The 144,179-nt window shown below is 43.1% G+C and overlaps 2 protein-coding genes across 2 annotated transcripts; one reads left to right on the plus strand and one right to left on the minus strand.

Annotated features, from left to right (window-relative positions):
* Positions 1-537: 537 nt before the first annotated feature.
* On the plus strand, positions 538-61,605 carry MAP3K15 (mitogen-activated protein kinase kinase kinase 15). Its single transcript, XM_056131130.1, has 30 exons — positions 538-901; positions 3,985-4,124; positions 6,672-6,695; positions 13,031-13,224; positions 17,542-17,710; positions 19,863-19,969; positions 23,964-24,134; positions 24,578-24,690; positions 25,124-25,283; positions 28,272-28,422; positions 29,840-29,947; positions 30,610-30,659; positions 32,106-32,201; positions 34,395-34,476; positions 36,588-36,721; positions 40,061-40,188; positions 41,867-41,997; positions 42,233-42,338; positions 49,680-49,843; positions 53,105-53,288; positions 53,748-53,898; positions 54,252-54,426; positions 55,790-55,975; positions 56,744-56,849; positions 57,592-57,781; positions 59,121-59,219; positions 60,181-60,293; positions 60,638-60,735; positions 60,814-60,890; positions 61,368-61,605. The coding sequence occupies exons 1-30, from the start codon at positions 538-540 to the stop codon at positions 61,456-61,458; spliced, it is 4,062 nt and encodes a 1,353-aa protein (XP_055987105.1). The 3' UTR covers positions 61,459-61,605.
* Positions 60,535-78,877, minus strand: PDHA1 (pyruvate dehydrogenase E1 subunit alpha 1). The gene is made up of 11 exons (XM_056131254.1): positions 78,711-78,877; positions 72,349-72,408; positions 71,633-71,806; positions 69,688-69,814; positions 68,579-68,670; positions 67,355-67,447; positions 65,979-66,134; positions 65,735-65,806; positions 63,326-63,393; positions 62,386-62,494; positions 60,535-62,030 (listed from the first exon to the last, which is right to left on the minus strand). The coding sequence occupies exons 1-11, from the start codon at positions 78,765-78,767 to the stop codon at positions 61,866-61,868; spliced, it is 1,173 nt and encodes a 390-aa protein (XP_055987229.1). The 5' UTR covers positions 78,768-78,877; the 3' UTR covers positions 60,535-61,865.
* Positions 78,878-144,179: the final 65,302 nt, after the last annotated feature.

The raw sequence follows: 144,179 nt of genomic DNA on the forward strand, positions 1-144,179 counted from the left end.
CAGCTTTGAGTAAACCGGTTCCTACTGGAGATGGGAGAACGACATCCAATCAGGCTTCGCGTTCCCCTGAGGCCGTGCGCAGTACTGACGGTTTCAGGATAGTAGAGAGGAGACACTCTATCCAGCCCTTTCCGGCGAAAGCACGTGAGAGCAATGTCCAATCAGCCTTCGAGTTCCTCGAGCCTCGAGACCTGGGCCGAGTGCAGAGCCGACAGTGCTGGGAGTAGCCAATCAGCACTTTTAAAACATTTCTGCCTTTTGGATTAGAAAGCCGTCACTCATCTTTGAGTAAACCGGTTCCTATTGGAGGCGGGAAGAGCAACGACCAATCAGCTTTTGAGTTCCTCTATCCGGCTTCCTGGGCGGTGTGCAGAGCGGGCCGTGCCCGCCAAGTAGAGAGGAGACGCTCTAGCCCACCCTGCGCCGGCGGAAGTGCGCAGTCTCACTTCCTGCGCCTGGACTTTTCTAGAACACCCGTCGGTTAAACTGGCAGTCGAAGGAGCGGCAGCCGGAAGGTGCGGGTGCTAGACCGAGAGCATGGAGAAGGGCGGCCAGCACGTCCGCGCCACCGATTTGGGGGCTTCGGGCAGGGTTCTGGCCCGGTACCCCACCAAACGCTCGTCGTGCTTGATGCCCACCACAGCCGGCAAAGATGGCAAAGACTCCCTGGTGCCAAGTTCGAGGCACGGCGGCCAGTATCGTACCCTGCGGGCGCTATATATGCACAGCGGGAGAGTCCAGGACCGCGAGCTGGAAGACCCTGAAGCGAACAACCCCGAGGCAGGGGCGCGGGCTTGCCTGAGGAAGGCCTGCCTGACCCACGGGGTCCGACTTGGCTCGGTGCCCTTAGAGGAGCTGGAGCTTGGGGATCCAGGCTTGCTCGACGCTTTCTACACGGCAGGTAAGCCGGGGGCCGCGGCCCCTGATGGGTTCCCACTTCCCTTACAGGCGTCCCAGAATCCCCTCCCCCATTTGCGGCTCCCCGACACCGAGGAGGGAGAGGCCAGCAGAACCATTTTTTGGGTTTTTTTTTTTTTTTTGGTCACGGGTGGGAAAGTTAGAGACCAGGGCCCGCAGGCGTCGTCCTTCTACTGGCGCTCCCGTCTCTTAGGACCTTCCAGAGAAAAATTAATCCAGCCGCCGCTGCCGGAGCCCCCTTTTCAGGAGGGACCCCGATTTTCCGTCCCCAGTTTGGATTTGGCCGCTCCCGCACCCCAGCCCTGGCCACTTTTTCCAGTCACCTGAGGAACTTTGGAAATTTGACTATCGCCAAGTACCTCAGGAAGACTTCGCTGAGGCATTTTAATGACGATCTGGGCGGTCCGCCGCGGCCTCAAGGGGGTATGCGACGGTCGTCTGTGGGTCTCGCGGGAGCTTGTGTGGCCATTTTGAGTTGGCGTTTTATGCCTCTGGGTCGCGGGCGGGGGACGTGGGGGCCTCTGAGGGTCGCCTGGGAGCCTGTGTGGCCACTGTGAATTGGCCTGTATGCTTCTGGGTCGCGTTGGTCTTTACGGGTAGCGTGTGGGTCCGAGAGGGCCATTACAGGTCGCGTATGGGTCCGTGGGAACCTCTATGGGTCGCGCGGGAGCTTGTGCGCCCACTGTGAGTTGGCATTTTATGCTTTTGGATCGTGGGGGGGAGCCATGGGGGCCTTTGTGGGTCGCCTGGGAGCCTTTGTGGCCATTGTGAGTTGGCGTTTTATGCCTCTGGGTCGTTTGGGGGGGCCGTGGGGGCCTCTACGGGTCGCATTTGGGTCCATGGGGGCCCCTACGCGTCACGTGGCGGTCCGTGGGGGCCTCTACGGGTCGCGTATGGGTCCGTGGGGGCCTCTGTGGGTCGTGCGGGAGCTTGTGTGGCGATTGTGAGTTGGCGTTTTATGCCTCTGGGTCGTGGGGGGAGGGTCATGGGGGCCTCTGTGGGTCGCCTGAGAGCCTTTGTGGCGACTGTGAGTTGGCGTTTTATGCCTCTGGGTCGTTTGGGGGGGCCGTGGGGGCCTCTACGGGTCGCATTTGGGTCCATGGGGGCCCCTACGCGTCACGTGGCGGTCCGTGGGGGCCTCTACGGGTCGCGTATGGGTCCGTGGGGGCCTCTGTGGGTCGTGCGGGAGCTTGTGTGGCGATTGTGAGTTGGCGTTTTATGCCTCTGGGTCGTGGGGGGAGGGTCATGGGGGCCTCTGTGGGTCGCCTGAGAGCCTTTGTGGCGACTGTGAGTTGGCGTTTTATGCCTCTGGGTCGTTTGGGGGGGCGTGGGGGCCCCTACGCGTCACGTGGCGGTCCGTGGGGGCCTCTACGGGTCACGTGTGGGTCCGTGGGGGCCTCTGTGGGTCGTGCGGGAGCTTGTGTGGTGACTAAGTTGGCGTTTTATGCCTCTGAGTCATGTGGGGGGGAGCCATGGGGGCCTCTGTGGGTCGCCTGAGAGCCTTTGTGGCGACTGTGAGTTGGCGTTTTATGCCTCTGGGTCGTTTGGGGGGGCGTGGGGGCCTCTACGGGTCGCGTGTGGGTCCGTGGGGGCCCCTACGCATCGCATGGGGGTCCGTGGGGGCCTCTGTGGGTCGTGCAGGAGCTTGTGTGGCGACTCTGAGTTGGCGTTTTATGCCTCTGAGTCATGTGGGGGGGGCTATGGGGGCCTCTGTGGGTCGCCTGGGAGCCTTTGTGGCGACTGTGAGTTGGCGTTTTATGCCTCTGGGTCGTTGGGGGGGGCGTGGGGGCCTCTACGGGTCGCGTTTGGGTCCGAGGGGGCCCCTACACATCGCATGGGGGTCCGTGGGGGCCTCTGTGGGTCATGCGGGAGCTTGAGTGGCGACTGTGAGTTGGCGTTTTATGCCTCTGAGTCATGTGGGGGGGGGCATGGAGGCCTCTGTGGGTCGCCTGGGAGCCTTTGTGGTGACTGTGAGTTGGTGTTTTATGCCTCTGGGTCGTTTGGGGGGGCGTGGGGGCCTCTACAGGTCACGTGCAGGGCCATGGGGGCCTCTGTGGGTCGTGCGGGAGCTTGTGTGGCAACTGTGAGTTAGCGTTTTATGCCTCTGAGTCGTGTGGAGGGACCATGAGGGGCCTCTGTGGGTCTCCTGGGAGCCTTTGTGGCCGCTGTGAGTTGGCGTTTTATGCCTCTGGGTCATTGGGGGGGCGGGGGGGCCTCTACGGGTCGCGTGGGGGTCCATGGGGGCCTCTGTGGGTCCTGCAGGAGCTTGTGTGGCGACTGTGAGTTGGCGTTTTATGCCTCTGGGTCGTGGGGGGGGGGCATGGGGGCAGAAGTGGTGGTCATTCCTGTATCCCTTGGGCCTTAGAATCTCCAGTTTCTATTCATATTTTGATTATCCATTTCTAAATATTAGTCTGAATTTAACAGACCAGTCAGACATGACCACCTAAGTGTCAGTCACCTTGTTATTTCTTCCATTTAGAGAATAATTTTTTCTCTTTATTTAAAAAAAATATTGACAGGTTAGTGGCCATACCAATGGAACTCAATAGGCCATGCCTTGGCAATGCCTGGATGTGCCATTCAATGCTACTTTGCCCAGCTGGGTAGCCATGCAGTCTTAGGGATGGAACTCAGGGTGCCTCAAATTCTAGGCATGTGCTCCACCGCTTGTGGTATCTCCCTGTTCCCATTTTTTTTTCTGTCTTTAAAAGAACCCTCTTCTTCTAGATATGCATTAACCCACTTTAAGTGTCCATTTCTCTGCTCAAGCAGAAGTGATAGTTGTGTGACTTAAGCTAACTAACTTCCTGTGTGCCCAGTGTGTGTAGTAGCTGCCTCTTAGTTTTATTTTTTGTAACCATTTTTTACACTCAGGACATTACACATGCAAAATGAAAGACGTGAACTCTGCTCATAAACCAGCTCTTCAACCCTCAGTGGGAAATTTTAATCAAATATTTTTTTAACTTGCCCTAAAAAGTGCATTGTAGAAATACATATTTCTGTAGCTTCTTATTGGAGATTAAAGTGTATGCTAAGATCATGTCTTTTTGTCCACAATAGATATTGCTATTGCAGACATGAGTGATGTCTCCAGACATCCGTTGCTCTTCTACTATCTTGGAATCCGTGAAAGTTTCAACATGACTAATAACGTGATCCTTTACTACAACACAAACGTTGACATAGCTGTTTTACTGGAGGTAAGTTTACATTCTCCTTATGGTTGCTTTGTTTAGGAAAGTAGCACTGTAGCACTGTCCTCCGTTGTTCATCGATTTGCTCAAATGGGCACAATAACGTCTCCATGTGAGACTTGTTGTTACTGTTTTTGTCACATCGAATACGCCACAGGGAGCTTGCCAGGCTCTGCCATGCGGGCAGGATACTCTTGGTAGCTTGCCGGGCTCTCCGAGAGGGACGGAAGAATCGAACCCGGGTTGGCCACATACAAGGCAAACACCTTACCTGCTGTGCTTCATTTGAAATGTACATGCAGCATGTGAGATTAGAGTCAAATCATAATGATATACTTTTGTCAAAACATAAGGATTTGGAGTCAAACCATAAAGATTAACTTTTTACCACTCTAGATTCTAGCACATTTAGATGACTTCCTGACAACTGTGATCCTCATATGTGCTCAAAATATGTAGGCAACATGATCATTTCTAGGGAAGAACAGGCAAAAATGCTCGTGTTAATTTCTTTTGAAGCAAACACACCACTCATAATCTCTTAATTGCCAATTTTATCTATGTATTGAAGAATAAATTCTTGGTGATCAGAGAGATGATACAGGGATTAACATGTTTTCCTTGCATGTTGCCTACCTTGGTTCTATCCCTGGCACTGCAGTTGGTCCTCCAAGCATAGCCAAGAGTAGTGCCATTCATCACTTCTGGGTGTGGCCCTCACCCCAAAACCAACAAACAGTAACTTAGAAATCAGTTATCAAACCTGGATATTAATATGAAGACATTTAATAGTAAGGTACCTATTCTTAGAAATATTTAAAACGAAGAAATGTGAAAAGATAGTTATTAAGACATTTTCTGTAGGGGGTGCCACACTTGTGGTGCTCAGGGCTTACTCCTGGTTCTGTGCCCAGGGATACTTCTGTCAGTGTTCAGGAACCACAGGTGGTACTGAGTTCAAAAACAGGCCAGTCATCTGCAAAGCAAGTTCTTTACCTGCTATACTATGTCTCCAGCTGAGAAACATGAAGTTTGAATGTATATTATTTTCAATTCAATACTTGTGTTTTTCACTGTGCTTCATTGAACTGCCAAATGCCCCATGATCTAGGTAAGTTTTAATTATGAATATTGTGGAAAACCTTGTGATAAAAAGGAGATAGGTAGTTGTATCTGCTCCCAAATAAGCAGTCTGCACTTGTAATCAGAAAAAAAATAAAGCACAGAACATGTAAAGAATATTTTGCAATGTAGCTGTTTAATTGCCTTTTCTCTTTTTCCTGCACAGATTGGCTTTTAAGGCATGAATGGTATATATAATCAGGGACTGCAGAACCATCAAAATAAATTAACTAACTATAACTGTTGTCATTGAAATAGAAAATGCCTAGACTGCTATAGTGAGGTGTCATGAATTCTGCCAGCAATACCCCTTCTGTAGAAAGGCTGACTAGGGGTATCCTACAGATTTTGGTGGATTAAAGAAATAATTTAAAAACAGATATTGGATACAAGTGTTTATTTATTCTTCTTTGCCATCACTGATATTCACTCAGTTTGAAAATATGAGGTGCAGGGCATTCAGAGCCCTAAACCTGAATGGCAGAATATCTTTAGAAAGAAAGGATTGACATTTGTCAAAGTCTTTATAACCATATATTCCCCCAATATTATAAAGCTATCCAATAGTCACTTTTACTTAAAATGTTAATTTTACAATGTTTAGAAGTTCTTCCAGTATGAAATTCTTCGAAGGAGCAAGTTTCTAGTGATTAATTCTTGCTCTGAAGTGGGTGTTGAGCAATGGGGATAGGGACGGGTACACAGCACTTGTTAATGCATATGGAAATGCAGTGGCATAAATGCAGTGTTCCCAGCAATTCAGCTTCTTGGCATCACCCCCACCAAACAAAAACATCAATTCAAAAATACAAAATGGGGAGGAGTTGTATTGTAGATGTGTGTGTAATGGAATACCGTATAACCACAAGAAGATGAAATCATGCAGTTTGCTGCTACTTGGACAGAACTATAAGACATTTGAAGCAAAATAATTTACGGGGAGAAGGAAAAATACCAGATGTCACTTGTCTGTAGTATATATATAGAGATAAAAGAAAAGTAATGGAAGATATCAAGTGCTTGCAACCCCTTGTAAATTCAGGAATTTACAGAACTGAGAATGTCAGGTAAGGTGAAGAGTAAATGGGGGCTATGATGAAATGGTCAGGGGTCTTGAACACTTTGGTGGTGGAGAGATGAGATACATAAAAACCATAAGCATTAACACTTGAACATGTGACCTAAACTATAATAATTAATTTTTTTAAAAAAAGGTTGTTAGGGTTGATGGTAGTAAGAGAACTTTGAGACATTGATGAAGGAAATTGACACTGGTAGTGGGCATGAAGTTCGAACAAATATTCCTGAGATTTATTTTAACATCATTGTAAACCATGGTACCAGAAAAATTAATAAAGTCAAAAATTATTTACTAAAATTAAAATGTGAGTTTTAAAAATAGGTGCATTTATTTTTTCTTTTTCTTTTCAGGAATTTGTAACTCGGAAAAACAAAGTAAGTACTACACTTTCAGATTTTTTAACATAGATTAAAATGTGTAAAATGCTTGCCTGAAAATCCCAGAGAGCAAAGTTTATGAGTTGTGTTTCTGAAGGACAGCTGTAGTTAACCTTTTCCTAAGTTTTCCTAACTGAAGTTGAGTCTTCAAATTCATTTCTGTTAAGGTCTAGAATGTATCACCTATGTTTTCTTCTATGTATTTTATGATTTGGGCTCTAAAATATAAATCACTCATTTTAGTTCATTATGATGCTAAACTGTAGTCTAGTTTAAAATTTTTTTCACTGATTATGCAGTTCTCTCAGTACCATTTCCTTTCTCTGTTATGTACACTTGGTTACTCTGTCATAGCTTAATATGTGGGTTATGTTCCTTAATATGTCCATTAATATGTAGGTTTATTTCTGGTCTTTTTATTGATCTGTGTACTTGCTTTCCCCAGTATTGTGCTTTTTAAATTATTGTTTCCATATAACATTGTTTGAAGACATGAAGCCTCCAATTTTCTTTTCTCAGCATTTCTTTGGCTATTTGGGGTCTTACGTAGTCCTGTAGAAATTTTAGAATTGTTTAATTTCATTGGGGAAAATGCTTTTAGTATTTTGTGTGGATTGATTAAATTTTAACCTTGTTTTAGATAAGATTATCATTTAATAATATTTAATCTTCCAATCTTTAAACACAGGATATCTTTCTATTTCTTTGCTGTCTTCTATTTCCTACACTAATAACTTAAAAATTTCAGTCTTCCACCTCCTTTGTTAGAGTCACTTCCAGATGTTTTACTTTTTTGGTTGGGGACATGCCTGGCACTGCTCTGGGGTTGTTTCTGGTTCTTCTCTGAGGCATCACTCCTAGAGGACTCTGGGGACCATGTGGCATGCCAGGGATCAAACCTACTGTACTCTCTCCATCACCAGTGTTTTTACCTTCTTAACTGGGTTTTGTTTTTCTTTTCAATTGATGTGCTCAGGAAATACAAAACACAAAATTTTCTCTGTATTTAAGTAACACAGCAGTAATGCCACACTTAGTGGGACCAATTTCAAAACCAAAATATAAATATTACGCTTACCAACTTAGTAAGACTTTGGTGGCCATGATACTCATTTTCTTTAAATTGAAATACAGTTCATATACCATAAAATTTGCCACTCATCTATATGATGGCTTGAGCATTTTGTGTATCATAGCCTAATATAAGGAGATTTTAGAATTAAGCTGGATGACAGTAACAAATATCCTGGGAATAAAGGGGAAGGCTATGAGATCTGTCTGACTCTGGGGTCATCTCAGGGCCACTTGGTTAGCCTTGCTGGAACTTGCTTTCCTCATATATAAAATAAAGGTATTAATTAGCTGATTTCAGGTTCTGTGCCAGCTCTGAAATAATATGATGACTCTATGAGAGCCATTCAGTTTGAAGAAAACAGATGGACACTTACAGTAGTACAGTTGGCACTGCATAGCATGTTTTCATCAAGGATATCTTCATTTACCTTTAAAAATACTATTACCTGATTTTACAATTGAAATTGTTGTCCAGATTTTGCATATTTGATTATCTTTTGACCAGGTAAATAGAAAAGAAATAGTGAGTAGAATGTTATTCACATTGATTTTAAAAATATATAATTATGTTTTCCTTGATGTAAATGTGCACTTATTATTTTTTATTCTTCTTTAAGTGACATAGAGAAATATATTAGACTTATATCTTTATTGTCATTAGTTTTTTTGAAGTGTACTTTTTGAACTTAAATTGACTTTGTCAAACGTAAACATAGTAAATACACTTTAAGAAATTACTGTTCCTTTTTGCTCATTTACTGCTTAAATTCCCTTGAGAACAAACTTCTGTGCTACTTTCACTTCAGTTTTCACCAGGGATTTTGCAAGCCTTATGTGTTCAAGCTTCAAGTTCCAAAGTACCACATTCTGCCAACAATCAAGACATGCTTTCATTCATAGTACTCAGAAATCATTCTGTTTGGGGTAGTATTAAATAATCTTCCATTTTGTCTTACATGTTCTCTCATTTTGACTACATGATTTTCTGAAATATTAAATTTTTGTATCATTATTTTATATATATTTTCTAGGGCCAGAGTGATAATACAGGTAGGGCACTTGCCTTGCACGTGATCAGCCTGGGTTTGATCTCCAACACCACTTATGGTCACCAGAGCCTGTTAACTGTGCGAGCCCTAAGCAAAGAGTCAGGCTTAAGCCCTGGGCACAGAAAATTAAAAAAATATTTTCTGTACTGTCAAATTGTTGAAAGTCTTCATTATGAAATCTGTTTGGATAAATTCTTGTGCAGTTTATCTTCTCTGAAGCTTGCAGTTTATAAAGTTTTTGCTACTATTGACTAACTTTGCTGTATGCTGTCAGCATAAGTAAAAGGTACTCAGCTAAGGAAGCCCATAATCGTTTCCACCCTGGCCTTCTTAAGCCCTGAAAATTCTTGTCCCAGGTAACCACAGAGGATCCAGCTGAGGGATGGTTTTATTAGTCCTTGTTTTTGATAAAACCCAGTGAAAAATTAGGTTGAGATCTTGATGCACTCTGTTTACCTGGATTGCCTGTAAATACTGATACCTGTTGGTTGACCGCAATTGTATTGCTATTCATGGGGCTCTTCATATGTGATGCTCACTGAAGGGCCTCTAATATTTTAGGGCTTCAGTATAAGCCAGGAGTTCAGAGAAAGGCCTCTTAGACTTGTAGGGTATGGTGCCATTTTGTTAGTGTGATGGAGCTTATGGAACCTTTGACAGAATATCTTTTAAAATGTGTCAGTGATGGAGGGATCGCTCAGGATAGGAGGTGGGCTGAAAGACAAAAGAACAAACAGGGTGGCCTCTCAGTATCTGTATTGCAAACCATAATGCCCAAAAGTAGAAAGAGAGTTAAAAGGAAAGTGCATTTCATAGAGGCAGGGGTGGCGTGGGGAGGGGGTGGCAGGAGGGATACTGGGGACATTGGTGGCATTAGTGGTGGAAAATGTACACTGGCGGAGGGATGGGTATTTGATCTTGTATGACTGAAACTCAATCATGAAAGCTTTGTAACTATTTCACACTGATTCAGTTTTTAAAAATGCTTAAATTCAAGACAGATGACACTGAAATATAGTTACCAAATATTTTTTAATATTCTGTGTTACATTTTATATGCTTCATTAATTTTGCAAGATTAATAGTAAGTCTAAACACTATCAATTTTTGGAATAGTGACATTATAAAAGTGTTTTGGGGATCTCTGTAGGAACTGTAATAGGATATGAAAAATTCCATGAGTTCTGTTGGTGAAAAAGTTCCAGGTCTGATTCAAAGTGCTGTCACATTTCAATTAAAGATAAATTATGACAGATGTAATTTTTTATTAATCAAGTTAAGACTCCTAAGAATTAATGGATACATGGCTCAGAACTCATGGTCTGGTACAGGACTATTGAACATAACTCACACTTACTGACAGCACATTATGTACCATGTTCATATGTTAGCCTCTGTCACCTAATATGGTTGATAGTATTATTGTCCTCACTTTAAAGATAAGAAAATTTATGTTCAGGTAAGTACTTTTTCGTTCACCTCAGTATAGGGTAGAGTTGGGATTTAGTCCTCGGCCATATGAGTTCTGTTTTCTTACAGTGCTGGAGATGATATGTTCTATTTCATGTGGTATTTTTTTCATTTTGGTCTTTGGGCCACACCTCAGGTCTTGCTCCTAGTTTTGTACTCAGGGCCATGCCAGGGATTGAACCAGGGTCAGCCATGTGCAAGACACTTATTTATCCCTTGTACTATTTCTCTAGCTCCCCAATTTCATTCGCAATATGACATTTTTCACCTAACATAATAAATGTGAAAATAATATTGCCCATCCCTGCTGAGGGGGATAATAAAATGGAAATGCCTTTGTACATTATAGATCGATGTATAACCTGTTCTGTTTTGAGAGCAACTGAGCTGCACATATCAGGAACCTTTACAGACTTTAATGATTTCACTCCTGGAAAGCTACTCTTAGGAAAAGATGGAACAATAAAGATGCCATATGCAAAGTTGTTCATCTCAATTAAAATTTCAAGGGGCCAGTAGGTAACTGAAAGGGCTATGGTTACTAATAGGTAACTCAAAGGGCTTGCATGTGGAAGTCCTAGGATTCAGTTGCTAGTACAGCACAGCATGGTTATCAGAGTACCATCAGAAGTGCCATGAAGCATCACTAAGTGACCTTTCCAGAGAAAAATTCAAACTTGAAACCTAAAGGCTAGAGAGATAGTACAGGAGTTAAGGTACTTCCCTTGCATGCAGCAAGGCCCACTTTGATCCCCACCACCATAAGGAGTTACCGCACTGATTGTGGAGGTAGGAGTATATAGATATGGTTTAAAACCCACCCTGAAACAGAAATTAGATAATGGGAGAATAATATGTGCTATATATATTCACTAGACAGTATATTAGGCATTAAAAATTATGGCATTTGACACTATATAATCTAGATTTTGTAATAGAACTTTTCTCTTTTGTGTGTTGGAGATGGAACCCAGGGTCTTACCCATGTGAGGCATTTGTCCTACCTTTGCACCACATCACCAACCTATGTAATGTGAGTTTTTTAAAAAGCACGTGTTGTTTAAACTAATGATGACATTGAACAAGCTGTTCATGATTGTGATTGTTAAAGGTGGTAGCACTGTAGCACTGTCCCCCTTTTGTTCATCAGTTTGCTCGAGCGGGCACCAGTACTGTCTCCATTGTGAGGGTTGTTACTGTTTTTGGCATATCAAATACGCCATGGGGAGCTTGTCAGGTCTTGCCATGTAGGCAGGATACTCTCGGTAGCTTGCCGGGCTCTCCGAGAGGGACAGAGGAATCGAACCCGGGTCGGGTGTGCAAGGCAAACACCCTACCCGCTGTGCTATCGCTCCAGCCCTTTTAGAGGTGGTAGTTCGGGAAATTTCTATTACTAAGGTAAGAACTAAAAGCTTGAAAGGAAAAAATCCTCCACTGCTGTCCCCACGGTGTCAGAGACCATTGGCTTTTACTGTGCTTTCTGATAACACTTACTATACCAGAATTATCCTTTTGGAAAATTTTTCTTCTATCATTTGAAGATGGTTGGACCTATTTTTTTAAGAACAAAAATTCAGCATACAATTACTGGTGCTTTCATTTGAAAGTGTATGCATCACTCTGAAATATAAACATTGGTCTCATTTTTTTCTATAAAATTTCTTAAACTTTATTAAAGTGCATACTTTATGAACGATTATTATAAAGGACTTATTTTTGCTTTCCCATGACTTTGGATTCATTAGCCTTGCTCAGTTGCTTTCAGACTTCATGAATTCCCTTTCTCCTCATTTTTAAGGTAAAGGTAAGGTAAAGGCCCTCCCGTTGATCGTCGATTTGCTCGAGCGGGCCCAGTAACGTCTCCATTGGAGACTTTGTTGTTACTGTGTCTGGCATATCAAATACTCTCGGTAGCTTGCCAGGCTGTCATTTTTATCTGTGGCTATTTGCTCAAGGGTTCAGATTCCCCATGGAATCCTAAACAGCCTTTGCTACTACTTCTGAATGTAGCATATGTTCCTTAATCAGGATTTGAGTATGACTAGAACAAAGTGTGCTTCTGTGGTATATGGGAAGAATTTGTTTCTTTTAGGAAGAAGCTAAATAAGACTTTAGTAGAAATGATTTGTTGGGAAACAGTTTTAAGACAATGATTTTATACAAATGGGTTGGAGTATTACACCTTTTATGGAAACTCAAGATTATTTATAAATATTTTAATTTATTTCTTTTTATCATGTTTTAAATATTTCTAGAATTACTGGCATATCTTTATTATGTGAATTAGAATTGCCATCTGGTATTACTCAGTAAAGATAATAGTTCGCCTGTACTTATTAAGTAACATTCCTCTACCAGCCACACAGAAAGAAGATATACTTTTGCATGGCAATCCTTGGTGATTGATCTCTGGGTATAAGGATCCATAGTTGGGGACACAAAATAAAATGTGATTTATTTCCAATATTTAAAGGCTAAAATCTTTACTAATGAAATTTAGAAACATCTATTGATCAGTTTAACATTCAACACCAAAGATTTTATTGTCATATCTCCTGTATGTTAAAGCTTATCAAATGGAACAGTTTACTGCTTTATGTCCTCCAGGTTTACAGTAACATGGTATAATTCATCAGCAGACATTTTCTCCTTTCCTGTCCTACTAGACTTCTGTGCCAATCTTCTGCTCCCCTTCTTCACCAATGACTGTGCATAACATGTGTGTTTCTTGTTCTCTAGGTAATTAGCGGAAACTATTATTTCATCCCGTACGTTGTGACACCACGTGCTGAATATTTTTGCTGTGATAACAAAGTCCAGAATCAGGCTTCTGAGTACCTACAACCCAACTGGTACACCATTCTCAGCCCACTCTGTGTACCCCTGGTGGACAAGTTTTATAGCCTCCTCATGGACATCCACTCGAAGTCATGGTAATTCTAATTAGACATCCACAATCCTATGAGCTTTGTCAGGTTTTGTCCTTCACATTCATGTTAGCAGTATACCCTCAAAATATTGTTCTCCAGGCAGTACATTTAAGTCCTCTTGGAATCCATTGTCCCTTTCTACCTTACTACTTGACTGAGGCTCAAGTTTGAGGGCAAGTTTGAGCTTGTATCTAGTTCTGATTCCATATGTGACCTTCATAAGGAATCTCCTCTGGAACCTACTTTTGTCTAGAAAATAAGGAAGTTAAGTCACTAATTTCTGTACAGTTCCTATTCACTGCTAAGAGTTTATGTTTCAAGACATTTTTTAATATAATCTCCCTATCCCTTGACTCCATCCATTGTTAAGATTGTTTAAGTGCCTCAGCAAGATTATTTTGACTTTTAAGTTATTGTGGTAGATAAGTATAGATGCTCTAATTTTATACAAAGATCCTGACCTCAGGATGTGTTGCATTTCTTTTATTTACGTTATGTCAGACAGTGTGTGGTATAGTGACTCAGAGGTAGACGGATTGCAGTTGGGATTCTAGTATAGGTGATTCCCTCATGGTATGGCTTTGTGAAGTCAGTTCATCTCTTGGAACATCAGGGCTCAAGAAAATCATACCTGAAAATCTCCTAAAAGTTGAAGGTAGATAACCTGTTTTACCTAACCAAAGGATCCAATTATTTCACTTGCAACCAAAGAAACCCATTTCCTTCACCAGTGTCCCAAGTACCCCTACCGCCCCCTTCCCCCTATTCTAAAGACAAAATCTTAAGTTCTGCTGATTGTGATCATTTTTCCCCTTACTATGCTTATTTTTTATATCATATTTGGGATGGATCTTTCTTTTTAATTGTGGAGGTGGTGACACCTACACACATATAGTGAATAAAGCTACACTCCTGGAATTCCACAAAATAATAAAAAATAGATTGATAATTTTTTTCAAAAACTAACTCTTTAAGGTATCTCAACTTAAAGAATTAATTTATGAATATGCGCTAATACATTTTAAGATTTACGTGAAACAGATAAATCTTACACATGCAAAATTAGTAAGAATAAAGAGAGTTAAGAAAAATTCAAGAGGAGAATATGAATAAGCCTATAGAAGTATAAAAGTGTTTTATCCTAAGAAAGAGAATATTTGCTGAAATGTTAATTAGTTATTGTGAACGTAAAAAGTCCTAGCAGGATAGGCATAAACAAATTTTCTTACTCTTGTAGAGGTGAACCAAAAGCACTGAGTGAATGCCATAGGTAAAGGTAAAGGTAAAGGCCCTCCCGTTGATCGCCGATTTGCTCGAGCGGGCCCAGTAACGTCTCCATTGGAGACTTTGTTGTTACTGTGTCTGGCATATCGAATACTCTCGGTAGCTTGCTGGGCTCTCCGAGAGGGGCGGAGGAATCGAACTCGGGTCGGCCATGTTGGCTGCGTGTAAGGCGAACGCCCTACCCGCTGTGCTATCGCTCCATATTCATTGCCAAATGCTGAGGAGTTTGTCTTTCCTTTTGTTTTTTTGTGGTTGTGGGGTTTGGGTTTTTCCGCAGTGCTCAGAACTGACTCCTAGTTCTTACACTCAGGGATCATTCCTGGCAGGGCTTGAAGATTGGGGGCCATATGGGATACTGGGGATTGAACCCTGGCTGGCCATGTGCAAGGCAAGCACCCTGCTCACTGTAAAATAGTCCTTTGTCTTTCCTTTCAAAGAATTTCATTAAATGTTTTTGGTAAGACTGGTTTTTGGGAGGAATGTTAAATAGCACTAGATTTATCTTTTTCTCCCCCTTTTTATTGAATCACATTGAGATATAATTACAAAATTGTTCATGATTGGCTTTCAGTCACATAACGTCCCAACATCCATCCCTTCAGCAGTGTACATTTCCCACCACCAATGTTCCCAGTTTCCCTTTAGTCAACCCCAACCTGTACCTCAGCCTACCTATATTGCAGACACTTTTCTTCTGTTCTCTCTATCTCACTCTCTCTTCTCTCTCTGTCTCTGTCTCTCTTTCCTCTTTTTAGGCATTGTGGTTTTCATGCAAATATTTAAATGTTTTTAAAATAATGGAAACAAAAATTGCAGAAGAAGTTGTAAAAATATTGAAAATAATACTAAGGTTTCACGTAGGTGGGCTGGTAAGACTGATTTTGAGGTTATGAATTTTCTAAGCTCTTGCCTGTTCCTAAAGCTCTCTATCATTTCTTCAAATCTGAATGATAATCTAGCTGGATAAAACATTATTGGTGATATGTTCAGCTTCTTGAATTTTTGTATTATATCCCTTCATTCTATTCCGCTTCATAAAATTTCATTTGATCATTATGAATCTTGTGGGCTTTTCTTTGTATGTAAGGTCCTTTTTTTGAACTTGCTGCTTTCGATACTTTTATTTCTCTTTGGCTTTTGTCATTTTGCGTACTGTTGTGGTGTGAGAGTTGCCCAAGAAATTTAAAACATACTTGATTGCCGAATTGAAGAGCCTTCATTAACCTGCAAAGGCTGCCCTGCTTGGAAACAAGAGTCCCAGTCTGCTATACAGCTCCAAGCGTGAGCCCATACAAGGTTTATAAGCATTTTTTATTACATCCTGTTTTGACCACATCAGTGGACTTTCTATCAGCTAAAACAAGCAAGCAGTCAAGCATATCTTTAGTACAGAAGCCAGATGTTTTTGCAGTTAGCCTTGAATGTTTTTAAAAATTAGAAATTGGGGGGGGGGGTATCTGAAGAGAGCACTACATATTTATAATTGTCTAAATGGAATGTATTTCCATATGTTTCCAGGGCATCCTGTCCCTACATCCTTAGAATGTCCTGATTTGCTTTTACTTCTGTCTCCCTGGGTTAATTCATAGCATATGTCTTGTAGTTTTCCTATACAAATCTATTTTTGCTGGGACCATTTGGCCCTTTTGGATCTGCATCCCTGTATTCCTCTATTTGGAGAAATTCTTATCTGTGATTTATTTAACTATTGTTTCTTCATTGAATTTGCCTTCCTGTTCTTCAGGACTCTGATGATTCTTATATTATTCCTCTTGAACTCATCTCATGGTTCTGTGGTATGTTACTCATTTCTTTTCAGACTATTTTCCAACTTCTTTTTTTTCTGGAAAATTCCCTCAATCTCATCTTGGAGTTCCTTTATCATTTTCTTAGCTGCTGTTAATCTGATACCGAGAACTTCTATTGAGTTCTTTATTTCACTTACCATATGCATCATTTCTCCTTGTAGTTTTCTTATTACTGAGGTCATACTTTCTTTTGCTTTGCTAACTCCTATGCCATCGTTTCTTTGAACTCTTTAAACACCTTCAAAATGCTGTCACTAAAGTCATTTTCGGAGGATTTATTGATCTGGTTGGTGTTGATCTGGAGGCTCAACACCTTACCCATCACCACCCAGATCAAGAAATCCTCCGAAAATGACTTTATAGCCTCCTGTGTTACTACTGTGCTCATTGAGCTTGTTTATTTTCTAAGAGTCTTCCCCATTGAGTTTGCTGTGCTCCTCCTATGCTGAGGGTAAATTTTTGTAGTTAGTCCCCCTTGGAGACTCTGAGTAATCAAGACAGAAATAATTCCCCACCTTCTCCCAGTTATGGGATGTGTGACTGAGCAGTCTAAAATTTGATGAGGAGCTCTTGTGCAGCCACATATGCTGGGGCTCACCCTGTTGAAATGATGGAAGTCAGGCATGGAGGCTGCTGGGCCTAGCCAGAAGGAAGGGATATCCACCTGCTCCCATTCTAGAAAAGGCCTCAGAGTTGTCAATTGGGAGATCAGTTTACCTGATAGGGTGTGGCAAGGAGTGGGGGTTCAGGAGCTGTGGAGCTAGGCCCATTGGAAAATAATGTTGGATGATTTCAAAGATGGTGACCCTTTACTCTTTCTCAAGGCTTTGGTACTTTTGCTTGACTCTGAGAATCTCTTATTAGCCAGGGTAGTAACTGTTATATTAAAGTGCCTTGTAACTAAACTCAGATTGAACCATCTCAGAGGATGGAATTAATAGGTAGTCAGTCCTATTTGTCATCTGAGTACAAGTAATGTCTCTTTGAAAGTATTTTCAAGGTTTTCACGAAGTGATTATTTTTCTTTGTTACTTAGCAGTTAGTGGCTTTAAAATGTGACCAATAAGTAGAACATGTCTCCCTTTGGTCTAGTACATGGAAGCACAGATCTGGGCTTAGATACCCCAAGTGTTAGTCTAAATTGTATCAGTGACAACCATATTTGTTAGAGCTACTCAAGGGTCCTGAGTACAGGGAGATGTTACCAGAGGTTTTTTTTCCCCCTCAGTATTTACTTCAAACAAGCCTTATTAAATGACATCCAGAGATCCAGAGGAAGATATCAAGGTGATGATCTGGTGAGGGAACTGACTCGGATCAAACTCCGCATGGATAACATGGAGGTTCTGACCTCAGAGATCATTGATAGTTTGCTGATATCCTACCGTGATGTTCAGGTATGGCATACTCTTGAGATTTTTTTCCTTGATTTTAGGAATTCTTTACAAGCAATACTCTTATCCAAGATGTATGGTTAGACTGCTGTATAATGGGGGAAATGGTAAGGTGGCTAGGTTATTAGGTTACCCACTGTATTTGTTGGGGTGGAAATATTGGAAATTTTGTTCTGTCACAAAATCACTCCAACAAAATCTCCCAGACAGTACTATTCAATGAAGGAGGCTTAGAATGGAAGAGTTTCTGTGCCCTTCATACTAGTCATTTTCCCAAGCTCTTTAAAAATCTAATTATTTCATCTTTCCTTTAAGCATATATTGTATATGCTCTGATCACCCCTATTTTACAGAGAAGATAAGCCACTTTGTAGAGTTTAGATAGCAGTTGATGAATTGTAACGGAGACAACCAGCTCTATCATGCTTGGTCTTCGCTAATCTGTTGTGCTACTTCCCTTAGCACAGATCTTAGACCTCTGTCATTTCCTTCTTTGTTTTCCCTACCACCCATCAGTGATTGGGAGAGAAGGAGGGGTAGAATCACATCTAGGATCCAGAGAACGCTGTAATTGAAGATAAATATCAGAGACCCCTGAAGAGTTCGTGACACTGAACTTAGTGGGATATGAAAATCTGAAAGAAATTAATCATTTTTTTCTCCTTTTTAAATACCACTAAACTAGTTCTTTTTGTTTGTTTTGGAACCATACCTGGTGGTGCTCAGGGCTGACTCCTGTCTCTGTGCGGGAACACTCCTTGCTGGCTTGGGGTATCATAAGGGTTCATAGATTGAACCGAGTTTGGCCACATGAAAGACAGATGCCATATGCTACTCCTTCTGCCAGTTCCAGACTATAACTTGCCAACATGCTTTCTGTAAGCTAGTTAGGAGTACTGTACTAATGCTCCAACCCCACCACTTAACTACTTCTAAGAATGTCCTACCTTCCTCCCATTTGGAGGATGTACCTTACCTGCCAAATTCTGCAAAACTTATCATACGCTACTGGCTAAAGACCTCTAAATTAGAGAGGTCACTTAAAACCTCAACTGAGAATAGTCAATTACTGAATAGTAAATCAGGCCCCCAGTGCTAATCAGAGTGTCTGCTTAATCAAATAACAGATGTTATTAGGAATTATGGTTATGATTTAATCCTACCCTATGGGGCAAGAAATGCAGAATGGCGTTCTGGTGAAGTCTTCCCCCTTAAGCTGCTGGCTTCCTTCTGTTCTTGCTTGCATGCATCTCTTCTTTTTATAACTTTACATGAATGAAATTGTTCGGCGCAGTAGTAAGCCACAGACTTCTGGGAATGCATTGCTTTCCCGTGGTAGCAGCTTCAAGCACAAAGCAGGCATGGAATTTTGTGGGAAGTCCTGCCCTAAGTGGCTGACAGCATGATGGCCAGTAGCAGTCTGGCAGAAAGGGTAGCAAATAGCACTGCACACTGGACCCCTCTAAACATTGCAATAGTGTTTCTGAGGTGATAAGCATTTCAGAGTATTGGTTTTCAGTCAGGACTTTTGATGATACCTGATTCTCACAGGTCTGGGAAAGGGAGAGGTGCCACTGGCATCTAATGTGTGGAGGCTAGGAATGCTACTCAGAATTCCACAATCCAGAGGCTAGTCCCCAGGACAAAGGAGCAAAACAGTGCCAAGGTTGAGAAACACTTTTGTACGTTAATTTAATCATTCCTTGCAAAATAAAGACAGGATGTATCCTTCCTATACGTGAGAAGGAACTGTAAAATTTTGTTCTGTTTATTACCAGCTCCTTTGAACCTGTAATTCTACTAGTGGTGGGAAATCCTGTACACAAGATGTTACTTATGTATATCCTGGCTGTTTGGCCCATTAGCTTTCTTGTGTGGCCTTTGCCTTTAAACTCCTGTTTTTGATCCTTTTGTGGATTCTAATGCAGGAACTCTGTTTTTATTGTCTCTTGCAGTTATCTTATTTTAAAAATACTATTTCTGTTCGATTAAAGGCTGTAAGTAATTTGGCAAAAGGCTGGCTATGGAGAAAGATTTACATTTAAATGCCAAGGCTAGCCTGTGTTTATGTGTTCAGAAGAATTGTTTTTTTTGTCAAGGGGTGGGGGGATTAGTGCTATTACCTTTTTCTCACCTTGAATATTTTACCCAACAGGACTATGATTCTATGATAAAGCTCGTAGAAAATGTGGCAATGAGTCCTGTCTGTGACTTGAGTGACCAGAATATTATTAGATTCCACTACGCGTTTGCACTGAATAGGTAAGAATGGTGATATGTATCAAGAGGGATTTTTGAGACATGCCATCTGCTTAGTTCTGCTTCCTCCTTTCATTCACATCTATTGATGATGGGCCCTATCATACACTCATTGCTAAGATTATGGAAATTGGTAAGACAGCATCTTGGTCTTCAGGTACTTTGAAAAGTAGATTCTAGCTATGGGGTATATTCTAGTGGGTCAAAATGATAAATTTTATCTCTCAGTGAAAGTTTGTCCAAACTGCTATGGCATAACAGTCTATTCTGCTTGGGTGTCAAAGATAATTTTCTGAACTCTTTGGGGCTTGATTTTAAAGAATAATTATCTTGTGGACAAGAGAATGTGGGATGGTGTTGGTTGAATGGCCATTCCATTTGGCCAGTACAGAAGCATGTACATCAGTATTTTTTGTACCGCATGTACTTAGAGAATATTCATTGTTACTAGAACAGAAGAAGTGAATCATACCATTGTATGATTGGGAGGAAAGGTATTATATTTCTAAACTTCAACATGTAGATAGACTGGGCTCGATTAGAACATTGAGACTTGGAAATTCCTCCCTTTTTGGACACCAGGAGCCTCCAAATCTTATACACATGCCAAGGGTACTTGCTAAAATGTTACAACACCAGAACCCCAAATTCAGTAATTAAATCTAGCTTGAACTTTTCCCACATAGTCTAGAGATGAGTGGACCCAACTGGAGGAATAGTTCTAACTATTGAGGAACCTAAATTCTGATCATTTTATAGCTGACGATTTTCTGTCTCATAGTTGAAGCTTCATCACCAGTACTCTGAGTTCCAGCCTATGAATAAGGGAGAAAGAGGCCAAGGCAAGCAGTTTCCTTTAAAGCAAATATAATTTGCACATATCACGTATACGCACATTCTTTTGGTGAGAATTTAGTCACATGATCTCCATCTAGCTCTAAGGGAATCTGGGAAATGCACTTTCTCGCTGGATAGGCAAGTACCCATCCAAACTGCTTCTGAAATTTTGGAGCATAAGTGTGCATTTCATGTATCAAATCTCATAAAATTACAGATTCATAAATTTTTTTGTCCTACAATCTCTCTTCCCTCACTGATAATGTATTGGGAAGAACAGTAGCATTAGGACTATGCCAGGGTACACTTCCTGCTGGGCCTCTTCTCTTCCAGAGCCCAGCACTGCACTGCACTGCACTGTCCTCCTGTTGTTCACCAATTTGCTCGAGCGGGCCCAGTAACGTCTCCATCATGAGACTTGTTGTTACTGTGTTTCGCATATCGAATGTGTCACGGGTAGCTTGCCAGACTTTTCCGTGTGAGCGAGATACTCTCGGTAGCTTGTCGGGCTCTCTGAGAGGGGAGGAGGAATCGAACTCAGGTTGGCCAGTTTGGCCACGTGCAAGGCAAATGTCCTACCTGCTGTGCTATCGCTCCAACCCTCAGAGCCCAGAATGAATCATAATGAACCATAGAAAAAAACTTAGAAGGTACTCAAACCTGGCTTGAATGTTAGAGAGTTCCGGTGCCCCCTCACCAACCTTCCATGACCAATATCTTCTCAGAGAATGAATAAAGTGAGAGAGATGACCTAAATTAGCGAACCTTTAAAAGTTCTGGTTGCGTAAAGTAACAAAATAGGAGACTAACACCCAAGAATAGCCGAGATAAGTACCAAGAGGATTACTTCATGGCTTGGATGGAGGCCAGCCGCACATGCTAGGGGAAACGGCAGCTCAGACAGAGAAGGGAGCACCAAATAAAAGGTGTTGGGAGGTTCCTCTCAGGATGGGAAATGCGTGATGAGAGTAGACTATAGACCGAACAAGATTGCCACTCAGTGTCTCTTTTGCAAACCACAGCACTCAAGAGGAGAGAGATAACAAAAGGGAATGCCCTGCCACAGAGGTAGGGTGGGATGGTGGGATGGGGGGTGGGAGGGATACTGGGACTGGTGGTGGTGGAGAATGGGCACTGGTGGAGGGATAAGTATTCAATCATTGTATAACTGAAACCTAAGCACAAAAATTTGTAAGTCTACAAGTGTACCTCATGGTGTTTCACTAATAAAAATTTAAGGAAAAAAAAGATCTGGTTACTCAGGGACTTTGTCAGCATCTACACTAGCTTGTCACTAGCTGCATTTGTAGGAAAGATAGTGACAAATTAGTCTGTGGTTCCAGGAGTTTGCTCATAATATGAAATCACATTTACTTCATTTTAGTTTGAACCAAAATTTATAGGCAGTGGAATGTGTAAATAGTAAGTATTTACCTTTATTATTTACCATGGGAATATCCTTGAGTTTCAGATCCTTGGATTCAACCAACCATGGAGATAGGCCTATGATAGCTATGTTAGTACTGAACATGTACAGACTTTTTTGGTCATTATTCTGTAAATAATATAGTATAAAATTATTTATGTAACATTTGCAACATCTGAAGTATAAGAACTCTAGAGGTAATTCACAGGAGGGTGTTCATAGATTATATGAAAATATTGCAACATTTTATAAAAGTACCTAGAGCATCTTCTAAATTCGGTATCTGCAAGTATTTAAGTATTTACCTTTATTATTTACCATGGGAATATATGTATGTTTTATTTACCATGGGAATATCCATGAGTTTCAAATATGGTACCTGTAGGGATCTAATAGCATGTCCAAATTGGAAAGCTTTTTGGTGGTTTGTTTTTTGTTTGTTTGGGTTTGTTGGAGAGTCACACGCAGTGGTGACCAGGGATTGCTCCTGGCTTTGCACTCAGAGATCACTCCTGGTGGGGGTCAGGGAGCCATATGGAGTGTCAGGGACTGAACCTGAGTTAGCCATATGTAAGGCAAGCTCCCTACGTGCTTTCCCGCCCCATAGAAAGCTTTGACTTAACAAAGTAAGTGGATCTTTTGGAGTTGGAGGCCCATCCTTTGCTATATGCTGCTTTGTTATTTGTGATGAAAGTATTGTCTAGTAGCTGAATATTAAAGACACTTTCATAATGCATGCCTATGTTTTAAAGTGCCAGGGATAGAACCCAGGGCCTACACATGCACAGAGCTATACTGCTGAACCACATACCTATTCAATAAAAAAATATGCTTGTTGATACTGAAACACCACTTGCCTTCTTTTTTCCTGAGAATTGAACCAGCTCCGTATCTTTGGAATAGTAAGTTTGACAAATAATATATATTTCCTTTGTGAAAAATTTCTACAAAGGACTTATATTTTAAGGCCAGAGAGATATTAGAGAGGGTAAGGCCCTGTGCATGCCTGGCCCTAGTTTGATCCCTGGTGCCACATCTCATCCCCCAAGCACTGCCAGGGGTGATCCTTGATCACATCTGGTGTGGCAAAAAATGAAAAGAATGAAGGAATAAGCAGTAAAGTTTTCTTAAAATGAATACATGTATACTTGTATCTTGATTTCAACTCTCATGATCTAATAACACAAACTCTCTTTCTTGAAAGCAATAAGAAAATGTTTATTTGGTAATGACAAAATTAAAAGAATATTTATAAATAACTACATATCTATTAAAATCAATACAAACTGTATATCATTATTAAGGATGAATAAGATCTTGAACAAGTGTAAAGTCATACAGAAATCCAGGTATGAAAGAAAAAGGCAGTCTAGACACTTGGTTGCTGACCTGACCATCTTATTCCTGTCAAAGACACAAAATTTCATAAAACAAACCAGATGAGGGGCTAGAGTGATAGGTAGGGCATTTGCCTTGCATGCGGCCGACCCAGGTTCTATTCCCAGCATCCCATATGCTCCCCTGAGCACCGCCAGGGGTGATTCCTGAGTGCAGAGCCAGGAGTAACCCCTGTGCATCGCTGGATGTGACCCAAAAAGCGAAAAAAAAAACTGATGAGGCTCCTCTGTTGCCATAAGAAATAAACTTTAGAATGAGAATACTACCAAATCATATCTGAATATAAACAAAACGTGGTTATACAGTTACTAACATTAACACAAACTCTCTTTTCAGGAGAAACCATGGAGGTGACCGTCTGCAGGCTCTCCGAGTCATGCTCCAGATTCTGGAGTACTGTGAACATCCTTCCCCAGACTTGTTCTGCCTGTGTGGGAGGATCTACAGAGACATCTTCTTGGAATCAGAATATAAAGATTGTGAAAGCCGAGATAGCGCTATTGTATGGTAAATCCTTACTTAGCCTTAGTCAGTAGCAGTACATCTCTGCAAAGACAGAATTACAGAATGTGACCAGAAGAAAACCTCCTTTCTGAGGATTTCCAGTTGTAAAAAGGAATCAAAGGAAATCTATATATTGAGAAACCACATTTATGACATTTTTTTATTGCTGGAAATGGGCAGATACATGAGGGAAATACACTCTTCCCATAAGTTCACTCACTTACAGGATTCAGCAGGCTTCTTCCCAAATCTGGAACCTTTTTAAAATCCACATTGAGGCATTTTTTTTCTCAGTAAGCTATTTTTTCAATAGATGCTTAAAGATTTACTTGGAAAATAACTTCTCCAGTCAGTTTTTATGAGAAGTTGGTTTCATTATTTTTACCTTTTCTTTCTCTTCTCTTATAATCTGATATAATAAGAGTTTGTTGATTCTGTAATTACAGGTATCGTCAAGGTTTCGAGTTAGAGCCAAGTCTTTACTCAGGAACCAATCTTGCGGTTTTACTGATAATTTCTGGGCAGCACTTTGAAAGTTCCGTGGAACTAAGGAAAATAGGTAAAGCTATTTATTATTGCTAGTGTTGGTATTTTAGAAACATAAGCTTAACAATGAAAATTATAAGAAAAATTTAAAAATTAAAATAAATAAATTATAAGAACCCAGTGCCACATTGTTCTCCAAGCATCACTGGATGCCACCCCCAAGCAATACTGCATATGCCCCAGAAAAGAAATATTCCAAGAGCTGGAGTATAGTGCATGTTTCACATGGGTGTTGCCCTTCATTCCATGCCTGGAACCAAAATAAATTTTAAAAATTATCTTCGAATCACATTGAATTTCAGAAGAAACAGTTCCTTTCTGATAACAGGACTGATAACATTTGTTAAAACAAAATGCCCACTTTTCTCTCTCTTGAAAAGTCTACCAAGTCTGTTAGAAATGGCAAAGATTTTTTTATAACTTTATCTAAAATTCACATTCTTAAGGTGTCCACTTGAACAGTTTGTTGGGAAAACAAGGGAACTTGGATAAGATGAACAATTACTGGGATGTAGGTCAATTCTTCAAAGTCACCATATTGATCAGTGATGTCGGGAAGGCCGTAAAGGCAGCAGAAAGGTTGTTCACATTACAGCCTCCAGTCCGGTAAGTCATCTGTCCATTATCAGTACCCATCTCTTATCTGATACTGTTCCAAAATGTTGTCCCTGAGGAGAGAAGATATGAATCCATACAACTGTACCTATTGTCAGGCTTCTCCTGGCATTTGTTAAAACAAGGTTAGGGCAGAAAGAATAGTTTGCAAGCTGATTTGGTTTTATGTGAAGGCAAGGGTAGACACACACTCCTTGAGAATTTATCCCACCATTCAATATCACCAAGACTAGATTCTCACTTCTTTTTATTATGTATGTATTGTACTTTTGTGGAAAACAGTAGTAAAGCAGTAGTAAAGTAATAAAGCACACCTGGAAAATGATAATCTTAATAAATGGAAAATGTAACTACTAGAACTAAAAGATCAGTTGTAGATGGGGTAAAAAAAATGGTAACATAGCAGTGACCATCAGGTTGCCTATTAGATATCCTTTGAAAATATGTGAGAAAAAATGCTTAAAACATTGAAATGTATGTTGGGATTATCATAAATATGAAAAGCTGGTTGTAGCATATGTCTTTCTCTGTAGCTGTGGTTATGAAACTTTAGCCTATATCACAGTCAATTAAACATAGATTACTGTCAGCCTACCTCAGATTTCTGAACCAGATGGAGCATAAGAATTCACATTTACAAATGGCAGGATGATGCTCTCAGTTTGAGGACTGCACTTTAATAATGGATGTTTTCTATTGACTCTTTTAAATTCAAAGTGAGTTTACTACATGACTCAGATAAAGGCCTTGGAAAGGTGGGGTAATGTCTGACCTCCCTGAGAGATGTTAAGCTTCATTAGACTTGTGATTATCTTATTGATTGCTATGATAGCACAGTGGTAGGGCGTTCACCTTACAAGCGGCCAACGTGGCCGACCCGAGTTCGATTCCTCCGCCCCTCTCGGAGAGCCCGGCAAGCTACCGAGAGTATTCGATATGCCAGACACAGTAACAACAAAGTCTCCAATGGAGACGTTACTGGGCCCGCTCGAGCAAATCGACGATCAACGGGAGGGCCTTTACCTTACCTTTAATGTCTTAATATATACTCAAAAACATTTGTGTAATGGAAATAGAATTGATGAATTTTTTGAAAAATAATGACTAATTATCTCAAGGATGAATTATTGTTAGAAGTTTCAGTCTAACTTTTTTCTAATCCCTGTTTTCTAATATTTTGAATATATATTTGGATTGGGCTGGAGCGATAGCACAGCGGGTAGGGCGTCTGCCTTACAAGCGGCCAACATGGCCGACCCGAGTTTGATTCCTCCGCCCCCCTCGGAGAGCCCGGCAAGCTACTGAGAGTATTCGATATGCCAGACACAGTAACAACAAAGTCTCCAATGGAGACGTTACTGGGCCCGCTCGAGCAAATCGATGATCAACGGGAGGGCCTTTACTTTACTTTTATATTTGGATTCCCCGCTCGGAGAGCCCGGCAAGCTACCGAGAGTATCTCGCCCGCACGGCAGAGCCCGGCAAGCTCCCCGTGACGTATTCAATATGCCAAACACAGTAACAACAAAGTCTTCAATGGAGACGTTACTGGACCTGCTCGAGCAAATCGATGAACAATGGGAGGACAGTGACAGTGATATTTGGATTGCTTATGTAATTAAAATTTCCAACTTTTGAAGCTGGAGAGATAGTGCAGTGGGTAAGGTGCATGCAAGCACCAGGATTCTTTTTCCCGTAATTTTTTTTTTAATTTTTATTAGTGAGACACCATGACAAGCACCAGGATTTGATCCCCAGCAGCACATGTGGTTTCCTGAGCAATCCCCAGCATCATATGTGGTTTCCTGATCATGGAAACCACAGTCCATGGCAGTCTCTGAGCGCAGAGACAGGAATGAGCGCTGAGAACAGCCCTTCCCACACACCAAAATTATTTTTCATTTTTAACAATTCTGTTTCCCCTTCCTCATTCAGAGAACCAGATTGAACTTCAAGGATAGAAATCTCTTTTGTCATATCTTGAACCCATTTCTTCCCAGTCTAAAGGCCTTAATTGGGTACCCAGGCCAAACCTCTTTAAGGTAGAAAGAACAGAGCCATGTTGATACTACAGCCTTTTAAATGGCCTTCCCTTGAGTCCTGATTTTAAGATGCATTGCTGCCTCTGGATCAGCCAGAGATGAGTCCATGGAGAAGGGAGTGAAAGGTCAGTTACATTCTCATTACATCCTCACATGGACTAATTTATAGGTCTTGTCCCTATTCTTGAGGAACCAGTACCAACTTCAGGTCCATGACTTGCTAGAGAGCCTGTAATAACACATTGTTGGAGTTTAGAGTTTATTTTCATAAAAGCATATAGATTAAACTCAACAAAGGCAAAAGTCAGGTAGGGCAAAGTCCAGGGGAAGTCATGTTGAAAACTCACTCCTCTTGTCCTCTCCAAGTGCATTCATATTGACAGTACTTAATGATCCCAGCAACAGTGTGTTCTAACTTACACAGAATATTGCCAACAAAGGGAGCTCATGAAGCTTTGGAGTTCAGGGAACTTTAAGGAGTCAGTTCTAGACAGGATATACTTAGAGGTAAGCTTCCAGAAACCAGTCAAGGACCAGATCTTTCTTTGTAATGTGCAGTTTGAACAACATAGGCCACTGAGTTAATCCTTTACCATGTTGTACCCAAGTCAGTCAGATGATATATAGCTTACGTGTTTTATCTTCAAAAAGTAGTTCCAGACTTTATCCTGAAAAGGCAAAGTAGTACTTTGATGCTCTCCGCTGAAGAATCCTTTTCATTATGAAAGAGTTGAATCCCCACTGCTTGGCAAATATGATTCAAAAGTTTTATTTTATTGACAGATGATAATGATACTAAAGATGATTCTGGCACTGAAAAAAATTCAGTATACAATATGAATTTAAGGCTTTGGGAAAATTTACATTTGAGAGGGAATAGATTGAATTTTGTTTCTCTAAATACCTAATTCATTGGTGCTTGTGATTTTTTTTTCAGCTACATGAAAACATTATTTCAGAGCTTGTTACTAATTCGCCACTTTAGAAAAACTGTGAATGAATATTCACCAAAGCAAGAGCAGCTTAATTTCTGGTTAGATATCCTTTTTGAATCAGTAAACACAGTCCCCAATGGACTCAGATTTCCGGTAAGATATGGTCAGCCTATTTCTTTGAGATAAGAAAGAGGTATTCAAACTATCAAGTTATTGAATATTCTGAAATGAAGAAAACTGTTAAGATAACTGGATATGTTGTTACCTTAAAGTTTTCCATTAGTGCTGTACAGAATTAACCAGTGACAGATCAGCTCCCTAGAAAAAATTAAGTGTTCTTTAAAAAAAGTACTCAATGGAAATGTCCCAGAGGACATTTGGCACTGTCTAGAGACATTTTGGTTTCACAGTTGTGAAGCAGGTGTTGTTACTTGTTGCTAGTAGGGTTCAAGATGGCTTCAGACTTTTCACCGTGTGCAGGACAAGACTACATAAACAGAATTATCCAGCCCCAGATGTCAGTAGTGTGGAGAAATCATGCTTGCAGACGATGCAGTGTTACTAGTAAAAACTTAGATTTCAAAATTATTTCCTATTGAGCTTTGATTTGCTTCCAGTGCCACTATTTAAAATTATTTAAAAGCAAAACTGCATTTAGCTTTCCACTGAAATTTTGTTTCAATTTTATAACCATCTTAGAAGATATTCTAAGATTGCCAAGCATCCAGGAAGGCTGAACTTTAGGAAATTGTGTTTCATACTTAATGCTATGAGTTGCGGCAGTTTCATTAAATACCTAATAACAAGATTAAACCGTTTGAATGAAATTTTTATAATCATCATTTTGTTTCTGGGGGTAAGTTTTAAAATTGCATTTTAATTACGAAAAAATTCAAACCTCCCAAAAGCTACAAAAGAATAATGGAACAGACATTCATGTATTCTCTTCAGTTTCACCATATATGTTGCTTGATTTGCTTTGGAAATTTATTCTGTCTCCCCCTGCCAACTTCTTCCCTTCCCTTCTACTTTCCCCCAACAAAATGAAACATTACTGACAGATTGTCATCATGCTTTCTATTCCTCTATGTTTTATTTATTTATTTTTTATTTTATTGAATCACCGTGAGAGAGTTACAGGCTTTCATTTTGGGGTTACAATCACACAATGATCAAACACCCATCCCTCCACCAGTGTGCATTCCCCATCACCAACCTCCCCCAGTATACCCCCCTTCCCCTCCCTCCCCCTGCATCCATGGCAGACAATATTCCCCATACTCTCTCTATGTTTTATTTTTAAAGACTTGGTACTTACTTGGAGATTATCCATTTTCTTCCTCATTTCTCTCAAAACCTGTAACTTCCCTTCTCTATGTCACCTGTCTCCTAAGGCATTGCTTTCTCTGTTATCTTATTCAAAGAACTTTCCGCCCCCATTTCATTGATGGGATTGTGTTGGCACATAGTGGGTATGTAAGCATTTGTGGAACATCAAATTTGCTGCTTCCTCTCTGAGAAGGGCACCCCATGTCTTCCAGTGTACTATAGAAAATTGTTCTTCTTCTAGGTTCTAGTGATAGAACATACCAAAGTGTACCAGCCTTCTTATGTCTCTATCAACCATGAAGCTGAGGAGAAGACTATTACTCTGTGGCACGTATTGCCCAAGGAAATGGTAAGAAGGAAATCACAAACATCTTTCTTTTCTTTGTTCTGTATTATTTAATCAATAGTTCAATTTTCAAATAGGAGAGTCATACATTTGAAAGAATAGACACCTCGTGGTTAACTTCTGAAATGTAGGAAAGTCTGAGAGTATAACAGATGAAAGAAAGAAAAAGGTTTACTCCCTTGTGTGTACTGTGCATGTGTGTTTGTGTGTGTGTGTGTGTGTGTATATATATATATATATATATATATATATATATAGTGTGCTTTTGCATGCAGCCGACCCGGGTTTGATTCCCAGCATCCCATATGGTCCCCTGAGCACCACCAGGAGTAACTCTTGAGTGCAGAGCCAGGAGTGACGCCTGTGCATCGCCGGGTGTGACCCAAGAAAAAGCAAAAAAATAAAATTTAACTCATTTCAAATTGAGATTATTTACTGTAAACTGGATTAGATACAAATGAAGTTTTATTATATTTTTGAAAATGTTTCTGGTGTTATGCAGCATATAATGTTTCTGCCTATGCTATTTTAATTTTTTATCTATAAAATTTTAATACTTCACTCCAATGAGATTAAAATAGCAGTTATTACTGACAATAAAATAAGCAAAATATTGTTTTCTGTCATGTAAAAAAATCAAATTACTACTTCTTTTATATCTCCAGAAACAAATCTATGAATGGAATTTCACAGCTTCTTCAATTAGAGGAGTAAGGTAAGAGCAGAAGAGAAAATATCATTGCTGTTTTAATGCAAATGATAATGTTTTATGCACTTTAGTGTTTCCACTTTTTATTTTCATTCTGAAGTCTTTTTATTTTTTATTGCTCGTTTGTTTTGGGGATTTTCTTGGCCATTAGGATTACACTAGGTGGTGCTTGTGAGCCAATGCAGTGCTAGATATTGAACCGTGCTTATCGTTTGAAAGAGATATTTTTGTTGTTTCCACTTTGGGGCCATTATAAATAATGCTGCCATGAAATTTTGCTATAATCTCTTAATATGGATTGATGTTTATTTCTCTGAGGCCTATTATGGGGTATTATATCATTTCAACCAATTACATGAATGTGCAAAGGATTTGAAGTCATTTAGGCCCTAGGGTCAGTGTGACACATAGAACATATGTGTTAAGCAACAAACTGTTGTCATTTCTTTACAGATAGATTTTCAAAATATCCTCACTAGCTCCTAGTTTGAATTCTTTTTGGATCACCCTGAAACAGCAGAAGCTATTACTGTTTTGATTGTGTTTCTCATGTAACACCTAACACGTGAATATTGGTTAAAGAAATTGCAACTCCCACGAAAAATGTGACTTACAAAAGGCAAGATAGAGTGGTTTCATTTGTGTAAAGAATTAATTATATGAAAGACTCTCCTTTTCCGTGGTGCCATCTAACAAAATGAGAACCATCAGCCCATTGTAGGTAAAGAACTTTCTAGCAGTAGGCTACCAGCAGGTGGAGTATGGTGATTTTCTGTCACTGTTTATGTCCATGCTGGAAAAATATATCCTGTTTGAGGAGAGCAGTAGACTCAGATCTTGACTTTGAGTGGGGATGAACCAGATAACATTTAAATGCCACATCTATTTCTGTTTCCCTTATGTGAGCACGGCAAAGCCTGGCAAGCTACCGTGACGTATTCAATAGGCCAAACACAGTAACGGTAAGTCTCACGATAGAGACGTTACTGGACCCGCTCGAGCAAATCGATAAATAACGGGAGGACCAGGACCATGACTAATATGTGAACACAAATACTGTGTCCTGATACTTTTCAAGTCTTGAAATTCCTTTGATATCATAAAAAATTACTTCACAAATAACTTCCCAGGTTTTTTTTTTTGTTGTTAAACCGTAAACTCCAGGGCCACAGATCACACTTTGTTGACTTTTCTCCTTCCCATATTTATCACTGAGCACTGAGTATAAATTCCTGACAACAGTTAAAAATCTGTTGATGAGGACAAATTCAAACCTAAGTCAGATAAGTGTCCCTGCTATTTCAATTTCTTAGGGAAAATGGAAGTAACATTTGGGAGGTATTTGTTAAAACATTAGTCTTTTAAGCTTGTAAGATATTAACATTTTTCTCAAAAGTTTGAAGTGTATAGTAAGACATATAAATATACATTTTATGTTTTGAAATTTTATAGCATATTCAAGTCTGATGAGCGGTGTTGTTTTCTTTACATCAATGATAATGTTGATGACTTTCAAATCTGCTTTTCCACCAAGGAGCAGTGTAAGAGGTGAGTTACAACTGATCCAGGATTTTAAATCTAATTATGGTGAGGCATATTTAAAGGGTTTTTCTTGTGAAAAATACTTATTTGCTCTCCTAAGTTTCCCGAAAATTTAACTCATGGAAAATTATTTTATAGCTTTGAAATAAAAATTAATGTACTGTGCACTTTGCCCATTTAAAGTGCATAAATAAAAATTTTATGTTTACAGTTTTGTAACTATCACTAAAATTTAATTTTAGAATATTTTCATTAGCCCCCCCCCAGTTATCCTCCTTTGGGGAAGGGGCAAACCTGGCAGTGCTCAGGAGTTACTCCTGGCTCTGTATTCAGGAATTACTCCTGGCAATGTTCAGGAAGCCATGTGGGATGCCAGGGATTGAACCCAGGTCAGCCGTGTGCAAGGCAAGCACCTTACCCTTTGTACTATCTCTCCAGACCCCCTGTTGTTTTATTGTACCTTTTAGCTTTAACAGTGTCTCCTGTGTCTGGAGCCAGGAGGAAAAGTAGTACTCAGTAAACGGTCAGTGTACTGTCTTATTTAGGGCTGTCAAGGCTAGCTTGCAACCTGGACAAGCAACAATTTCTGTCTGTCTTATTCTTTGTGACTGACCCTGCTGGACAGGGGTCAGAGGGGCCAGTTTGATTCACTTTTTGTGATAAAACCATACAATAATTTATTTTGAATTCATCTTTGCATTTTATATGAGGTAGATGAACAACGGGAGGACAGTGACAGAGATCTGGATTTATGAGGACTGGTTTATATTAAGCTGAACTGTAGCACTGTAGCACTATCCTCCTGTTGTTCATCGATTTGCTCGAGCGGGCACCAGTAATGTCTCACAACAAATCGTGAGACTTGTTGTTACTGTGTTTGGCATATTGAATATGTCACAAGTAGCTTGCCAGGCTTTGCCGTGTGGGCGAGATATTCTCGGTAGCTTGCCGGGCTCTCCAAGAGTGGCGGAGGAGCTGAACTGTATCAGCATAATTATGTGATAGTTATTTTATTTTTATATTTTGGGGGGTCACACCCAGAAATGCTCAGGGGTTCCTCCTGACTCTGCACTCAGGAATTACTTCTGGCAGTGCTGGGGGACCATATTGGATGCTGGGGGTCAAATCCAGGTTGGCTGCATGCAAAGCAAATGCCCTACCTGCTGTGCTTTTGCTCCGGCCCTAATGCAGTTATTTTAATCTAAATACATCATTCTCTTCTCATCCTTTCCCTTATACAAGACTTATTTCTCACTAATAACTAGAATGTTTACCACTTGAAAGGTGATATTCCCACAATCCTGAACACCAGTTAGATTACCCTAGGAATTGTTGAGTCTCTGGACCAGATTTTAGAATCATAACATAGGGACAAATTTGAAGAATTTCCTGCTAGTGGAATGACTCACAAACAGTTCCCAGGGAAACAGTGCTGGAACAAGCCTTATAAGGACATAATAGATATATGTACATTTCTAATAGGCTGCCATACACAAAACTTTTTTATTCTATTTTTAGTTTGTTCTTTGGGGCTATACTCAGCAATGCTCAGGGTTTACTTCTGGCTCTGTACTCAGGAACTATTCCTGGCAGGCTCAGCAAACCATATGGGTCTGGAGATTGAACCCAGGTCAGCCACATGCGAAGCAAGCCCTCTATCACTGTACTATCTCTCTGCCCCCCCCCCAAAAGTGATTAATTCTAAACAATACATGAATGTAGCCCACATAAAAGAACTATTTAGTTTATTATCAGTGAAGCATTTCCCATAGAGTTCTCCAAAGAATAAACTGCCTTGTGAGTTCTCTGTCATTGGACATGTTCAAAGCCTCAATTGCTTAATCACTGGGTGGAAATACTATATAGTAGGATTAATATGTTGTGTAAGTACTTAGATACTTTAAATAACTTTCAGAGCAGTGTTCTTCAGCCTTTTCCACCTGTGGATTGGCAGCTGTCCTGCAAACAATTTCACAGACTGGCAATTATAAATCAGATGTTATACTAGTGGTTATTAACCTTTCAGCACCAGTCTTGTGGCTGCTGGGTGGAGAATTCTGCTTTAGAGTACCATGTCAAATCAAGGAGTGAAGTTCCATGAACTTATAAGAGCTTGCTTTATATTTAATCACAGTCTGATGCATTAAGGTAAAGAAAAGAGGTGATCATAATTGGTGTCTGTGACATTTGCTGTTCTAGGTTTTGCTCTTTGGTCAGAGATATGACAGCAGCAGACAATATAGTAGAGCTGGAGGGAGACATTGATGAATCCATTGTAGAGGTAAGTCACAGAAAACCTGGAAAATGAAGAACGTTATTCATAATGTGTCTTAGATACATTAGAAGATATTTCTGGGGCTAGAGAATTAGTGTGACTGACCCAGATTCAATCCCTGGAACTGCATCTAGTGCCGCAAGCACTGCCAGGATTGACTCTGGAACACAGAGCCAGGAGTAGACCCTGAATACCAATGGTGTGGCCCAAATGCCCTCCCCAAAGATACCTTTTTATGTGACGGTTATTTATAGGCATATTTTAAAAACTCATTTATGAACTAGCACTATGATCCATAACTTTCAGAAATCAAGCTTAATGAATTTATGTAGGAAAATATCATTACTCTAGAATGTTTTAAAAAATGATGGCACAGACTACACTGAATTTCCTTTTGTGTGGAACTTATGAGAAGGGTTTTTTCTAAACTAATTTTCTAAACTAATTAATGTTTATGAAACTAAGAGAAATAACTTACTGGAGCAAACTTTTTTTCTTTTCATGCTATAGGGGATAGACTTCAGGTCTTCAGGCATATGTGCTCTACCACTGATCCATATTCCCCCAGCTCGTTTAGACAACACTTGGAGTACACAGTAACTGCATATGCTTGACTAGGGAGTAATACACTGCAGATTTGTTTAAATCTTGTATAGATCTTCAGGTTTGAGTCCTCCCAAAAATTACAGTTTAATGAGATTTGACTTAAATCCCTTAAGGTTTCTTTAAGAAAATAGCAAAGGGAGGCCTTTTTTTTTGGTTGTTTGGTTTTTGGAAGCAACATCTAACAGTGATAAGGGGTTACTCCTGACTCTGTACTCAGAAATCACTCCTGGCAGTGCTCAGGGGACCATATGGGATACCAGGGATCAAACCTGGATTCAAATAAGGCAGCATGTAAGGCAAACACCCTACCACTGGACCATTGCTCTGGCCCTGCAAAGGGGTTCATTTTAGTAATGGATTTGGGACTCAGACTCTTAGCTCAGATCTAAAATTTCCTATGAAAATGAACTGAGGGACACATTTTAGAGCTAAGAAATGGGAGCACAGCGAAAGGTGTGATGTAAAAAAAAACCTTTTGTGCCTTGCAAGCTTGAGGCCACAAGTTTGATCTTTATACATGTCAAATACACTCCCAGTGGCTCTGATGTTTGGGATTCCTGGTGGCACAACAAAGTATGTGACATCCAGCAAGTTAGGCTACCAAGTATGGAATCCATTCCCAGTACCCATTCCCCTGCTATTACAGAAAATAACAAAGATAAGGGAGGGAGGAATAAGCAAGGTACATCAGATCTTCATTTAACACTGTCATCAAGAAATTGCAACTTTAAAGAACTGAACACCTCAAGACAAACTTTATTCTTAATTGGTATCAACATGAATTAACTTCTTTCAGCATATTTCCTGTTCATGAAAACATCACTTGTATATACAGGGGCCAGAAAAATATACAGTGGGTAGGGTGCTTGCTTTGTACGGAACCAATCCAGGCTCAATCCCCAGTACCCCATACCTGAGCCCTGCCAGGAGTAATCCCTGAGTGGAGAGCCAGGAGTAAGCCCTGAACACAAATAAAACTTGTGGCCCCCAAACAAAACTTGTATATACAGATCCAAATACCTCTATTTTTCAATGATCATGTGTCTTATTTGTTTCCCAACCCTCTTATTCCAGTTCAGAGTCAAGGGTGACCAGTGTTTCTTGGCACTGCTTGGGATCCCAACTCTAGACAGAAAACCCTTCCATCTCAGGATACACAAACACTTAGAACACCAAGATATGCCCTCTGAACCTCCTGTGCACATCATCAGGCTGTGGGAGGACATCATAGCACCCCAAGAAAGACATGCAATCCTGAAAATATGTGCACCACATAGACAGTGGCCTCAGTTTGAAGCCAGTAGTTTTTTCATCAATATGAAAATACTTCCTTTTCTAAGGACCTGCTGTCATTATTTCATGAAATACACATAGCTTAAATAGCATGACCCACATAGTCCTCAAACTATATTTTGATAATTTTTAAAAATATTTGAACAGTTTGGGGCCATTTAAGGGGCTCTTCCAGCATGAGATGTATGCTTCTTAAATTGTTACTCTTCTCTCTTCAGTATGAATATGAACTTGATGCCAGTGGCCAACGGATTGTGCTGGGAAAAGGAACCTATGGGATTGTGTACGCTGGAAGAGATCTGTCTAAGCAAGTGCTAATCGCCATCAAAGAAATCCCAGAAAAAAATAGCAGGTAAGTAGGACACACCTCCCAGAGGTTTCAGTCACCACTCTCAGCTCCCCTAATCTGTGCCCACCACTGACAGTTACAGGGGGTATAAAACATGAAATTCAGAATATCCAGATTTTGTCTGCTACTGAGGATGATTGACTTTTATTCTCTGCATGTTAGAAATAGATTGAGAAAACATAAAATCTTCACTTAGAGGTATGTGGCTTGTGGAAAGTTACCTTTGTCTCTTTCTTTGAAGCGGGGCTCAAGCATTGCTCAGGGGTGATACTCAACCAGACCAGGTGGTTCAATGCTAAGATCTTGTGATGTGACACTGCTTGACCCAGAGGGCTTGCAGGCTGTCCAGGCTATGCCCAGTGGCAGTTGAGGGACTATGTGATGTCAGTTTTGAACTTGGGTCCTTGCACATACAAGGCATATACCCCTGATGCTAGAGAAATCAGATTTTGGAGAGAAAATTCGGTTTGTGTCTGTTTATTTTGGGCCTACACCTGGAAGTTCTCAGGGTTTCTTCCTGGCTCTGCACTTAGTAATAATTTCTGTTGGGGCTCTTGGGACCATGTGGGGTACCGGGGGTTTAAATCATGTTGGCCATGTGTAAAACAAGCACCCTACTAGTTGCACTGTCACTCTGGCCCCTGAGAAAACTTCATTTTTATTTCTACTCATCAGCTAGGTATAAAGTTGTATGTGTTTGTCAGTTAGATGTTTGTGTGTATATTGGCTTTTTGGGCCACACTCAGGGCTTATTTTTGGGTTTTGTTGTTGCTGCTGTTTTGAGGCCACACCCAGCAGTGCTCAGGGGTTACTCCTGGCTCTGCACTCCTGGTGGTTCTCAGGGGACCATAATGGGGTGCCACGGATTGAACTTGGGTTGGCTGCTTGCAAGGCAAACGTCTTATTCACTGTATTATCGCTCCAGCGCCAGGGCTTATGTCTAAGTCTGCACTTGGGGGTCACTCCTGTCAGTGCTCAGGAGACCATGTGTAGTGCCAGGGATTGAACCCGGGTTGGCTGCTTGCAAGGCAAGTGCCCTACCTGCTGTACTATCTACTCTGGCCTGAAAATTTATCTTTTTGTAATACAGACTTTTATGCAATGTCCTTCGACCTTACTTGAGAGTTTGGAGGCTGTTTTTCTTTTATTCTTCACCCCTTCTTATTTCCCTCCCTTCCTCTCTTCCTTTTAGGACCACCACTACTAATTTATTTCTTCAATAATTTTAGGGTCTAATTAAATATTTATTCCTTTTTCAACGTACACCCCACCTAATTCCAAATGAGAGAATGGAAGATACAAGCATTCTCTGCATCTTGTAGAGAAGTTACAGATCTTAACTCTGCCCTGCAGACATGTTCAGACCACGTGTACTGCCTTCAGTGTAACCCCATAACCCCATGGCTGTGCGCCTTGCTCTTCTGCCTGGTGGACAGTAACTTATTCATCATGGGTTTCCAGTGATTTCAACCAGATTTTATCACTTAATTTATTCATTTTGACTTTATTGAAGAGATGGCCTCCCCAGAAATTTTGGGAGTCCAGGATTCATTTCTGGCCAGGGTTTAGCTGTATGAATGAGCGTGATCCTTTGGTGCTGCTAAGACCATCAGGGACATACCTGATGGTACTTGGAGTGGTCAGTGGTCTCTGGGAGCCACAGGGGGACAGAGATTAAATTTGGGTCTTCTTTGTGCAAGGTTCCATCCTTTGAGTCCTCTCCTTTTCCGCTGTTTAATCGGGAGGGTTGGTAGGCCCTCATTGGTACTCAGTGGTCTCTCCTCGTGGTGCTCCAGGGTGAGTGCAGTGTCAGATACCAGACTCAAGCCTCTTGCAAGCAAAGCTTGTGCTCCAGACTATTGAGCTATCCCAGTCCCCGTCCTGATAATTCATTTTTAATGTGATGAAGTATTGACATATAAGAATGATAAGATCCAAAATGAACTGGGTTTGTTCAACCAATAATAAAACCAAAACTGAGGAAAATGGGGGCTGGAGCAATAGCACAGCAGATAGGGCATTTGCCTTGCATGTGGATGACCCGGGTTCGATTCCCAGCTTCCCATATGGTCTCCTGAGCACTACCAGGGGTAATTCCTGAGTACAGAGCCAGGAGTGACCCATGTGCATCACCAGATGTGACCCAAAAAAGCAAAAAAAATAGAGACTAAGGAAAATGAATTGAGTTCTCTTGAAGAAGCCAGCCTAGGATCACTGTCTCATGATTACTTATTTAGCATTTTCTTTTATTCTTAGGGTGGAGAAAGGGGTGTGCATATTGAGAGTGTATATTGAGGGGAAAAACTGGCAAGTACCACATCCTTAAGTTGGTTGCAATTTTTGTTTTAGCTCTTCATTACTGATAGATGTTCCTAGGTTCTTCTCTAAACTTACAGAATGATTGTAGAATATTATGCTTTTTCTCTGTGCCACATATGGACTGGCACTGGGGAACAAAGGATAGCTATGGCACTCTCCTTAACCCAGATATAGAATGCAGAAACCTTTCCAGGGAATCAAAGTGACAGGTGCAGAGTGTCTTTTAAGCATAAGGGAGGAACGAATTCTTTTCCCTGGTGGAGTGTGGCAAATTTGAGGATTAAATAATCTTTGAGCTGTTGTTTGAGGGTTGCATAGGAGTTTGACAGAAAAGGAGACCATAGCCTTTGGTGCTGAGGGAAGACCTGAGTTACTGAACCATAGAATATGTTCAGAGAATAACAGATTGTCTGTTGTGCTCTGAATGTAGGAGTTAGGACCGTAAGGGACTCTTGAGATGAGGTAAGAAGTTTGAAAGGTGTATTCTGACCTGAGCTGGAAAGAACCTGTGTACCACATTAAGCCATGTGGTCTTTCTGTGGATTTCATGAAGGTGTTATGAAGTGTGTGTTTAAGAAGGGGGAATAGGATTAAAGAGGCCCCAAGCCCTGGTTTGAAGTTCATTCAGTAGCAGTTATTAGAGTTTTCAGTGCGTGACTGGAAAGCGACTGAGGACTGAACCTTCTAGAACAGTACCCATCATGGGAAGCATAAGAAAAGTGGCTTTTGAGAGACACAGAGGCTAATCAGAGAGTTCAGGCCCTATTTCTAGCATTGAAACAGTAGTACTCCTTCATATACACAGTGCTTGAGAAACCTGGCATACTTGGATTTTTAGCAGCCCTGCATGACAGGGAATATTAGCTCCCATATACAGATGGCAAGCTGCAGAGTTTGCCATCAGAGTTTGCCAAGGGAGAGAAGTTTCCAGAAAGAAGAGACACCAGCCACAGGGAAGGTGAGTGATGTCTTGGCTCTCAGGCTCTGGGGACCTGGTGACCCTAGCTGTGCTTTTCCCACCAGGCTCTTTCCGTCACTACATGTTGAGTTAGCACTGCACAAGCACCTAAGACACTGCAATATTGTTCAATACCTGGGCTCTGTGTCTGAGGATGGCTGCATTAAGATCTTCATGGAGCAGGTGCCTGGAGGTGAGTAGTCACTGGTCTGATGCCACACTCTGAAAATCACTAAGGTGGATAATGTAAGAACTTGATTCCATATCTCAGCCATTTAAAAGCTGCTGGACCCTCTAAATGCGTGTATGCATTGGGGAGTATTAAAGGGTTTGGCTATAGACTTTCAATATCTCAGAAATGGCCCATTTATTATTTGTTCCTACATCTGTCAGATAGTCATTGTGGGTCTTTTGGGTGCCTGCCATTGAACTGAGCTGGGGACAAAGAGAAGCAGTAAGCAGTGTCTCCCTCCTTGAAGTACAATCTAGAAGTCTAAAGATGATTTTGGGAAGAGGGGACAGAACCTTTTAAAATGACATTGCAAAGTAACATTGACAATGAAACCAAACACCAGTGTTTTGTCAACAAACCCTTAAGTACAGGTGACACAGTATAGACTAAGAGTTCCTCTGATCGGTACCAAACTTTCTACTTCCAATCCTACGCAGGTGAAGAGCCTGTATGACCTTGGGCAAATTACTTGCCTCTCTGTGACTTTGGTTTTCTAACTGAATAAATTAATTTTAAATTGAAGTTGCAATTGGGTGATAATGTCCCATCTCGATGACTGGTTGGATAGATTAAATAAAATATGTCGAGCTCTCAAAATGGCAGTGAACCTTTAGTGTTTATTAATATAGTGAAATAAAGTATTATTACCTGAGAACAAATATAAAAACATCAGGTAGAAATATTTTATACAAACAGTCAACCAATAGTTACTAAGAATCTACTGTGATATTAAGAGCCTAACTACACATATTAAGAGTTAGGCTGTGGGCTAGATTAAGGGTATTGAAGAATAAATAAAGTATAGTTGCTTCTTCCCTGAACTTACACAGAATCTAGCAGAAAATATGTCAATTTCTATAGACAGCCTATTTCTGCCTGTCATACTACAAACCTCTGAAACAGATAGTTCAAATGCAGTGGTGGAGGTTTTGTGGTTCAGTGTTTAATAGTATGAATGGGAAAGTGGGGGCCATTAACAAAGACAGTCCTATTCCTGTAACCTGTCTGTGGGGTCTTCTTTCAACGAGAACAGAGAGATGCAGTCCCCTCCAGTCCTCTTATGTGGCTCCATTAACCTCTGGTTTTAGGGTAGGAGTGGGGAACGTCTGACCTGTGGACTGTTTTAAGGCCCATGAAATTCTGTGGTCTGGGCTTGGTTCATAATGGGATAGACTCATGTACTTTTAATCAGCTCCCCATGACCTGTCTTCCTTAATTGTATGGCCCATGATTGATGTTATAGATATTTAAGTGGCTCTTGGTAGAAACAGAGACTACCCACCTCCGTTTTAGGATAAGGTTGAGGCTGTGACTTTGACCAAACCAAATGGTTGAAACTTATATAAGTTCAGAGGGCCTGATGGTGCTCTCACTATTTGGTGAAGCTGGGCAAAGAATGTTGACCCAGTGAATGTCATGGTAGAGGAATGTATAGTCAGGCTGGCATGCTGATTGCTACCTGTCCCTGCACTGGCTATGCTTGCACATTTGGGATAAAGGGAAGAAAGACAGCTCATTTCATCCAGATGCTATGTAACCACCATGAGTGCTTTTGATAGTTTAGAAACATCTCCTCACTTATCTCTCTGAACTTTCTTGATTGAGCCTTCATCACTGTTTTTTTTTTCTCTCTTTCCAGGAAGCCTGTCTGCCCTTTTGCAAACAGTATGGGGTCCCATAAAGGAGCCCACCATCAAGTTTTATACCCGGCAGATCCTGGAAGGACTTAAGTATCTCCACGAAAACCAGATTGTGCACAGGGACATAAAGGTGCTTGTTTTCCTGAGCTGACAAAACTCTGTGTGAACAACTCATATTCTGAACTGCTGGTGATGTCTAGTCAACCCAGATTGACTGCCCAAGAGGGCAGTGATTGAGGGTGTCAGTACTTATAATGCAATCTAGTATTCTTAGGGACCTGTGACCATTTCTTCAGGCCAAAATGCATATAATGTCAACTTATTTATATGTCTTTAAGCCCTTGATTTTCTTCTTTTTCCTAAAGGGTGATAATATTCTGGTAAATATCTACAGTGGAGTAGTGAAAATATCTGATTTTGGAACCTCTAAGCGTCTTGCAGGAGTGACTGCATATTCAGGGACATTTGCTGGTAAGTGAAACACCTTGGCATGAGAGTGCGTTGTGGAGTTCCATTTTGTGTGCAGTCCTTGGAAGGTTATTTCTGGGCACTTTTGCAGCATAGACTGGGTGATTGATCAGTCAAGTGGGCTGTATGCTGTTCCCAGTTTGAAATTGTTTTAACTTTGTCAAAACGATACATTGTGCTAGCTATTTATGACAAGATTGCCTAATTTGTCTTTTAAAAGTTGGGGTTGTGGGTTGAAGAGATATAGAACAGTGGGACGGGCATTTGCCTTGCATGCAGATGTCCTGGGTTTGATCTCTGGCACCACATAATAGTCCCCTCAGCCCAATCAGGAGTGATCTGAGCACAAAGCCAGGAGTCAACCCCAAGCTCAGCTGGGAATGCCCCCTACCCGCAAAGACTCAAATAAATAAATTTGGGTTTGTATAGTGCTCTGCTTGAGGTTTTTGAGGTTCTAATCAACCATCAAAATGACGTTATTCCTTTCAAGTTAACAGCACATTGTTTAAAATTAATGGCAGTTGAGGGAACGGGGTCATTCTAAGTAATAGTATTGCTAAGACAACATATTAAGATATTTTTATTGATCTGTTATGAGAAATAACTAATTGCTTTAGTGAGTTCTGATGCCTTGTGCTTCAATAAGGTTAGGTTTCAAAGGGATGATAATTCATCCAGGGAATATGACATCCTGAGTGAGTTTGAGGGCCAGAGATATGGCTCAGGGTTAGAAAAATTTGTTCTTTGCATACAGGAGCCTTATGTCTATCCCATTACTTAGCGCCCCTCCAAAACTAGGTTTGAGGAATTAAATTTTTCCCCATCTGTCAGTACTGAAATGGTTTTAAAATTTTAGAGGGGATATGGAGAGAGAACACAGGGGGTAAGGTGCTTTTCTTATATGTCACTGACCTTGATTTGATCCCTGGCACCACATATGATTCCCTGAGCACTTCCAGGAGTGACCCCTGAGCACAGAGAAGGAGAAAGCCCTGAGCATTGCTGGGTATGCCCCTCGCCAAACCCAAAATTAGAGGGACTGGATTCAAAGAATTGAGAAGATTGTCAGGCACCTTTCCACATAAAATCATTTCAGTGAATAGAATGAAACTCAAAAGCTCTCCGTGGTTTTATGAATTTTCCTGCTTAAAAGAAAATATGGCAAAAATTGTGAATCTAAGAAAAAAAGTGTTTATTGAATAAATAAGTTTAGCATTCCCTGAAGTGTAGAAAATGATGAAAAGTACTTGCTTGATGCAGTTATGAAACCCTCAAATATAGCTCTGAAATATGTGATGGACAGATGACTGCTCTCCATCCCCAGGACACCAAATTGTGGACTGACAAGATTTGGCCTTTTTTTCAGTGAATAATGTCTTAGTGTTTCAACATTTAAGGATTTTTTTCTTCAACAAGAGAGCTTTGAATGCCAACTACTAGATGCCCACAGTAGAGACATAATTCTTTATGTGAAGGAAATATGTTTGCATCAAAATGGTATCTTTGTTGTAAATCAGAGGAAGAGAGATATCCACTTAAAATGGGAAAGTATCACACTAAAAACTGATCAGAATCTTCAAAAGGAGAATATATTGCATTTTCATGTATCCTGTATGATAAATACACATATCTAGCACATATATCAAGGTAGGAATATATGTGTATGCCTGAATGATTTACTTTTGGGAGGTTATGAGGTAGGGGCAGACCTGGAAATGGACTTATATCCTCCTCTTTGGAATTCCCCAGTTAGCTTAGTGATGTGTAGCAAGAAGGACTCTGATGTGACAAGGAATTATTTCCAGACATAAACCTCCTGACAATTTATTTCATAATTAGCATCCCCAGGAGGAAAAAATAACAAAGAGAAACATACATAATTCATTAATCATATATCACTATTTTCTAACTCATTGGATTTATGAATCATAAATTTTGCATTGTAAAATAATGCAGGGTGTTTGGGATATAATAAAGAAAGGGTCTCATTTGAGATAGGAAGTTCTGTAAAGAAATCTGAGCTGATGGTACTGGATTGTGGTTGGGTCTGGGTGGATGAAGTAGTTTCTTTTCTACCTAAGTGCTCCAGAGACTTTAAAAGCCTGGAAGGCAATTTTTCTCTCTGAAACCCTGGCCTGTTAGGTTTTTCATTACTGTAGCTGAAGTCACATAGAAGGAAAGTCCTTAAAGTAAGGGTCCCTTTGCCTCTGTGTTGAGGTATCATTCATATCATAGAATACACCAATTTTAATGTTTTCACCACTCTGAAACTGTTTCTGGGCTGCTTTTGATTAGTTCCCATACCCACTGCACCCCAGGCAGCTGCTATTAGTAGAAAGTTGCCTGCTCTGGAGATTTCACACAAACAAAATTATAGAGTGGGTTCTCTTTTGCAAGGTGCTGCCTTCACGAATTGTGAGGTAGTAAGTACCATACTTCATTCCTTGTCTGTCTCAGTGGTATTCTGGTGTTACGAGAGAATTCTGTTTGCCTATCTACCAGATAATGGTCCTTGCATTTGAAGTTGCCTCCACCTTTTTTCTTTTGTGAATAGCATGTGTTTTCTTCACTATCTAAAAGTAGACCCTTCCCACTTGGTGTGCCCGAACATTTTCCCAGGTGAGCATGCCGGACCTTACCAAATAGGTATGTCCTGCTTTCAGATAGCAGAGGTAACCTGTATCATTATGAGTATTCATGTACATGCTTTTCTCTAGATACATGTTTTTATTCCTCTTGAAAGGATATGCCAGTGTACAGGTTGTAGTTTGTGGTTGCCACCATCTTTCATTCAAATTTATGCTCAGTCAAAATATTAGCTGTGTGACCTTGGTTATATTACTTAACCTCTCTGTGCTTCAGTTCCTTCATAAGTCAAATGATGCTTATAATACCTACTTCATACAGATTTTTTTCTTTGTTTGTTTTGGGATCACACCCAAAGGTGCTCAGAGTTTACTCTGGGCTCTACTGTCAGGGATCACTCCTGGCAGGTTCGATGCACCATATGCTGGAGATCAAGCGTGGGTTGGCAGCACGCAAGGCAAGCACACTACCACTGTACCATTGCTCTAGCCTCTATATAGGGTTTTACAAAGATTAATGAGTTTATACTCTCAACCAGTACCTGGCTGGTAGCAGGCAAAACTGAAGTATTTGTTAAGTACAAAAAATATGGATTGGCTATTAGAAGTCATAAGTTCTCAGAGCCAGCAGGATCTTCTGAGCGCATCCAATTTATAGGTGTAACTGACATATTGAACCTAATGGCGACCAAAGATCTGATTTAAAACTCTGTGTTATTTTCCCCTCACACTTCCCTTCATAGTAATCCTTTATGGGATTACTATAATCCTTCCTGGGATTACCATTAGAATACGCAGTAGCAAACGCTGTGTGTATCCAGTCACCAAAAGGGTTCAGATTGATATCCAGCATCTTTCTAGGCACTGACTGATTGGCAGCTGCAGGCCCACACATACATTTGGGAGTCTCTCTGCTTGCCTCTCCCTCCCCATCAGCTGATAAGCTGCCAGAGAAGAGGAAGGAAAAGGACATTTGCTTGATTGACAATACATTGACAGCTGGCAGCACAGTAGCTCTCTCCTGCCAGGTCCCTCCAAATGAAAGTCACAAATCTTTTATCATTGATCTTTTATTCTTCACATTATATCCTCTTCCATCCATACCCAGAAAGATGCTAATGGACAGAGCTGCCTTTAAGATTACTCTAAGGCAACATTTCTATAATCTGGCCTCCATCTGCTACCTGTGATTTATGTGTTTCTTTGCCCACTGTAAAGAGGGAGTGGTAACATCCCCAGCCCCTCTGGTAGGCATTCCCCAATACCACCCCCTTAGACTCTGCTGCTGTAAACTGCTTTTTCTCCCCTGGAACCAATGTTTTGGTCAGCTTCTCAGCTGAACCTGAGGAGGGCCATGAGGAACGCTATGAAAGTTTGCGTTAGAAGACACATCACCTCCCATCAAGCCCATTCTGTGGGTTGGGGGACTGGTTAGTCCCCCTAGCACCATGGAAAACTCTGTATTACTTCGCTTTCCTGTAGTTTATCAATATTGCCTTTTGGAACTTTGAACTTTTGACAATGACTTAGCCTTCATCCACAGCCCAGAGTTGTGTAACATTGTCTAAGAAATGTGCATGGAAAGTCTCTTTCAAAGTGTGCATATGGGAAGACCCTCTTTCATGTTTTGCCTGAGTGCCTGGACCTTCTCTTGGCACCTTAATGGAAACTCCAGAATGATTATTCTCTGCCTTCCATGCGTTTTCCATACTGATAATTTGAAAGCCGTGCTGGGGTAATTGTGTTGGAACACTCAATGACTTTTCTGTGCAGAGGGGCCTGCTCTGTGCCAGCAGATCACCTGGTCACCTTGTTCTAGAAGCTACACCACTGTCCAGTGCAGAGAACTGAGCTCAGTGACTAGCCCTAGTTATTGCCTGAGTTAGCAGCACAGCAGACTCATCACGGGTCAGTGTGGTTCAAGAGAGCAAAGAAAGACTAAGAGAGCCTGATTGAAGACAAGCAAAATTTGCAGGATTTCTGCTTTCAGTCACCCTGCACCCCACATTATCACATCATTTTCTCAGCAGCAGTCTACTTTTTGTACAGCTGATAAGCACCCATGACATGTAGGCCTCTCATCCTTCAGGAGATAGTTTCTTGACTGTTTGAAATAGCATGAGTCCATCTCTCTGTTGACTGTTGATTGAGTGGGTAGTTATACTGCCATAGTAAGTGGGACAGATGCCCCATCTTCCTTTACTGCTCTCCCCCTCCCCGTTATATTGAGACAAGTTGTGTCATGGCTTTGGAAATCCTTTTACCGGCTGCTTCACCTTTCCTTCTGTCATGCTTTTCCTGAATTCATCACAGGGATCAGCATTGTCCATTTGTTGAGAGCCCTAAATTTGGTGACAGAAGACTTGGGTTTTCATTTCATCAGATCCTCTAGCTTCTCAGAGTCTCATTTTCCTCATGCATTAAATGGAAGTAACAGTAGTTAGTGCCTACTTTGCCCACTTTGAAGTTGTGCACGTCAGCTGACATGAATATGCTTTGTAAGCCATTGAGTGCCAACTGGAAGTTATATGTCATTGCTGCAGTACCCATGATGGCTACTGGCAATCTACAGGTCCTAATAGTCACTACCTTGTGTAATCTCCTCCCTTCAATGTGGACTAGATTTAGTGACTCACTTCTAATGGGTAGATTAGGTAGTGTGGCATCTCTTTTGTGGCATCCCTTTGAATCTTGGACCTCTCACGCTGGGAGGACATGTTTCAACAATCCTATGGAGGATTCTACTTGTGAGAAACTAAAGTCTCATCCCAATACCCACCTTGGTCCCCCATCCCCGCCATGACTAAGCTTGAAATAGATCCTTCTGTCCCACTCTAGTCCCAGGATGGTACAGCCCCAGTCATATTTTGTTTGCCTGAGTGAGAAGAGACACCAAGCCAGATCCACCAGCTCTAATGTTTCTGGATTCAGACCTTTAGAAAATGAATCCTGTTGTTGGTGGTTTTTATTGGGGGTGAGGGTAGGATTGGGGACCACACCCATAAATGCTCAGGGCTTACTCCTGACTGTGCTCAGGTATCACTCCCGGCGGGCTCGAGGTGCCATGGATCAAACCTGGGTCAGCCACATGCGAGACATACTCTACCCACTGTAGTATTACTCCAACCCCAATCCTATTGCTGTTTTAAGCAACTAGAAGGTGGGCTAATTTATTACATACAGTGAATACCATTGATAAGTCTCTGCCCTTAGAAAGGGCGGTGTATATTTGGTTCCATATAAAGAAAATGAACAATATTTTTTTGCTTTTTGGGTCACACCTGACAATGCACAGGGGTTACTCTTGGCTCTGCACTCAGGAGTCACTCCTGGCAGTGCTCAGGGGACCATATGGGATGCTGGGATTCGAACCTAGGTCAGCCGCGTGCAAGGCAAATGCCCTATCCACTGTGCTGTCTCTCCAGCCCCACAAATTAAAGCATTAATCTGACCGAATCCTCTAATTAGAAGCAAGTGTACTGAGGTGGAAAGTCACTTCAGTTGAATTTTATAGTATTTTCTACCGTTGTGTGACTATTGCAGTTTATTTTTCTTTTAAGAACTTTTAGCAATTATCCCAGTTGGAATCCAGGGTGGAAAATTGAAATCACCCCAGTTATCTTCACAAGTAATTTAAAAGAGATGTCTGTTACTGGGACTGAGTCATCAGGAAGCAGCCTGCACCTCTAGGTGGTGGGGGCAGCTCATGCAAGGGTGGGGTTTGAACCTTTCAGGCAGGGATGCCACTGCACTACAGCAGGTAGGTAACTGACAAGGGAAAAGGAAAACTAATCCTGAATGTTTGGGAGGGACCAAAAACAAGGCAGAAGTGAACCACTGATATTGGAAGCAACTGAAGGCCCGAGAGAAGTTTTCTCTGACATACACCTGGAATACAGGAAAAAAGCAATTAACCTCTCCTTTCTAGCAGTAGTAGCAGGCAAAGTCACAATATGGCATTTACTTCTCTGAGACCCAGACTATACTATAGCTATAGCTTTAACTGACCTGGTAGAATCAAGTGCATAGCTTTCTCTGATCTGGCAGAAACGAGTGCTTTCCCACTGATGTCCTCAGAGACTTCTGTGTATATATCTGTCACAATATTTGCCACTTTGTATGATCACCACCTCCATCATGTGTGTCTCCACTAACCAGCTCCTTTTGGGTTGGACATCTGGATTTCCTCATACCTTGCAGACACAAATAATATGTGCATACTGATTAGAATTGAGTCCATCCTTCAAGGGGCTGTGTGATCTCAGTGTGAATAGAATTGAAGGAAGACCTGTTGAGAGTTTCTGATCAAAGACAAGAGGCAGCCACATTTATGAACACAAGCTCCATCTCTCATTGATGAGTGTTAAAATTACACACTTGTTTTCTAGTGGGCCACTTGAATTTGAGAATATATGTTGCAAGAACTTTAATTGTGAGCATCTTTAAAGCTTTTTGAATATCTATAGAATTGATGGGCTGGAGCGATAGCACAGTGAGTAGGACATTTATTTGCCTTGCATGCGACTGACTCAGGTTTGATTCCTCCATCCCTCTTGGAGAGCCCGGCAAGCTACTGAGAGTATCCCGCCTGCATGGCAGAGCCTGGCAAGCTCCCCATGGCGTATTCGATATGCCAAAAATAATAACAAATCTCACAATGGAGACATTACTGTGCCCGCTCAGGAAAATCAATGAACCATGGGAGGACAGTGCTACAATGCTATGGTGCCCACTAGCTTTGTTTCATTTTTCTTTATAGGCACGCTTCAGTACATGGCACCTGAGATTATCTATCAGAGTCAGGGACGTTTAAGCTCTGGCTCCCCAGCTGATATCTGGTCCCTGGGTTGCACCATGATTGAGATGGCCACTGGAAGGCCCCCCTTTTCTGACTTAGGTATGCCACAGGCAGCAGTGTACAAGGTAAGATATGGGGATTTGGGTTGCTGGTGTTGGGGAAATAGAACGAAAATCAAAATTTCTCTTCGCAATCCAGAAACCTCTCCACAAAGGTAGAAGAGAAGTGGTTTTGTTCGTGAATAAGGTGTAAATCACAATGGGACAGGCATTATAGACCATCTGCTCAAAGATTGCAAAGTCAGGAAGAACTCTCATTCTCATTTTGGGGGCATTTGCCCTCATACTGGGTATGACAAATCAAGGTCAAAGGCCTTTGTCAAAGGCCAGGGATGGGATGTGGGAGGTGGGGTCGGGCTCATTGTCTTTGGAGAAGGTTCTACTTGGTGTGGGAGAGGAGAGGCCTGAGGTATGAAATAAGGTATCCTTTCCCATTCTAAAGTACTTCTCTGGATAGTTTTCAGACAAGTTGATGCTAGTGGAGGGTTCTTGCCTAACTGTGGACGCTGAGCCCTTAGGACATGCTTGCTCAGGACCTCACAGGAAGTTGCTCCCAGGACAGTTCAGTGTGTCAGATCTGGTTGGCAGCTGCTGGCTGTGTGCTTGGACATGTGTACAAGGGGCTGTAGTCTTACAGACATGCATATGCATGCTTGGTGTTTTGGGTACCCCATTTCTTTCCTTGGTTATATCCAGAAGGTCCTTGGAATTTTCCATTCTCCAAGGAGCTGCAGCTGCCAAGCCAGGGCCACAGAGGGACAAGCAACTTTGGCACCTGTACTCCCAAGGTCCTGCCCACCAGGGCTGGAGGAAAACAGCAACCTTCCCCTGCCCTTCAATGTCTTTCTTTGGAGTCACCTGGGGCCACTGATACCCCCATCTCACACTTTAATCCCAGGTCTGGGCAGAAGAAGGAACTGGGGCCAAGGAGACAGTGGTCCCATCCAAGTGCCATGTCTGTTCCCTTCTGCAGTCAATTTTCCACAAAGTCTAGGGAACCACATGAAGGCTCTGGGCTTTCTTGATTCAGCCATAGGCATAAGCAAAGTTCCCACTCCTCTCTGCCTCTTCTTTCTGCTTAGCTTGTTAGCACTTTAGGTTCCAGGAGGGTAGCATAAGCTTTACGGATGTGTAGGGAGGCAGCTTGTGTGGCAAACGTCGAAACTACTATTGGATGCTGCATGTTGTCTTTGCAGACACTAGAAGTGATTCTAGGTTCTCTAGAGTCCTTCAGGGGGAAAACGTGGGAAATTCTGGACAGTGTTGAAATAAAGGTAACTCTTTTATCTTCCCATGGTTATTGGGTTAAGTTGTGCCCCCTGAAAAAGACATACTAAAGTCTTAGCCCCTAGAAGCTCAGAATATGACTCTGTTTAAAAACAGGGTCTTTGCCGATAACAGTCCAAATGGGATTAGTTGGACCTTTTAAAAAGGGGGAATTTGGACTTACAGACAGACACTCCTTGCAGGAAGGAGGTGATGTGTGGAGACATAGAAAGACACAAACGGAGTCCTCATCTGAAGGCAGAAATTGCAATACTATACCTACGCCAGGTGGCCCCAAATATTGCCAGCAGCCCCCAGAAACCAGGGGGCAAAGAAAGAGTCCCCTGTAGGTTTCACAGGAAGCTCTGATGGTTGGCACCTTGATTTGAGAATTTTGGGGGAGATACCCACCTGCAGGCGAGATACGGCAGAACCTGGCAAGCTACCCATGATGTATTCGATATGCCAAACACAGTAACAACAAGTCTCACGATGGAGATGTTACTGGGCCCGCTCGAGCAAATCGATGAACAACGGGAGGACGTGATGGACCGTGATGACCCACCTGCAGATGCTCAGGGGCTACTCCTGTGCTGCTCCTTGGGGTCATTCCCAGCAGTGTTTCGGGACCATATGATGCTGGTGATGGAACTGGGAATTGTGTAAAACCTGTTTTCAGTCTGCTGAATCATCTTCCCAGCCCAGCGCTTTGATTTCTGGACCTGCGGCTTCCAAAAGTGAAAAAATTTCCATTGTTCCAGGTCACCCAGTTTGGGGTTCTTTTTTGGGACCACATGAACAGAATAATATAGGAGGCCCTTGAATATCCCCAAAAGTCATGTACCAGCAGGATATCAGGAACACTCACATTTGCTCTATCCTTTCTAAGAGCCAAGGGTGAAGCTTCCTTTTTCCCTTTGGGTTCTTGTCCTGAGGGTTTTTCTCTGGCCACAAGATAGCCATCAGAAATTATCTTGGAGGTTGGACCCCATGCAGCCTTTAGGTGCTTTCAGAATCTAGTTTGGTGTAAAAAGTTTCTTGTGATAAGAAGTATTCAGGTGAAGAATGGTAAGCAGATTCTCTGAAACCTGCAGCGAGGCAGTCCTGGCCCCATGTTGTACAAGGGGTCTTAGAGTTCAGTCACCTGCCTTCACTGACACCTTGAGTCTGAAGCCCAGTAACTCCCCACTTACCCCGCCCCCAGAAACCCGAGTCCTGTCTGGGTTGTGAAGTTGGAAACCTGAGCGGGCATTCTCCAGAACAACCAGATCTGACTGGTTGAGGGGCGCAGGGGTGACCGAACCACCCCCAGAGTTCCTGAGGCACTGGGAGTGGGTGAATCTGAAAGACAGATTCCTACCCCTGGCTTACTTACTGAGTGATCTTGGGAAAGAAAAAGAGAGATTCCAACCCTGCCCCCAGGGAACAGTGGGACAACTCAGCCCCCAGCTTCTGAAGCTCTGGGAATAGGAGGCTCTGGCAGGATCGCGATGAGCTGGCAGAATAGGAGTGAAGAAGAAGAGTCCCAGGACAGGGACAGGGGAGCAGTAGTGACCTCGAGGCCCGCATCTTAAGGGTGGAGGCTTGGTCTGGGATTGCCTAGAACGGGACTCCTTTGGGAATCAGAAACAAATCACAGATGCTTGCAGTCATCTTGAATATGGGAGCCGTCTGTTCGCCAGTGGGCCAGGCCTTGTCTCCGCTGCCTTCAGTTGTGGAGCAAACACCACACAGAGCCCCAGACAATGAATGTTTGTTGGCTAGCTTTGGTTCCTGCACCGCCCCCGCGTCCTGGCGGTCCTCTAGCCAGGGCAGGGCATTCACCAGCCTCTTCCACCCCTCCCTTCCTCCCAAATGGTCGCACCCAAGCCTCTTCTGAAACCCCCTAATGTCATGATCTCTCAGCATATTCTGCAAAGGCCAGTCCCTGGGGCTGTGCTTATCCATTGGTCCCCAGCCCCTCCCAGGACAGCAGGTGGGCCAATGATGGCCTTGAAAACCTGCATCCTGGATTCAGCTGACACCTCGCTGTTGCTTTGCTTGCCTCTCCATTAAACACAGGTGGGAATGTTGAAGTGCCATCCAGAGCTTCCAAAATCTCTTTCCTCTGAAGCCCAAGCCTTCATTTTGTCCTGCTTTGAGACTACCCCCAATAAACGCCCCACTGCTGCCCAACTACTCAAAGACAAGTTCTTAATGCAGGTGAAGAACACCAAGAAGTACCAGATTACTTTCAAGCAACCAGGTGAGGCTACCTGGGGAAGGGTGGCAGGCTGTGCCTGATCACACGGCAACCAGCTTGTGAAAAGTGCCCGTGCGAGGGGCCTGGTGGGACTAGGTGTCAGTCTATGTCAGAGCTGGGGCGTGACTTGGGTCTTGGCCTATTGCCCTGTGCTGTTCCCAGCCTTGGTTCCAGGGAGTCAGGGGAACTGGGCCTGCTGGCCACTGAGGCCAAGGCACTCCTCTGCGCCTCGGTTGGCCTTAAAGGAGGTGGTCCTATCTCCTGAGGTCAGTCAAGTAAGTAGCCAGAACCTAGTAGTTCTACATTTCGCTCAGCATCACCCTCAGCCTGCCCTGCAAGCTGGTTAGACATGCATCTCACCAGCATCCCTGCAGAGAGGGGTGCTCCATTAGAACAATGCAGACTGAAGACCACCTGGTTTGTGGGACTCCTCTTCCCCTTTCCTGTCTGAACCCCTTCCAGGCTGCACCCCCCCACAGGATACCCTGGCTGAGCCTGACGTGGAGCGTCTCAATGTTGAGGATCAGCAGATCCCTTCGAACTTGGATACCAATGCAGAGACATTCTTCGACGTGGCCTCCACATCCAGGCGCCAGGAGGATGACTTGGCCAGGTACTGACTGCTGGGGCATGGTCCCTGCAGGGCCAACCAGGTAGCAAGAGGGGCAGCATGCCTCCTATTGGATCCTTCCCTGCCTCTTCCTGCTTCCTCCCTCCTCCACCACACCTCTCTGGGCTTGCCCCCTGCTCTTCCCTTTTTCTCTCCTTCTTACCCCTCCTCCCTTCTGATAATTGCATCTTTCAAGTCAAACAAATAATGGGGGCTTTTCTACCTTGCCCTGTTCCTCCCTACTTCCATGCTGATGTTGCAGGGGCGGGAACCACAGAGGGTTCAGCTCTTGGCCTTTATCTTGGCATCCTGGGGAAGCTTTTCTCCAAATGACTGTTACATGTGATTGTCCACAGTATGACAGATGACAGCTTGGAAAAGCAGAATATGACCGTGCACCTGAACCCCCAAAAGAGTGAACCAGACCTTTCCCTGATGGGCAATGACAGTGACTATCGCATCATCCTATTCAGAATCCTCAGGGATGAGCAGGACCAGCTGATATCCATCCTGCAAGAATACTTGGTCGAGGTACAGGCTGCGGGCGAGTCCCACTCTGCTGGGCCCTAAGGGACATGGAAGTTCATACCACCCTGGGACACTAGTAAAGTTGTTTTAATCTTTGCCCTTATTTCCTATTGCCCCTCCCTTCAGCAAAAATTACTGGGCATGGTGCTGCCCCCTGGCGCCAAGTCAGTGCCATGGTCTCAGCCTTTGTTAGTCCCAATGCTGAGCCCTGCCTGGAGCCCAGTTAATCCCCAGATGTAGGACATAGGATCTGGCCCAAATACTAGGAGAATGACCACTTAAGAGAGAAGGGTGATAGATGAAACTATTTGAGTTTTAATATCTTTTGGATGAGGAGAGTTTCTTACAGAACGCCCCATATGAACATGGTGTCCTTTTTTAAAAAATGAATCACAGTTACAAACTTACAAACTTTCATGCTTACGTTTAGGTCATACAATGATTGAGTACCCATCCCTCCACCAGTGCCCATTCTCCACTGTAAAAACTTTCTGAGGGCGGCCAGGGGGTGGCCCCTACAGCTCTTTCCCTGGCCACCCAGGTTCTGAGTAGCCCGGACTGCTCACCCAGCCGGGGCGGCCCGGGCCGTGGGGCAGACGGTGGACGAAACGAGGGCCAAGATGGTTGATTGATCAGATGCCGTTTATTCCATTCTCCCCACCCGCCTGCCCCAGTCTCTCTGAGCCCCCCATTCTAGTCTCACACTGCCCCTCATTCCCATCTCCTCCTGTCTCTCTGCGCTCCATCTCGCAGCCTGGGCGCTCTCTCCACGTGCCTGCTCCTATATTCTTCTTCTACATCCTTCTCGCTCTGTCCCTCGTGCTGATCTCTCCACGCTGCATCTTGCTGTCCTGTTTTCTCCCATTCTCCAACTCTCTCCACTCTCTGGCTCTCCAACTTCCCAGCACTTTGGGCTGACCCTGCACCCAGTCTGGTAGCCAGTCAACATAAGAAAACCCCTCCTGAGTGCCTACCAGGTTCAAAAGAACACCAATGTTCATAGTTTACCTCAGTCCTCCCCCGCATTTCCACCCCCTCCTCTGTGGCAGGCACATTCCCTTTTACTCTCTCTCCCTTTGGGTGTTGTGGTTTGCAATACAGGCATTAAGTGACCAATCATTGAACATGATGTCTTACAAGGTCACTTGGGATAGGGCTTACAAGGGGTTAATCAGGAAAAAGGAATTGTTTCTACAGGGACTATAACATATGTCTGGGGGTGTAGGGCATGGGTGAAATAACCCTAGCCAATGGTGAAGAGCAGTGTTATCCATAGATTTTCCGTACTACTTCTTGAATTTTTCTGCACTCTCTCTAACTTAATGCAAATAATTATCTTCTTTTGGGGGGGTCACGGGAAAAGCAGAATGCAGAAGAGCCATATCTGTCAGTTGGCTGCATCGAGAAAATCATTCGGATCATGAGGGACTTCGTCCGTTCACAGGACATCAAAATGTTGATGTCCACAGTACCACAGCTGAGGTTAGATGTGGACTTTGACAGCGAATACATTGACCAGGTCCACTTGGTTTTCTTTGGATTCCAGGATGCTGTAAGTGTTCCTTTGAACTCTTGAGAGTGTGCCAAAAGGCATGAAACCCATGGGTGGGGCTCATAGTCAAGGTCAGGGTGTCCAATTACCATCTTTGCCCATAGTCCCCATCATTTCTCACTGGTTTACACCCCAAGTCCCGATCTCAGGAGTCCTTCTGAGCATTGACTGCAAGTTCAGGTGAACCACCTGCCCCCAATCTAAGAATCAGAATATAGAATTTGATAACAGATGGCATCTGTTAAGAGGTTTAAGCTTCTGGGTCTTCCCAAACAGGTGAGCAGTTCCAGACCCAAAACCATGGCTCTCTGTCCCAGAGGCTTCACAGAACCGACTTAAGCAGGGAGGCAGCTCTGACTAAGGCACACAATCTCGAGAGCCTAGTTGCTTCAACTGTAACTGAATGTGAGGGTTACGGGAAATTCAACAATACTAAAAGATTTCTTGATACGCAGTGACCAAAAATTCAAAATCAAATGCATAATAAATCCAAGGTGTTTCCGGCAGGGCTCACCTGTGCTGCATTTCTTGGGTGAAAGGGGGTTGCACGTGCAAAAAAAGTTTAAGAAGCCCTAGTCTACATCCCCAGCATAGCTTTGGGGCCACTTCGAGAGGATGACTCAGTGCAGAAGAAATTTGAGTGTGGCAGAAATCCAGAGCAACCAAGTTAATACTTTATCTCTGAGTAGAAGTGAATTAGATTAAGTAGAAACTTCTATTTCTTAAAAGCATAATGGACCGAAAATCTGGATTCTTGTGAATTTTCAGGTAAATAGAATTCTGAAGACCCGCTTAATTAGGCCCCAGTGGATGTATGCAATGAACAACGTAATTTATCAAGCTGTGCATGCTTCGATCTCCGTTCTTATTCCAGGTTAGTGCCTGCTTTTTGGTCAAGATCAGCTTAAGGCTTTGGAGTCTATGATTCTGGTAACAACTCTGAAGAACTGTACAGGCCCGCCCACCTGCTGCCCGGGGGACTGAACCAAGGCAGCTGCAGAGCAGTCACCACTTAGGAGCTAGCAGAAAGTACGGAACCATAAGGCCAGGCGTCTTCCAACATGACCTCAGTGTATGCTTAGGAATCCCTGAGTATTTCTAGTTGATTTCATTCAGTGCCTGGTCCCCTCTCTGATGATCACGCAGTAGCGCTCCTTGGCTTTTATAACCTTCTGAAATGTTCAAACCACTTACTTCCCACATACATGCTCCTGTGGTGACTGAATAGCCCTGCCCTGAACATTGCCACTCCCTCCCTGCCCTGGAGGGAGGTTTAACCTCCAGGAGAGGCTTGTTAAACCCCAATACTGAATTCCCATCAGGTATTACCTCCATGCAGGCCGTTTTCACTAGGAAAGCAACCAAATGGTTGCTTGGAAAGCCTACTGGTACCTTTGTGAAACTGTCTGGCTAACTGCCATCTTCAGGCCTCAGAACCCCCACATATGAACTGGGCGTGCTTACCTTCATAGACTGGTGTGCACTACTAGTCTCCACTCCAGTGCTAGCTAGCAGTCCTGAGGGGATACACCGCTAGCCAAGCTCTGCAGGACAGAAAGCACACCAAGCCCTGGCCTTGCTGACCAACATTCATATCTCCTTCCATGACCGTATAGAGCTGAGCCCCCGCACGGAGCCTGTCTCTGCCGCTGAGGATAAGGTGGCTGAGGAGTGTCTCCCAGCAGGCCTGCTGGAGAGTGAAGACCAAGGAGCCTGTGGAGGGACCACAAACGCTTCAGGGTTTTCCCTGGAGCACCCGCAGGAAACGACCTTCCAGCTGAATGAGATCCGGCAGGAGACCGCCAGGTGAGCAGAGCCGGGGAAATGACCTGGCCAGCAAGACAGCTGGCTTAGTTGCCAAGTACTTCACCAGGGTCTCAGGAAAACTGACTGGAGGATTGGGGGCAGGGAGGGGGTGCTAGAAGAATGCTGTCTTTACTTTTCGGAATGAGAGCTGTGAGAGCCTTTCCACAAGCCACACAGAAAGCAGCATTTCCCGTTTCTGTGTCTTCCTTCAAGAGAGGGCCTGTGGAAAGTAACGGGGTAACACATGCAGTTGAGTTGGAGGGTGGATGAGAGGGAATCGATGTTGAAGGGTGTGGTGTTGAAATTATGTCCACAAAAGATACAACCCAAAGTTACAGCAAAGTAGTTGGTGTTTGTTCCAAATGATACCTTGCTGTTCATGAGCAATGGTTATGCTAATACTGCTTTAAATTTTATTGATAAATACTTAATATCTTGGAAGAAAGTTGGGTGCAGCCCTAAGAATCTCTTAATTTATATTAACCTCCTTGTTTATATGGGGCCATCCTCAGAGCTTACTACTGGATCTGCACTCAGGGATCATTCCTGGTGGGCTTGAGGGACCATATGGGGTGCCAGGGATCACACCCTGTTTGGTCGCGTGCAATGCAGACCTACCCGCTGTACTCTCTCTGGCCCGGATCTCTTAAATTTAATCTTAGGCAGATCTCATCCTTTGGGGGGAAAAAAAACCCTTACGTTGTAATTAATTGGTAATAGTGGCAAATTTTTAAAATGTGGGACTAGTGAGATAGCTCAAGTGGTGGCACCCAGGGTCAGAGTGATGGCTTAGAGGACTGGAACACACTTTGTGTTCAACCCCCAGCACTATGTGGGCCTACAAGCACAACCAGGTGTGGCCCAAAATGCACCCCGCACACCAAAAAAATTGGGCGAGTGCATACAGAGTATGTGAAAGGTCCTGAGTTCCAACTCAGATGGCCAGGTGTTGCCAGGAGTAGCCCAGAGTCTACTTTGGAGCCCACCTCACGGAATAACTCCAGTGAAACTCGGTAGTGTACTTAGTATTCCTTTTTCTTTTGGGGGGCTTATGGGACATAGCCAGAGGTGCTGAAGCTTATCCTTGGCTCAGGGGTCAGAACCTGGCAGGGCTTGGGGGATTGAACAGATGTATAAGGCAAGTGCCTTACCTGCTTGTACTAGCTGTCCAGCCTGCTTTTTCATTCCTGCTAAGGTTTATAATCACTAAAATCCCATTACTTATGGGTTCAAAGATTATTTCTCTTCACTGTTGCTACTCATTGTTACTTTCAGTCACACTAGAATCGTGTCAGCCAGCATATGCTTCCTACATAGTGTGCCCGTCCTTGGGGTCTAGGTCCTTAGCTGTTGCTGAGGAGAACCAGAGGATGGCAGTTCCTGCCCAGGGTGACGGTGAAACTTGTCAGCCAGTCCCTTCCTCCCCCCTCATCTGCAGGCAAGATGTCAGAAGCGGCATATACTTGAAGGCCAACTAAGCCTTGTCTTGTCCTAGGAAGGACCGTGCACAAGAGTTGGAGTCAGAAACTGCCCTAGTAGGAGTCCAGCCTGTATGAGTGAATTTACTTTTACCTTAGTATAATCTCAGCTCCAAAAGTGGTGTAAGAGGGGTCGGAGCGATAGCACAGCGGGTAGGGCGTTTGCCTTGCACGCGGCTGACCCGGGTTCGATCCCTGGCATCCGATATGGTCCCCCAAGCACCGCCAGGAGTAATTCCTGAGTGCAAAGCCAAGAGTAACCCCTGAGCACTGCTGGGTGTGACCCCAAAAAGCAAAAAAAAAGTGGTGTAAGAAAAAGTTACTTCCTAAAATTCGGTAAGGCATAGTGAATGCAGAAAGTATCTTTTTCTTCACCCCTCTTCTCCCTTCACTGTTTCACCAGGAGAGGGGCTCCCCTAGCTCCTGGGCTTAGTCCCCTCTGAGGAATGAGCCTGATTATTAGTTGAATGACTTGATCTGAGGAAGACATCCTGAAATGTCCAGATCATTCTACTGGCCGGGTTCTACTGATCATCATCAGGTTATCTTTATTTGGGGGGTCACATCCAGTGATTGCTCAGGGATCACTCTTGGCAGTGCTTGGGGGACTATATGTGGTGCCGATTTAACAGGGATCGGCCATGTGCAATCTGTACGACCTGATCTCCTGATCTCTCCAGCCCAGCTTACCTTTTGAGATAGTTTGAGACAAACTCCACTTATGCCCTGAGCACTGGACTTCCTTTCCAACAAAACACAAAAGGTGTGATGTGCATGCTGGAATCTGCTCGCATTTACTTCCCCACTGCACTGACCTTGGACTATGCCACCTTTTTTTTTTTCTAATCTTGAATGTTCAACAGATGTTTGAATGAATGGTATAAGGCTCTTCTCTGGATAACGACTTTTACTTTTAACCAGACTTTTGAAAGCCCTAAAGGAAAAAGAGAATGAGTACCAGAGTCTTAAACAGCAAAGGGTAGGATTGAAAACTCAAGAAATGCATCAGCTTCACTTCCGATTCAGCACTTGCGGTGAGTTATTTTTCACTTGCTCTGAATTACCTCAACTCTAAAACCCATTTCCTCATGAATCCTAAGGCCTTTTAAGAACAAGGAAATTAAGCACACGGAGTGGTAGACATCGGATTCCAAATGAAAGCTATTCTATAGCTAAAAATTATTTCAGTCCCTGAGAAATGAATCCAACAGCTATGGATTGTTGCATAATGTTGCATAATGTGTATTATTAGGACAGCTGAACGGACAGAGTTCATTCATGTCACACAGGAATATTTTATTTCATCCAATTTGGTTTTGTTTTTGAAAAGCTACACATTAAAACAAAAACATTATTATTATCATTATTGTTATTACAGAGAATCCAGTATTCTCTCATGGGTCCAATGAGCAGAGAGTAGAAGAACTTGTAGAGTGGTTACATATGCAAGAACTGGATGCAGATACAATTGAAACGGTAAATTCACAACCCCCAAAATTCATTTGCATACTACTCTTCCAACACAACTGCTAAAGTACTTGATTTTTGTTTCAGATTGTGGAAGAGGGTCTTACACTTTTTGATCTCCTAAATAATATCACTAAAGAAGATTTAAGATACATCAAACTACGGTAAGGATAAAACACTTGTGTAACAGAAAAATGACTTAAGTGACAAAGTACTGCTACAATTTCTCCCATTACTGAAATTCATTCCCTTTCCTATGACTTTGAAAGCAAAACTCTATTCCAGACTCAAGTTTTCATGTTAAAGGTAGAAAAAAACACAGGACGGGAAGAAGCTAAGGTATAGTCAGAGAAAAACGGATGGTGAGACAAGAACCATCCCTATCTGGTTGAAAGGAGTGGAGAAAAGGCATGCTATGCCATGCTACCTCATAACCTTCCTTCTAATGAAACTTATCACATCATCCTTAGCTAATTGCCTGTACAGATCACCCAGCACAGCCCTCACGGTACAAATGTCACCTCTCTACAGGGAGACAATTTTTTTTCTTTTTAGTGTGCTAGGGAATATAAACCTAGAATTATATATACTGTAATTTTAGCCAGATGAGCTCCTCAAAGGATTTTGTCTTTATTTTGCAGTGGCACCGCCGTCTACAAACTGTGGACTGCAATTTCCCAGTACAGACGAGATGTTCAAGGATCTTTGAAAGAAGTAAACTATTCAGCTTAGTTATCAGCTTCGATAGTTTTTCAAGCACTATTCTCATAGATGGTTTTATTGCATTAACATGTTTTAGGACTATGCCTTATGTAATTTGAATGTATAAGCCATTTGCCTATTTGAAATGAGTTTGAAGGAGTGTTATTTAAAATGTAATTGTCCTTTACCCTTCATTATAATAAATCGTTCTGTTAAAGAAATACACTTCAGTACTCATGCCATTACAAGGGGTGGGCTTACAAGGAATTGTTTTAAGAATATACATACATACATTGGATTACAATCATTATAAGTAAATCATTATAAGTAGAACCTCTAAAAAGACCACTTGAGGAACGTTCATTGAAACTATTACCTATTTTTAGATCTAAGTGGAAAAATAGGAACGCAAATAACCCACTGAAAGTGTAAACATCTTAACTAATAGACTTATACTTGATCCATTGATTTGCACCACGAACTTCAAAAGGTGGCTCACTGCTATAGATGTGATAGCCCAGCTCTTCCAGAGGCGGTTCTGGATCAGCAGTGGCAAACTGGGCAGCATCCTCAATTTCTTTCCTCACTTCAACATCAATTTCCTAAAAATAAGATTACAGTTCAAGAGATCTTTGAAACAGCAGGAGTTTAGGTACATAACTGAGTACTAACTGGTTAAATTCAAAGATTTTTTTTCCTTAAATGATGCAATGACCTACATAGGAATATGTGGGAATACCAGGCTTCAACATTAAAATTAAAACCTTTGCAAGGAAGCATCTATGAATTAAAAGTCCAATGTTTATTTTTAAGATAAAAGAATTATGCTAGCATACTTGGTAGTTTCCCATTTACTAAGGAAGCTTACCTAGGATGAGCAAAATTGTTTGTACAGAAAACTGCTCGAAAGGTGAGCCCACCTTTAAAGCCAGACTTTGAAAGCATTTAGGACTGTACCTTTAACTCTTCAACACTGGCAAGATTGTTGTTCACCATTCTATCCTTGAGAAGCATGATAGGATCACTCTTGCTTCTTACTTCCTGGATTTCTTCTCGTGTCCGATAACTAAAAGGAGAGTGGGGTTAGTTACGAGTAGGTGAGGCCAGTTTGTTCAGTATAATACAAGGCCAGGTGTTAAAACAGTATTCTGACAACAGGGACTAGATAGATACAAAGGCATGAAAATGGTGGAGCCTATTTACATGGTGAGGTAGTGGAGAGTTTCTGTGTGGTGAACAAAAACTTGGTTAACAGGTTCTCTAATTCTGTAATACTTCTTTCCTGACATCACCTGAAAGCCACTAAAAGGAAAGGTGCTACCATTTAAAATAAATTGGGAGACACACCCAACAGTGCTCAGGGAACCATATGAGATGCTGGGGATCGAACCTGGGTTGGCTTTGTGCAAGGGAAGCATCCTATCTCTAATAACAATGATACAAAATAGATTTATTTTTACTAATATTTTCCCTTATAATTCCAATCTACACATAAAGGCTGTCACCTTACATACCAGAACTACTTAAAAGTACAAGTAAAACTCCTAAGACCCTGTGTGTCCTTGTTCCAGACAACCAGCAGGACAATTTCCTATTCTAGCTCTTTACCTATGAGGGCATAGCGAATAATGTCCACAAATATTTTACATATTTTATGTAGCAACTTCTCTGCATTTTTAAATGTAGCTGCTGATATTAATATGGCATGCTCTATGATGTAGAGATTTTCAGAAGGCTTGCTATAGTAGGAGGCACTGCTCTCAGACTAAGACTACTTGACGCCAACTTCACTAATTCAAAAAACAAGTCAAAACATTGAAATGCCTCTTTTTCATGTGGGATGCACCACTCGAAGCCCACTCACTCTGGATACTTCGCTGGTTTCTCACAACCATACCTGACTCCAGGATCACTCATGCTGTGTCCGTGGTAACGGTACGTCTGTAGCTCCATAAGTATGGGCCCCTAAAACAATTCAAAGGAGAGGTTAGGTTAGGTTGCTTAAAACTTTTTCTCACTGCAGAAACTTTTACATGGCCCCAGGTTCATAGATATATAAGTCAAACATTGATAATAAGTCATAGATATTTACTTTGAAACGAAAAAAATGTTTTGGTTATGGGTCGCAAACTACAGTTTAAGAAGATAGGAGTTAGAAAACATGTAGAGCTCAATGATAATTCATAGGCTAAACTGGAGATAATGTAATATTCACATATATCTATAGGTCAGCTGAGTTGTTAAGAATTCATTGGTTGATATTTCTGAATTTTAATACCCACTTATTGCTTGTTTCATCCCATCACTTGAGGGCTACCTACTCCCAACGGTCCTCGGGGATCATGCAGTGCTTGAGTATTGAACCCAGAGCTCTAGCATACACTTCAGCCCTTTAAGCTATCTCCTTGTCTGCCTTTCATTTCATTTTCTTTTTTTCTTCCATTTCGAAGATTTTTATTTGGCCATAATAATTCTCACCATACTTTTTTTTAAAAAATTGATCACCGTGAGATTCAGTTACAAGGCTGTTGATTGGGTTTCAGTCATACAATGTTCCAATTCCCGTAAGAAATGGACGTTACGTATGTACACCAGTGTACATTTCCCACCACTCTACCCACCTGTCCCTCCCCCACCAGCTTGCCTCTATGGCAGGCACTTGTCTTCTTTTTCTCTTTTTCCTTCTAGGCATTATGGTTTGCAATATAGGTTCTGAGAGGTTATCATGTATATCCCTTTACCTACTTTCAGCACGCAGTTCTTGATCCCTTTACCTACTTTTAGCACGCAGTTCTTGTCCAGAGTGATCATTTCCAATTATCATGGTCTTACTGGTCCCTTCTCTATCCTAACTGCCCTCCCATCGTCTTTCTATTTGTGACAAGCTTCCATCCATGGACCAGTCCTGAACCAGTTCCTTCATTTTTAAGAAGGAACTGCCTATTTCATCAGCATTGCCTTTGGTTATGTACTGATACGTAATCCCTTAAAAACAGCTTAGATCTCATTTTTTTAAAAACCCTACTAGCAGGAAATGGCAGCCAGAAAAGGTTTAGCTTTTATCCTTAGGGTCAAGGATTAGTCTTTCCCACAGTCAGTACAACACTAGTAATAACTAAAAGGCAAACCTTGGGGTGTTGAAAGTGCACAGTCTCGAGAACTAAAGCTATAGGCTGGGAGGTTAAATGTTTGCCTCACATTCATTTCGTGCAGTGTTTTCCTAGGAGCTGGCACCCTCTCCGACTGCACACAAATGTGGCAGGTTGACAGGGCCCACGGCACTCAACCCCATGGTTCTGCCTAGAGGCAGGTACTCCTGCCATACTAGCTCTCTCGAGAGGATGACCTGGAATGCTGAGTCCAAGTGCCTGCGTTCTAAACCTGGCTCTGACCTGTTCTTAAATGCTCTGTGCTCATTTCCTCATTCTTATTATATTACCACAAAAAATAGCAATACTGACAAATACGCAGACTGAAAAAGACAATGCATAGAAAGGACTTAGCACTTCACTAATTTAAAAAATTAATTTTAAAAATGGCCTGATACAACAATCCCCTCACAAGTCACCTCACTTCCACGTTCTGCTGTAATTCAACAGCCATTTGCTTGGAAGCTGAGGGATTCTACACCCTCCCCTAATAATGCCAAGATCAGGCTTTGACCAGGTGGGAACAGTCAGCACACGCTACAAACCTGTTTGCACATAGTGTTGGCTCTCCCCACATTTTTTTGAGGAACTAGGTAGGAGAGAGAGAATGCCCATTGGCACCAAAACGCTATCGCAGACATGCTCATATTGCTGCTTCTAAGATTCGGTTTACTCTAGTTCCCTTCTCCACTGCCAGAACTGAAGGGCCAAGATTATTAGGAGAAAATACTAACATTATATGTTTAACTTATAGACCAAAGGGGGGAAAACCCATACTGATACTGAATGCCTACTTTAAAAGCAGAAGTGGCAGTGCCCAATCTGTTCATCCAAGGGGCCTATGATTGATGGGGATGGGATCTGAAAGCACACAAGTAAAGCTGAAGGCAAAAAAGTCATACCTGTCACAGTAAGGACAGGCAAAAATCCTAATGAAGCGGCAAAACATTTGTCCTAAATGGGGGCAACAAGGCAACTTTCTCAATAGGTGAACTACTGAAACCCCACACTGTTTGTAAAGGGACCCAAATCCATTTGGAGGGATACACAACTTCTACCGTTATCAACCTCAATCACAGCTACCTACTGAATGAATAAGAAAGGGTATTCCTTTTAACTTACAAGAGATAAATGCCATCAGATGTTGAGAGTCTTACCTTTCCAGATCTACAATGAGCAGCTGCAAACTTCGTCGCCTCCCGGACACATAAGACATCCATTCCGTCTACCTATTTATATACAGGAAAAGAACGGCTTAACTCATACGCCAAAACCATCTTAATTTTATATGACCTGCACTCAAGCGCTAAGGAAATAGAGCTCTTTGATGTGAGAGCCCAGCACAAATAAGTAAGATACCAAGCCACGAGGGTCTAGTGTGGCTCTGACAGGTGTCCTCACCCTCAGTCCTGGGATGAAGTCGCCTCTCTTGTAGTAATCTGTGCTGGCCGCTGCTCTCTCGACAGATGTTCCCATTCCATAGCGGTTATTTTCACAGATGAAAATACAAGGCAATTTCCACAAAGCTGCCATATTGTAAGCTTCAAAAATCTGACCCTGGAAATAAGTACAAGACATTCGAGTGACTTTATTTTACTCTTTATCTCTGGATTCCGACGTGGTCCATAATATTTGCTATTCTATGTGGCAGACAAAGATTTCATAAGGAATCAAAAGCTTTGTCCTCTGCAACCAACCTTTTTGGTGGTAAGGTAAAGTAGTATGCACTAAGGGTGCTGGGAAGCACTGCACTCTTCTTAATTTTTCATTTATTTTTTAATGAATCACCGTGAGATACAGTTACAGACTTACAAACTTTCATGATTACATTTCCATCATACAAGGATAGAGTAAGCACTGCACTCTTGCAACTATGGGAAAATGACAAACCAGGAGTACTGCCGGGATGGGAGGGGTGCAGTCAAGGCATTAGTATAGCTATAAAACACTGACAAAAAGGTCAACATGGAAAAATGTGACTACTTACTTTTATGCTTTATTATAAATTATATTGGACTAACTACAATGCATCCAGTCTGGTAAACACTTGGACCATAATGGGAAAAGCACAAGAAGTAACAGGGCTCAGGAAGTAACAGAAAAACTGGGTAACACCATAGTATCTAGAAAATAAGTCTGCATATTACACTACTGGTTTAGGAATTGTCCTGCCATGGGTAAAAAGGTAACAAGGTCCTACACAACAGAGTTAGAAAAAACTGAGGTACAGAGCCCCCACAAAACACTTGCAAAACATGACAAGAGGCAGATTTCCAAATCTGGCTATAAAATGAAATTTTAGGGGCCAGACGGTATGGCAGGTAAGGTCCTTGGCTCTGCATGCAACTGACCCAAATTCGATCCCCAGCACTACACATGGTCCCCCAAGCACAGCCAGAAGTGATCCCTGAGCACAAAGCCAGGACTAAGCCCTAAGCGCAGCTAAGTGTGGCCCCCAAAAAACCCAAGAAAGAAATTTTAGCTGACATATGAATGCCTGCCAACTCTACCTTTGTGTGTGTTTATATATTTCTAAATTTTTTAAAAGAACCGTGATTTACAAAGTTGAAAGTTGAGTTTAGACATATAATGCTCTAGCACCAATCCCAATTTCTCTCCACCAGTGTTCCCAAGTTCCCTCACACCCCACCAGCCTGCCACCTTGGTGGACACGTGAACATGTTACTTCTTTACAAACTAAATTATAACTTTAGAAATAACTTTTTCTATACTTTAGAAATACTACTACAATCAATAGTGGGAAGAATTCTACTCACCTGATTAGCAGCACCATCGCCATATAAAGTCAAACAGATCTCATCTTTTCCATTATACTTACAGGCCAGTGCAATCCCAGCTCCCAGGGGCACCTAGTATTAAGGACAATTGAAAAATGAATCACTGAAATCCATGAAGGAAGAAACAAATGCTCTGAATTTTGACTACCGACCAGACTCTGAGAGAGCAGTTGCTGCTCTCTATATCCCAACCCTATCCCCAATATTTTAAACAAACCAGTCAACAATTATGACATTCTATTTTAACCCATTAGGCAATAAATAACATTTGTGTAATAAGAGACTCAAGTATTAATCCTAAAGAGGCAGAAGTGGAAGTTAAATTAAAAAGTTTAGATTCTTAATATATTCGAAAACTAAACAACTCAGACAATCAGATGAAACGTTATACTACTGGTTTTGTATTATCCATGGATTGATGGGAACAAGAAGTATGGGAGCTAGTTTCAAGAGTGCCCGAGAACATGACTGGATAAAGAAAATGTGGTATATATACACAATGGAATACTACGCAGCTGTAAGATGAAATCATGAAACGTGCCGCTACAGGAGTGGAACTGAGAATCATGGTGAAGTGAAGTTAGTCAGTAGGAGAGGGACGAATACAGAATGGTCTCTCTCATGTGTGGGCTATGAGGAAACAGTAAGGGAGTAACAGTGGTCAAAGGCAACAGAACCTGAGGTCTGTAGAACTGAGCTTGCTACAGGCAGGGATGGGGCGTGAATGGGAGGAGACTCAGACAATGGGACGCTGTCTAAACCATGGGGCTTAACACTTTTAAAAAATTAGAACTGCAAAAAAAAAAAGACAAAGCAAAGAAAAAAATTAAAACTGCTTTATAAAGGAAGCTGGCTTCAGGCTTCTGGGTCCCCGAGAGCCTGATCTTCTTCTTCACTAGCAGCAGGGCACATGGATGTGTGCGTCCATGCACCTAGTCAGTATACTAAAGTATCAACTTAGAAGGTGTAGTATAGTACCACTGCTAGACACTCTTGTTGAGTTACTAAAAAGAAATATTTAAAAAGAAAATAAGTTACATCATCTGAATCCACTAAGCCAAATGCTAGGGTATGAAAAAGATCATTTACAAGCAACCAAGTCCTCAACTAAATCCGTTAGCGGGAACTTCACTGGGGTGTCAGCTACTTGAAAGACGCAGGCTGGAGCCAAATCTAGGAACGCGCTCAATCCTCCTCCCCTACCTGGGCTCCAACGATGCCATTGCCCCCGTAGAAGTTCTTAGCGTACATGTGCATGGAGCCCCCTTTTCCTTTAGCACAGCCTCCTCTTCGACCTACAAGTGGCAGGAAAAAACAACGGCTCAAAAAAATAAGCGTAGAAACAAAACGACACCCCAACTATTGACCACAGGCAATTTAAGACCGAGAAAGATGCCAACTACACAAGCACCTCCCCTCCATGCACACATGTCCTCCTCGTCTCCCCATCAGTTTCTAACAAGTCAGAAGAGTGCCCTGGCCCTGACTTTTCCAATCCTACATGCCCTAGCGGCATTCCCTCAGATGTTAACATGCTACACAGTGCTTCCGCAGGCCAACTCTATAAACACTGTCCAATTTCATTTCTGCTAGCCACTAAATAAACAGGTCAGGTGTCAATGGGCGACAAAGGCAAAAAGAATTATGATTCCTAGAATTAAACTGTTTCTGTGAAATGACTCAATTCACCTTCCCAGACTGCTAGATTTCTGCTGGCATGCTTAAGTGATACATAGTATTTTGGTTTTAAAGCTAACTTTTATTTTCTTTTTTGGCTTTTGGGCCGATGCTCAGGGGGTTTTCCTGGCTCTGCACTTAGGGATCACTCCTGGTGACCTTGGACGACCAGGTGTCGAACTCTGGTCGACCATGTGCAAGGCAAGTGCTCCATCTGTTGTACTATTGATCTGGCCCTAGAATTAATCTTTTTTTTTTTTTTTTGCTTTTTGGGTGACACCCAGCAATGCTCAGGGGTTACTGACTCTGCACTCTGGAACCACTCCTGGTGGTACTTGGGGGACCATCTTGGATGATGGGGATTGAACCCGGGTCAGCCACATGCAAAGCAAACACCCGAACAGCTGTACTATTGCTCCGGCCCCGAACTAACCTTTAAAAACTTTTACCTGAGGGGCAAGGTAACACCCAAATCAGTCATTTACTCAAAAGCATAAGAGCACCAAATAGAAAAAGGGATTTGGAGGTGGGGGGTTGTTTTACTGAAAAAGCTTCTACCTAACTCATAACATCATCTTCACAAGAGATTTGAAAACTTGGTTCACTAATTCCCTGTTTATAAAGAAACAGCAAACCTGTAAGCTCGGCAAGAATTTCTCTGACAGTAAGACCACGAGTTAAGGTAAAGCCGTGAGCCCGATAGGCCGTGATGAGATGGTCTGTGGGGTTTATGCCAGCCTCCAAGCCCACGCAACAAGCTTCCTACAAGAGAGGAAGAAGCAGCAACAAGTCAGTCCAATACACATTTTTGGATAAAAGGTTTTGCAGAATGTTATAAAATATTTAGCCTGCTGGAAGTCTGTAGGGTAACATTGGTTTGTCCTTTCTCCCTGGCCGCAGGGAGACTGCAACCATTCACAGTGCTCCCGAGGCATTTCTCTGTGTTTATCTTTAACCTCTTCTCTGCGCTCTCTTCCCCAGTCAATCACCACTTTCCCCTAAGCAGTACCTGTGACTTGTAAAGTCAAATTCCTCAGAAATCTCTGGACTTGTATTGTAAGGGAAATATTGCTTTTCCCCTTCCCTTATGTCCTTTTGCATAGTTTACTTCAGAGCAATGTCCTTTTTGTCTAGACACAGGAAGATAGTTAATGCTGTGCTTTTGTAACTTGGGACTCAATTGACTCCGAATAATATTCACTCCTGGGCATCTGTTTTCTCAGCTTAAACCTCAATTGCCCTTAGCTCCTAGCACCCCAAAAGCAGGATCCCAACGAGGGGCTGGATGAATCCAGGACAAGCTATGAGCTACCATGGTATCAAACTGAGCCAGGCCAAGTGCCATAATACTTAACTATAATTTAAGGGCATAATAATGGACAAATTTTGTCATGATCCAAAGAGTAACAACTGGATTAGGAACTGCTAGGGTTAGGAAAGACTAATCTGGCCTGAGCACTGTAGTTTGGGATCTATAGTGAGATGTCCCCAGAAAAACCACCCTACAAGCTTAATGTATCTCTTACTGTGTCCATACAAAATGACTAATATTAAGAAGTAGAAGTGAGCTGAATGTTTAAATGGTTGTTGGAATAAGGAAAGGAGAAACACACCCCTAGACTGTATTTTGCCGAAAGGCTTTCATATGTTGCTACCGGACATATGTGGTGGCTACCCCCAAGACTTGGAGGTTGAGGCTAGATGGGGGCTGTGAGATGGAGCGTGGAGAGACTGCATCGGGGAGAGGAGGAGACGGGACTGAGGGGTGGTGTGAGGCTGGCATGGGGAGCCGAGTGAGACTGGAACAGGCGTGAAGGGAGAATGGAATAAATGGCAGCTGATCACCCACCAGCCTGGCGGCCCTGTTTCCTCCTTCCTGTGTCTGTTGGCCGCGGCTACAGGCCGGGGTGGGGGAAGCAGCTCAAGGCCACTGAATGCAGGTGGCGGGCAAGAGAGACCGCTACCACCCAACCCGCACACTTATTTATATTGGGATTACACAGAGGTTTTCATTAATAACCAGAGAGTCGCTTTATTTTTCACCAGAAACAGGCCCAAGCCTGATGCTATAAACTGGCAATCCACAGATAGGCTGTTCCCTTCTGCCTAAAAAATGATTCGGAGGAAAAAAAAAAGTCTTGAATAGTTGTCAGCAATAAAATACCGTGGGAATTTTATAGGAAACTTGAAAACTCTGCCTTCTCTTGAGGAAACAAAGCCCAGGAAATTGGCCCTGCATGTCCACAGGGCATTGACACAGTGACCCCAGCCATGCTGTCCCTCTGTCTGCACCCTCCAAACGACAAACCGAAAACCTTTATCCCCAAAGTGTACCCTGAATAGGTGATCACAAATCCATCAAGGTGGAGATTAGTCAACAAAGAGAAAAATGTAGAAAAGGAGCAGTGGGCTACAGGAATCAATTCTTTCACCTCAGCTTTCCAGCAAGTTTCAACATTCGCGTTTTCCTTCCAACACCAGCCTGGTTGAAACCTTCTGCCACAGCAGGGTCAAAGCACAACACACCGAAACCATGCTTAAGTTTCTACCTCGACAGCTTATTACGGGTTCACCACTCACCTGCCCATCGTACAAGTGACAGAAGCCACGGATAATCTTCTGCTTGTACAGCTGATCTGCCTTTAACTCCATCCTGCGCACAGTCTGCATCATCCTGTAGTACTTGAGCCCTTCCTCCCTGGTGAGCACTGTTGTTTCAGGAGGACCTTCCTCCAGTCGGTGAAGGTCACATTTCTGCAAAGGAACCAACCAGTCAGGCATCTTCCAGCCACTACACTGTCAGCAGAGCCAACTCACGCTGAGGCCTGCGTCTGCTGCAAATAACATTTCATTTAAAAACTACTGGAGATGTGAACCAGAAACGCTGCCTGTTGCTACTGGCTCTTTAAATCATAAACCTCTTTAAATCATAAACCTCACTGAGTAATGGGATGGGATTTGGAGGAAGAAAAGTCGAATACGATTGTCAGTGAAAACCCCTGCAGCCAACTGAGTTATAGGTTAAAAGACAAACATGCGAAGAATCTTCTTACTCAGTTTCACTAAATCATATCCTAAACTTTGGAAATAATCTCGATGTCTTTCTGTTCCCAGCACCGTCTACCCCCCAAAAAACCAGCAAGTGGTTAAATAAAGTAAATTCTAATTTTTTATAAACTTCTCTGAACCTCTGATCTTAGAACACTTGGAAGAAAATGGTGAAAAAACCATGAATATCAAGATGTTTATCAAAGAGTATCTGGAAAACCCATGGTGGAAAACGAAACATGTCTTACCTTAATTTCAAACGTAGCATCATTAGCAAAATTTCGGGATGCCACCAGCACTCTGCTTGCCTTGAAAGATCAAAACACACAAAGAGATCAATGCTTTTTGACAGATCTTCTTGAAAACTACTATTCAAACTGAACAAAGGTTTATTACCTCAGCACTGGACTGTATCTTTGTGAGAAAGGTGAGATTAACCTGCTTGCTAAATGTACCCCCATGTATACATTTATATATTCCATTTATAGATGGTCTGTGGGGTTTATGCCAGGAATGTATATTCCCTATGTTCATAGTACAGGTTTTTATCTACCTATCACTTTACTTAAAAATATACATATTGATACAGCCAAATGGTAAATAAAAAAAAGTAAATACAGTGACATTGCTGGAAGCAAAATTTTTTAAAAAAAGAAAATTTACGGGCCAAAAAGTAGAAGGGTTAGATGCTTGCCTTGTATGTGTTTGATCCTGGTTCAGTGTCTGGGACAACATATAGTCTCTGGGTGTTAGATCCTGATTCAATCTCTGGGACCATATACAGTCTCCTGAGCACTGTCAGGAGTAAGCCCTGAGTACCACCGGGTTATGTCCCCCAAATAAAAGCAAGAACAATGTTTAAATACTAGAAATCAATACTTGAACAAGATGAAGAGATATCTCATTTAAAAAATCTAAGAGTAAATGAAGAAAACTGAGGATTGTGGTAAGAAGTAAAACTGAGGTAGATGAGAGGTAGCCAAAAGAAAGATTGTTTGGCAATCATGAAATAGACATGCCATTTCTGGCAACTTTACTTTATGGGGCCAAAAGTATTTCTTGCTTTGTGAAAACAATTTCCAGATACAGCTACAAAGACTGGTTTTTTGGAAACATTTAAAACTAGACACCAAACCAGCCAGGCAACAATAACTGAGAATCGGTGAATTTTTCTTTCCCAATCCTAAAGAGAAAACAAATAGTACAAAACAAACGTAATAAGGAGCAGGAAGCTAGGTCAAAGATTATGATAAAGAAAACTACTTAGACCTGTATTGCAAACCATAATGCCCGGAAGGAAAGAGAGGGTAAGAGGAAAAGTGCCTGCCATGGGCAGAGGGTGAAGGGAAGGTTGCAGGGAGGGGATATGGCAGAAGGGAAACAGGGAAACTGGGGACATTGGTGGTGGGAAACGGACTCTGGTAAGGGAATATTGTATGACTGAAAGTCAACTATGAACACTTTATAACTGTGACTGAAACCCAATCACCAACAACTTTGTGTATCTCAGGGTGTTTTGAGTAAAAGAAAACCACTTAGTTATCTTCTCTGTTTTGTTATTTTGAAGCACAAAAGAAGCTTCACCGATAACAGGTGGAAGCAGCTGAGCTGTTGTTAAAGAAGCTAAAAGTTGTATCCAAAGTGTGACTACATTTCTATTTGTAACTGGTGAGAAAAGATTACTGTTTCTTTTCTCTGGACAGTCCCTCAAAGCTGCTGTCAAGTGGACTTGGACTTGCTTTCTGTAAGAGGACTTTAAAATTCATTCCAATTCTGAAAAATTAAAACTTCAAAGTCCTACAGTCTTGGCAACCATTCAAGAGAAGGAGGGAAAACATTTCAAGCACTCCAGATTCTACTAGCATACATTAAAAATCTTACTACTTAAAATGTCAAAATAGTGGCAGTCAAGAGCTCACCAAAGGCATCATAATGAAAATACAAACAGTTAAATGTTTTAAATGAAATGCAACTTAAACCTCCGTGAAGGAAGAGCACGACAACTGAACTTCATTCAAAGATGCAGTCACAGGCATTTAGCTTGCACTCTGGGCAACATAAGCCACACTAGGCAAACCAGCTTTCAGTATAGAGACTCAATGTCTCTGGGCACCAACATCTAGTTTCTAAAGATGACAGCGAGTGGCCTGGAGTGTTAGGCAGAGGGAGTCACAATAGGACAATGTCACAAGGCTTCTACTCAGGCCAGCTTGCAGTGACCCCATGATTAGTCATAGCAACATTTTCACCTAGATTCTCCAGGTATAAGCTATCTGGCCTGCTGAAAGTGATGTGGCTCAGTGGAGAAGCACGACCTTGCCTGGGTGAGACCCTGGGTTCAATCCCCAGCAAGCACACACGAAAGAAAAACACCAAAAAATTGTAAAACACGCATCTAATTTAACTCACACAATGAGCTTCTTAAAAGAGGGGGAAATGAATGCTTTAAAGTATTTAAATTGGGGTTGAAGTGATAGCATTTGCTTTGCACTCGGGCGACCTGGGTTCGATTCTCAGCATCCCATATAGTCCCCTGAGCAATGCAAGGGCTAATTCCTGAGTGCAGAGCCAGGAGTGACCCCTGTGCATTGACGGGTGTGGCCCAAAAAGAAAAAAAAGTATATCAGTATAAAAATATATTTTGCTTAGACAAATAATGGAATGTTGTCTAAGGATCAAAAAGTACAGCAAATAAGGCACTTGCCTGGCATGTGGTCTACCCTTCGTGCCCCGTAGGGTCCCCCCAAGCACCGCCAGGAGTGATCCCTGAGCACAGGGCCAGGAAAATGCCCTGCACACGCCCAGATGTAGTCCAAAAAGCAAACATGAAGCCTGGGGCGAGTGAGGCGCTTATTGTCCATGCAACTGGCCTGGGGTGCATCTCAGACACTGCCAAGAGTAATTCCTGAGGACAGATGGAGGAGTAAGTCCTAAGCATCAGCGGGGGTGGCACAAAAAGGGAAGGAAGGAAAGAATGAAGGGAGGGAAAGAGGAAGGGAGGAGGGGAAAAAGAAAGGGGAAGGAAGGAAGGAGGGAAGGAAGGGAGGGAGGGGAAAGGGAAGGGAAGGAAAGAAGGGAGGAAGGAAGGAAGGAAGGAAGGAAGGAAGGAAGGAAGGAAGGAAGGAAGGAAGAAAGGAAGGAAGGAAGGAAGGAAGGAAGGAATCTAGGGAGCAAGAGAGACAGTACTGTGCGCAAGGTACTTGCCTTGTATGCTGCTGACCCTGATTCAATCCCTGGCCCTACATATGATCCCTAAGTACTGCCGGGAGGGGTCCTTTATAGAGCCAATAGGTGTGCCCCCCCACAAAAAAGGAATGAAATCTTACCTTTGGCAACATGGATGGAGCTAGAGGTACTGCACTGAGTGAAATACATCAGAGAAAGACAACAAATGGTTTCACTCATATGTGAAATAGAAACTGTCAACAAAACTCAAAATACATTCTGAGACTTGAACAAAACGGTGGCTACCAGAGAGGGAAGGGAAGGGATGGGGGTGGGGGAAGGAAAGAAGGGAGCAATTTTACAGCACTGAATGGTTTTAGAACTTTCTTTGGTGGTGGCTGTGGTGTAGTTTAGACACTGATGGAGCTCTGAAGCTATATAATCCTGAAACCTATGCCATTTTTTTTAACTAATGGTCAAACAATAAAAAGCCTAAACGTCTGTGATCCAAATTCACTGGAAACCAGGAAAGCAGTGGAACAGGAAATCTGTCCAGTGTCTGATGGTTTCAGTGTTTTCTTTCAAATAACATCTTTTTAGCACTAAGACCAACATGATTTTTATTTTATTTTTTTTTTTTTGCTTTTTTTGGGTCACACCCAGTGATGCTCAGGGGTTATTCCTGGCTCTGCACTCAGGAATTATTCCTGGCGGTACTTGGGGGACCATATGAGATGCCAGGGATCGAACCCAGGTCAACCGCATGCAAGGCAAATAAATGCCCTACCCTTTGTGCTATAGCTCCAGCCCCCCAACATGATTTTTAACAAGAGAACATAAAGGTCTGAAACAATCTTGAATGTTCTAAGCAGCCCTTATTAACACAGCCCGAACCTGATAACTGAACCCCCAGAGTGGGTACACCTGGGGCCCCTGATAGCAATGCTGGTGAACCCATCTGCTGGTGGGAGGGAAGCAAACTAGTACACAAGCTTTCAGCCCAGACACCCACCTAGAGTTCATAATGATTCACTGTCACGAGCGGGCCCAGTAACGTCTCCTTCGTGAGACTTCTTGTTACTGTGTTTGGCATATCGAATATGTCACGGGGAGCTTGCCAGGCTTTGCTGTGAGGGCGAGATACTCTCGGTAGCTTGCCGGGCTCTCCGAGAAGGGCAGAGGAATCGAACTCAGGTCGGCCATGTTGGCTGCGTGCAATGCAAATGCCCTACCGCTGTGCTACCACTCCAGCCCATGATTCACTGTGCCTTCATAAAATTAATGCTACAGACTAGGGATGTGGGAGTGGGGGGAGAGCAAGAGAGCCCCAGAGTGATTGATTTAAAAGAAGGAACCCTAAGAGGCAGGGAGAAAGCTCAGGGGTCAGGCGCACAAGCCCCATGTGTACAGGGACCAGGGTTCAATCCAGGCCTGAGCATTGCTTTCAATGCCTCCCACAGTCAACTGAAGAACGGCTGCACTAGCTCACTGTTTCTCATCCTCATCAAATAATTTTTGTTTGCGGGGGCCACACCCGGGGGTGCTCAGGGATCACCCCTGGCGGGACTCAGGGGATTATGTGGGATGCCCAGAATGGAAATCAGGTCAGCCGCATGCAAGGTAACCCAGGTAAAAACCACATGTACTATCTCTCTGGCCCCATCCTCAAAGAATTTTTTTTTGGGGTCACAGCTGGCCATGCACAGGGGTTACTCCTGGCTCATGCACTCAGGAATTACTCCTGGCGGTGCTCAGGGGACCATATGGGATGCTGGGAATCGAACCCGTGTCTGCCGCGTGCAAGGCAAACGCCCTTCCCGCTGTGCTATCGCTCCAACCCAATCATCAAAGAATTTTTAAGAGAAACATGTTAGGAATCTGTTTCCACTGTCATAATCTTTTCTAACTTTTTACTATAAGAAGTTCCAAGTCCACTCTATTTTTGTTTAATCCAGCTAGCAAAATCATTCCAATCCTGAACTCAGTTCATCTCTATTTCATTTGGGCTGCATTAAGATTGGGGGGGGGATGCTGGGGTCATGCCTAGCTGTGCTCTGGGCTTACTCCTGGCTCTGTGCTCAGAGGACCATTCTAACTGGCGCTGGCCTTAACCATATTATGATTTCTGATGAAAACCAAATTTTACTGAGATGAAGAAGATTGAATTTGTATTTCACGGCAACACGCTGCAAGACCGTAAAGCACAACCAAGAGTTCTATAAACTGTTGAGGGAATGACAGACTAGTTTTAAATATGACCTCTCTCCATTCAAGGGGACACAGAAGCGACAGGAAACTGAAACACACGTATACAACGTCCGTTTCCTGCAGGACCACCACTGATTCTAGCCATCTTCTCTTAATGCCGTCCTTAAGCACAGAACTAAGGTCCCGCTTAATGCTGGAAACCTACTTCCGTTACTTCCATTCAACTAAAAACCGAAAACGTGGAAATGAAATGAGAAAAGCACGTCAAAAACACCCAGCACATCTCAAGAGCTCAGTAAATACTGGCTACAGCATGTGTATGGGAAGAAATCCCTAATGGAGAAACGTGCTTCTCCTTCGGGTCGTCAAATGCCGAGGGCTGAGTCATCAGCGTGTGTCTGGTGGTGTTTTCCATCATGAGCTTCCAGGATGGGGCCCCATCCTACCCTCCCCGATCTCTGCCCCAGACCAAGCAGAGGTACCACCAAGTCCCGAGGGAGTGAGAGCCAGAACTGCCAGTCAGAACCTGGCCGCAGTCCCACCAAGTAATACGACCTCGCGGTGCCTAGCGGTCAAGGCCTGAAGCTTAGGGCGCGTCTTAAAGCGGGTGCCACCCATGGGATTAGCCGAACCCCAACCCTTGCAGGCACCACTACTTTCTTGAGCCCAATGTGTGTGTGTGTGTGTGTGTGTGCGCGCGCGCGCGCGCGCAATTTAAGGATACAACTGGACAGAGCTGAGCACATGCAAATAAAGAGCATTCATACCCGGGAACCCCAGTCCACACCCGCGCTCGCGGAATCCCAACGGCAGAACCCCGCGAGGCCCTCGGAAGGCTGGCCACTGCGGAAACAGAACACCAGGGTCTGTCCACCTAAAAACCACATCGTGCCAGGCGTCGCAGTACCCGGCGGGGCGGGTGGGCTGAGTGCGGACGGGATGCTCGCGGGGGTCGGCCCGGCACCCACGGCCTCCGGGCCAAGAAGGCACCAAAGTCGGCGCTCGGGGCCAGGGCGTTCCGCGGAACCCAGCTTCCCGGCAGACTCGGCGGCACCCGCTCTCCTCCGCCCAAGCCGGCGCCCACGGGCCGGGGCAGCTGCTCCTCCCCGAAACGGGCACCCTAAGGCCCTGGAAACGCGGCTCCCAGGTCCGATCCCACCTTTCGGGAGCCGGCAGCCCCCCACCCCCACCCCGGGATCTCGCTCGCACCCCACCCCGAGCGCCCCGCACGCCTTACGGGCTTCGGGGAGGCGCCGGCCAACACGCGGAAGACAGCGGCGAGCATCTTCCTCATAAAGCGTTGGAGCGTGGCGGCGGGAGAGACGTGTCCCGACGACCCGGGCGGCGCGGCCGGGCTGTCCCCAAGTCTCCTTCAGGTGCCCGCGTTCAAGCCCCGCCCCAGGCCTAACGTCACATCACGCGCCGTGCGCGGCGCCGGGCCAACCAACATGGTTCCCGGGGATGCTCCGGCCCACGGCGGGCGCGCGGAGACCGTCGGGCGCGGCCGCCCATTGGGCGCACCCGCCGGGGGGGGAGGGGCGCGCGGGCCGGTCCGCGCCACGCGGCTGGCTCCGACGCGGCCGGGACTCACGTGGCCCGTTTGGGCCCCGCCCGCAGGGCGCCGCGGGAAAAGGAGCCGCTTTGGTTTTTTTGTTTTTTGCTTTTTGGGTCACACCCGGCGTTTCACAGGGGTTTCTCCTGACTCAGGAATCTCGGGGGACCATGTGGGATGCTGGGAATCGAACCCAGGTCTGCCGCGTGCACGGCAAACGCCCTACCCGCTGTGCTAAAGCTCCAGCCCTTTTTTATTGTATTTTTATTAATTAATTAATTAATTTATTTGCTTTTTGGGGAAAAGGGGCCGCTTTGGACTGAGCGTGCCGGAGCCGGACGGGATGGGAAACCTCACGGGCCGGTCTGGCCGCCGGGTCCTGCCGGGGCTGCAGCTTTGCAGCTGGAGCGCCAACGCCCTTAGGAGGAAGATGAACGGCGTGGCCGGGGCCAGCGCGCCGAACATCTGTCGGCTATAAAGGTTCTGCTGGGAACTGGTCTTTGAGAGATCATGTAACCGTTGTAAAATGCTGCCCTGTTTACTCGAGTCCCAATCCAAAAGTTGATCTCCCAAGTTAATATTGAGAGATCCACGAGCAAAAGTCTTGTGGCTCTTCTAGTTCATGTTTCCCAAGCTCAGAGTTAGCAGAGTAACACGGCAGAGGGTGAGACGCACAGGCAGCAGCCGCAGAGGCAGCTCCAAACTGGACTCGGATAGAGAGGGATAGACACAGAGGGACTAAACTCATTTGTGGAGTATGAAATAACATGAGGCTGACACCTAAGGACGGTAGATACATGGGACAGATAGATTGCTCCATAGCTGGAAGCCTGCCTCATGAGCAAAGGGGAGAAGGCAGCTGGGATAGAGAAGGGATCACTAAGAAAACGATGGCTGGAGGAACCGGACAGGATGGGAGACGTGTGCAGAAAGTGGATAAAGGACCAAACATGATGAACTCTCAGGGTCTGTATTGCAAACCATAATTCCCAAAAATAGAGAGTATGGGGAATATTGTCTGCCATGGAGGCAGCAAGAGGGTGGGAAAGGGGCGGGGTATACCGGGGATATTGGTGGTGGGGAATGTGCACTGGTGGAGGGATGGGTATTTGATCATTGTGTGACTGTAACCCAAACATGAAAGCTTGTAACTATCTCACAGTGATTCAATAAAATAAAAATAAATAAATAAAAATAAACTGGACTCGGAGCAGTTCCTAGCTCCAAGGTGTGGGTGTGCGCTGCTAGTGGGATTGTACCTGACATAGTGGGCTCAGATTTGGACTCATATCTTGTGGGGTTGGGAGCCTCGCAAGGAATGCCCAAGGCATTAACCGGTGGTGCTTGGGGGACAGTGAGATGCTGGGGATGGAATTCAGATTTGGGAACATACAAGGCATGGGTATTATCTGCTTACCCCTGGGGTCCATATCTTAAAAAGATAGCCATATCTTGCTGACAAACATGAAATAAATTCAGGAAACTGTTATCAGAGTGGTTTTGTTGAGAAAGATGGTGGGGGGGTGCACGGGGACTGAAATTGTGACTTTGGAAGGACAGTAAAGGAGTTAGTGGGGAAAGACAGAACGATTTGTGGGGCTAGCTTAGGTTTTATTATAAACCTTCACAGTTTAGTCATTGCAAGAACCTTAAGTGACTCAAGTCACGTTGCTCATACTCTACAACTCTTATGATTTGGCTGGGGCTCCGCAGCTTGCCATCTTTGTTGTATAAACAGATGGAGCAGGCTTTTTATGGTTTGTTTCATTGAGAATTAACTAATTATCAAAGTTTTTACCCAGGGGTTGGAGAGATAGTACAGCAGATGAGGCGCTTGCCTTAATTTGATCCCTGGGATCTCATATGGTTCCCTGAGCTCTGCCAGGAGTGACCCCTGAGCACAGGTGTGGCCCAACTCCCCTCCACCATCACACATACACACACACACACACGCACACACACACACACAAGATCTGAACCTTCTACCCAGAAGTGATGGCTTACTTCCTCTCAGGGTCCTTAGCTCCAACATCTGAATTCATCAGGGTGAAGAATAATTCTTACCCCAGGAGAGATGACAGAAAATTGGTTGAACCATAAAATCACAGAGAATTCAATACAGGTTTCAAACATTTTCAGACCTATTGTTTTCCCACAGGAGGAGACAGTGAATGAATGAGTGTGTGCTTGAGTAAGATAACTTTACTCAGAAGAACTTTCCCTTCCCCCTTTTAAAATGGATAAAATTTTATCCATTTTATTTTTTGTTGAACCATCATGAGATACCTAGTTACAAAGTTGTTCATGATTAGGTTCAGTTATACAATGTTGCAACATCCCTCTTTTCGCCTGCATACATTTCCCACCACCAGTGTCTGCAATTTCATTCTGGCTCCTTAAAGGCCTGTCGGGCTGGAGCGATAGCACAGCGATATAGGGCGTTTGCCTTACAAGCGACCAACATGGCCGGCCCGAGTTTGATTCCTCCGCCCCTCTTGGAGAGCCCGGTGAGCTACCAAGAGAATCTCGCCCGCACGGCAGAGCCTGGCAAGCTCCCCGTGACGTATTCGATATGCCAAACACAGTAACAACAAGTCTCATGATGGAGATGTTACTGGGCCCGCTCGAGCAAATTGATGAACAACGGGAGGACCGTGACTGTGACAGGCCTGCCTATACTACAAAACTTTCTTTCTTTCTTTCTTTCTTTCTTTCTTTCTTTCTTTCTTTCTTTCTTTCTTTCTTTCTTTTTTCCTTTCTTCCTTTCTTTTTTCTTTTTCTTTTTTGTTTCTTTCTCTTCTTTCTTTTCTTTCTCTTTTCTCTTCCTCCTTGCTTACTTGATCACTATCATTCTCATAAAAGATATTCTAATGCTGAATAATGGTGCATCTTTTGTAGAAACAATGAATCTAATCAAAGTAGATAGAGTGTTAAATAGAATTTATCTGCCTCACAGGCATTGGCAGGGTTGGGAGGGGGGGTTATTGGGGTTCTTCGTGGTGAAAAATAAGTATTGGTAAAGGGAAATGTGTTTGATAATTGCATGACCGAGACTTAAACCTGAAAGCTTTGTAACTTTTCCCACAGTGATTCAATAAATAAATAAATAATTTTTTAAAAAATATATTCTAATGCTGAGTTTTTTTCAGTGAGGTAGCTCCCTGCTATATGACCCACACTATCTAAATCGAACTTTGCTTTTTTTTTTTTTTTTTTTTTTTTTGTCTTCCATTGGAGCTGCTCAGAGTTGTGTTTTACTTTCGGAGTTGCTCCGAGTTTATTCCTGGTTCTGCACTCAGAGTTTATTTCTGGTTCTACATTCCTAGTAGGGCTCAGGCGGATCATATGCGGTGCTGGGGAATGAACTGGGGTCCACCACATGCAAGTCAAGCATCCTATTCACTGTAAAATACCTCCACCCCCAAAGCAGAAACTTTGGCTGTCAGAATGGCTAGAGAAAGGACTGGCACGGCCGCGACTGAAAGACCTTGTTGATTCCTGCCAGTTCTATGGCCAGGCTGCAACGAGAGGAGGGCTCTTAAAGAAGGACAAGGAAAAAGCAGGGCTGGAGGTGAGATCTATTGCACACAGAGGCAACTGCACAGAATGCAGAGAGGGAAGAAAATGAACTAAAAGCTCCTGACATCACAGTGATAAGAAGCTGTGTGTTTGAGACATACTAACCTGAAGATGCCTACGGAACTGCTATTTGAAATGGTTCCTCCTGAAGTTAGAGTTGAACTTCTAGAACATATGGTAAGAAATAAAAATGCATGCATTTGGGGGGCTGGAGCAATAGCACAGCGGGTAGGGCATCTGCCTTGCACGCGGCCAACCCGGGTTCGATTCCCAGCATCCCATATGGTCCCCTGAGCACCGCCAGGGATAATTCCTGAGTGCAGAGCCAGGAGTAACCCCTGTGCATCACCAGGTGTGACCCAAAAAGCAAAAAAAAAAAAAAAGCATGCATTTGGGAGCTCTTTGTGAAGGGTGGTTTGGTTGCTTAAGTCCAAGAACATTGTGGGAACAGACCTAAGTTCAGTCATTCACTTATTTGTTCAACACCACCTATTTATGGAAAACCAATTAGGTGACAGTGATGTGAGTGGGCCCATGGGTGACTTAGTGAAGAGGAGAAAGATAGTCACTTTCTCTCAATCCGCCTCTGCCACCCAGGACCTAGGGTTACTGGGTTCTTGTCTTGCTCTGAGAAAGGAATTTTAGGAGTAGACAAGCAGGGAAGAAAAATAGATTTTATTTGGAGGGTTTTTTATTTGGAGGGGGAGAGAGAGAGAGAGAGAGAGAGAGAGAGAGAGAGAGAGAGAGAGAGAGAGAGAGAGACTCAAGAGAGAACGTGGGCTTCTCCAAGGGCAGAGAGAACCCCTAGACACATCCCAACATCAGACACAAAAGCATGAAAGTACACATCTCAAGAGGGGAGATGTGAGAGATACATGTGCTCGGGTGATACATGTGCTCAGCCACGCGGGCGCAAGCAGCACATGGTCTCCGGCAGCATATGTGCACTCCCTTCCTTTGTTCAAGGTGGCTTTTATAGGCTCCTCTAAGGGGTTGTCTTGATCCGGAAGTTCTGGAGTCTTCTCAGGGCTGGATCACATTTTAATCAGATTAAGGGAGAGGGTTTGAGGAACTTCATGGGGAGGGTCCAACCTCCTCAGGGTCTGCTGAAGATCTTATCAGGTCTGTTTTCTGTATCCACAGAGAGGATCATTCTTAGAATTTTCCTCCCAGAAGCTGTTGACCTAAGTTTTATTGCCGAGGGCCTTTCCCTATCTACCTGTCTACATCAACAGGAGTTGTGTCAGGCATTGGGAATATAGGTAGAGACAGGTGAGGGTAGAGTGGAAACTTTCCTCCATCTTTCTGGGTTCTTCTTGAGCTGGATAATATCAGACAGATTCTAGTAGGAGAAAAAGAATAATTTTATTTTATTTTTGTTTATTTATTTATTTATTTGCTTTTTAGGTCACACCCGGCGATGCACAGGGGTTATTCCTGGCACTGCACTCAGAAATCACCCCTGGCAGTGCTCAGGGGACCATATAGGATGCTGGGAATCGAACCTGGGTTGGCCTCTTGCAAGGCAAACGCCCTACCCGCTGTGCTATTGCTCCAGCCCCAAAAGAACAATTTTAATTACATGCCCATGGAAATGTGCCAGGATATAAATTATAAAGTAAGTTATACAACATAATGGTATTTAGCCTGAGCTGAGGAATGGGGTAGGTGCCTGATGTTAAAGGAGGAGGAAATTCTCGTAAACTAACTCAGTGTTGGCGCTGCCATAGCAAAAGATTTCTCTGATCGGAAGGTCATTACTGGAGATGATCCTAAATCTGAAAAATATCCCTAATTCATTCTTCTAGGTAGTTAAGGGAATGGTAAAAAATGATGGAATGATGGAAATAGGTGGAATTGGGATCACCATTTTGCAAAGATTACAGTAACAAGTGTCAAGGTCCAGCATGGAAGCTGAGCTTAGTGGGTGAAAGTCTCATGAGAAACCGGATGTTATGCATGATTTCAAAATCCCTATTAATGCCAGCTGATCTCCGGGGGTTAAAACTGCAAAACTGTAACTGCAGTGGAAAAACAAGTTTGTAGGAGCTCACATTGTTCCATTTGCACTCTGCTGATTGTCAGAAAGTTCAAAGGCTGAGTTGAAAGTAAACTTGAAGATGAAGGATGCCTCAGGCGATTCAGACCAAGCCACAGTCTTCCCTCTGACCTATGGGGATGACATTGATGAACATAAGAAAGGACTTGAGTCTGGAGGAAGGGAGGCCAGGGAGGTGGAGAAGGAAGTGTAAGCAGACTGCTGAGCTGGGGGAGAACCAGAGAGAGGAAATGAGGCCTCTCTCCTGTACTCTTGCCACATACACACCATCTATTCTTGTCCAGCTTCTCTGGGTGAAGTCAGGGTGTTTGATTAGAGTTCCTAAAAAATGCCTTTTGATCTTCCCTTGGCAAATGCCCTTGAAATACTCCTTTGGGCTGAGCTTGGGGGCAAAGCAAGGTCCTTAATGCAGTACTTGGAGCTGTCTTGGTGTTCCAACAGGACAATTATCTACAGATGCTAGTGAATATTTGAGAGCCTTTGATGTGCTAACCCCATGCTGGCAAAAGAATTATAGCTAGGGGCTATTTTGACTTTGGAACCAAGTAAATGTTTCAACCATAAGGATGAAATGGAGGGATTCAGTACAACAAATAAATTTAACTATGTACAGAGTTGACAGGCTGGAGCGACAGCACAGTGGATAGGGCGTTTGCCTTGGATGTGGCTGACATGACCCACCCGAGTTTGATTCCTCCGTCCCTCCCGGAGAGCCCAGCAAGCTACTGAGAATATCTTGCCTGCATGGAAAAGCCTGGCAAGCTACCCGTGATGTATGCCAAACACAGTAACAAGTCTCACAATATTACTGGGCCCGTTCAAGCAAATCGATGAACAATGAGAGGACAGTGACAGTGACAGAGTTGAAATAACCTCAGAGAATAATCTCAAGTAATTTAACCACATAGAAACAACGCCAGGACTAGAAGAACTTCCAAGATCTCTTTTGGGGGTGTGGGCGGTAATAATTCCCTGTGGTACTCAGGAGCTAGCTTGGTACTCAGGGATCACTCAAGATGTGCTCCAGGGGTTATGTCCTGCCAGAGATTGAAAGCAGAACCTCTTCAGACAGAGCATGTGCTCCAACCATTGAGCTGTTTCTCTCTCCTGGGCCCAAACAATCATACACTGTCTTTAGTGTCACTGCTTGTGGAGATTGCACACACACAGACACCTGCATTGCACACATGAATAAACCAAATACATAATTATGCCAATGTCATTAAGAAACAAGATTTTTCAGCACAAAAGAGACCCAACTATAAAGCCAAAGAACTAAAGATCCTGGAATTTGAACAAAAAATATCATAAAAAACTCATGACTATTTTTCCCCTTAAAAATATGCCTCTTTGGGGCTGGAGCAATAGCACAGCAGGTAGGGCACTTGCCTTGCATGCAGTGGACCCGGGTTTGATTCCCAGCATCCCATATAGTCCACTGAGCACCGCCAGGGGTAATTCCTGAGTGCAGAGCCAGGAGTAACCCTTGTGCATCTCCAGGTGTGGCCCAAAAAGAAAAAAATAAAATAAAAGTATACCTCCTTGCGGTAGGGCATTTGCCTTACACGCAGCCAACATGGCCAACTCGAGTTCGATTCCTTCGCCCCTCTCGGAGAGCCCGGCAAGCTACCGAGAGTATCTCGCCCGCTCAACAGAGCCTGGCAAGCTACCCTGTTAGGTCCCTAGGGACCCTGAGGGAGATTCCAAAGTTAAAACTCTATAAATTAGTAACTCTCCTTTTCCTGCCCCCTCCCTAGCAGAGCTTTAGAATGAAACTCTTCCCTGTTGGAACGTAAAGTCGGGAACCATTTGTTGGGCCCTCCTTATCTGTTACCTCCCTTAGAAACTCTTCCCTTATCCACCTCCGGAGTGCAGGGCTGAGAATCAAAGGAAGCCAGGTGATAACCAAATGTCCCAGTTACCTGATGCCCACTAGTCACAATGCCTATGTACGTAAATGCTGATCTTTGAATCTATAGGCTAAGGAGTGATGTACTGTTAAATGGATTGGTTAAGAAAGCATATGTTGTTACAAATCAATTGGCTATGAAATGCGCAGGCTTTGCTGTGAAGGCCTATATAAGATCCCCTTTGAAGAAGTTCGGGATCTTGCCTCACCTAACTGACCTGCGTGTCTGTGTAGGCGGCTTGACCCTGGCTAGCCAGTCTTACAATAAACCTTGCTTGCTGTTTGCAGTCTCTGGAGTTTCTTTGTCGTTAAAGGGAGATCACGATCCGCGCCCTAACATTTGGAGGCCCCAGTGAGATCTCCCGAAGGCAAACGGGCCCAGAGAGCGGGTTTTGAAAAGGCCTTAAAAAATTTTTTTTTCTGGGGAATATTCCATCTGTTTTGTGGGGGGACGGTGTCCCCTTCTGGACCGTGGCAGGGAAGTGGCCAACCCTGACTGGGAGGACTTGGGGGGGACATAGGGTTTCCTCGGGTCCTCGTCTGTCTGTTCTGGAGGCCTCATCTGTTCTGGAAAATCCGGCGGCCGGGAGAAGACCTGGAAGAACTAAACCCTCCGGAGGTGAAAATCACGTGCACGCCCTTTGGGCATATTCGGGAGTCCCAGGGTGACTGGTGAGTGTGGTGCGCACCCGTGTGAGAGAGTGGACCGGTCCGAGCGAGTGCAGAAGTGTGATCTGTGTGTGTGTCCTTAGTGTGTGTATTTGTCTTATTATCCTTCTCTTAGTTCTGTTTATTAAGATTGTTTAATATGGGTCAGAATCAATCGACCCCCAAAGCTTTAATTCTTGATCACTTCTCTGAGATCCACAGGAAAGCTCAGAATCTGGGCTTGATGATCAAGAAAGGTAAGTTTGACAATTATTGTTCATCAGAATGACCTTCCTTTGGTGTGGATTGGCCCCCAGGAGGTTCCTTCTCTCCAAACCTTGTGGCTCGGATAAAGGAGGCAATCTGTGGAAGATCTGCTGTGAAGGTATGCTCCCTTGGAAATCTCTAGGGGGACTGGGGGAGGAATGTGATAACCTTTGTGTGAATGTGTGTGTGTATGAGCACCCTGATAGGTCCTCCTATCGGGCGTGATTTTGTAGCTCCACGACCTGGCACTCTTAAAGTCCCTCTAAAGTCACGGAGCTCGAGTGGGCTGCCTGAGACTCCACGGAGAACATATGGTCAATGGTGGCACTGGTATAGCTGCTGGTCGCAAGTCACAACGCTGAACCACTAAGGCTACGTTCTCCACCGGTCAGGCAAACTTCTGAATGGTCTCTGCAAAGAGGCACCCCTCCTTTGTCTGTCTCGCGTCACCATCCACTATGGGAGGAATGGGAGGAGAGCCCACTAGTGAGAAGATCCTGGGAAACTAAGGCAGATCAATTTCTAGGTAGAAATTCCTTTCCCCAAGCATTCTAACCCACAGAATCAGCTAGAGGTCAATTCAAATGCTAATGGAGGCAGTCAGCAGGTTTAGCCCTAGGGAAAGTGAAGCAGAGAAAAAAAAGAGGTAAAAAGACAGACAAGTTGGTGGAAGAAAGCATCAGCAGGGAGCATTGGAATATGTGGCAAGCTAAGAAAGGCAGAACTTTTCTCTTCTCCCCTTAATAGGCTTCTCGGAAACCCATGGCACTCTAGGTATGGCTCCACATGTGCAAGCCATGGTTGTGTGGACGCTCGGGAGGCAGGACCCAGGGACTCCTGGGGTGACTCAGAAATCTCTAAAGGAGACATCCTTTAAAGAGAGATTTTTCTGATGGGCTGTCATGCAGTTGTGGTCGTGTCCGTGCTCTCTCTAGAACCACAACACTAGAAACTATTAGGAGGAGAGCTTGCTAAGGACTTATCCTACCCTAGATTTTTCTTTTCCCTTCCTTTCATAGGTTATTGCTGACACTTAGGAGATATGGGAAATTCTACATCAGTACCTAAATATTCTCCTTTGGGTTGCTCGTTAAAACACCGGAAGAGCTTCCAAGTAGATGGTTTAGATAAGGAGTATCTTGTTGACCTCTGTAACACCACGTGGCCTGAGTATAAGTTAGAATATTGGGAAGGATATACAGTGAATGGTAGTTTGCATTACCAGATCATTCTGCAGTCAGATCTTTGCAGGTAACAAAAGAAATAGGATTATCAAAGCAGAGGAGGCAGGAAAATGCAAGATCATGATACTAGCTCCCTGCCTCAGAACTAGCCTTGACCAAAATATGGTAACATCTTTGTTGTAGTTTATTTTGCTGGCTGAAATCAACAAAAGCGCTTTCTTGACCCATTTTTAACAAGCGGGAGATTGGCTGGTCAGGCTGGGAAATGGGGAGCAAAGTTCCCAATCAGCGATAAGGTTTCTTCGCCCTGGGGACTGCCCCTTCCTTTTTCAGTCCATCAGTTTCTCCCTGCCATTTTTTGAAGGGTCAGATTGATCGATCAACTACAGATGTGTGCACATGTATGTGTGGTGTTTTAGTCAGTTCATTGTCTTGTTTGTCTGTGTGTCTGTCTGTGTCTGTCTATCTGTCTCTCTATGTGGAACACTAGAGTGTTGGGACCAGGCTGAAATCAGGAGTAGAAATCCTAGAGAAGTTAGTGATATGCAACCCAGTGATTTAAGAAATGCAGTTGCTTTTGGAACCTGCTAGACAAGGTTTAAACGAAGATCTCTTATCAGAAGGTTGAGCCTACAGAGAAAGCAGAATTCTCAATCTAGATTTCTTGGTAGGAGAACATCAATGATTATGTGATTAACAGGTGAAATCCTTTTGAACTAAGAATCTTGTACTATCTAGAAGAGCTATGGAACTAGAACCTGAAACTAAAGTGAAATAAAGTTCAGAGAATGAAAGGCTTTATCTTAAAAGCCTCAGCCAATTGTAATGAGGAATTTAGGTGTTTTACAAACAACAGAGGTACATAAGCCACTAAAATAAAGTTTCCTCATATTCATAAATAGTTTTCTTATGTTTCCATAAACATTGACAGTCCAAGTGCTTTTTTTCTATGTTAATATCAAAGTTTGGTAAAAACTCAAGGGCTTTTTCTGTGTCTGAAAGTATGTTTGTATTCTTGTGGAATTGGTAAAAGTATCTGGTGTAGAAAGCTTATGATTGAAATAATTAAGGGATAAGAACTATTGAAATTAAGACAAAGAAGGTTTTATCATGTTTTATAAAAATTTATTGTTTATAGGTCTTATGCTGTTATGTTAATGTACATATTTGTATCTGGATTGGATTAGAATATTTGACATAGAAGGAGTTAAAATAACTATGACACATGAAAACAGGTTCAAAAAGTAATGGTTTAGTTTAAACATGAGTTTCTAGAGTTATAAAATTGGTTGCAAAGTTTGTCCTACCAGTGCTCTATATGATCTCTGAGACTCTTGGTAACTAAAATTTCTAGAACTACTAAGAGTTATAAAATGGGTTCACCTCAGATGTCAGCCTTCTGTAATAGTTTCTGAGAATGGAGAATTGCATGGAAAATGTGGGAAATTTTACTAACTATGTTGTTAATCAGCCTGTCTATTGCTTAAAAGTGCATGCTATTATTTTGATAATTTTATTTCATGCCAAGCTTTGTCTCCAGATATCAACCTAGTCCTGACCTGAGAACTTTGTACCTAAGTGTGAAATGCTTTCTGTTTCATGATAATCTATGAGTGTTTTAATCTTTTTGTATTTGTGTTTTCCTGTAAATCAGAATTTTAAGATGTCTCCTGGTTAATTTCTAATGTAATGTGATCTTTTGCCCAGTGGATATACCTTGTAAGAGCTTTAATTGTGAGCATTTTAAAGGCTTTTTGAATATCTATAGAACTGATCTAATGCTTCTGAAATAGCAATGCAGAGTACAGCTTTGTCATGTTAAGTGAGATGGTTGGTAACTTGTGTCTAAATTTGGGAGGTCACATTGTACATTGTACTACTATAGATGTATGTCATAAGTCAGAAAGATAATGGATGGAGATATCATCAGTGGGAAAAAGGAAAGGGATCCTGTTAAAGTGAAGATGGTTTTGAAATGAGATGAAGGAAAGTTACAGGACAGAATGAATGTTAAGGAATGTGCAGAGGGTTTGAGGTTATGTTTTAAGAAAAGGAACTGATCAAACTGTATTGTTATAAGAAACTTTAAATTACACCTGAAGAATTGTTCTGGTGCCTTTTTGGTAAGCTCTTATTGAAAAGACAGATTATCCAGACTCCTGGTACAGTGCTCTTAGAAAATGGGAAGTCAAGGTTTAAACATGATGTTAAATGGTTAGTCAAGGTTTAAAATTGCTGCTAAATTGTACTCTTTATCGCTACAGATTTAAGCTTATTTTGACTAGGACCCACAGCAAATGGGTGTATTACACCACACTGTGAGTAAGGTGAAAAGCTTGCTTTTCTCTTCTTTTGTACCTTCAGATGTTTTTGATGCTTTATGGCATTACGTTGGTTTGCATAAATACAGATAAGTCTTTCCTCTCTGTAATAGGGTCTACCCCTCATGCAGACAGGAAAAACCAGCCATGGGACCCCAAAGCCCTCTTCCAGGGAAACAGTCAGGGGATCTGTCTAAATGACAGGAGCAGGGACTTAACGGGTACTGTTTCAAGTACCCTATAAACCTCAGGGCGACCCTAGAGGCAGGTCGGCTCAAGAAAAGACCGGAAATTATCACTGCTATAGAGAATGAGGAATCTAGGACTCTGCAATGACTAACTCAGTTTGGGCCTACTCTCAGTGTCAAGGAAAAACCTGGAAACCTGGATTTCTCCCACCCCTGAAGAAGGGATGGGATGGACTCCTTTCTGCCAGGGCATCTCTGTAGAAAGTGAGGCCCAGAGCCGTATCCAGCTCAACTTGAAGGCTCAAGGACATCCATCCAGTTCATCACGGGACATCTTCTGGCCAGGCCTGGGTAGCTCTGACTTGCCAGATAAGATTAATGCCACTTTTGGTGTGTCTCCTGTCTTTAGCCAATTCCCAGGACTTCTCAGTAAATAATGGGGTATCCCAAATGGAGAGTTCTCTAATCTTACTGTGTTTATGCAAAAGAACAAGCCAGGTTTGTTAAGCTATCTTGCAAAGTTTTAAAATGAAGGTGGAGAGAAAACCATGTTTCTGTAACTTTCTTTTTGTAAGAATCAGATTCTAATTCTACAGAGATGATTGGGTAAATGTGTGAATTGGCCAATGTTGCTTTGGTTTCTGTTGCTTTAACTCTTTTTAAGACTGCATGGAGAAATCTCTAACATCCCTGCCCGAGATAGTCTTCCCAAAACCTGAGAGGACTCGACCTTCAACCTGTTGTTCCTCAGGAACAGAGGGTTCTGCACTGATCTGGTGGAGGAATGCGATTTCTACGCAGACCACACTGAGGTTGTCAGAGACTCGATGGCCAAGCTACGGGAAGGCCTTGAACAACATCGGAGAGAAAGGGAGGCCTGGGAGAATTGGTTTGAGTCTTGAAAATCCTCCTAATTCTGGGTAACAATACTGGACTCTGCCCACTGAGGAAATTACTCCTCTGTATGAAGAGCCCACTGAGAAAGATTCCTCAATATGAAGTAGAGAAAGGGAGGAATGTTAGGTCCTTAGGGACCCTGAGGGAGATTCCAGAGTTAAAACTCTATAAATTAGTAACTCTCCTTTTCCTGCCCCCTCCCTAGCAGAGCTTTAGAATGAAACTCTTCCCTGTTGGAACGTAAAGTCGGGAACCATTTGTTGGGCCCTCCTTATCTGTTACCTCCCTTAGAAACTCTTCCCTTATCCACCTCCGGAGTGCAGGGCTGAGAATCAAAGGAAGCCAGGTGATAACCAAATGTCCCAGTTACCTGATGCCCACTAGTCACAATGCCTATGTACGTAAATGCTGATCTTTAAATCTATAGGCTAAGGAGTGATGTACTGTTAAATGGATTGGTTAAGAAAGCATATGTTGTTACAAATCAATTGGCTATGAAATGCGCAGGCTTTGCTGTGAAGGCCTATATGAGATCCCCTTTGAAGAAGTTCGGGGTCTTGCCTCACCTAACTGACCTGCGTGTCTGTGTAGGCGGCTTGACCCTGGCTAGCCAGTCTTACAATAAACCTTGCTTGCTGTTTGCAGTCTCTGGAGTTTCTTTGTCGTTAAAGGGAGATCACGATCCGCGCCCTAACAACCCGTGACGTATTTGATATGCCAAACACAGTAACAACAAGTCTCATGATGGAGACGTTACTGGGCCCACTCGAGCAAATCGATGAACAACGGGAGGACCGTGACCGTGACCTCCTTGCAAAAAAGCACAGTAGAAATGACATCTGCACCTGTATGTTCATTGCAGCACTGTTCACAATAGTCAGAATCTGGTAACAACTCAAATGCCTGAGAACAGATGTCTGGTTAAAGAAACTTTGGCATATCTACACAATGGAATACTATGAAGCTCTTAAAAAAAATGAAGGCATGAAATTTGCTTATAAGTGGATGGTCGTGGAGAGTACCAGGCTAAATGAGATGAATAGGACAGAGAGGGACAGATATAGAATGACTGCACTTATTTGTGGAATATAAAATATCATGGTATGTGATTGACACCCAAGGACAGTAGAGGACAGGAATATTGCTCCATAATTGGAAACATACCTCATGAGCTGGGAAGAAGGCAGCTGGAATAGAAAGGCGATCACTAAGTCAATGATGGTTGGAGGCATCATTCGGGATGAGAGATGTGTGCTGAAAGTAGATAAAGGACCAAACATGATAACCTCTCAGAATCTATATGGCAAACCATAGTGCCTAAAAGTGGAGCGAGAGAGTATGGGGGAGGGGCTGGAGCGATAGCACAGCGGGTAGGGCATTTGCCTTGCATGCGGCCGACCCAGGTTCGATTTCCAGCATCCCATAGGGTCCCCCAAGCACCGCCAGGGGTAATTCCTGAGTACAGAGCCAGGAGTAACCCCTTGTGCATCGCCGGATGTGACCAAAAAAGAAACACACACACAAACAAACACACACAAAAGAGTATGGGGGAAATTGTCCGCCATAGAGGCAGGGGGAGGATTGTGATGGGGGGATAGTGGGGACATTGGTGGTGGACAATGTGCACTGGTGGAGAGATGGGTGTTCGATCATTGTATGACTGAAACTCAAACATGAAAATTTTGTAACTGTATCTCATGGTGACTTGTATAAAATCTCCAGGGAGCGGCCAGGGGGAGGCCCCAACGACTCTTCCCATAGCCGCCTGCATTCAGAGGTCCCAGGCCACTCGCCCAGCCGGGGTGGCCCGGGTCATAGGGCAAACAGCAGATGAAATGAGGGCCAAGCCAGTTGGTTGATCAGATGCTATTTATTTCATTCTCCCAAGGAGCCTGCCCCAATCTCTCTGAGCCCCCCCATTCTAGTCTCACACTGCCCCTCATTCCCGTCTCCTGTCTCTCGCACTCATCTCTCCGCGCTCCATCTCGCTGCCTGTGCTCTCTCTCTCTCCACGTGCCTGCTCCTGTATTCTTCTTCTACATTCTTCTCTCTCTGTCCCCCTTGCTAGCCTCTCCTCGGCCCATCTTGCCTCCCCGCTCTTTCCTCTTTCTCCAACTCTCTTGCCTCTCCAACTCCCCAGCACTCTGGGCTGACACTGTACCAGTCAGGTAGCCAAATCAACATAAGAAAAGCCCTTTCTGAGGGCCCACCAAGTTCAAAGGGAACACCACCTAAAAGGTATTCCAAAGCCCTTCCTGACTGCCCAAGGGCAAAATACCTCCTAAGGTGTTTTTCTCCTTTTCTCAGTCCAATAACTCTATCAACATCTCAACACTAGTTATTTTTGTATGGACACAGTAAGAGATAACATTGAGGTTTGTAGGGCAGCTCTCCTGGGAACATCCTGCCACAGACTCAGACTACAGTGCTCACGCTCACGGTCACAGTCCTCCTGTTGTTCATTGATTTGCTCGAGCAGGCCCAGTAATGTCTCCATTATGACACTTGTTACTGTGTTTGGCATATCAAATACGTCACAGGAAGCTCTCCAGGCTTTGCCGTGCAGGCGAGATACTCTCGGTAGCTTGCCGGGCTCTCTGAGAGGGGCGGAGGAATCGAACTCGGGTTGGCCATGTTGGCTGCGTGCAAGGCAAACGCCCTACTGCTGTGTTACGCTCCAGCCCACTACAGTTCTCAGACCAGATTAATCATTCCTAACTCTAGCAGGGTCCAAATCTAGTTATTACTTTTTGGATCATGATAGCATTTGTCCATGACCAAGCTCTTAACTTATAGTTAAACATTATGGCACTTTGGCCAGGCCCATCTCAATGCCAGCATAGCACATAACTTACTGCTTGCCCTGGTTTCATCCAGTCCCTCATCGGGACCCTGCTTTGGGGGGTGCTAGGAAATAAGGGCAGCTGAGGCTTAGGTGAGAGAACAGATGCCCAGGAGGAAAATATCACTGAGAGTCACATAACAAAGGTATAGCATATACTGTCTTCTTGTGTCACTACAAAAGGGACATTGCTCTGAATAAACTATGCAAAGGACATAGGGAGAAGAGAAAAACAATATTTGGAAGTCAACAGAGCACAAAGAAAGAAATTACAAATAAACACAGAGGAATGGGAGCACTGTGATGAGAGCAACCCAATATACCTAAACTACCTGAGGCTATGCAGGAAGGACAGAACAGTGTTATCCTACAGTGATTCAATAAAACAATTTTTTTTGCTTTTTGGGTTATACCCGGCGATGCTCAGAGGTTACTCCTGGCTCTGCACTCAGGAATTACTCCTGGCGGTGCTCAGGGGACCATATGGGATGCTGGGATTCAAACCCGGGTCGGCCTCATACAAGGTAAATGCCCTACCCGCTGTACTATCGCTCCAGCCCTTCAATAAAACAATTTTTAAAAATATACTCCTGAGGTCAGAGCAATAGTACAGCAGGTGGGGCATTTGCCTTGTACACGACTTACCTGGGTTCAATCCCTAGCACTTTATATGATGGTCCCCCAAACCCTGCAGGAGCTTGAACACAGAGCAGAATTAAGTCCTAAGCACTGTAAAGTGTGGCCCCCAAACCAGCCCTTCCCAAATATATATATCCAAATATGCATATATGTGTGTATATATTATATATATATGTACCACACACACACACACACACACACACACACACACACACACACACACACACACACGCACCTCCTGGGCAGGAGAATGGAACAAAATAGTGCATACCTACATCATAAAGAACAAGAACAACCAGTGCTGGGGCCGATGTAGGGAGAAAGGGACTTTCATTTATAGTTGGTAGGAATGCCGACTGGTCCAGTCTTTTTGAAAAACAACGTGGAGGGGCTGGAGCAATAGCACAGCTGGTAGGGCGTTTGCCTTGCACGCAGCCGACTGGGGTTCAATTCCCAGCATCCCATATGTTCCCTCGAGCACCACCAGGAGTGATTCCTGAGTGCAGAGCCAGGAGTATCCCCTGAGCATTGCCAGGTGTGACCCAGAAAGCAAACAAAATAATAAAAAAAATTAAAAGTATCATTAAAAAAAAGAAAAAGGAAAACAACATGGACATTCCTCAAAAAACTAGAAACTGAGCTTCCATAAGACCCAGAAGTACAACTTCTGGGAATTTATGCCAGGGAGGCAAATAAGCACAATACAAATGACATCTGCCCTTGTATGTTTATTGCAGTACTGTTCACAATAGCCAGAATCTGGAAACAGACCGAGTGCCCAAGAACAGACAACTGGTTAAAGAAACTATGGTAATCTATGCAAAGGAATATTATGCAGCTGTTAGGAAAAATGAAGTCATGAAATTTGCTTATAAGTGGATGGATATGGAGATTATCATGTTTAAGTACAATGAGTCAGAAAGAGAGGGACAGACATAGAATGACTGCACTCATTTGTGGAATATGAAATAACATAATATCAGACTAACACAAAGACAGTAGAGACAAAGGCCAGGAGAATAGCTCCATGGTTTGGAAGCCTGCCTCATAGGCTGGGGAGAAGGTAGCTGGGATAGAGAAGGGATCACTAAGTCAATGATGGCTGGAGGGATCACTTGGGGTGTGAGATGTGTGCTGAAAGTAAAAAAAGGACCAAACATGATGACCTCTCAGATCTGTATTGAAAACCATGATGCTCAAAAGCACAGTGAGAGTAAGAAGGAAGGTGCCTGCCACAGAGGGGTGGTGGTGGTGGGAAGAATAATGGGGACATTGGTGGTGGAAAATGTGCACTGGTGGGGGGATGGGTGTTCGATCATTATATGACTGAAACTCAATCATGAAAGCTTTGTAACTGTATCTCACAGTGATTCAAAAATAAATAAATAAGTAAAATCTAGAAAAAGAAGAGTGCATACACCTGGGCTCACCTTAGTATCCGTAGTACTTCCCTTCCTTGTGTGTGTGTGTGTGTGTGTGTGTGTGAGCGCGCGTGTGCGCACTCTTGCCAGAAGTGGTATATATTCCCAGAAGTGGTATTGCTGGATCATATGGAAGCTCAATTTCTAGTTTTTTGAGGAATATCCATATTGCTTGTGCATGCATGTGCAAGCGCGCGCGCACACACACACACACACACACACACACACACACACATCCTAGCTCTCTCCAGCCTCTCTATTGTAATTATTTTAATGATAAAGGCAAATAACAGGGGATCTAACCCGTCTCTTTTGTGAGGGCTGAATTGCCAGCTAAGCAAGTTATTGACAGGGGACTGTTCTATATAGAAATTTCCAATAGAAAAGAAAGAAAAAGGGCTACTGGGTTCATTGGTGGTGGAGAATGGGCACTGGTGGAGGGATGGGTACTCGATCATTGTATAACTGAAACCCAAGCACGGAAGTTTGTAAGTCTACAACTGTACCTCATGGTGTTTCACTAATAAAAAAAAAAGAAAAGAAAAAAGAAATTTAAAAAAAAGGAAAGAAAGAAGAAATCTTAGAGTTTTAATGTCCCAGTCTTGCAAGTCCTGAAGATAATGGATCATTAAGTTTGCCATCAGATACCTTGATAATGTGAGGTGGGGAGTGTGAGTGAGTGAAATAGATTTGAACAGTCAGATGCTCTTGAGAGAGATATATATATGTATAATATATATATATATAAAAGGCCCTCCCGTTGATCGTCGATTTGCTCGAGCGGGCCCAGTAACGTCTCCATTGGAGACTTTGTTACTGTGTTTGGCATATCGAATACGTCACGGGGAGCTTGCCAGGCTCTGCCGTGCGGGCGAGATACTCTCGGTAGCTTGCCGGGCTCTCCGAGAGGGGCGGAGGAATCGAACTCGGGTCGGCCATGTTGGCTGCGTGCAAGGCAGACGCCCTACCCGCTGTGCTATCTGTTGAGCTTTCTTGTCTCCAAATAAAACGGGGATCCTGTCTAACCTCTAAATTTCTACCAGCATGCAGGCTATAATATACAGGCCTTGGAATACAAAGCCAATTACGAGCACTGGGGGGAGGGACAGGGGGAAGAAGAGGTAGACTAGGGGTGACATAGGACAATGGTGGGGGGTCCTGGGCACTTTGGTGGTGGGGTGTAGTAGCTGTACATCAATAGCATAGATGTTAACATCATAGCATAAATGGTTGTGTCTAATAAATAAATGGCAGGGTAGAGGATGGAAGATGGTGGGACCATCTAACCATCTATTGTTATGAAATAAGGGACTTAATGACTAAAGTCATCCTGGGCATCCCATTTGGATCCTGATCAAACAAACTGGGAAGAGAGAGGTCGGGGAGGGAGGGAGGAAGGGAGGGAGTGAGGGAGTGAGGGAGGAGAGGGAGAGGAGAGAGGGAGAACACCCAAAGGATAGCTCAGTGACTTTGAGCATTGCCACAAACACCTCCGTTTCTTTCTCTTTTTTTAGTCTACCAAAATTCAACTTATTCTCCCTCTTTTTTAATGTTTTTATTTTTTTATTATTGAATCACTGTGAGATACAGTTGCAAGCTTTCATGTTTGAGTTTCAATCATGCATTGATAAAACACCCATCCCTCCACCAGTGCACATTCTCTACCACCACTGTCCCCAGTATAACCCCCTCTCTAACCCTCTCCTGCCTCCATGGCAGACAGTTTCCCCCATACTCTCTCTCTACTTTTGGACATTATGGTCTGCAATACAGATACTGAGAGGTTATCATGCTTGGTCCTTTATATACTTTCAGTACACATCTCCCATCTTGAATGATCCCTCCAACCATCATTTTTTAAAAATTTTTTATTAGTGAAACACCATAAGGTATAGTTGTAGACTTACAAATTTTTGTGCTTGGGTTTCAGTTATACAATGATCGAGTACCCATCCCTCCACCAGTGCCCATTCTCCACCACCACGGGTCCCAGTATCCCTCCCACACCCCCATTCCCCCCTTCCACCCTGCCTCTGTGGCAGGGCATTTCCTTTTGTTCTCTCTCTCCTTTTGGGTGCTGTGGTTTGCAAAAGAGGCATTGAGTGGCAATCAAGTTTGGTCTATAATCTACTTTTAGCATGCATCTCCCATCCTGGGAGGATCCTCCCAACACCCTTTATTTGGTGCTCCCTTCTCTATCTGAGCTACCTTTTCCCCTAGTGTGTGCGGCTGGCCTCCAAGTCATGGAGTAAACTTCCTGGTACTTACCTCAGCTAATCTTGGGTGTTAGTCTCCTATTTTGTTACTTTATGTTCCCCAGATGAATGCAATCTTTCTACGTCTGTCGCTCTCTTTCTCACTCATTTTGCTTAGCATGATACTTTCCATGTAGTACCACTTGTATGCAAATTTCATGACTTCATCTTTTCTAACAGCTACATAGAACTCCATTGTGTAGATGTACCAAAGTTTCTTTAATCAGTCATCTGTTCTCAGGTACTCAAGTTTTTTCCCAGATTCTAGCTATACTGTAAACAGTGCTGCAATGAACAAACAAGTGCAGATATCACTTCGACTATACTTTTTTGCCTCTCTGGAGTATATTCCCAGGAGTGGTATTGCTGGGTCACGACTACATGCAAAAAATGGGCTCAGATATCTGCCTAACACCATGTACAAAAGTAAGATAAAAATGGATTAAAGACCTCAACATCAGACCAGAATCCATAAGGTACATTGAAGACAAAGTTGGCAAAACTCTCCATGACACTGAAGCTAATGGTATCTTCAATGATGTGACACCACTGGCCAAATGAAATCAGAGATAGACAAATGGGACTATCTTAAACTAAGAAGCTTCTGCACCTAAAAGGAAACAGGGACCAAAATACAGAAATAATCTACAGAATGGGAAAGGATATTCACCCAATACACATCTGACAAGGGGTTGATATCAAGTATATACAAAGTACTGGTTCACTCCACAAGAAGAAAACATCCAACCCCATCAAAAAATGGGGCGACGAAATGAACAGAAACTTTCTCAAAGAAGAAATCCGAATGGCTAAAAGGCACATGAGAAAATGCTCTACATCATTAATCATCAGGGAGATGCAGATCAAAACAACAATGAGATATCATCTCACACCACAGAGACTGGCCCACATCCAAAAGAACAAAAGCAACCAGTGTTGGCGCAGATGTGGCAAGAAAGGGACCCTCCTTCATTGCTGGTGGGAATACCGACTGGTATTCCCTTTAGGAAAACAGTATGGACGATCCTCCAACCACCATTGACTTAGTGATCCCTTCTTTATTGCAGCTGCCTTCTCCCCCAGCTCATGAGGAAGGCTTCCAACTATGGGGCAATATTCCTGGCACTTGAAACACCTCAGTTTCATGACACAGTTGATTTTTAATTCATTGTTTGATGGCTGCGCATTCAGAAGACTTTTGTCATGCAAATCTTTTGTAACCCCCTCATTTAGTCATGTGATTAACCCACCATTTTGAGAAGCTCAGGCCTAAGGCACTTGCTCAGCAAGTAAAAGGCTCAGAGTTCGGGCAGCAGGGAGTTCAAACTCCAGTAGCACCTGCAGACACTGAGGCGATCTTGGGGTCCCTGGTGCAAGAAAAAGAAACAAAGTTTAAAAAATAATTTACCAGATAGCAGGGGCAACTGACCAGATGTTTAATAATATATTTTGCTTTCTGGGTCACACCCGGCAATGCTCAGGGATTAGTCTTGGCTCTGCACTCAGGAATTTCTCTCCTGGCGGTGCTCACGGGACCATATGTGATGCTGGAGATCAAAGCCGGTTGGCCTTGTGCAATGCAAGCACCCTACCTGCTGTACTATCACTCCAAACTCACTGGTTTTTGGGGGGGGGGTGAGCCACACCCAGCAGTTCTCAGGGGTTAGTCCTGGCTCCACACTGAAAGATGACTAGTGGCGGAGATGGGAGATCCTATGGAATCTCGGGGATTTAACCTGGATCAGCCATGTGCAAAGCAAGTGCTATACTATTATATTATACCTGCTATGCTATTGCTCCAGCCCCACGTCCTTACATTTTTTATAGTGTTGCAGGATTTCGACCAGGCTAAACTGAAAAACCAAATACTCACTCGCAAAGCCTTAGTAGAAATAGGATTTATTTCTACTTGCACAAGAGCTCCTGAGCTGGGCCCAGAACAAAGCCAAGAGGCCAATTTTGTAGAGTATCTGTTGCTTCGGGACATTTGCAGGCAGCAGAGGGGAAAGTAGAGGAGCAGAAATTCCTAAGCACGTTACTTGCATAGTGGGTGGGCATCATCAAAGGACACTCTGTGCCCATCCTGCGGCCACAGGGCAGAGGACACTCATCTGGAGGAGGGCCTACGCATCTGAAATCAAAGCAGTTTCTTTCCATTTTTTGGGGGGAGTTCAAGTTTAATGATTTCTTTCTTCTTTGTTTTTTTAAATTAATGAACTGTGATTACAAAGTTATTGATAGTTGAGTTTTACGTATATAATATTTCAACACCAATCCCATCACCTGTGTCAATTTCCCTCCTCCAGTGTTCCCAGATTCCATCCCCAGCACAACCCCGACCCTATCCCCACTTAACAGGTATATTACAAAGGTATCTCCAATGATCAGATCCCACTGCCAAAGGCAACACAATAAAAACCAGACGGGACGACATAAAACGAAAGAGCTTCTGCCTGGCAAAAGGTAAAGGTAAAGGCCCTCCCGTTGATCGTAGATTTGCTCGAGCAGGCCCAGTAACGTCTCCATTGGAGACTTTGTTGTTACTGAGCGGGCCCAGTAACGTCTCCATTGGAGACTTTGTTGTTACTGTGTTTGGCATATCGAATACTCTCAGTAAGTAGCTTGCCGGGCTCTCCGAGAGGGGTGGAGGAATCGAACTCGGGTCGGCCATGTTGGCCACTTGTAAGGCGAACGCCCTACCCGCTGTGCTATCGCTCCAGCCCAAAAGAAACACGGACTAAAACTAAAAGACAGCTAACTGAATGGGGAAAAAATATTTGCATTCAATACATCAGATAAAGGTTTGAAATCCAAGATATATAAAGTACTCACTGAGATCCACAACAAAAATAAGTCAAATCCCTATTTAAAATTGTGGAGAGGATATGTTTAGACACTCCTCAAAGGAAGAGAGCCAGATGACCAAAAGACCCATGGAAAAATGCTCAGCGGCACTTATCAGAGAAAACCAAATCAAGACGATAATGAGATACCATCTCACACCAGTGAGAATGACACATATCGCAAATAGTAGGAACTATCTCTGCTGGTGGAGATGTGGTGAAAAAGGAGCTCTCCTCCACTGCTGGTGGGAATGTTGTCTGGTACAACCCCTGTGGAAAACCGTATGGAAAGTCCTTAGAATGGAAACCCGTATGGAGAGTTCTTAGAATGGAACTGCATCAGTTCAGGATGTTTCTGACAGCCTTTTATTTCTTCTGTGTCTCGGCTGTTCATGATCGAGGCGGGGGAACAGGGGCCTGTTCTACTCATTCTCACAGGATACAGGGGTCTATTGTCCTCATCAATGTTTGACATGATATTATGTCTAGGGGTGGCTTTCAAGTCATCCAGGACCACCAGTGATGTAGTTCACTGCACAGTTCAGTGGCAGAGCGTTTGCCTTGCCCATGTGAGGCCATGGATTCAATTGCCCACACTACAAAAACAAAACAACCCCCCACAATGACCCAGTACAGATGATCCCTAGCGGGCATCTGTAGGAGCGACACAGAGGAAAGAAGTCGGGCCTGGGGGGTGGGGGGAGGATTATTGTTATAGCAGGCATAGCTGTAACAATGGCAGATATGGGCCTGCCATATGTTCTTCTCTGCTTCTGTGAATGTTTGAAACCATCTCATTCCTGAGAGAGCAGGATAAATGTGAGAGACTTAAAATTAGGAATGGTCCTGAACACATCATTACTTGACTCAAGAAAATCTACACTGTATGCTCAGTTTTCAGCATTTTCTCATGGAAACTCTGCAGACTCATGGAGACTTGGCAGACAATGACAAGTATTTCTGCACATGCGTTTGTTCATTTCACAATCCATATTGAATACGAGCCAGGCCGTGCAGTTCTAGGTGTCAGGCACATGGTCAACTAGTACGGTTGATGGGCTGCAGAGGGAGAGGAGGAGGATAATGAGCAGATAAATGGCATGGATGTTATACATAGAATTTATACATTTCCAGGCTGGAGCGATAGCACAGCAGTAGGGCATTTGCCTTGCACGCGGCCGACCAGACGGACCGGAGTTCAATTCCTCCGCCTCTCTCAGAGAGCCCGGCAAGCTATCAAGAGTATCTTGCCCGCACGGCAAAGCCTGGCAAGCTACCCCGTGACATATTCGGTATGCCAAACACAGCAACAACAAGTCTCACAATGTTTACTGAGTCAGCTCGAGCAAATCGATGAACAACGGGAGGACAGTGACAGTGACACTACATTTCCGTTGTGATGAATATTACAGGGCTGATGGGAGGTGGGGGCTTAGGAGTGGCCGAGGAAAAGCTTTTTACTGCCCAGTCTTCTGGCTGAACTGGCTACAGTGAGGCATTTTGTAAATGCAGGCGGTAAGACTGACAAATTTGCTTCTGTCAGACCAAAGGATATTCATCAAGGTGCCACAGGGCTTTCATGGAAGATGGCAGTCTAGAATTCATGCTTCAACAGGGGCATAATCAGGGATATGATCAGTTCTTTGTATTAGCCAATGGAAAGGAGGACGTAGATGAATTCCCAAATGTTCACTATAGAAACGTGAGCGTGTTCAAGTCAGAGGGAACGCAAGCATGAAGATCTTATTTCAGGCTCGGGCTGCCTTTGACCTATTCTACGTGGCTGGGCAGGAGCAGGGGCAAACCTTTCTACCTGCTGGGGGTTGCGCCACTCCAGGCAGCCTTGCATCAGACGACAGATTGCACCACCTTACCCTCCTGTTTCCCCTAGTCTGGCCTTAACAAGTTGCCATCAAGCATCTTCCAGAGCTGGTCTTCAAACAGAAGTGGCCTTTGGAAATCCCAGAATTAAACTTGTGGTGGGGCAGTATAGCATCTGGATTCTGGAACAGGTCAGCCTGGTCTCAAATCCTAACTCAATCACTTTTACTAGCTGTGTGACCTTGGGCAACTTGCTTAACCTCTCTGTGCCTGGGTTGTTTTATTTTAAAAGGAACAAACTGTGTGCTAGAGAGATAATACAGGAGACCCTTTTCTGGCATGCAGATGACCTGAATTTGATCCTCAGTATCACCCAGCACTGCCAGGGGTCACTCCGGAGCACAGAGCCAATAACAGCCACTAAGCACTGCTGGGTGGGACCCAACCTCTGTAATCCCAAGTAATACAAAATAAAAGCAAAATAACAGTGCTACTCATCTCACAGGGCTGGTGAAGCTCATCAATGTATCACTGTCGTCCCGTTGATCGTCGAATTACTGAAGCGGGCGCCAGTAACGTCTCTATTTCTTCCAGCCCTGAGATTTTAGCAGCTTCTTTTTACTTGTATTTTCTCAATGATTGGAGGCTCTTTCAGGGGAATGAGACCTGTTATCGTTACTGTTTTTGGCATATCTAATACGCCACGTGGAGCTTGCCAGGCTCTGCCCGTGCGGGCGGGATACTCTCAGTAGCTTGCCGGGCTCTCCGAGAGGCATACATTTATATATTTCTCTCTATGATTTGTTGCCTACTGTCTGAACCCCACCATATATGGTGTAGTAATTGTGGAAAATAGGTAGGAAGTGTCTTGTAATGTGTTGCGTGGCCGCGAAGCTTATAGGAGTTAATATTTTTCAAGCACTGAGAACACTGCCTGACCTAGAATGAGCACAATATTAGACTATGATAACTATAAGTATAGGGCTGGAGTGATAGCACAGTGGTAGGGCATTTGCCTTGCACGCAGCCAACATGGCTGACCTGAGTTCGATTCCTCTGCCCCTCTCGGAGAGCCCGGCAAGCTACCCAGAGTATCTCGCCTGCACAGCAGAGCCTGGCAAGCTACCCGTGACGTATTCGATATGCCAGACACAGTAACAACAAAGTCTCCAATGGAGACGTTACTGGGCCCGCTCGAGCAAATCGATGAACAATGGGAGGACCGTGGGCCTCAACTACTTATACCACTGCTCATTCTCAAGGACGCAAAATCAGCATTTGCCAAACACAAGGCAGGAGCAATTGCAGAGGTCATCAAATAATTCTAGTAGGATTCTTTTACAGAGCATTTTCTCAATGGTTTATTCCCAATAGTATTTTTTAAGCTAGAAAACAAACAAGTTCAGTCTCTGCATTCTGGAAATGGAAAGAGACATCAATTTTTTTATTTAGATTTTCATTAGTGAAACACCATGAGGTACAGTTGTAGATTTACAATTTTTTGTGCTTGGGTTTCAGTTATACAATGATTGAATACCCATCCCTCCACCAGTGCCCATTCTCCACCATCACTGGAGACATCAAATTTTTTAAAATGAAAATATACTGGGCTGGAGCGATACCACAGCGGGTAGGACGTTTGCCTTGCACGCAGCCAACATGGCTGACCCGAGTTCGATTCCTCTGCCCCTCTTGGAGAGCCTGGCAAGCTACCGAGAGAATCTCGCCTGCACGGCAAAGCCTGGCAAGCTACCCGTGATGTATTCGATATGCCAAACACAGTAACAAGTCTCAAAAAATGGAGACGATACTGGGCCTGCTCGAGCAAATCGATGAACAACGGGAGGACAGAAAATATACTACAGTCATATCACCTGTAGACACCCCTGCCAATCATTTCTATATGAACTTCCTGCTGTTAAACCTCATGCACATCTAAAAATCATATAGAAATACATCAGAAAGTACCTAATCTTTTTTTTTTTTTTTTGCTTTTTTGGTCATACGCAACAATGCACAGGAGTTACTCCTGGCTCTGCTGCACTTAGGAATTACTCCTGGTGGTGCTCGGAGATGATGAGATGCTGGGTTCGAACCCAGGTTGGCCGTGTGCAAGGCAAATGCTACCTGCTGTGCTATTGCTCTAGCCCCACCTATTCTTTTTTGAACCCTCTCCCACAGGCAATAACTTTTTTGTTAGTTTGTGGGCCACACCCATAATTGTGCTCACGGTTTACTCCTGGATCTCTGCTCAGGGATCACTCCTAGCAGTGGGGTGCCAGGGATTAAACTCAGGTCAGCTGTGTGCAAGGAAAGTGCCCTATCCGCTGTACTATCTCTCTAGCCCGTTTCCATATTTTTACTATTGCCAGATTTCGACCTGGTTGGACTGGGTTTTTCTACTATGGTGTCTGAAAATATTTACTATACAGGAATGGGAAAAATAAATCCCAAAACTACAAACAGTTAAACTAAGTCCTCCTGGACTCTGAAAACTCTAGTGGTTACTGGAGGGAAAGATTGGAGTGAGGTGAAGGAATGAGGAGATGGACCCTTGTAGGGAATGGGATAGAGTGGTGAGAGCTACATACCTATGGAGGGGAGAAGCTAGCCCCCTCCAATTCCATAATATCACAAGCCAATAACAAATCAATAATAAAAATAGATGAAAAAACCCAAAACTTTGTTACTAAAAGGAGGGGATGAGGGCAGAAGTGTCAGTACAGGGGTTAAGGCATCTCTGTGCACGCTGAGGACCTTGTTCAATCCTGGACAAGGTGTGGTCCCCTGAGCATCGTCTAGTGTGGCCCTGGAGGACAGCAGCACATGCTCCTGTTCTCCCATTGAACCATCGGCTGGCTTGATTGAGAATCACCAGGTGTGGCCCATGAGGCCTCCTGAGCACCTCTTGGAAGACCTAGACCCCATTCACCCACTCCCTGCAGTCACTGATAGGACTGAGAAAAAAAAAAAAGAAAGAAAGAAAAGGAAACAACAAAACCTGTTAGCGACCCCTAGTGGCATGTGTGAGCATTGCTCTGCTCAGTTTTCAAGCCCGAAAAGAAAAGGCTTTTAAAAAAATTCATTTCAATCCTCAGAAAGGGTTTGTTAAAAATGGTTTTGCTTTTGAGTCACATACCCTGATAGGGCGTTTTCCTTGCACGCCGCTGACCCGGGTTTGATTCCTCCGTCCCTCTCGGAGAGCCCGGCAAGCTACCGAGAGTATCCTGCCCGAACGGCAGAGCCTGACAAGCTCCCCATGGCATATTCCATATGCCAAAAACAGTAACAATAAGTCTCACAATGGAGAGGTAACTGATGGCCGCTCAAGAAAATGATGAACAATGGGAGGACACTGCTACAGTGCTACTCCCGGCATAGTGCTCTGGGTTCGCTCTCAGCAGTGCTCAGGGTAAAGGGGTTTGAACCCGGTCCCTGTATGAAAAGTCTGCCAATGGGTTGAGCTATCTCTCTGCGCAGGAAATGGCCCTTTGGACAGAACTCAACACACAGAATCCCTAAGGTTGTCTTCAGCCATCTCTCCCACTTGTCATTTGGATTTCCTCACACCACCTCCATGACAGCAAAACCTGAGCCTTCCTGGGGGCAGATGGTGTCCTTGAATAATGCTAGTTCTTGGAGCATGCTGGCAACTGAGGGTGGGACAGGGAAAGAGAGTCAGCCCTCCCAATGTGCTTATTCTTAAAAAATTTCAGGAAAATGGGGGATGAGTGCCCACATCCCATTGTTCTTTTTTTTATTATTCATTTTTATTGAATCACCATGACATACATAGCTACAAAGCTGTTCATGGTCAGGTTCCAGTCATACAATGCATTGAGCCCTATTTAATCATATCCCATTGTTCTTTTGACTTACACTCTGGCCTCTTCCAGCTTTTGCTTCCTTCACAGCAAGGTTCCTTGGCGCATCTCTCCAGGCTCCTGGTAACTCAAGGCATGTCCAGCCTTGAATTCATCAACCTCACTCACAGGACTTGTTGTAGCCACAGGAATTTAAATCCAGGGACTCTGATGCTCCCAGCACATGCTGATGAGGCTGGTTTGGGGACCAGCAGTGAGTGGGCCTGAACCTTTTTCCACTCAGTGTGGGGAAATCTCTCCGCTTGATGTTAAAAGAGCACCAGGCTTTGCTCATTTTCCAAAATGCACTGTGTGAAGGCATTTTGCTGTTCTCTAAAGGCCACGGAGTAGAGTTCAAGGCAGTCTTCCCTTTTTGGGGGGCCCAGCCGAGTACACTCACCACAGGGAAGTCAGGTTCCCACACCACAGCACCCTGACCCCGGAGCCCCACACCTCCTGCCAACTCAGGGCCTCTGCTTTCAAGGGTGGGTGTCTTGGCAACCTGTGTAGATGTCTTTTCAGAAACTAGGGTTTCAAACGGCCGAATTATGTTGCTCTTGGACTTGTTCCTTGAATTCATTTTCAACCTTAAAGTCTTCTGGGGTTTTCTCAAATACAAAGAGAAAAGAGAGAAACAGAATAGAGTGTAGGATAACATTGGTTTGTTCTTTCTGCCTTGCTCCAGGGAGCGTAGGTTTATTAGGTTACTCCCATCACAGTGCTCCCAAGGCACTCCCATTTCTCTGTGTTTATTTGTAACCTCTTTCTTTGTGCTCTTCTTCCCCAACCAGTCAATCACCTTTATCTCCTAATTAGACTCTGTTAACTTGTAAATATTGTTTTTCTCTTCTCCATATGTCCTTTGCATAGTTAATTCCAAGCAATGTCCTTTTTGTGTAGACACAGGAATACAGTTAATGCTATACTTTTGTAACTTGGTAATTAACTGACTCCGAATGATATACATTCCAGGGCATCTGTTTTCTTGACTTAAGACTCAGTTGCCTTTACTTCCTAGCACCCCCAAAGCAGGGTCCCAACGAGGGACTGGATGGACCCAGGGTAAGCTGTGAGCTCCCCTGGCATCAAAATGGGCCAGGCCAAGTGCCATAATACTTAAGTGCAAGTTAAGAGTAATTTGTCCATGGTCATGGACAAATTCTGTCATGATCCAAAAAGTAACAACTAGATTAGGACCCTGTTAGTGTTAGGAAAAATTAATCTAGCCTGAGCACTGTAGTCTGGGATCTATAGTGAGATGTCCCCAGGAGAGCCACCCTATAAGCTTAATGTATCTCTTACTGTGTCCATACAAAATGACTAATATTAAGAAGTAGAATTAAGACGAATGTTTAAAGGGCTATTGGACTAAGAAAAGGAGAAAAAAACCTAGGTGGTATTTCACCACTGAACTGATTTCCTGGCTCCAGGAAGGGCTTTCATATGTTGATTGTGCCACTAACCTGGGTGTGATTGATACCACCAAGGTTGAGAGTTGGGAGAGACTAGAGGAGAGACCAGGACGGCAAGTTGGGGCGGGGAGAGACTAGCAAGGGGGACAGAAGGAGAAGAATTTAGGGGAAGAATGAAGTAGGGAAGAAGGTGAAGAAGAAGAATGTAGAGGAGAAGAATGTAGGAGCAGGGTTCGGGGGAGAGGAATCAAGGAGAATCATGGAATCAGTGAGAATCAAGGGGAATCCAGGAGGAAGAGAGATTCAGGGAAGGAGTGTCAGAGGAGAATGGAAGTGAGATTAGAATAGACCGCATTTGATACCAACCAGCCTGGCCCTCGTTTCTTCCTTTGTCCATCTATAGCATCAGCGGTCTGAGGTGGGAAAGCAGCCCAAGACCTCTGAACCCAGGCGGTGAGAGAGAGAGAGAGAGCCGCTGGTTTCTTAGTCGGTTCATGAAGACACATTGGAGGGCAGGGCGGGCGAGGACCTAGGTAGGAAGGACTGGCAAGGGAAGGGAGTGTTACCTTCACCCACAGAGGATGATGTTTCTTGCTGGGCACTGCCTTCAGTCAATCAAGCCGGTCTCCCGGGCTGGGTACCCTGAACCCCGCAGTCCTGCTGTCCCCCCAGTTTCTGTACCCTGCACCGTGGTTGGTCCTTGTGACCCAGAACCCACAGCACAGCCCTGATCGGAGGTTGACTTCCTTACTCTTGATTTCTGACTCTTGGAGAGCCACTTCTCTGAGCAGGCCTGCTGAGAGGCCCATGTGGCGCCTGCAGGCTAGTAAGTGACACCAGAAAGGGCTCGTTTTGTCCCAGTCTGACCTTCAGGTGATGGCTGTCCAGCCTTTACCAGGGCTGCGAAGCCCCTAGTCTTCTATCCTCCCATTCTGTGGCATCTGACTTCCTGGACCCTAGGTAATCAAGGTTTCTGCAGCCGCCACCAAGTTTTGAACTGCAACAAATGTCTACAAAAGCAGAAGAAGATGGGCAATCTGTCCCCCCCCTACCTCCCACCTGTCACCAAATAAACAAGGCTATCTGGGAGTTTCAGGTAAATTCCCTTTCTCTTCCTCTCCACTGCTTGGCAACCTCTATTTTAGATCTCCATGGGCCGTCATTTTGGCAGAGTGAGGATCATGGTTCCCTGTGGTTCAAATTGCTCATTTTCAAGATGATTCTGCTATGGAGTTGTGCTTCCCACACACTCCCAAGTCTGGGGCAGTGGCATAAACAGGACCGGCCACGCTCACGCCAACTTTGTTCCCTACAGGAGTGCCGGCCTGAGCGGACGGTAAGAAGATCAGTATCCTACTACCCCTGGAATTCACCTGTGGCGCCCAGATGGAGGGATTCTGTGCTGGGTGATCTTTGGAGAGAGTTTTCAGGGTTTTCTTTCTCACCACATGTTTCTCATCTGAATTTCAGAACACAGAAAATGACATATGTCATTTTCTCTTCTAAATTCTGCCTGATAGCTCCGTGAAGTCCCCTATTCTAGGCATAGCAGACAAAAGGCAGCCCAGTATCATCTATTACCGACACAGGGCACTTTGGGACGTTGGGGCTTAATCTTCATGTGGGCTGAGAGAGGCAGGAAGGTAATTGGATTTGTGAGTCAGGGCATCTTTCTGAAAGAGTGGATGGAGTTGTTGTATTTTAGATCTGGAGGTAGCTTTACCGTCAGCTGAAGTTCAGGTCTCTTCACAAATGAAAAAAGTCAGGCCAGGAGAGGTTAAACAATTTATCTGTGATCACGCTGATTGCCACAGTGGGCGGCAGAGCTGGGACCAGAAGTCAGAACTCCTGAGTTTTCACTTCAATTCCATCTATATTTTAGAAGACCAGCAAATATATTAGCTAAATGTGCAGCAGGAGTTTACTAATTCACCTAAGCAGTGTTTGGAATAATTTTTACATGATTAGATTGATGGGGGTGGGATGGCGTGGCATTCAAGAAAGGCCTGCAATGCTATTAGAAGAGATGAAATCATGAAATTTGCATATAAGTGGATAGACATGGAGAATATCATGCTAGTGAAATAAGCCAGAAAGAGAGGGACAGACATAGAATGACAGCACTCATTCGTGGAATATAAAGTCGCTTAATATGAGACTAACACCTCAGGACAGTAGATATAAGGGCCAGGAGGATCATGCCATGGTTTGGAAGCCGGCCCCACGTGCTGGGGAAAAAGGCAGCTGGGATGGAGAAGGAACCACTAAGTAAATGATGATTGGAGGGCTCACCCGGGATGGGAGATGTGTGCTGAAAGTAGACCAAGGACCAAATATGATGGCCTCTTAGTATCTGTATTGCAAACCATAATGTCCAAAATTAGAGAGTAAGAAGGATTGTACCTGCCACAGAAGCAAGGAGTGAGGAGGGGTGGGGGTGTCGGGTGGAACACTGGGAACAATGGTAGGGGAAAATGTGCACTGGTGGAGGGATGGGTGTTTAGCATTGAGTGACTGAAATGTAATAATGCACGTTTGTAACTGATCTCACGGTGGTCCAATAAAACTTATTTTTTTTTAAAAAGAAAGACCTGCAGTTAGGGAAAAAGATGAAAGAGATGAACAAGTTATGAGAGTTGGACACGCTGGCCACCTGACACCTTTGCATTAATGATCCTTTGGGGCAGGGGTGAGGAGCTATGTCTATTCCTGACCCTGTCCTCAGGAATAACCCTTGGCTGTGCTTGGAGAACTGTATGTGGTGTTGGGATTGCCGTTGGCCACAGGTAAGGCAAGCACATTACCCTGTGACTTATTTCCCTGGCCCGGGATTCATGCTTTCATGTTTGCCTTGCAGGAGGACTCTGCCATCTTAATGGGTCTGCCTTGGACCCCTGCTTCAGAAAAAAGCTTTTGTGGAGCTTAAATGGACAGAACAGGCTCTCCCTTGCACATGGGAATAGACTGTATGTGAATAAATGTAGCACTGTCCTCCCATTGTTCATCGATTTTCTTCAGCAGGCATCAGTAACGTCTCCATTGTGAGACTTGTTACTGTTTTTGGCATATCGAATACATCATGGGTAGCTTGCCAGGCTTTGCTGTGTGGGCGGAACACTCTCGGTAGCTTGGCCAGGCTCTCTGATAGGGGCGGAGGAATCAAAGTCAGGTTCCTGGCCTTGTGCAAGGCAAATGCCCTACCTACTATGCTATCACTCCAGCCCTTGAATAAATGATTTTAATAAATATCTATCTGTGGCACCTTTTAATTTTTTTCAAGATACCATTTTTTAGAAAAATTTCCCCCCAAAATACAACTTTGGTTTCTGAATTCTAGTCTGTTAGCCCGTTTTTAAAATCTAATTACAACAATTTTAAATTTACAATTTGATTTAAAATGTTAAATGTGTGGGAGGACTCTAATCCCATTCTTAGACTTCCTTTGCACTCAAAATTATTTAACTTTTTTTCATTGAGTCACCATGACATACACAGTTACAAAGCTGTTCATTATCGGGTTTCAGTCATACAGTGTTCCAACACCCAAACCATCCCTCCACCAGTGTCCGTTTCCCACCATCAATGACTCCAGTTTCCCTCCCGCCACTCCCTGCCACCCTAGCCTGCCTCTATGGCAGGCACTTTTCTTCTCTCTCTCTCTCTCTCGCTCCCTTTTGGACATTATGGCTTGCAGTAAAGATTCTGAGAGGTTATCATGTTTGTTTCTTTACCTACTTTCAGCACGTGATTCTATTCCAGAGTGATCATTTCCAACTATCATTGCCTTAGTGATCCCTATCTTTATTCCAACTGCCTTCTCCCCCAGCACCTTAGGCAATCTTCCAACTGTGGAGCAATCCTCCTGGCCTATGTTTTTACTGTCCTTGAGTATTAGTCTCATACTATGATTTCTATGTCCCACAAATGAGTACGATTATTCCCTGTCTGCCTCTCTTCTTCTGACTTGTTTCACTCAGCATGATACTCTCCAAGTCCATCTATTTATGAGTGAATTTGATGACTTCATGTTTCCTAACAGCTGTGTAGTATTCCATTGTATAGATATACCATAGTTTCTTTATCCAGTCGTCTGTTCTTGGGCACTCAGGTTGTTTCCAGATTCTGGCTATTGTGAACAGTGCTGCAATATACATCAAAGTGCAGATGGCATTTCTGCTGTATGTTTTTGTGCCTCACTTTGTGCGTCACCAAAATGGCAGCGTTGAGAAGGATGAGGAAGAAGAGGATGATAAAATCTCAAGACCGAACTAGGCTGCCAAAATGAAGGAAGACAAAAATGATCGTCTGTACTTTCAATGCACGTACGCTAGCATCAGATGCATCCATTGAGGACCTGATGGTACAAGCGCGAAAGATCAAATAGGACATCAGTGGTCTGACCAAGACAAGAAGGCACCAATCTCATCACGCCGTTTTCGACACTGGAGAAGAATTGTTCCTCAGAACATGTGATAAAAGAGGTGTTGAAGGCGTCGGTGTCCTTGTCAACACGAACTTGGCCATGAGCATTGATTCATTCGAATGCCTAACAACCTGAATCGGATGTTTACATTTGAATAGATGTGGCTCACTACTAGCAGTTTCTATCTTTATTGTCTACGCATCCAATTATGATGAAGGAGAAATTGAGAAGTTCTACATGGAGCTGGAGAAGTTCTATAAAGAAGACCACACCTTCTACAAGATTATTGTGGGTGATTTTAATGCCAAGATAGGACTGAGAAGATCAGCCGAAGAACTCTACATCGGGACCCATGGCCTAGAATGGAACGAACAGGGTAAGAGACTGTCTGAGTTCATCATGTCGACCAAGACCATTCATAGTAACTCACACTTCCAGAAGGCTGAATATAAACTCCACTGGGAGTCTCCCTGTGGACGGTTCCACAACGAAATAGACCACATCATATTCAATCGACGGTTTTGCCTGACTGATGTCGCTGTTGTCCCAAAATTCCAAATGGGATCAGACCACCGTCTTCTTCGTGCAAAATTCTACTTCACAGAGCAGGGAGAAAGGGCTGAAAAGTTTAAGAAGAGATCTCCCAGAATGACCACCAACTGGGAGCTCTTTGGCACTATTGCTGCAACATGGGAAGATGCCGCTGTTGACAACATTGACGAGGAATACGATCTACTGGTTCAGCACCTCCATGATTGTGCGAGGAACACCAAGAGAGAGATAGCCACACCAAAAAAAAACAGCCTGTCTTTGAAAACTCTTGAGCTTATTTGCCAACGTGGTTTGGCGCATGCCTCAGGCAACCGCAAGCGAACGTCCGAGTTCACGAAGCAGTGCAGAGATGCGATCAAGGAAGACCTCAAAGAGAGAAGAGCAGAAGTGCTGGTAGATGCAGCAGAAGCCAGGAAAAGTATTTGTAACGCCCGCCTGTCCTTCACCAACTACAAGACCAAGATGACTGCCCTCCGACGTCCTGATGGATCTATCACATCTTCCAGAAGGGCAATGGAGAAGATTATCCATGATTTCTACTCAGATCTCTTTGATAGCCATGTCCACCTGCCGACATACCAAATTCCACAGGATGGATATGTCTTTCCCAATCTTCTCCTTTTCGAAATCCGACACGCCATTTCGTCAGTAAAAAAATGAACAGCACCCGGCCCAGTCAAGGTCAGACCTGAACACCTGAAGAACCTGCCATCAGTACTCATCAATAAGCTGGCTCAGCTCTTCACACGCTACCTGTCTGAATGCAAGTTTCCGTCCCAGTGGAAAACCAGCAGGACTGTACTACTGTACAAGGGGGGAGACATCCACGACATTGGCAACTATCGCCCGATCTGTCTATTGTCTGTCATATACAAGCTGTTCACTCGAGTCATCCTAAATAGGATTGGCAGAACACTAGATGAAGGACAACCATGCGAGCAAGCCGGATTCCGCAAAGGATTCAGCACCATCGACCATATCCACACGATAACCAAGCTCACTGAGGTTTCTCAGGAGTTCAAGATGACGCTCTGTCTAACGTTCATTGATTTAAAGAAGGCCTTTGATTCTGTTGAGACAGAAGCGGTCATTGAAGCCCTAGCCAAACAGGGCATTCAAACTCAATACATCAGGATCGTCTGTGAGCTGTATTACGGATTCACTACTAGGATTTCACCATTCTACAAAGAAGTAATCATTGATGTCAAGAGAGGGGTTCGGCAGGGTGATACCATTTCACCAAAACTCTTCAGTACCACCCTCGAGAACATCATGCGACGACTGGAGTGGGAAGGAATGGGGGTGAAGATAGATGGTCGGCAACTACACCACCTCCGCTTCGCTAATGACATCCTTCTAATAACACCAAACATTAGCCAGGCAGCACAAACGCTGGCCGACTTCAACTGTGAGTGTGGAAAGGTCGGACTATAGCTGAATCTTACAAAGACAATGTTTATGAGAAACAGTCTCATTCCTGACGCTCCATTCGCTCTCAATGGAATGACCATCTCCGAATGCAACAGCTATGTGTACCTAGGTCGAGAAGTCAACATGACGAATGACCTGGCACCTGAGTTGCAGCAGGAGGAAGAAAGCGGCTTGGAACGCCTTCAAGAGCGTCAAAGAAATAACTAAGAGGACGAAGAACCTACAGCTCCGAGCACATCTCTTTGATTCCACTGTTCTTCCTGCATTAACATACGCCTCAGAGACCTGGGCCCTACACAAACAGGATGAGAATGCTATTAGGGTCTCCCAAAAAGGAATTGAAAGAGCTATGCTTGGAGTATCACGTTTCACTCAAATGAGAGAAAGAATCCGGAGTTCCGACCTCCGTTGACGATCAAGAATCAGGGACGCTGTCTCGTTTGCTAAGGCATCAAAAATCAGATGGGCTGGACACGTAATGAGATTTGGAGATGACCACTGGACTAGAGCCATTACCGATTGGATTCCATGGGAAGTCAAAAGACCGTGTGGCCGCCCACCTACCAGATGGTCAGACTTCTTCATCAAGATCATGAACAATCGGTTTGAGGCTCTTCGTGTTCCTAGAATGAACAGACGCCATTGGGCTACACTAGCACGCGACAGGGACAAATGGAGACGTTACTGGAGTCCGCTCGAGCAAATCAACTATTAACGGGAAGTCAAGTGATCAAGTGATCGAGTTTTTGTGTCTCCAGGGTAGTTCCCAGAAGTGGTATTGCTGGGAAGCTCAATTTCTAGTGTTTGAGTAATGCCCATATTGTTTTCCAAAAAAAGCTGAACCAGTTGACATTCTGTGGCAACTTTTACTGTGGCATAATTGAGAAGTTACTGAGAATGGAGGAATTGTTTCTACCACTTTACTTGTGAGATGGGACCAAACAATGTTGAAGGTCCAAATTCATTCATGCATCCAACAGATACCTAGGATTTGGGGATACAAAAAATAGATGATGCTCACATTCTAAAGTGATTTAGGTAAGTTTACAAAAATGATTCTAAGGAGCCAATGATAGATTTCATCCATCCAAAGGTGTGCTCTGGAAAGATCTCTGAGAGTAAAGTTTCCAATCTGTACAGTTCTTTAAAAATGAGACATAGAAAAAAAATGAGACATAGAAGAGGCTGGAGAGGTAGTAGAGTGGGTAGGGAGATTGCCTTGAACACAGCCAGATTCAATCCTTGGCATCTCATATGGTCCCCTGAGCACCACCAGGAGTGATCTCTGAGTGTAAAATCAATAGTAACCCTTAAGTATTACCAGGTGTGTGGAGTGGAGAGAGAGAGAGAGAGAGAGAGAGAGAGAGAGAGAGAGAGAGAGAGAGAGAGAGAGAGAGAGAGATCCTGGTATAGGGGACTGAAGCAATAGTGCAGTGGGTAGGGTGTTTGCCTTGCATGTGGCCAAACCAGCTTCCATCTCGACACTCTATATGGCCCCCAGGCACCGTCAGGAGTGATCCCTGAGCACAAAGCCTAAGTAGTGATCCTTGAGCACAGAGCCAGGAGTAATTCCTGAGCACAGTTGGGTGTGGCTCAAAAAACCCAAAAAAGAAAAAGAAAAGAAGAAACAATCTCCTAGGACCTACCTCAAACTTCCTGAAGAATAATTTAGGATGAGAATTTGCAATCTGTGTTTTAGAGCTCCGAAGAGGTCAATGACTCAGAGTCCCTTCCCTGTATGCATTTAGGCCCCAGTTCAAATCCCTGGAGTCTCACTTGTGTCAAGCACAACCCCAGCAACTCTGTTACCTTCAGTTCCTGGTGCCAGAAGTGATTTCCTGTCCCATGGCAGCCCGGAGTGGTGTAACCTTCACAAAGGGATGCCGCTTCTGGTGGGCACCATACTGGAAATGTGTGTGAGCACCATGGTCAGGAACTGTTACCTGTGACAAGCATTGTCCGAGCTCTGCAGTGATTCCTGGTGAGCACCTCAAGCATGGTTGTGGGTCTTAACTAAAGAGTGTGACCCCCACCTGGCAGTTGTGTACAGAATGCACATCTTTTTAAATTTTTTTTTTATTAGTGAGTCACCGTGGAGTACAGACTCCAGACTTACAAACTTTTGTGCTTGCGTTTCAGTCATACAATGGTTGAGTACCATCCCTCCACCAGTGCCCATTCTCCACCACCAATGGCCCCAGCATCCCTCCCACCACCCCCACCCCGTCCTTTCTACCCCACCCCGCCTCTGTGGCAGGGAATTCCCTTTTGTTCTCTCTCTCTTTTTGGGTGTTGTGGTTTGCAGTAGAGGCATTAAATGACCATCGTGTTCGTTCTATAGTCTACATTCGGCACACATTTTTCAACCCGAATGGGTCCTCCCAACATCCTTTATTTGGTGTTTCCTTCTTTATTTGAGCTGCCTTTTCCCCCAGCATGTGAGGCTGGTTTCCAAGCCGTGGAGCAGACCTTCCGGTCCTTATCACTACTACTCTTGGGTGTTAGTCTCTCATTCTGTTACTTTATATGGAATGCAAATCTTGGTGAGCACCTTGGCATGTGTGAGAACCTTACAATCTTGTGCAACCCCAGTGAGCACTACAACTGATTGTGCGAACACCAGCCAGGTGTGTGTGACCTCAGGGCCACTGTGACATCAACAACTAAACTGAGAGAAAGGGGCTGCAGAGGGAATATATTTATAAAAACTCATTAGGCAATTCAGATGTTAGTATTAGTGTATTTCGTGATGAGGAATAATTCACCTGGGTAGAACATTTCTACAAAAGAAAACTAAGCCCCACCCCCTGCCCCCTCCAACTTCTAGATAATAACATTAGGTGACACACTTTCATGTAACAGGAAACTCTATTTGTTCTGCAGCTGCTAGGTAATCTAACTTCTGTAATTATAGGAAAATTCCACAGGGCAGCCTTCTGATCTGAATAGCAGGAAAATCTATGTTTTGCAAACATGATACTTCTACCAGGCTGCATTCCAATTAATAGGAAAGACCTACCTCACATGCAATTACAGGCGAATTCCACTGGATGGCACGTTTTTGTGTGCTGGTGGGGGGCTCATGTATGTTGGGGCCTCATACGTGTGAGGAAACCATTGACTATCACTGAGACAAATACCCACCCCTTAATTCTTTTTTTAAGCAAAATGGATTATTTGCATACATGTGGACAAGATTAAGATAAAAAATGGAAAGTGATATAATGAAGATCAACTACTGGGTGGTGTTTCGACCTGAGTACCCAATGAGAAAAACATCTGATTTAAACATGAAAAGTCAACCAATTACACAAAAATGACATTTGACAGCTAGAACAAAGATCTGCAATTATAGGCAAATTCCAACTGGCAGCCTTCTAACCACAGGAATACGAAAAACATATCTGTGTGAAATGACATGAAAATTCTACCTGATGGCATTATAACAAAATTAATGGGAAAAGCATCTCTGCAATTACATGGGCGGTCCAATAGATAGCACTGTAAAATACAAAGCAATAATTTTAAAAAGTCATGCAATTACATTAATTTCCACAAGGTGGAACTATAACTTCTAAAAATAGAAAAGCTAGAGTTGTCGTTACAAAAAATTCCATACGATGACGCTCCAATACAAGAACTGAAATATATATGTATATATATATATATATATATATATATATATATATATCCATGGGCTGTAGCGATAGCACAGCGGGTAGGGCATTTGCCTTGCACATGGCTGGTTGGCGGACCCGAGTTCTATTCCTCCGCCCCTCTTGGAGAGCCCAGCAAGCTACCGAGAGTATCTTGCCCACACGGCAAAGCCTGGCAAGCTACCTGTGGCATGTTCGATATGCCAAACACAGTAACAAGTCTCACCATGTTACTGGGCCCGCTTGAGCAAATCGAACAACGGGAGGACAGTGCTACAGTGCAGTGCTACATATATCCACATATATTCACTGTATTTACACATATATCCACTCAGTGGCAGCATAACATAAGAAATAAAAAATTGCAGCTCTTGCTATTGCATAAAATGTCCACAAAATGGCACCCCAATATAAGAAATGCAGAAAAGTGCCTTCTTTGAGGAGGACTTTGGGAGTGTTTCAGTAAAACAAAGATATTAAGAAATAAATGGTGATAGACTCATCATGTTCATTGACTTAACAAATCAAGTTCCATGTGCTTAGTCTTTGCTTTTGATTTCGGGATGCACCTGGTTAGTACTTGGAGGTTATTCCTCGCTTAGTACTTGGGGGTCACTCTTGGTGGTTCTCAGGGGATTGTGTGGAACCTGGAGCCTCCATCATGCAAAGAATGTAGTTCAATTTGTTAACCCTCCAGTCCCTATTATTTGCATCTTAATAGCTTTATTTGCACCCTCCCATCTTTGGCAGGCAGAAAACAAAACAATATAAATTTTATACTTCCTTTGCCTCTATTACAGTAGCTGATGATTAGTAGAAATTCAAAAATATATAGTAAACAAGTGAAAGAACGAATCAAACTATGACACATCAGTGAAGGTGAAGTAAGTGGAGAGAAGAAACCATGAATAGAATCGAAATCTAGAGTCTTTGAGCTCTGTTCCCGGTGGCAGGACTGGGGGTGAAATATAGAAGAAAATGGAATCTCATCATTGGCCACCATTCAGATGGCACGTGCTTCTCTCCCGGAAGGGAGCATAACATGACACTTGCCATAACCATGCTACTGGACCCCGTGCTAGGCTGTTTCACTTGGGACGCCCCGGAGGGGGTGCAGATGAGACCTCTCCCCCTCCCAAGGGACCCAGCCCCAACAGCTGAAAACCTCCAGAACCCAAATGCTGCCGTGTGCACGGCTGCTCTCCACACGCTTCAGCAGAGCATCACCCACGAGTGAATCTATTTCTGGATGGCATGGATGCACTTGTGGCCAACGCGATACTTCAAACCACACACCCTACCCATACTCCAAGATTACCGCACCACGTTTGATAGGGTTCAAAGTAAGAGGCAACCAACCTTAGAGGGAAATATACATTTTTTACACACACACACGCACATATATATATGTGCGTGTGTGTGTGTGTGTGTGTATAGAGAGCAGAGTCTGGCAAACTCCCCATGGCATATTCGATATGCCAAAATCAGTAACAACGGGTCTCATTCCCTTGACTCTGAAAGACTCTCCAATACAGCAGCGTTGGGAAAGATGAGTAAGGAGAGACTGCTAAAGACTGCTAAAATCTTCATGGCTGGGACAAATGGAGATGTTACTGGTGCCCGCTCTAGTAAATCGATGAACAATGGGATGACAGTGATACGGTGACAGTGATATATATATTTATATGTATCACTGATATATTGGTATTTTATATATATAGTGATATTTTATATATGCATATATACACATATGTATATATGTATATACAAATATATGTTTATGTGTATATATATATACATTTTTATGTATACATATATACATATATATATATATATAAAAGCAGACAAGGCTCAACCGTTAACAACATGTAAGTGATCTCTTATAGAAGGCCTTAATGGCCCCTAGGTGAAATACAATAATCTCCACACTCTTTCCTCTTAGGATACTTTTTTGTAGCACTTTCAGAGGTTTTTTCATAACAAACAATACAAAATATATTATTTCAGTTCTGCTTTTGGGGCAGGGATTGGGGTTTTGAGCAGAGGAGAAAAACTGGGGTTTGGGATGGAAACATCCGAAATATGGTGTTGGGAAGGTGTAATGGTGGTGGGATTGATGTTTAACTATTAAATGTAATGAAGTATTAAAATTTAAAAAAATATAGGAGAAAATGTAATTGAGACCAAATATCAACGTTGTTCATTTAAATGCCTTTTTAAAAAGAGCTTTTTTTCACTAAGGCTCCATGATTTATAAAATTGAATTTTAGACATAGGATGTTACAACACCAACCCCAGCAGCAGTGTCAGCTTTCCTCCTCTGCCCCGCCCCCAGCTGCCCTCCTTGATAGGCACATTTTTAATTTTTCATATTAAGAACAATTCTTGAATTAAATCACTTTGAGATACACAATTACAAAGTTGTTCGGAAATTGAGTTTCAGTCACACACTGTTCCAGCACTGTCCCTTCACTGTACATTTCCCACCACCAATGTCCCCAGTTTCCCTCCTGTCTCTGAGGCGGGTGGTTTTCTCATGTTTGTCCCTTTACCTACTCAGTTCTGGTTCAACACTCAGTTCTGGTCCAGGATGATCATTTCCAACTATCATTGACAGGTGCATTTTAACTTTCATTTTGTAGGCCACACCCAGCGGTGCTCAGGGCTTACTCATGGCTCTGTGCTCAGGGATCACTTCTGGTAGGGCTGAGGGACCAGATGTGGTGTCAGGGATCCAACCTGGGCTGGCCTTGTGCAAGACAAGTGCCCTAGCCATCATTATAGAGACACATTTAAAAAAAAAATTATTAGTGAAACACCATGAGGTACAGTTGTAGACTTACAGATTTTTGTGCTTGGGTTTCAGCTATACAATGATTGAGTAGCCATCCCTCCACCAGTGCCCATTCTCCACCACCACAGATCCCAGTATCCCTCCCACCCCCCATCCCTCCCATCCCACCCCGCCTCTGTGGCAGGGCATTCCCTTTAGTTCTCTCTCTCCTTTTGGGTGTTGTGGTCTGCAAAAGAGGCATTGAGTGGCAATCATGTTTGGTCTATGGTCTACTTTCAGCATGCATCTCCCATCCTGGGAGGATCCTCCTAACACCCTTTATTTGGTGCTCCCTTCTCTATCTGAGCTGCCTTTTCCCCTAGCATGTGTGGCTGGCCTCCAAGCCATGGAGCAAACCTCCTGGTACTAATCTCGGCCACTCTTGAGTGTTAGTCTCCTATTTTGTTACTTTATGTTCCCCAGATGAATGTAATCTTGCTATGTACAGACACATTTTTAAGTTGCTTACTGTGGTTTGGGTCTCCGGCTTTCAGTGCTGTTTGCTCTGTGGTTGAGAAATATATACAACTACCACATCCTTACATCACCCGTGTACCTGAGGCTCCTCCTGCCCCTGTTACCTCCACTTTGCCTCTTTTTTTACTCTCTCCCTCAATCTCTTCCCTCTCCTGTTCCTCCAGTGCTCTAGGGACAGGGGTGATGGAGGTATCCTCTCTTGAATACTTTGCGTTCCTTGGTCCTGTTGGTTGTGAATGCTTTTTCAACATTGAAATGCCTTTGAAAGTTTAGATTTTAAAATAAATGAATGGAAAGAAAAATGAGCAACATCTACTATAAAGATTGGAGTTCTGTGAGAAAATGACTTTTGATTGTATCTTCAAAAACCACAGAAACTAATTCCAGTATCGAATTGTTCTGACTTGGTTGTGGAATTCCATGCAGGATCTCCTTGGGCAGAGGGGCCTGAGAGAAGTTTCTGACTGGGTTCTCTCAGGAGTCACTGGCCGCAGGAGTGTCATGCTATGCCTAGGGCTAAGCTGCGCCAGCTAGGGCTGGAGGACTTCAGGGCTTCTGTTTCTTCAAACCAGACCCATGTGGCTAGAGCTTGCCCCAGAAGCAGAAGAATCAGCTGTCGCCTCCCTGGCTCCTTCCAGAACCACAGGTGAACCCCACTCAGTACTTCTGGTGCCTTAACACTAAATCAATCTTTCTTTCTTCCTTTCTTCCTTCCTTCCTTCCTTTCTTTCTTTCTTTCTTTCTTTCTTTCTTTCTTTCTTTCTTTCTTTCTTTTACTTTTTTGGTCATACCCGGCAATGCACAGGGGTTACTCCTGATTCCGCACTCAGGAATTACTCCTGGCAGTGCTCAGGGGACCATATGAGATGCTGGGAATCGAACCCAGGTTGGCGCGTGCAAGGCAAATGCCCTACCCAGTGTGCTATTGCTCCAGCCCCTCTTTCTTTCTTTCTTTCTTTCTTTCTTTCTTTCTTTCTTTCTTTCTTTCTTTCTTTCTTTCTTTCTTTCTTTCCTCTTTCTCTCTTTCTTTCTCTCTTCCTTCCTTTCTCCCTTCCTTCCTTCCTTCCTTCCTTCCTTCCTTCCTTCCTTCCTTCCTTCCTTCCTCTCTCTCTCTCTTTCTTTCTTTCTTTCTTTCTTTCTTTCTTTCTTTCTTTCTTTCTTTCCTTCTTTCTATTTTTTTTTTGCTTTTTGGATAACACCCAGCGATGCCCAGGGGTTCCTCCTGGCTCTGCACTCAGGAATCACTCCTGGTGGTGCTTGGGGGACTACATGGGATGCCAGGGCCGAACCTGGGTCGACTGCATGCAAGGCAGATGCCCCACCCGCTGTACTATCAGTCCGGCCCTTCCTTCCTTCCTTCCTTCCTTCCTTCCTTCCTTCCTTCCTTCCTTCCTTCCTCCCTCCCTCCCTCCCTCCCTCCCTCCTTTCCTACCTTCTTTCCTTTCTCCCCCCCCCCTCTCATGGTCAGTGACGCTCAGGGCTTACTCCTAGCTCTGCCATCAGGAATTACTCATGGTGGTGCTTGGGGGATATATGGGATGCTGGGGATTGAACCTAGGTTGGCAGCCTGCAAGGCAAGCACCCAACCTGCTGTGCTATCCCTCCAGTCCCAAACCCTAAATATATTTCTAAAGCAAAATGCCTGATCTTCTGTCCCGTAGTGCATCTGGGGACTGACGATGGAAGAAGCAGTACAGCTGCCTCCTGTTTGGCCCCTGGGAGGGGCATTTACACTTCGTCCACAGCTGAAAACCGAAACAGAAATTTGAACAGTATTGTAACCCTATCACATAAACTATAATAAATGTATATGTATATATATTAATTGGAAAAAATTAAGCCCCCAAAGAAACAACAAGGACAGAGCCAGCCACCAAGAGGGATGCTTTTGCAAAGATTCTGGGGATCTTCCTCCCAGTCTCTGAGCCTTGGCCTGGGCTCTGTGCGGCTTCCGCAGCTGGGAGCTCCCGATGCCACTTGGCTTGGACACTCAAGGAAGTTACAAAATGCCCTACTTCCTGGCTGGCAGCCTATTTAAAAATAAAAAGGGCTTTACAAGGCCCTGGCCTTCGTGCTGTCTGTCATTAGTCACTGCTTCGTTCCCTGGAGCTGCAGTCCAGGCAGCCAAGTACTCTGCCAAGTTCTAGACGCTCCTTGCTCTCCTCGCCCACAGCTGGCGCAGCACCAGGACTGCGAGGCCCGGCTTTTCTCCACTATCTTCTTCTAGACCCATCCCCATGTGTCACCACCTCCACCGCTCCAACCGAGCTGGGCCATCACGGCACTGCCCACCCCTGGCTGACTGCCAAGCGGAGTCCATGTACCCATGCAACTCTTGTTCCGCTCCAAGGACCTTTGTAAGTGCGGAGCCATCAAGGGGATACACCACAAGCACCTTCCAGTGCAATTCACGTGCACCCACACCTCCTGCGGAGTCTTCTGAAATAGCTGCGTGCCTCCCTCCTTACCCGTCTTCTCTTTGCTGTAGTCCAGCCTCTTCCCTTTCTCCTCCTCAAAGGCTGCTTCCTGGCTCCTGCGTGGTTGTGGTTCAGTGCTTTGCAGTCACTGGTCTGATGGTCCTACCTTCCGCAGGACCTGCTGCCTTCTAAAATTGTCTTGTTTGCATAGATGTTTCTGATCCCTCACTAGATAGGCCTCTCCAATGATATCCTGGCGTCCTGAGTACCACAGGTACCTCTGTTTTCTCTGAGCCTCGACTAGGGTTTGGCATGTACTAGGTGCTGAATATGTATCTCTGTGCGGAATCTTCTCCACTCAGGTAACATCTAAGGGTTCCAAACGTCTGTGGGTTCCAACTCTTGTATCTCTTCCATCATGTAATGACAGGGAACCACAGCTGAATCCCCACAATTGAGGTTCTTAAGAAGTCCTTGGAGAACATTGCTGTTTATCTCATATTCTTCATCCAGTGCAGGGATAGATGGGAAATGAACGGCCCACAGGGCTGGAAGGTCTTTAACTTTGCCAAGTCACAAAACCGTCTAGAAGCCAACAAGTCAATGTCTGGGGACCTCTTATTGCTGGTTTTCTTTATTTTTATTTTACACACTTGAGGAAGAGACCTCATCATCAGGAAGAAATCTTCCTGTAGGTTAAAAGTTGCCATGACGTTGGTTTCTGCAACATGAAAAATACACATATCATGAGAATCTGGAAGACTTAGAATAATCTGACTTCATGGTCATTAACTACTATAATTATTTTATGACTTGAACTTTTTTTTGACCAGTGGTTTTCAACAGGGCGCTGACTTTGCCCCCAGGGGACACTTGGCTACATCCTGGAGACATTCTGGACTCTTATAACTGGCACTAGGGGTGTGGGCATTGCTGGCATCTCTTAGATAGAGGTCAGAGTTGCCAACAGCTTCCAGTCCGATGGTGACAAAGGATTCACTATCCATATCACAGCAGTGAGACTGCTAAGTTCTGGTTGAAGTGTCTTAGCTGCGCAAACACATCACCCTCAAAGGATGAAAAGATGAGTTAGTTACAGTAAGTTGGGAAACCAGAGAGAAATCCAGAGATGAGAAGCTGCTAGTAACTCTTTTAGTATTGTAGTTTTTCTGTATTTTGTCCTATAAGCTCTGTAGTATTATTAGCCAAATTTATATATACCATAAATACTGTTCTGAAACTCCTTTTCATTAAATTTTACTTCATGGTGGTCCATATTTATGGCATTAGGAAGCAGACACAGAGCTCTCTACAACATGGAGGACATTTTTCTTTACTCTGTGTGTGTGTGTGTGTGTGTGTGTGTGTGTGTGTGTGTGAGATTTGGGTCATACCTGGTGGTGTTCAGGACCTACTCCAGGCTTAGTGATAGAGGTTCCTGGAGGCGCTGGGGGACCAATGTGGTGCTGCATTGTAACCTGGGCCACCTGCAAGGCAAAGCCTGGGCTCAACCCGTTGACCCATCTCCCAGCCCTACTTTTCCAACTTGTATTGATTATTCTCAGTGCACGTATGAGAGAGGTACAGTTGGGACCCAAGTTTGGTACAACATGACTCTTTTCAAAAGATGAAGCTTTCATGTCTATTTAAAAAACTAGAGAGTGCACCTTGTGTGCAAGACATTTTACATGCCTTGTAACTGACATCTCAGGTAGGGGTCACTCAGAAACAGACCTGGAGCAGAACATATCCTTTTCCTCCACTTTCTGAGCCACTGGGCATGGGGACCATGACAGCTTTCAGAATGTTGGGAAAGTGAACTTTAGAGATTCTTTGCTCATCTTCAGAGATATTAAACTTGTAAAATCTAGGTAGCTCTTGCTTTTAAAAATGATCTTTAGGTGAGAATCTGTTCTTATCCAAGGATGTAGTCTGGAAGGATAGAATTTTCTTCTCCCAATCCTTCTCCCTCATTCTGGTATTCCAACCCTAAGAATAGTAGTTTTTGAGGGAACATAGTATTTCAACCCACACATGCTCATTTTTCTCTTGGGTGTTTGTTTTTTCTTATTGATTTTCAAGAGGTCTGTATACATGTAATATGTTTTTACCTGTCTCATAGGTTGCATATACTTTATCTCAGTCTTATCTTTTTGTCTGTGTTATCTTTTGTGGCACAGATACTTTGTCTTGATACAATTATACTTGCTAATTTTGTCTATGAATGCTTTTGTATTTTCTGCTTTGATCTGAGAGGGGCTTAGGGAAAGCTCAAATTCGTTTAGAATTTGTATTTGTGTGTATATGTATACATGTGTGTTTGGTAGAATGTCATGATGTAGAAATCTAAACTCTCTCCAAATAGATAGTTCCAGCACAATTTATTCACTAGGCTATCCTTCCCCACTGAATTGAGTTAGCACAGTTGTTACCTAATCAATTGCTAAATGTTGATGGCCTAAGTATTAGGTGATCGATCTCTAGCCTTTTCTATTGCTCTATTATTTTGTTTTCATGCCAATACTATATGTAGTGTTTTAAATGATCACTATGTAGCTTGTTCTGCTATCTGTTAGAAACCATTCCATCATTGTTTTCCTTTAAAAAATTTTCATGGATATTCTTGTGCATTTTTTTCGATGTGAATTTTATAATTATCTTGTCAAGTTCCATGAAAAAAAACCTATTGCAATAAATGCTTCAGTCAAATTTCATCAAATTCCCTTCACGAGTTCAAACATTGGTGCTGAGCCAACTTCTTGGGTTCTATTCCCAGCTCAAATGCTTACAAGCTGTGTGACCTTAAATAAGGGAGCTAATTGCTTGTGCTCCAGTTTCTTCGTAGAGCAAGAGAAAAGAATTATAATGCTGGCTCTTTGGATTTTTAAGAGGATCAAGTAACAAATACATGTAAACACTTATCTGTTTATTATTATTTGCATTTCTTGTAAGACACATTCAAAGATGTTTTATCTTTTGTGTTGCTATTGTGGATGTGATGTTTTTTCTATTATAACTTACAATGTGTTACAGCTAAAATATGTGTGCTCATTTTGAATCCAGTTTTCAGTTGATTCTCCTGGAAGTCATATTGTCAGCATGTAATCTAACAGTTTTCTTCTCTTTCTCTCTGTTCTTTTTAAATTTATATTTCATTTCTTTTCCTTGTTTTTAACACCTTATTAGGCTTCTAATGAATAATAGTAGATGCACCTGTCTTAGTCCTGACTTTGCATGACAGATACTACTTTGCATGTCAGCTGCTACTTATTTTTTAACTTTGGAAGAGAGCCTTGATTTTATTCAGGTCTCAGATCCCTCTAATTCTTGGGGAGAGTGTTATAATTGAAGCCAATCATGATGATTCCATTCTATTTTCAATTTACTAGTTTAGGAATGAGCATGAGAGGAAGTTCTTATCAATGGATGTTGTGAATTGAGTTTCCTATTTTGAAATCTGAAACCCCAATGTAATGATTTAGGAGGTGGGCCTTTGGAAGGTGATTAGATCATGAGAGTGGAACCTTTATTATGTGATTAGCACCCTGGTACAATGGACCCTAGAGAACCCTCTCAATTTCTTTCCATCATTTGAGAATACAATGAGAAATAGGCAACCTAAAAGTGGTCCTCACCAGAGCATGTTGGCACCTTGAAATCAGGCTTCCGCTATCCAAACTAATGATAAATAGATTTTTGTTTACATCATGCCAAGTTTATAATATTTTTATAGAAACCCAAATAGATTAAGAAAGCAAGATCTGGGAGGAGTGTCTGGGGGCTTCTAAGAAAATTTTCTTGACCTTTAAGAAAATATAGAAGGAAGGGTTATGTCTACTTTATCAATTCTAATCTATGAAAGATGCTGCATAAGGATGGAATTCGTTTTATTTATTTTTTAGTTAAAATTGTCTGAGAAAGCTGTGAGAGAATAGAAAGAGGAGAAACATGTTCAAGAAAGAACATGGGCAGCAAAGAAACAGAGAGATAAGCAAGTGAGATGTGTTCATGGGATTGAAGAACAAGCCAAAGATGGAATTCTTAAAAGAAATACAGCAGAAGGCAGCTATCAATAATAGCAATGACCATGTGACAGTTACAGAAATGAAGACTGTGATCATCATCAACTTTTTATGAATGTGTCTCTGTGTGTAGCAAATATATTCCTCTTATCAGATAACATGAAATACACAGACTTTACATCAGAGAATTTTATTATTACTATACATCATACATCTTCATATTTAAGTTACAAGATACAAGGAGAAGAGTGAACATCATCCCCTTCTGGGGAAAGATTAGTGAATTTTTATTTGTTCACAGCATACTTAAGTCATGTTGGGTAGAACTGTGACCTTTGTTGTCTTTGGAGATTAATTCTGGTTTAAGGAGATGCAAAATGGTGCCCAGTTGGAAAGGGGTAGACTATGATGGTCAATTTTTTGTCTCAACTTGGCTGAGTCAAGTTGTGTCAGATTTATTCTAAGCGTTTCTTTTAGTGCTTCTGGGTGTTTGGGGATGTGATTTACATGTGAAACAGTAGATAGATGGCTCCTGCTTATCCAGCCAGTAGAATGCCTGGATAAAACCAAAGACTGACCTTTCCTGAGCAGAAGGGGTTAAGCTAGCAGATGGCTTTTGGACTTGAATTACAACACTGGCTTGTATCTGAATCTCTGAATCTCCAGCCTGTTGACCATTCCTGCACATTTTGGACTTGCCTCCATTATTGTATACGCCTATTTTTAAAAATAAATCTCTTGGGCTAGAGAGATAATGCAGGAATTAAGGTACTTGCCTTGTGTGTGGCTGACCCTGGTTGAATCCCTGGCACTGTATGTGGTTTCCCAAATACCACTAAGAGTATTGGAGTATCCTATATTTGATCCATGAAAATAGAGCTGAGAGTAAACCCTGAGTATACTGGGTGTGATCCCAAAACAAAGAACCCCCAAACCCAAACTCTTCTCATATAAAATATATTATATATATATATATCCTATTCATTTTGTTTCTCTGGAGAACTGATTAACGCAAAAGGCAAAAAATACTGTATAATTTTCTAAAATCATGTTGATTAGATTTCATTATTTGCAGTCAAAAGCATCATAACTGCTAAAATGGGAATACTTATCTCACTACCGAGACTTGTATTGGTTGTGGTTTTATGAAACATACTTTTTTATCAAATTATCATTTTAAGGCTAGACAGTTAGTACAGTATGTAAGGCATGTAACTTGCATGCAGCACCCCATATGGTCCCCCAAGCACCACCAGGAGTTTATTCCTGAGCACAGGAGAAAACCTTGAGCACCACCAGGAGAGGCCTAAATCCCTGCCTCCTCCAAAAAAGGTTATCATTTTATGGTAGACACAGTTTTCTATTTTTCTTTTAAAAAATCATGTATGGGTATTGAATTCTACCAACTATTTTAAGCACGTATTGAGATGCTAGATTTTGGGGTGTCTAATAATACAAGTCTTATTAATACATTTTTGTCTTTTCAACCATTTTTGCTTTCCTTGAATGCACTTTATGTTCAGTTTGTATATTCTTATATTACCTGGTTGGATTTGGGCAGCCGATATGCATAATTTCTGTATGTACGTCTGTAAGTTATTGGTCCACAATTTGCTTTTATTTCTTGAACTGTTGTGGTATCAGGTTTTTCTCTGTCATCAAGTGGGAGTAGTAGATGGTTTTAGTTTACTGTGTTCTAGAAAAGTTTACATAACTTTTGAGTTTATTTGCTGTTGTTTCTCTAGAACTTGGCAAAGGTCATCTATTAAACCATCAAGGCCTGATGTCTCATTGAAGAAAAAAATTAAAAAAGTTGTTTCAGTAGCCATGTAGGGCCGAGCAAGGAGCTGGGGCTGCCTTGGGCATTGTCTTCCCTGAGATGAGGCAGTAACAGGGGTTACTGTCTTAGACCATTTCCGCACAGTGTCACTGCCATGTGTTGTAGAGCCCAACAATGTCAGCTCCTTACAAGTAGCTACTGGAGGCTGGATTTCCTCTCCTTGACAGATACATTTTGTGAACTTCTATTCTCCCAAGAGATACCCATTTCATTCACATTTTCAAAAATTACTTATATCATTTCCGTTTTTATTTAGTAGTATGTATTTGTTTTCTTCCTTTTTTCCTTGTTATATTTTGGAAGTTCCTTCTGTAAAGGATTTCTGAGCAATTTTTGTCTGGTTGATTTTTTTTACTTTTATTATGGTCAGTTCTTCTTCCCTTCTTTCTGTTTTTTCTTCAGGTGTATTTGCATTTTCTTGTCCCAGAGTTGAAAATATAATAAAATTTTATTTTTCATGTTTTAAAATTGTATTTTAGTCTGTCACCTTGGCCACAGGGGACACATTTTGTTGTGTAGTGTTTCTATCTAGTTAGGAATAGACTTTTTCCATTTTGAGGTCTTCTCTAACCCAAGAATTAATGAAAAAGTGTGGTTTTTAAAAATAAAATTTTTGTTGAGGTAACATTGGTTTATAACATTGTAAAAATGTGTTGTCTAACTTCCAGATGAGAAACTTTTCTTGGGGGGAGAGACATTCTTTTCTTGTTAATGTGTAATAACACAGAAGGAAGCCATATTCACTTAAAATATAAAATATAAAACAGGAATTAAAAAGCCAACAATCCATGGGAAAATGGAAAGACGACAAGAACCAGAGGGCCTGAGTTATAGCCTGTTTCTCACACACAGAACTCAGGCCTTCTTACTTCTTACTTCTCATTTCAAGATTCATTATTGGAGCTGGTAGAGTACCCACCTTGGGAAACGCTGGGTTCAACCCCTGATATCACACACAGATATTTTTATGTTAGTTTCTATATTTTGTCACTATATTTGCCTTGGCAGAGGCTCTTACTCCTGCGCCTGGCTGTCCTCACCAGGCCCTTGGATGTGGGCGGGTTGAGTTTCCCTCCCCACCCTGAGCAGAGCACCAGCAGCTGAAGACCTCCGGAACCAGCCACAGCCATGCTGAGACCACTCTCCACACATTCGGACGAGCCTCATGCATGAAGGAACTGGCAGAGGAACCCAGGCATGCGGGACCTGGGGCTGAGATCTCCAAGCCTGCTCGGATCAGGACTGGGCCTCCTCCACCCAGATCCCCTATCTTCCAGTAGGTAGGCGTTACACCCACCAATTGCCCCCAGCGTTGTGTAATCCCATCAACCGCCAAGACCCAGAGATTATAAAACCCAGCTCCTGGAAGTACCCGGCCGCATTGTGGCCACACGACATCTTATTATCTAGTTCTTACTCTGGAGAACCTGGCAGGCTACTGAAAGTATCCTGCCCACACAGCAGAGTCTGGCAAACTCCCCAAGGCATATTCAATATGCCAAAACCCAGTAACAATGATGGATCTCATTTTCCTTACCCTGAAAGAGCCTCAAATGTGGCACTTTCTAAAATCTCAGGGTTAGAACGAAGGAGACGTTACTGGTGCCTGCTCGAGGAAATCGATGAACAGGATGACTATGATACAGTGATAGCTTTGCCTTCTAAATAAATGTCTGTTCAAGGAGAAATATCTTAAATTATGCTTTTTGGTTGTTGTTTTGGGGCGACATCTGGATGTGCTCAGGGCTTACTCCAGGTTCTGCACTCAGGGATCACTCACTCCTTGTAGGCTTGGTGGATCATATGTGGTAGCACTGTAGCACTGCCCTCCCGTTGTTCATTGATTTGCTCGAGCAGGCACCAGTAACGTCTCCACTGTGAGTCTTCTTGTTACTGTTTTTGGCATATAGAATACGCCACGGGGAGCTTGCCAGGCTCTGCCGTGTGGGCGAGATACTCTCAGTAGTTTGCCGGGCTCTCGGAGAGGGTCGGAGGAATCCATCATATATGGTAAACCATCAAATATGGTACTGGGGATCAAACCCAGGTTGGCTGCATGCAAGGCAAGTGTCCTACCCTCTGTAATATTGTTCCAGTCCCTTAAATTAGCTCTTAATACCATAAATTTAGACTTTTGGAATTTACTGGATTATCTAGAATTATATTACAGTCATGTACATCCAGGTAATCAAAGGAAGTTGATTAAAATCAACCCTTCATAGTAATCAGGAGCCAAAATTCTAAGTGGATAGATATTCTAAGAAATGCTACTTTCCATAATCAAAATTCATTTTGCCAAGTATACAGGTTGACAGTTTTTGGAGCCACTAAAATGAATCTTTATTTATTGATTTTGGTTTTTGGACTATGCCTGGCAATGCTCAGGGGTTACTCAGAAATCACTTTTGGTGATGCTTAGTGGGCTTTATGGAATGCCAGGGATGGAACCTGGTTTAGCCTATGCAAAGCAAACACCTTACCTACTGCTCTATCTCTCTGGCCCTAAAATGAACCTTTAGAGGTTATAAATTATGTCTTTGTATTTATGCTATTTTTAAGAGAAATTTATAATGTCAACAAATAAGACTAGTATAGATTAGCCGATTTTAATGGTAACTATTATAAATCTACCTGCTCATAGCAATTAACTAAAGGTTAATTTTTCAATTGGAGCTTTGCAACTTCAAAAACACTAACAGTTTCTCATTTTTTCCCTAAAATTTTAATATATTTTATAGTAACTGGCTAATCAAATATATAATTTGAATTTTTCATTCTACAGGTTACTTTTTAAATTTTGTTGGCATTTCCTTTGCTACACAGAAGATTTTTAGTCACACTGGTTGATTTTTGTTTTTGTTGCTTTTGCTATTAGTGTCAAGTTAAAACACCATTGCAAAGAACAATTTCAAGTAGCTTACCCGTATGTTTTATTTTAGGTGTTTTATGGCTTTATTTTTTTTGGTTTAATTCTTCAATCTGGTTTGGTTTGATTTTTGCATATGATGTCATTTTAATTCTTATGCATGTGTCTGTCCAGTTTTGCCAGTGCCACTCAGTGAAAAGATGAAAATTCTTTTCCCATTGAGTATTCTTGGTTTCTTAGTTGTAAAATGATGTGACCTCCTTTTTTGAGAATTAATTTGAATACAGTAAAATTTACACAGGGCAAATTATAGCTCAGTAAATTGTATAAAAACATGGAATTGCCATTGAAACCAGGATCTAGAACTTTCCTTACATCCCTGAAAGTCTCTCTCAGAAGTAAGACTGTTCTGAATTTTTTCACCATTGTTTTTGCCTTTTCTTGAATATCACATAAATGGAATCATACAGAATGTGCTCTTTCTTAAGTGATTTTTTTCCATGTGGTTTAATATTGATGAGATTTGACAATACTGTCAAATGGACATTTCTAGCTTTGATCTGGATTAAAATTAAAATCATTTTGGACTCATAACCAAATTAGTTACTTCTTTATAAAATGAGATATATGACAGACACATCTCAGGGTTTGGGGAATAATCCAACATATAGGTAGCTGCAGCTATTATGTTAAATTTGTGATTCAATAAGAATAGATAGCATAACTGAAAACACTACAGTATCAGAAAGAAAGCTGGTTGTGCTTCTCTGAACAGAGACAATATCATCTTGGGAAACCCTTTTCATTAGGTTACTGGCCATGTTATTTTCTGATCACATTGTCTCTTTCACTAAGAAGAAAAAGGTTCGTCATATCATTTTCCACCCCAGAGTACCACTGAACCAGACTGTGACAACCAGTCAAGGTTCACTGATAAAAAATACATTATTTTTCATAGACCTCTGTGATCTGTGCAATTTGGATATACAGAAAATGTTCTCCACCCTATTCATGCATATGTGCCTGCCCCAGCAAACCTTGGGAAAGTCAGATTTGGTCCTAAGTGATGCCCTAGGTTTTTGTCATTTGAAACTCATCTCCAGCTGGAGGCAGAAGAATCCCCAGCTGCCAAGGAGAACTCCATCCTGGCCACACATCTGAGACATGAAGGAGCTTAAGCAGCTCCAGAAAGAATCTGCAAGCAATTATGTTTCACAAATTGCCTTTAGTATAGGACCAGCTCTTTTCAGACCCTGGATGAGGCATAGTGTGTGATTTTGGCAGGCTTACCTGACTAACTTACCCATCCTTGGGGAGCATGGTGAACACTCGTGTCGTTTGGAAGAACCCCACTCTTTGCAGGAGAGGAGAACATCACTAGCCAGGACATTTGGCAGTAGAGTCACACCCTCCTGGGCGCAATCAGTTCTATCTTTTAGTCATCTGCAGTGTGGAAAGTTTGGCTGCCTATTGAAAGGGATGGAGCTAATGAATTTCTTGTGCTCTGTTGAGTTGGGATAGACTTCTTACATTTCTGTTATCCCACAGAATAGCATCTTCCTTTAATAAATCATCGGCTGTATTTTGCAGGTTGGGAGCTACAAGTGGAAATTGTCCCAGTAAAGACTGGCCTATGGTTGGGTGGGGAACTCTTACGAACTTCATAGAGGGACTGTGAGCTTAGACTGTGGAGTCATACTGCCTGGGTCTAACTGCCTTAATCAGTTAGTTGCTGTATAAGTTCAGGGGAGGCATTATTAATCCATTTAAATTTTAGTTTTCCAGTTGGAAAATAGAGATAACTTTACATAAGGCATAGCATTATTATGCTTCCTTGAGACATAGAAATAATCAGCATATTATACTAGCACACATTTCACTACATGGCACTTAATGTAACTGGAATGAGTCTCATTCTAAACAGTCAAAGTTGTAAACATTGTATCATTTGCCTTAATGGAAACTCAATTTTGGATACCCACCTCACCCTGGGGAGGGCATCAAACTCAATTAAATCTTCCCCACATCAGAACTGTTTTTATACTCATTGAATACTTTCTGGTGCTTCTAAGATGCACTTTGAGCAGGGGACTCAGTCTTGCTGCCTTCCTGAGATATCAGCAAATAAAATATTGTAAGGTGTTCCATGGAAACTACAATCATTCCCAGTAGAGTGGGTCCTTCTATTAAGTTTCTTAGATTGTGATAACTGAATAAAAGGGATTTTGCCTGTGTGGTGATGGAATTATCAGTAAATCTTTTGTAATTAAAACTGATCTATTTTCTTTGACCCTGCTTAAGATGACTATGGTTTTATGGAGTGCACAATGTCAGGTACAACTTAGGTTTCTTTTTTGTTTTATTTGGAGCCACACTCAGTGGTGGCCAGGGGTTACTGCACTAATGACATGCATGGGGGTGGCATTTGGGGTGTCGGGGATCAAACTCAGGCTGGCTGCATGCAAGGCAAGTGCCTTGCCTACTGCACTATCTCTCCAGTCCATATCTTTCTTTTCTTTTTAAATTTCTTTTTCCCCTCCACGGAAGTTGCAAGAATGATACTGTTGCAAGAATGATAAGTTGCAATAAATACTGATACACCAAATACTAATATTCAATTACCTTAGATTTCCACAGTGTTAATATTTTTTCAACATTTGCTTACTGTCTGTGTGAAACGTCATGAAGGATTTGCAAGTAAGCTGATGACCTTTACCTTGAATATTTCAGCACAGTTTTCTTATGAACTTGGATGCTCTCTTATGAAACTAAAATATAATTAGATCAGACTCAAGAAAAATTTAAGCCAAGGATACAATATTCTCTACAGTCGATATTAAGATTCCACCAATTGTTCCAACAAAATCCTTCATAGAATTTTTTCCTTCCAGGATCCAATCCAGGATCACTTGCTGTATTTAGTTACTGTATTAACAGTGATGGGATGGAGCAATAGCACAGTGGTAGGGTGTTTGCCTTGCACGCGGCTGACCCGGCCGACCCGGGTTCGATTCTTCCACTCCTCTCGGAGAGCCTGGCAAGCTACCACGAGTATCTAGCCCTCATGGCAAAGCCTGGCAAGCTACCCGTGATGTATTTGATATGCCAAACACAGTAACAGCAAGTCTCACAATGGAGACGTTATTGGGCCTGCTTGAGCAAATCTATGAACAATGGGAGGACAGTGCTCCAGTGCATTAACAGTGACAGAAAATGATTCTCTGGGCAAATAAATATTGTCCTGTTAAAAAAACAGCTAGCATGGATATGCTCCAACAAAAATGCCAGTTAACATAAGTACCGGAAGTTTTCTTGTCCTCTATGAGGATGATAGACCTAATTCCCTTTTCCACATGAAACTAAGAAGCCTAGCTCTCCTTCTTTTCAGGTTTGGGATTCTCCGGGAAACTTTGCCACCCTAAAGACCACCATGACAGTTGCCCATACAAGTGAAGAAAAAGATACAACACATGTTATTTCCATTCTTCTTTGGAGCAGGGCTTGGGTTTCAGGATGGAAACATCCGAAATACGGTGGTGGGAAGGTGTAATGGTGGTGGGATTGGTGTTTGAATATTAAATGTAATCAAATATTGTGAACTACTTTATAAAATTTTAAAAAAAATTAAAAAGCGAAGAAAAAGGAAGGGTTGAAGCCCAACTTTAGACAAAGGGGTTTTGCTTTCCAGAGAAAAGTCTGTAGAGAAAATCCTACAGCTCTCCCTACCTTGAATCAAGTATTCTCCCCCTTTATCATGGAAGCAAATAAAATTAGCACCCCACTTAGGGACCCTGCCTTCCTGCTGCCCACTCCTATTCATGTGGAACATCTTTCTCATCCATTGTTTTCAATAAACTCACACAGTGTTTCTAGATGACTGGAGCCCAAATAAATTCTTCTTTTGCCCCGAGAACCTATTTTGAAACCAGCACTGTGAACTTCACTAAAATGTCGTGGTAAAAGGCTTGTAGTCAGAGGCAATGACTCTAAATGCTCCTTTAACTTCTCTGAGGTCCCATCATTCCTTGTCATCATGAGGATGAAAACACAGCTCTGCCAACCTTCCGTGATTACCAGAAGAGTCAAATCAATCGGCTCTCTGTGAATGGCAAAGCATTGAACACATAGGAAGGACTGTTTCATACACTCATTTGCAGCCTGTCTCCTGGGGCTTCATTGTGCAGCCACTATTCTGAGAGCACAAGAAGGTTTGAGGCAAAGGGAGGAAAATGATACCAATAACTAAACCTGAATTGACCTCTTCACCAAAGTCACATTAGAAGATTTCAAATACCGCAAGTGAAAATTCTTTCTCCTTTTCATTCTTCTTTTTTATTTTAATTCAAAGGGTCTCTTAAGAATCAGTTTTTCTTGCACATTCTAAGGGTAAAGGCAGCTCAGATAGAGAAGGGAGCACCAAATCAAGGGTGTTGGGAAGATCCGCCCAGGATGGGAGATGCATGCTGAAAGTAGACTATAGACCGAACATGATTGCCACTCACCACTCAATGCCTCTTTGGCAAACCACAGCACCCCAAAGGAGAGAGAGAACAAAAGGGAGTGCCCTGCCACAGAGGCAGGGTGGGATGAGGGATGGGGGTGGGAGGGATACTGGGATTAGTGGTGGTGGAGAATGGGCACCGGTGGAGGAATGGGTACTCAATCATTGTATAGCTGAAACCCAAGCACAAAAATCTGTAAGTCTACAACTGTACCTCATGGTGTTTCACTAATAAAAAAAGTTAAAAAAATAAAAGAAAATAATTTAAAAAAAGTATCAGTGATTCTCTTTCTGTAGCTTTTTCTTTTGTTTCAAAAATCAAGGTACAGTAAAGAATACCAGTCTTAGTGCATAGTTTGAATTTTATGGGTACACATCCATGACACCTCCACCCAGGTCAAGATACAGAACATTTCTATGACTTGAAAAGGCTGTTATGTCCCATCTCGGTACCTTTGCCCTCAAACTAAGAATAACTGCTACTCTGACCATCGTCACATATTTGTTCTTGACCTTCTGGCTAACAGAACAGTACAGGCTGTGCTTTTTGTCTGGCATCGATTTTGCAACATTATTAGAGAGATTCATCCATATTATTATGTCAAGGTATTTCATTATTTTCTTTTTTCCTAGTCTATTATTTATTTCGCTATATATTTTAATTTATATTTTAGTTTTTAAGATTTTATTTAAAGATAATTTCCAACTTATAGATAATTTGCAAGAAAAATATCAATGGCCTAAAGAACCACCCTAGGCCCTTTCTCCAGGTTTCCTAATTAATAGCTTACATATGCTTCCTGATATTCTCATTACACATTATTTCATATACCTTTTAAAACATTTCAGATCAAGTGGTAGCTAGGTTTCTAAATGCCCCCTAAATATTTCAATGTGTATTTTCTAAAAACGAGGACACTCACACAACCTCGGTATCTACACTTGTCAAACTGAAGGTACTAACATTGCTACAATACTTTGATCTCCTTTAAAATGACACTCAAATTTCTCCCAATTGCTCAATAATGCCAATGGACTGAATTCCAATGTGGGTACGTGGGACGGCTTCTCCATACCAACGAACAATTTTTTTCTAGTAAAATTTCCATGGACTTACCATTGTTTTCCAAAATGACCTTCACACTTCTCTCTGTATAAAACTGTCACTACACCCTAAACACTTCCAGTGCATGATTATTTTGATTCCTATGTACTGTTCATAGGATCAAGACACCACCATACTTAATAATTTAATAATGATAGACATTAGTGTTATTTACAGTTTGGGGATTTTATCAATAATGGTGTCACAAATATGTTTGTGCTTGTCTTCTGGAGGACGTAATAACATATGGCTCTTTGTTAGGTGACAGTCCTAACTGAAGATTGCTCAGTCCTAGCATGTATATATGTCGGACTCTTCCAAAGGGGCTGTACCCATATACACTGTTGTTATCCACATCCTCACCATCACACAGGGTGTCTGATTTCTTTTTACTCATTATGGTGTCTTTTGGAGATAAATTTGTATTCCTGGAGTAAATCAGAGTGCACAGTGACAAGGTCATGATGACTATTTCTATGACGAAGTGATTGCAGATTACAAGAGCACCAGGTAACCCCAGATTCATTATAGGATAATGGTGTGTGTGTGTCTGTGAGTTCCTGTGTGTGTTTCTGTGTGTCTGCAAGTTTCCTAAATATACTTCTTAATTATTTGCTGGGAACTAATTTCAAACTTAGACCAAAGTTCAGTGGACATTTCCCTGAGAAAGGAGATGATCTCTTACATAGTCATAGCACAGTTATCAACATCCAGAAATGTAATGTTGATACAATCTTTTTATTTATGTTTGTGTTGCAAGTTTGTCAGTTGTCTTTTTTTGGGGGGGGTGGCAAAAAAAGCAACACCTGCTGTTGTTCAGGATTTACTCCTGGCTCTGCACTCAGGGATCTGTACTCCTGGGGATCATATGGGCAAGTTTTGGGGATCATTTGGGCTGCTGAAGACTGAACCTGGGTCAGCTTACCTACCATACTATCTCGCCAGCTCCTTGTTAATGTCTTTGACAGCATTTTTCTATCCTGACCATAATATCCAGTCGACGTTCAGGTATTGTGTTGACTTGCCGTGTTTCTCAGTCTCCTTTAATTTGGAACATTCCCAGGAACAGGATACTTACATGGTTTTGAGTTCCACCCTATAGTAACTGGTCAGTGGTGAAATCAGACAATGCCTTGACTGGGTGATGAAAATTGACATCCACAGTGAAGAGCAAAGAACATGGCAGTCGGCAAAATGTGACACACAAAGGACGTGTCACATAGGTAGTGCTACTACCTCACTTCCATTTGCTCTCTGGGACTGCACACCCCAATCTAGTCATCAGAGAGCCTCAAAGACAAAAATGAAGCACATTTTACTTAATTTTGAAAAAAATTATTTGATTCAAACTATGATGTTATTTTTTTAATGGGAATCTTCTTCATGGTCTTCAATATTTTCCTTACCCACAATTATTGACCTTGGGTTTTCTTGTTTATGTGTGTACTTACATTTTTTATATGTAACCTCACCCAAAACAGTTTTGTAGAAGGGGGACCAGCTAAGAGTTTCATATCATCTGATCCCAGGTCAAAAGTAGCTGTATTTGCATAATGTAGGTAGACACAAGTGCCCTGAAGTCAAATACCCAAATAAGTCAGGAGGAAAGATCACAAATATCACTTCAAATTTCTAAGAGAGGTGAGAAAGCACAAACACTGGCAGACACTCATCAACTTGCAAGATCCCCTTAAAGATCCGGCAAGTTAGTCTCACCCCAGGACCTGTGCACTGGTCATCCCCTCTGCTCGAAACCCTATCTGTTGTACTTGATTCTGTTATTTACTCAAATAACACTTCCCCCAGAGAAGTGACTATTAAGAAGGCCACCAGGCAGCCATTTCCTCTCTCTAAAAAAAAGTGTGTTTTTCATCATAGCACTTCTTAGCCCTCAGAACCACACTGCTTACTGAGAGGTGCTGTCTGTTTCCCCTCTAGGATGTAAAGGGAACTTTCCCAGCACGTTTACATTGTATTCCTAGCATCTACCATGGGGTCTGGCATATGGTAGGTGCTCAGTCAGTCTCTGCAGAAACATGTAATTACTGACTCCAGCTATACGTAGAACCAGTCTTCTGTATGGAGGACTTTGCTGTCACATTCCAACTCCCAACCTTGTCAGCCATTAGAAAGTCAAAGCAGATTACGAAGATCTCATGGGTTAGCAGATTTTGCATCAACTTCATAGGTAGTAGGTAATCCATGTCTCTGGGGAAGGGGGGGGGGAGAGGTTAATTGTGGTACATGCTTTTCTCGATAACAAGAACTGTTGGCCCTCTTGTGGTGGGTGTGGTGCAATTCCACTGTATTTCTAAAATACCAGTGTTAACACCATTGTAAATAATGATGCCTCAATTAAAAAAACAAACACGCAAACTGAACCTAGAGTTGCACCATCAGATGTAGGCATATATATTTTTATATATCAAACATACACATAAATAAAAATGTTTGAAAATTAATGGTGAATACAAAATACTGAAGAATGACTTCTGTTTATACTTTAATTGTAAAAAATACACAGGAGCTAAATTCTTTTAAAATCGAGGGCATTGGGTCCTAAGGATGTGGCTCCATGGTCGAGTGCCTGCTTTGCAGGTATGAGGTCATGAGTTTTATTCCCAATACTACCCTGCATTACTAGATGTAATTTCCCCTCCCCCACCAATACAACCCCCAGCGCACTGCACTTAAGTACCACAAGCTGCCTATGTGGACACGCAGGTGTCAAGCACTTAAGTACCACAACAACTGCTAGCATACTGCTAGCATACAGCCACCAAAAAGTATATGAACACCACAGTCAAATATGTGATCCTTAACAGAACAACAACAAAGGGAAGGGGGTGGGGGAATGGAAGACACTGATATTGGTTAAACTTGATTTCTTGTTTTACATAAAATAGTTGTAAAATTCAAAAATTCTTACAAAGTAAACACCAATCAATGGACACTAATGAGTTCTCTAGGTGCAGCATGACAAAATATCTACCTTTGTAGATCTAAGTGTAAATGGAAATATAGCTAATCAACATCCCCACCATTGTTCTCTGTTGTGTTTATTTTTAAGATGATAAAAGTAATTTACTAGAAAGCAGTATGTAAAATACAGTGAATATACAATATGGTGTGCCCTCCCTCCCTCCCTTCCTTCCTTCCTTCCTTCCTTCCTTCCTTCCTTCCTTCCTTCCTTCCTTCCTCTCTCTTTCTCTCTCTCTCTTTTCTTCTTCTTCTTCTTCTTCTTCTTCTTCTTCTTCTTCTTCTTCTTCTTCTTCTTCTTCTTCTTCTTCTTCTTCTTCTTCTTCTTTTTGTTTTTTGGATCACACTCAGCGATGCACAGGGGTCACTCCTGGCAATGCACAGGGTCATTCCTGGCAGTGCTCGGGGAACCATATGGGATGCTGGGAATCAAACCCGAGTTAGCCGCGTGAAAGGCAAATGCCCTACCCACTGTGCTATTGCTCCAGCCCCTTCCTTCCTTCCTTCCTTCCTTCCTTCCTTCCTTCCTTCCTTCCTTTCTTTCTTTCTTTCTTTCTTTCTTTCTTTCTTTCTTTCTTCCTGTCCTTCCTTCCTTCCTTCCTTCCTTCCTTCCTTCCTTCCTTCCTCCCTCCCTCCCTCCCTCCCTCCCTCCCTCCCTCCCTCCCTCCCTCTCTCTCTCTTTCTTTCTTTCTTTCTTTCTTTCTTTCTTTCTTTCTTTCTTTTGTGAGGAACGAGGCCCTGAACCAGATGAACGCTGACCAATTTGTCCTTGCTATATTAAGAATGTGAGGGACAGGTCTAGATAGCCTTTTCAGATCCTCTTTCCAGGAACCCGCATTGCAAAATAACTTGTCTTTCTTCCCCTGAGCAAGGAACTCGGATACAGGTGTCCCGAGTTGCAAGTCACGAGAAGGATGGGGGTCAGACCAGATAACCAGATGCCTCTCACAAGACCCAGGACTGCCCTAAAAAACCAGGACATTCCTAAGCACTGACGCAAATGCTGATCTTTAAACTATAGGCTAAGGAGTGATGTACTTTTAAATGGATTGGTTGGGAAAGTATGTGTTGTTACAAATCTATTGGCTATGAAATGCGAAGGCTCTGGTGTAATGGCTGGTGAAGACCTATATAAGATCTCCTTTGGAGAAGCTCTGAGTCTTGCCCAACCTGCTGGACCTGCGTGTCCGCATAGGCAGCTTACCCTGGCTAGCCAGTCTTACAATAAACCCTGCTTGCTGTTTGCAGTCTCTGGAGTCTCTTTGTCGTTAAAGGGAGATTTCAATCCGCGCCCCAAATCTATCTATCTATCTATCTATCTATCTATCTATCTATCTATCTATCTATCTTTCTTTCTTTCTTTTTTCTTTTTTTCTTTCTTCCTTCCTTCCTTCCTTCCTTCCTTCCTTCCTTCCTTCCTTCCTTCCTTCCTGGCCACGTTCCGAGGTGCTCAGAGTTTACTCCTAGTTCTGTGCTCAGATATTACTTCTGGAGGTCCTCAGGGGCCCATACAGGGTTCTGAGGATTGAATCATGGTTGACTATATTCAAGGCAAGTGCCCTGACTACTGTACTATCTCTACAGCCCTGCTTTTACTTTCTGAAAGGAGTAGAGGGACTGGGAGTTAACTCTGATGAGGGACACATGCCTTATATGTACAAGGACACAAGTTTGTTTTCAGATTTTTTTCTTCTATCTTCTGTTGTCTTCTAGAGGTTTTCTTCATCTCATCTCTGAGCTCCTTAATCTTTTATTCAGCTGTTTTTTGGGTCATCTGCTGAGGGTTTTTTTTTGTATCACCCACCACACTCTTCTTTTCTGTCATTTCTGATTATATAGTCTTCTCATTTCAGCTTTTTTTGTGCTCTTCTATCTGCCATTGTTTATTTGAGCTCATTAAATAT

The sequence above is a fragment of the Sorex fumeus genome, unplaced genomic scaffold, assembly GCF_029834395.1.
Source record: "Sorex fumeus unplaced genomic scaffold, SorFum_2.1 ptg000086l, whole genome shotgun sequence".
NCBI classification, from domain to species: domain Eukaryota; kingdom Metazoa; phylum Chordata; class Mammalia; order Eulipotyphla; family Soricidae; genus Sorex; species Sorex fumeus.

Bases quoted from the DNA above. Each gene is read 5' to 3' on its own strand.
- MAP3K15 (XM_056131130.1), top strand. From the start codon at position 538: ATGGAGAAGGGCGGCCAGCACGTCCGCGCCACCGATTTGGGGGCTTCG. The intron at 32,202-34,394 runs GTGAGTTACAAC...TTGCTGTTCTAG, and splicing joins ACCAAGGAGCAGTGTAAGAG to GTTTTGCTCTTTGGTCAGAG. The intron at 34,477-36,587 runs GTAAGTCACAGA...TTCTCTCTTCAG, and splicing joins TTGATGAATCCATTGTAGAG to TATGAATATGAACTTGATGC.
- PDHA1 (XM_056131254.1), bottom strand. From the start codon at position 78,767: ATGAGGAAGATGCTCGCCGCTGTCTTCCGCGTGTTGGCCGGCGCCTCC. The intron at 65,807-65,978 runs GTGAGGACACCT...GTATATAAATAG, and splicing joins ACTTCATCCCAGGACTGAGG to GTAGACGGAATGGATGTCTT. The intron at 63,394-65,734 runs GTAAGACTCTCA...GAATTGTTTTAG, and splicing joins CTCATTGTAGATCTGGAAAG to GGGCCCATACTTATGGAGCT.